The 144179-nt window shown below is 37.6% G+C and overlaps 1 non-coding gene across 1 annotated transcript; it reads left to right on the top strand.

Annotated features, from left to right (window-relative positions):
• The first annotated feature begins 82566 nt into the window (after positions 1-82566).
• On the top strand, positions 82567-82638 carry TRNAH-GUG (transfer RNA histidin (anticodon GUG)). The gene has a single exon. It is a non-coding gene; the product is annotated as a tRNA-His (tRNA).
• Positions 82639-144179: the final 61541 nt, after the last annotated feature.

Genomic DNA, 144179 nt, shown 5'->3' with positions numbered 1-144179 from the left:
GCTTGTGCTTCTTCCAGCCCAGAGTTTCTCATGATGTACTCTGCATAGAAGTTAAATAAGCAGGGTGACAATATACAGCCTTGACGTACTCCTTTTCCTATTTGGAACCAGTCTGTTGTTCCATGTCCAGTTCTAACTGTTGCTTCCTGACCTGCATATAGGTTTCTCAAGAGGCAGGTCAGGTGGTCTGGTATGCCCATCTCTTTCAAAATTTTCCACAGTTTATTGTGATCCACACAGTCAAAGGCTTTGGCATAGTCAATAAAGCAGAAATAGATGTTTTTCTGGAACTCTCTTGCTTTTTCCATGATCCAGCGGATGTTGGCAATTTGATCTCTGGTTCCTCTGCCTTTTCTAAAACCAGCTTGAACATCAGGAAGTTCACGGTTCACATATGGCTGAAGCCTGGCTTGGAGAATTTTGAGCATTACTTTATTAACGAGTGAGATGAGTGCAATTGTGTGGTAGTTTGAGCCTTCTTTGGCATTGCCTTTCTTTGAGATTGGAATGAAAACTGATCTTTTCCAGTCCTGTGGCCACTGCTGAGTTTTCCAAATTTGCTGGCATATTGAGTGCAGCACTTTCATAGCATCATCTTTCAGGGTTAGAAATAGCTCAACTGGAATTCCATCACCTCCACTAGCTTTGTTCATAGTGATGCTTTCTAAGGCCCACTTGACTTCACATTTCAGATATCTGGCTCTAGGTGAGTGATCACACCATCCTGATTATCTTGGTCATAACGATATTTTTTGTACAGTTCTTCTGTGTATTCTTGCCATCTCTTCTTAATATCTTCTGCTTCTGTCAGGTCCATACCATTTATGTCCTTTATCGAGCACATCTTTACATGAAATATTCCCTTGGTATCTCTAATTTTCTTGAAGAGATCTCTAGTCTTTCCCATTATATTTTTTCCCTCTATTTCTTTGCATTGATCACTGAGGAAAGCTTTCTTATCTCTCCTTGCTATTCTTTGGAACTCTGCATTCAGATGCTTATATCTTTCCTTTTCTCCTTTGCTTTTCACTTCTCTTCTTTTCACAGCTATTTGGAAGGCCCCCTCAGACAGCCATTTTTCTTTTTTGCAATTCATTCCATGGGGATGGTCTTGATCCCTGTCTCCTGTACAATATCATGAACCTCCGTCCATAGTTCATTAGGCACTCTATCAAATGGAGTCCCTTATAACTATTTCTAACTTCCACTCTATAATCATAAGGAATTTGATTTAGGTCATACCTGAATGGTCTAGTGGTTTTCCCTACTTTCCTCAACTTAAGTCTGAATTTGGCAATAAGGAGTTCATGATCTGAGCCACAGTCAGCTCTAGGTCTTGTTTTTGCTGACTGTATAGAGCTTCTCCATCTGTGGCTGCAAAGAATACAGTCAATCTGATTTTGGTGTTGACCATCTTGTGATGTCCATCTGTAGTCTTCTCTTGTGTTGTTGGAAAAGGGTGTTTGCTATGACCAGTGCATTCTCTTGGCAGAACTCTATTAGTATTTGCCCTGCTTCATTCCGTATTTCAAGGCTAAATTTGCCTGTTACCCTAGGTGTTTCTTGACTTCCTACTTTTGCATTCCAGTCCCCTGTAATGAAAAGGACTAACATGGGTGTTAGTTCTAAAAGGTCTTGTAGGTCTTCATAGAACCGTTCAAGTATAGCTTCTTCAGCATTACTGGTTGGGGCATAAACTTGGATTACTCTGATACTGAATGGTTTGCCTTGGAAATGAACAGAGATCATTCTGTCGTTTTTGAGATTGCATCCAAGTACTGCATTCCGGACTCTTTTGTTGACCATGATTGCTACTCCATTTCTTCTAAGGGATTCCTGCCCACAATAGTAGATATAATGGTCATCTGAGTTAAATTCACCCATTCCAGTCCATTTTAGTTCTCTGATTCCTAGAATGTCGATGTTCACTCTTGCCATCTCCTGTTTGACTATTTCCAATTTGCCTTGATTCCAGTTTCCTATGTAATATTGCTCTTTACAGCATCAGACCTTGCTTCTATCACCAGTCACATCCACAACTGGGTATTGTTTTTGCTTTGCCTCCATCCCTTCATTCTTTCAGAAGTTATTTCTCCACTGATACATGGTAGCATATTGTGCACCTACTGACTTGGGGAGTTCCTCTTTCAGCTTCCTATCATTTTGCCTTTTCATACTGTTCATGGGGTTCTCAAGGCAAGAATACTGAAGTGGTTTGCCATTCACTTCTCCAGTGGACCACATTCTGTCAGACCTCTCCACCATGACCCGCCTGTCTTGGGTGGCCCCACACAGCATGGCTTAGTTTCATTGAGTTAGACAAGGCTATGGTCCGTGTGATTAGATTGACTAGTTTTCTGTGGTTATGTTTTGTGTGTCTGCCCTCTGATGCCTCTCGCAACACCTACCGTCTTACTTGGGTTTCTCTTACCTTGGACGTGGGATATCTCTTCATGGCTGGTCAAGCAAAGCTCAGCTGCTGCTCCTTACCTTGGATGAGGGGTATCTCCCCACAGCCACCCCTTCTGACCTTGAACGTGGAGTAGCTCCTCTCGGCCATCCTGCGCCCGCGCAGCCACCACTCCTTGGACGTTGGGTTGCTTAAGTTGACTTAATGTGTCAAGATTAAACACATGACTTCAGTTTTCTATGTTTATCAACTCTGTTTATCTTGAGTGGATGTGAGCCTAAGAAGACGTTTCTATATTCTTCATGAAATGTGGTACATTCCCAAGTATAAGTTGGTACATAGATTGTCTGAATTATATGAATTAAGTAAGGAAAACAGAAAGCCTGCAGTCATACAGCTTCATTATAGAGACTAAGAATGGATATCAAACATCAACATGCTTCTAGTGTTTGTTCCAGGAGATTTTTACCCAAGAAGGAAAGGCTATAACCACTAAATACTTGCTTGCTGATCTCAGTACTACCCCCCAAATTCCATTAATCCAAACAATAGATCATTCAGGAAGTTTACTTCTAAGGAGATTAACTTTTACATCTGGGTGGAGTGCTTCTTGGGGCAATAGATGACTCTACTGACCTATCTTGGTTGCTTGTGAAACAATTGTTTACTCATAAAAACTTTGTCCTCACTCTGTGCATCAGTCATAAACATTGTAAAAGAATGTTTGGCCAGTGCCAATAAAATCCAACATGGAAAGGCCCAACTTAAACTTTTCCAACTAAAACATTTAAACGTAATGATTATCCATTCTTAATTTCCCCTTGGTAAGGAATATTAACCCTGATAAAGTTAAGTACTTTCTTGCTCCAGTAACAAACAGGACTTGCTTTGGTCAACAATTATTCTGGTTGTTTGGAAAAAGGAAATAGGTGCATTTATCTTCTGAATCTTTTCATTTGTTAGCTGCTGTTGTTTAATCACTCAATCATGTCCAATTCTTTTGCAACCCCATGGACTGTAGCCCACCAGGGTCTTCTGTGAGATTTCCCAGGCAAGAATACTGGAGTGAGTGGCCATTTCCTTCTTCAGTGAATCTTCTCAACTCAGAGATTGAATCTGCATTTCTGGTATTGACAGGTAGATTCTTTACCACTGTTCCACCAGGGAAGCCCCATTTGGTAGTTTAAGCAAAAATTTTTATTAAAAACAACTATTCTTAAACTGATCATAAATAATGACACTCAGCTGATTTTTGACATTCTAAATGAATCTAGATCTTCAAGAATAGACAAAAAAACAATGATAACCCTATACAGAAGCTCCTACTCTAGGCCACAGCTCTTAGATGGTGTTCTGTGATTGTAGTTGTACCTTGTTTTTCAAAGCAGATAAATAAAAATTATTGTAATTTAGATATGACTTTATACAAAGTGTTTTCCAACTATTAATGTCTACTCATCCTAGCCAAATAGACTAAATTTAGGCAGAATATAAAAACAAAGCTCTTAAGACATTAATGGAAATCTTACCAGAAGAAGGAAAATGACCCCTGGGACTCCTTTCCTGACCTAAGATTTTCTTTTTCATGCACAGCTTGTGAACACTGGCCATTCATTGTATTAGCATCTCTGACCAATATGCTAAGCTTTATCTCTATTGGATTTTGAAGATAACTTGACAATCTGATAGTTTATTATTTATTTATAGCAGCCTGAGGTTGCTGATATTATAAACTCAGATATTATAAAGCAAATGCCATAGTGATATCAATTTCTCCCTTAATATCTCAGTTCTTAGGGTATTTTATTTCCTGCACTATCCTGGGGGCTTATTGTTTATTGTTTCCCTGGATAGTAATGATGCATCTTACTCTGTGTTTATGTGTGTGTGTGTGCACTAATAGGCTGAAATCCTATGCTTTCCAAATCTAAAATATCTATATCAAGGTACCAATCTGAAAGGTAAGAAGACACTTACTTGTTTGATTTATTTTGTTTTTAAAATTGTCCTCATCTTAGGTAAGCTGTAGTACCATGCTCTGTTCTCTGTTTCGGAAAAAGAAGGAAGCTATTTCCTTTTTGTCTTTTTTGAGTTATTTTCCTTGACAAAGAAAATTAAATTATATTTATCTCTCTTTGTCTTCTCTGGAAAACTAAAATGATCTGAGGGTGGAAACTTGAGCAAAATAGATTATTAATTTGTCTAGATCAACACTGATTTAATTCTTTATAAATTGCTAGAAATATTTGGACTTCTTAATGAATTGTATATTGATCAGTTTACATGAACAGTATGTTTTGTTGTTTTGCTAGAATAATATTGTGGTCTCAAAGTCTGTTGCTAGGAATTCACAGTTTCTACCATCTGCTTCTGTCTTCTGCATATAAAAACATAATCAAGTCTGGTTGTTTGGGGGTGTGTGTGTATGTGCACACATGCATGCCTGTTCTCTGTGTTTGTGTGACTGCATGCATTTAATTCTAGAGGAGGAGGAAAAGATAAAGTTAAAAGAATCTATTCTATATTACTATAACTCAATATCAAAAATATGGAATGAAAAATCTATTTTTCATGTATTCACTATCATATACTGAATATATTTTGAAATGGTATTCCAAAAGTAAGCATTTGACATCGGTTCTTTTTCCACTTGTTAACTCTATCTTAAAACTTTATTCCCTAAATACAGTAGTATGTTTCTTCTAGGATCATCCCTTTAAAAAGTCCAATACTTCTAGGGATGCTTAAAGAGTTTTATTATGTTGTGCCTCTAATTTTCTCCCATCTTATGCTCCAGCCTTCTTCTTAGTTCGATTGTAGACCACATCCCAATATCTTTGTCACTACTCCAACAGATTACCTTTAAATAACTTAATTATTCTCCATCTATGCTCTCTTCTGTATCTCAGGGCTAGAAGCCTAGTAACTCTGTATCCCAGAATTCCTGAGAACAAGGCTTCTAGATTCAGTTTTACCAGTGAAAGATACTCATGAGAATTCTAGCAAGTAGAAGACAAGAAGAAGCCTCTGTTGCAAGAAGCAGCAGCAGGCATAAGGGCTTTGCAGACCAAAGACAAGGGTTTCCCCAGCACATTCTGATTACCTGAGTCAGCTTTCTCTGGCCTTCACTCTGCAGCCCTTCCTATTCTCCCATATTTAATGATTTTCTACATGAACTACTTGGAACTATTAACAGTTTTTGTTTCTCTGATGGATACTGAATTCTACAAATGTCCCAGAAGAAGCAGACTTTGAAATCTATAATGATTTTATCATATGAATAATTGATAAATCTTCACCTTGTTTCTGATGAGTACTCAAAGGCAAAAGATCAAAGTTGTGATATCACAAAAGGTGCTGAATTAGGCAATTTTTATTTATTTTTTACCTAATAGGAGTCTAAGGAAAATTCTAATCCTGTATATATCTTTTTCATGTAGAACTTCATCAATATGTTTAAGTATTAATTCTTGTTATGATTTACTGAAACAAGATATGAAGAAAAACTGAAAACAATATGGATATCGGGAATATATAATTCAGTCCTATTTATAATTGATGATGCACTAATGAACAGTGCTAATCCTTTCGTGTTGCTTTTATATAAGAAATGAATCACCAGTCCAGGTTCAATGCAGGATAAAGGAGGCTTGGAGCTGGTGCACTGGGATGACCTGGAGGGATGGTATGGGGAGGGGGGAGGGAGGAGGGAGGGGGATTCAGGATGGGAACACGTGTATATCCGTGGCAGATGCATGTTGATGTATGGCAAAACCAATACAATATTGTAAAGTAAAAAAAAATTAAATTAAATTAAATAAATACAGCAGTGAGTATTAATAGCATATTTGTGCCTAAGCTTGCTTAGTGCTCATACTAAACATTTTGTTCAAATATGTTTCCATTTGTAAATTAGAAATTGGAAATAGAAGGACTACTTAATGTTTATTACTGCATACCTCCATATGTCACAGGTACCATGCTTCATATATCTTAAATTGTTATTAATCTAGGCAAAGAACTTACATAACAGTTGCTATCATTCTGATTTTACAAATGGATACAGATTAAAAGAAATAACTGATTTCCCCCGTGTCAATAAGCTAATTAAAATTAGAACCAGAATTTGAGACAAGATCTGTCTCCTCTGTGACTCACCTTACTTTCACTATAGCCACATGCTCCCTTCCATGGTTTTCTGTGGTATTTTGCCATAGACTTTAGCAAGAATGAATAGCAAATTATTATGTTATTTTTTATATCTAAATGAAAAATAACATTCAAGCCTCAAACAGAAAGGATTTGATTAATTTTAATTATTTGTATTTTAAATTCAGACAAGAAAGTTACAAGATCCAGTCTTTAGTTCCTAAATCTAACTTGCTCCAAAATAGGATATTTAGTCATGCAGTTCTATAATTAAGAATATAAGTAAAGATGCATGTATACTGTGAACCCTGAGATTTCATGGTTGTTAACGAACATGTAGCTGATACCCTAAGGACTGAGTAGGCATGGATCATTGTACCAGAAAGAATGCAGTAGATGAGGTACTTCTGCTGGGAATTTCACAGCTTTCTTTGTCCTTCATTTGGGATTCATTGTACATTAGAAAATGTTCTATACAAGACTGAGGAAGTAATATTAAAGAATAATAGGTTTTAGAGCCACAACCTTTAACCAGGAAGGAGTTCTGGAGAAATCTGTGGGATTGGGGTGAATTAGTGCTCCTGGACAACAAGAATGCTTTTGATATTATACCTGTTTCAATGCCATTCTCCCAAATCACATTCCTTTGATAAGGGGAAGATTTCTAAATTGAGCTGAATGAGGAAATAACTAAGCAAAAGTTTTGGGGTTTGGGAGCAAATTGTAATATAAACTTCTATAGTGAAAATTATGTGTCCGGACCTTAGTTATTTTAATGAGCCAATTTGTCTGAAATATCACAGGTCCACTTTGGGTTACCTCCTAACATTTTAAGGTAGATTATGAAAAGCTATTCCAAAGATCATTTGTAACAGGCAGCTGGTACCTAACAATTGCTATGGAGAACGTGGCCCTTATCTGACTACAACAAGTGTGTAAAGTTCATCAGGGACTACTAAGGACTTCTAATTGGTCTTGATTATGACCTAATTCTTTAGCATCTGCCAGTTGGCTAACCATGCAGCATCCACTCTGAAGATAACTTTGAAAATTATACTGATTGGCTGACTTCTCATTTGCTTTCACAATAAATTAGGCAAATTAGGGAAATCCTAAGAAGGAAGAGAAGCCTGATAAAACCTCATCTTGATAAAAGATGGATCAATTGTCTTCACTTCTGTCTCAGAGACCAGCTACAGTAAAAGAGATTCTGCAGCAGGTTACATATACAATTAAACTGGTTATTCACAGACAATGTGCAACAATAGCAAATTATAGTATGTTCCTGGCCTGCCTTTTCACTCAATTTTCATCAAGGTTATATGATAAGTCTATTTGGGGTAGGCAGATAATATCAGAAAGATTTCTCTGGGATTCTTGGCAAATCACCTTACATTTTTTGGACTCAGTTCCTTTTTCTGTGGGCTGAGAAATTTAAAGTCATTAATGTATAAGTTTCTCTCAGTTACAAAAGTTCTGTGGCTTTATGATTATATACATGAAAATGTATATGCCAGTATATGTCTTCCTATTGGAGCTAACTATAAAGACATGGAAAAAATTAGGACTGCCTGTTTTCTTGAGTTGTCATAATGCTTTACACGTTAGGCGCACAATGGCTTTTTTTATTTTTAATTGAATTGAGTTTCATTTACTTGGAAAGTAGCTTTAATTTGAAATCTACTGAAGATTGGGCTGAGAACCAGAGAACCAGCAAACATCTTCCTATTATCCTTTCTCTCTCCTTCTCTCTCTCTCTCTCTCTCTCTTTCTCTCTCTCTCTCTCACACACACACCCAGGAGTCTTATATGGTTTCCTCATCTTCACATATTTTTCAAAGACCATATCTATGCTGCGCTAGTCAGATGCACCAATCTCTCAAAATATTCTTCATTCCAAAATTCCTTGCTCCATTCTCTGCTATCAGTCAAAATTCACAAATTTACTCAAAAACCAAAGAGAAATAGTCCCATTCAATTAATCAATTACATGAAATGAGTAATAATACTTTAATCTTCTGTACATATTTAATTTTAGAAAGTGTGTTAACCTCAGTGAACATGAAGGAGAGATTGGTGATCATCCTCCTATATAACAAGATACAAATGACAAATACATTGAAATATAATAAAAACTAGAGGGCAAATCTGGGTATCTAGGTTAAGATCTGGCTTCACCAATATGATTCTACCTCCACCTCGCCTTCAGCTCCTTTTCTTTTTCAGTTGTGAATCACGGAATTTTATTTTATTTATTTTTTAATTTTTAAAAATGTATTTATTTGAACTGGAGGCTAATTACTTTACAATATTGTAGTGGTTTTTGCCAAACATCTACATGAATCAGCCACAGATGCAAATGTGTTCCCTATCCAGAATCCCTCTCCCACCTCCCTTCCCATCCCATCCCCCAGGGTCATCCCAGTGCACAAGCCCTGGGCACCCTGTCTTATCCATCAAACTGGCCTGGCGATCTGCTTCACATATGATAATATACACGTTTCAATGCTACCTTCTCAAACCATCCCACCCTTGCCTTCTCTCACAGAGTCCAAAAGACTGTTCTATATATCTGTGTCTTTTTTGCTGTCTTGCATATAGGGTTATTGTTACCATCTTTCAAATCCCATATATATGTGTTAGTATACCATATTAGAGGAGAGTGAAAAGATTGGCTTAAAGCTCAACATTCAGAAAACTAAGATCATGGCATCTGGTCCGATCATTTCATGGGAAATAGATGGGGAAACAGTGGAAACAGTATCAGACTTTATTTTGGGGGGCTCCAAAATCAATGCAGATGGTGATTGCAGCCATGAAATTAAACGACACTTACTCCTTAGAAGGAAAGTTATGACCAACCTAGATAGCATATTGAAAAGCAGAGACATTACTTTGCCAAAAGAGGTTCATCTAGTCATGGCTATGGTTTTTCCAGTGGTCATGTATGGATGTGAAAGTTGGACTGTGAAGAAAGCTGAGCACTGAAGAATTGATGCTTTCGAACTGTGGTGTTGGAGAAGACTGTTGAGAGTCCCTTGGACTGCAAGGACATCCAACCAATCCATCCTAAAGGAGATCAGTCCTGGGTGTTCATTGGAAGAACTGATGCTGAAGCTGAAACTCCAATACTTTGGCCACCTCATGTGAAGAGCTGACTCATTGGAAAAGACCCTGATGCTGGGAGGGATTGAGGGCAAGAGGAGAAGGGGACAACAGAGGATGAGATGGCTGGATGGCATCACCAACTCGATGGACACGAGTTTGAGTGAACTCTGGGAGTTGGTGATGGACAGGGGGCCTGGCATGCTATGATTCATGGGGTCACAAAGAGTCGGACATGACTGAGTGACTGAACTGAACTGAACTGAACTGATACTGTATTGGTGTTTTTCTTTCTGACTTACTTCACTCTGTATAATAGGCTCCAGTTTCATCCACCTCATTAGAACTGATTCAAATGCATTCTTTTTAATGGCTGAGTAATATTCCATTGTGTATATGTACCACAGCTTTCTTATCCATTTGTCTGCTGATGGACATGTAGGTTGCTTCCATGTTCTGGCTATTGTAAACAGTGCTGCAATGAACATTGGGGTACATGCGTCTCTTTCAATTCTGGTTTCCTCAGTGTGTATGCCCAGCAGTAGGATTGCTGGGTCATATGGCAGTTCTATTTCCAGTTTTTTAGGAATCTCCACACTGTTCTCCATAGTGGCTGTACTAATTTGCATTCCCACCAACAGTGTAAGAGGGTTCCCTTTTCTCCACACCCTTTCCAGCATTTATTGCTTGTAGACTTTTGGATAGCAGCCATTCTGACTGGTGTGAAATGGTACCTCATTGTGGTTTTTGATTTGTATTTCTCTGATCATGAGTGATCTTTTCATGGTCACTTTGAGCATCTTTTCATGTGTTTGTTAGCCATCTATATGTCTTCTTTGGAGAAATGTCTATTTAGTTCTTTGGCCCATGTTTTGATTGGGTCACTTATTTTTCTGTAATTGAGCTGCCGGAGCTGCTTGTAGTTTTTGAGATTATTCTTTGTCAGTTGCTTCATTTGCTATTATTTTCCCCCATTGTGAAGGCTGTCTTTTCACCTTGCTCATAGTTTCCTTAAAAGCTTGTGCAGAAGCTTTTAAGTTTGATTAGGTCCCATTTGCTTATATTTGCTTTTATTTCCATTACTCTGGGAGGTGGGTCATAGAGGATCCTGCTGTGATTTATGTCAGAGAGTGTTTTTCCTATGTTCTCCTCTAGGAGTTTTATAGTTTCTGATCTTACATTTAGATCTTTAATCCATTTTGAGTTTATTTTTGTGTATGGTGTTAGAAAGTGTTCTAGTTTCATTCTTTTACAAGTGGTTGACCAGGTTTCCCCATACCACTTGTTAAAGAGATTGTCTTTAATCCATTGTATATTCTTGCCTCCTTTGTCAAAGATAAGGTGTCCATAGGTGCATGTATTTATCTCTGGGCTTTCTATTTTGTTCCATTGATTGATCTATATTTCTGTCTTTGTGCCAGTACCATACTGTCTTGATGACTGTGGCTTTGTAGTAGAGCCTGAAGTCAGGCAGGTTGATTCCTCCAGTTCCATTCTTCTTTCTCAAGATTGCTTTGGCTATTCGAGGTTTTTTGTATTTCCATACAAATTGTGAAATTATTTGTTCTAGCTCTGTGAAAAATACCATTGGTAGCTTGACAGGGATTGCACTGAATCTATAGATTGCTTTGGGTAGTATACTCATTTTCACTATATTGATTCTTCTGATCCATGAACATGTATATTTCTCCATCTACTAGTGTCCTCTTTGATTTCTTTCACCAGTGTTTTATAGTTTTTGATATATAGGTCTTTTGTGTCTTTAGGTAGATATATTCCTAAGTATTTCATTCTTTCATTGCAATGGTGAATGGAATTGTTTTCTTATTTTTTCTTTCTGTTTCTCTTTATTAGTGTATAGGAATGCAAGGGATTTCTGTGTGCTGATTTTATATCCTGCAACTTTACTCTATTCATTGATTAGCTCTAGAAATTTTCTGGTGGAGTGTTTAGGGTTTTCTATGTAGAGGATCATGTCATCTGCAAACACTGAGAGTTTTACTTCTTCTTTTCCAATCTGGATTCCTTTATTTCTTTTTCTGCTCTGATTGCTGTGGCCAAAACTTCCAAAACTATGTTGAATAGTAGTTGTGTGAGTGGGCTCTCTTGTCTTGTTCCTGATTTAGGGGAAATGCTTTCAATTTTTCACCATTGAGGATAATGTTTGCTGTGGGTTTGTCATATATATAGCTTTTTTATGTTGAGGTATATTCCTTCTATTCCAGTTTTCTGGAGGGTTTTTATCATAAATGGATGTTGAATTTTGTCAAAGGCTTTCTCTGCATCTATTGAGGTAATCATATGTTTGTTTGTTTGTTTTTTTCTTTCAATTTGTTAATATGGTGTATTACATTGATTGATTTGAGGATATTGAAGAATCCTTGCATCTCTGGGATAAAGCCCATTTGGTCATGGTGTATGATCTTTTTAATGTGCTGTTGGATTCTGTTTGCTGGAATTTTGTTAAGGATTTTTGCATCTATGTTCATCAGTGATATTGGCCTGTAGTTTTCTTTTTTTGTGGGATCTTTGTCAGGTTTTGGTATTAGGGTGATGGTGGCCTCATAGAATGAGTTTGGCAGTTTACCTTCCTCTGCAATTTTCTGGAAGAGTTTGAGTAGGATAGGTGTTAGCTCTTCTCTAAATTTTTGGTAGAATTCAGCTGTGAAGTCGTCTGGTCCTGGGGTTTTTTTGGCTGAGAGATTTCTGATTACAGTTTCTATTTCCGTGCTTGTGATGGATCTGTTAGGATTTTCTGTTTCTTCCTGGTTGAGTTTTGGAAACTTGTACTTTTCTAAGAATTTGTCTATTTCTTACAAGTTGTCCATTTTATTGGCATATAATTGCTGATAGTAGTCTCTTATGATCCTTTGTATTTCTGTGTTGTCTTTTGTGATCTCTTCATTTTCATTTCTAATTTTTTTGATTTGATTTTTCTCCCTTTGTTTCTTAATGAGTCTGGTTAATGGTTTGTCAATTTTATTTATCTTCTCAGGGAACAAGATTTTGGCTTTGTTGATTTTTGCTATGTTTCTTTTTCATTTATTCTGCCTTAATTTTTAAGATTTCTTTCCTTCTACTAACCCTGGGGTTCTTCATTTCTTCCTTTTCTAGTTGCTTTAGGTATAGAGTTAGGTTATTTATTTGACTTTTTTCTTGTTTCTTGAGGTATACCTGTATTGCTATGAACCTTCCCCTTAGCACTGCTTTTACAGTGTCCCACAGGTTTGGGGTTATTGTGTTTTCATTTTCATTCATTTCTATACATATTTTGATTTCTTTTTTGATTTCTTCTGTGATTTGTTGGTTATTCAGCAGTGTGTTGTTCAGCCTCTATATGTTGGAATTTTTAATGGTTTTTCTCCTGTAACTGAGATCTAATTTTACTGCACTGTGGTCAGAAAAGATGCTTGGAATGATTTCAATTTTTTTGAATTTACCAATGCTAGATTTATGGCCCAGGATGTGATCTGTCCTGGAGAAGGTTCCATGTGTGCTTGAGAAAAAGGTGAAATTCATTGTTTTGGCGTGAAATGTCCTATAGATATCAATTAGGTCCAACTGGTCTATTGTATCGTTTACAGTTTGTGTTTCCTTGTTAATTTTCTGTTTAGTTGATCTATCCATAGGTGTGAGTGGGGTATTAAAGTTTCCCACTATTATTGTGTTATTATTAATTTCCCCTTTCATACTTGTTACCATTTGCCTTACATATTGTGGTGCTCCTATGTTGAGTGCATATATATTTATAATTGCTATATCTTCTTCTTGGAGTGATCCTTTGATCATTATGTAGTATCTTTCTTTGTCTCTTTTCACAGCCTTTGTTTTAAAGTCTATTTTATCTGATATGAGTATTGCTACTCCTGCTTTCTTTTGGTCTCTATTTGCGTGGAATATCTTTTTCCAGCGCTTCACTTTCAGTCTGTGTGTGTCCCTTGTTTTGAGGTGGGTCTCTTGTAGACAACATATATAGGGGTCTTGTTTTTGTATCCATTCAGCCAGTCTTTGTCTTTTGGTTGGGGCAATCAACCCATTTACATTTAAGGTAATTATTGATGAGTATGATCCCATTGCCATTTCCTTTATTGTTTTCAGTTCAAGTTTATACACCCTTTCTGTGTTTCCTGTCTAGAGAAGATCCTTTAGCATTTGTTGGAAAGCTGGTTTGGTGGTACTGAATTCTCTCAGCTTTTGCTTGTCTGTAAAGCTTTTGATTTCTCCTTCATATTTGAATGAGATCCTTGCTGGGTACAGTAATCTGGGCTGTAGGTTATTTTCTTTCATCACTTTAAGTATGTCCTGCCATTCCCTCCTGGCCTGAAAAGTTTCTATTGAAAGATCAGCTGTTATCCTTATGGGAATCCCCTTGTGTGTTATTTGTTGTTTTCCCCTTGCTGCTTTTAATATTTGTTCTTTGTGTTTGATCTTTGTTAATTTGATTAATTTGTGTCTTGGGCTGTTTCACCTTGGGTTTATCCTGTTTGGGATTCTCTGGGTTTCTTGGACTTGGGTGATTATTTCCTTCCTCATTTTAGGGAAGTTTTCAATGATTATCTCCTCAAGTATTTTTTCATGGTCTTTCTTTTTGTCTTCTTCTTCTGGGACTCCTATGATTCGAATGCTGGGGCTTTTAACATTGTCCCAGAGGTCTCTGAGATTGTCCTCATTTCTTTTAATTTGTTTTTCTTTTTTTCTCCCTGTTTCATTTATTTCTACCATTCTATCTTCTACCTCACTTATCCTATCTTCGGCCTCCATTATTGTACTGTTGATTCCCTCCAGAGTGATTTTGATCTCATTTATTGCATTATTCATTATATATTGATTCTTTATTATTTCTTCTAGGTCCTTTCTTGCATCTTCTCAATCCTTGTCTCCAGGCTATTTATCTGTAACTCCATTTTGTTTTCAAGATTTTGGATCATTTTCATTATCATTATTTGGAATTCTTTATCAGGTAGATTCCCTATCTCTTCCTCTTCTGTTTGGTTTGGTGGGCATTTATCTTGGTCCTTTACTTGCTGGATATTTCTCTGCCTCTTCATCTTGTTTATATTGCTGTGTTGGGGTGGCCTTTCTGTATTCTGGCAGTTTGTGGATTTCTGTTTATTGTGGAGTTTCCTCGCTGTGGGTGGGGTTGGATAGGTGGCTTGTTAAGGTTTCCTGGTTAGGGAAGCTTGTGTCTGTGTTCTGGTGGGTGGAGCTGGATTTCTTCTCTCTGGAGTGCAATGAAGTGTCCAGTAATGAGTTATGAGATGTCAATGGGTTTGGTGTGACTTTGGGCAACCTGTATATTGAAGGTCAGGGCTATGTTCCTGTGTTGCTGGAGAAATAGTGTGGTATGTCTTACTCTGGAACTTGTTGGCCCTTGGGTGGTGCTTGGTTTTAGTGTAGGTATGGAGGTGTTTGATGAACTCCTATCAATTAATATTCCTTGGAGTCAGGAGTTCTCTGTTCTCAGGATTTGAACTTAAGCCTCCTGCCTCTGGTTTTCAGTCTTATTCTTACAGTAGCCTCAAGACTTCTTCATCTATACAGCACCATTGAGAAAACATCTAGGTTAAAGATGAAAAGTTTCTCCACAGTGAGGGACACCCAGAGAGGTTCACAGAGTTACATGGAGAAGAGAAGAGGAGGGAGATAGAGGTGACCAGGAGGAGAAGAGGGGGAATCAAAAGGGGAGAGAGCAAGCTAGCCAGTAATCACTTCCCTATGTGCTCTCCACAGTCTGGATCCCTCTGAGATGTTCATGGAGTTACACAGAGAAGAGGAGAGGGAGGAAGGAGACAGAGGTGGCCAGGAGTATAAAGGGGGGAATCAAAAGAAGAGACAGATCCAGCCAGTAATCAGTTCCCTAAGTGTTCTCCACAGTCCGGAACACACAGAGATTCACAGAGTTGGGTAGAGAAGAGAAGGGGGAGGGAGGAGATAGAGAACATGTGGTGGAGAAAAAGGAGAGTCCAAAGTGGGAGAGAGCAGTCAAGCCAGTAATCTTGCTCCCAAGTAAAAACGGGTTCTGAAGATTGGGTTCTTAAATATAGAAAATTGATAACAAATACCAAAAAGCAAAGATTAAAAATCTAGAGTAGAGGTTGGAGTCTCAAAAGTACAATATTAAAGAAAAAAAAAGTCACAAAAATTATAAAATATATATAATATATGAAGTTTGCTTTAAAGAGTAGGGGGTTTTTTTGGGCAAAGTAATATAGTAAGTTATAAAAATGAAAATTAAAGGAGTAATAGAGGACTTAAAATATATATATTTTTTAATTTAAAGAATGATAATTGTAAAAATATATCTAGGACTTTCTCTGGTGTTGCTGTGGACAGTGTGGGGACAGTTCATTTTCAGATAGTTCCTTGATCTTATGGCTTATACTTCTCAAGATCTATAGGCCCCTTCCTATGCAGTCAGTACTAACTACAGGGTTTTAATCTATTGCACCTGTCACTTCCATGGCGGTTTCCTCTTTATTTTAGCTTCAGTTTGCTGGTCTCTTCAGTGTCTAATTTCCACCCTGACACAAGGGGGCGGTGGTGGACACTTTTTTAGGCTCACTTGTTCAGTCGTGCTGTGGGGAGGGAGGAACACTGCAAACAAATAACACTGGTGTGTGCTCACAGTATCTCAGCCACACTGGGATTGCCCCCACTCACAGCATGTGTGCTTTCCCTGTGTACACTGCTTAGGCTCTAGTTTGCTCTGCCAGGAACTGTCTGAGGCTGGCCCTGGCTTGTATGCACTTCCCAGGTCTAAGCTGCTCAGGTTCAGGTACTCCACAAAGGCACAGACTCGATTGGGCCTGTGTTCTGTGCCCTTCCCAGGTCCGAGCAGCTCAGGTGACCAGCTGCTTGGCAAGCGGGCGCACTCACTGAGACCTAACGCCTCCCCCATCCCTGCCGCTTGGTTTTCTGGGTGTACAACTGGCACACCTTCTCAGGTGTGCCATTTGTCTCTTCTGGGGAGCTGATCTCTGGCTGCAACCCTCCTAGCAGATGTTGACCATCCAGAATCCCAAGAAGTCTTGGTTAGCAACGAAGCTTGCTTGCAATTTGGTAGATGATGCCTCTCTGGGGCTGCGATTGCCCTCTTCCGGCTCTGGCTGCCCTTGCCTGCCTGTCTCTGGCAGGGGATGAGCTTGTCTGCAATTGGCTAGCTCTGCTCAGTCCTTTGTTCTGTGAGTGGGCCTGGCAGTGTCTTAGGTTACGCCTTTTCAAGGGATAGCTATCCCACAGTCTGGTTTGCTATCTCAAGTTAGTTCCCTCAGATTGCCCTCGGGGTATTCAGGCCTGGTCCTTGTTCTAAGCAATGCAGCCCGCGCCTCCCTGCCCAGCCCCCGCTTGATAGTGGTGGATGTGGGCATCTGCACTGCTTCTCCACTGGGAGTCACCGTTGGGCACGTAATCTGTGGGTTTTAATTATTTATTAATTTTTCCTCCCGGTTATGTTGCCCTCTGAGGTTCCAAGGCTCACCACAGACTCACCAGTGAGAGTGTTTCCTGGTGTTTGGAAACTTCTCTCTTTTTTAAGACTTCCTTCCCGGGACAGATCTCCATCCCTACCTCTTTTGTCTCTCTTTTTATCTTTTATAGTTTTTCCTACCTCCTTTCAAAGACAATGGGCTGCTTTTCTGGGTGCCTGATGTTCTCTGCCAGCATTCAGACGTTGTTTTGTGGTATTTACTTAGCGTTCAAATGTTCTTTTGATAAATTCGTTGAGGAGAAAGTGGTCTCCCCATCCTATTCCTCTGCCATCTTAGGACAGCCTCCTACAGGGTTTTAATCTGTTGCACCTGTCACTTCCAAAGCAGTTCCCTCTGTCTATTTTGGCTTCTTCTGTTTGCAAGTTTGTTCAGTGTCTAATTTCCACCCTGACACAAGGGGAAGGAGGTGGTCACTTATTTAGGCTCACTTGTTCAGTTGTGCTGTGGGGAGGGACGAACACTGCAAACAAATATCACTGGTGTGTGTGGGGAGTGCTTGCAGTGTCTGGGCCACACAGGGTTTTCCCCCACTCACGGCATGTGTGCTTTCCTGGTCTACACTGCTCAGGCTCCATGTTGCTCTGCAGGGGAACTGTCTAAAGTGGGCCTGGGTTGCATGCACATCCCAGGTCTAAGCCACTCAAGGTTCAGATTCTCAGGTACTCCACAAAGGTGTATACTCGGGTGGGCCTGCGTTTTGTGCCCTTTCCAGTTCCAAGCAGCTCAGGCAACCAGGTACTTGGTGAGCACACTCTCCCCAGATGGAGCAGTGTGTCTTATCACTTCCCCCATCCCAGCTGCTTGGTTTCCTGGGTTTTTAGTGAAAGCTCTGTCTCAGGTGTGCTGTGTGTCTCCTCTGGGGAGCTGATCTCTGGCTCCAACACTCTTGGTGGATGTCAACTGTCCAGGGTCCCAGGAAGACTTGGTTAGCAACTGGGAGCCTGCTCAGAGTTTGGTGGAGGATGCCAATTCTAGGGCCGAGATTGACCCTCTCCCTCTGGCTTTGGCTGTTGCCCACCTGTCTCTCTGCCTCTGGTGGGGAATGGGCCAGTCTGCAGCAGGCTAGCTCTCCTCTGGTATTCGCTTAGTCCTTTGTTCTGTGAGTGGGCCTGGCAGTACCTTAGGTTAGAGCTTTTTGTGGGAAAATTCTCTTTCTCTCTCTTTTTTTTTTTTTTTCTCTCTCTCTCTGGCTATCCCACAGTTTGGGTTGCTATCTGACCTTAGCTCCCTCAGATTGTCCTCAGGGCATTCAGGCCCAGTCCTTACCCTAAGCAATGCAGCCTGCACCTCCCTGTTCAGCTCCCATTTGCTGGTGGCAAACGTGAGCATCTGGGCTACTTCTCCACTGGGATTTGTGATTAGGCACTGTAATCTGTGGGTTTTATTTATTTATTTTTTCCTCCCAGTTATGTTGCCCTCTGAGATCCCAAAACTCCCCACACACCCACGGGTGAGAGGGTTTCCTGGTGTTTGGAAGCTTTTCCTCTTTCACAACTCCCTCCCCAGGACAGGTCTCCATCCGTAACTCTTTTGTCTCTATTTTTATCTTTTATATTTTGTCCTACCTTCTTTTGAAGACAATGGGCTGGCTTTCTGGGTGCCCGGTGTCCTCCTCTAACGTTCAGAAGTTGTTTTGTGGAATTTGCTCAGTATTCAAATGACCTTTAGATGAATTTTGGGGGGAGAAAGCGGTCTCTCTGTCCTATTCCTCTGCCATCTTTAAACTGCACCAATCCACTGAATTTCAAGTCACAATGCTCTTCAAACTCAATATAAGAACTATTTTCTTAGGATGTCATCACCTGGGTGGAAAGATGTTTTCAAGTTATTATTTTTATCAGTCATTTATTTATAAATATGCAAATTCTCTATTTTTAGGAGATTCTTTATAAAGCACAATTGTTATCACAAAATAGAGAGTTTGTTGAATGCTTGACCATACTTCAAAGTAGTATATTTCTGAATTATTGCATGTTTTCCTACAGTAGAGCTATATAAAATCAGGATAAAAATTAACAATGTGAAAATAGAAGCATTGTGAAATAAAACCAAATAATTTTGAAGTCAAAAATTATTTAAACTGTGAACAAAATCTACTTAGAAATATGGCAGTACAAATAAAACTAAAACATTAGACATCTGCAACCTAAATTATTAAAAGTTGCATATAAAATAAAATGAGATATAAATATACTCAGGATGGCATATGGAACATTTCAAGTGCTAAATAAAAATTATACACTTCATATTGATTTTATTTTACTGGGTACAAACTAAACTGCAGTATTATCAACTAATCTGTTTTGAAAGTCCATGGATTCCTGATGGTATCCAGGAATGAGTCAAAGTTTTGAGATATCATCTGCCTTCAAGATGAAACCATAATTATAAGTGATTGTCCTAAATTTTCATGACTTTTTACAGAGGATATTTCACTATTGGCTAGATTCACATAAAATATGTAGGGAGTATGATGCATTGAAAAGATCACTGGAGTTCTGATCTTGAAAACTGTTTGCAAGTCTTCATCTCCCCACTAAAGATCAGAATGACTTTGTCACTTAAATATTCTAGGCCTCAATTTTCTTAAGTGTAAAACAAGAAAATTGGTCTAATTGTTTTATAAAATCTTTGCTGGAACAAAAATGTTATTAACAATAACATCACTTTAAGGTGAATCAAAAGGAGAGACTATTAACTAGTCTAGTAACACCTTCCAAGCTAGAAAGGATAATTCACAGTCAAACCCTGAGGTTAGATCCACTTTTCTAACTCTCTATGTAGGACTTTAAGTAGTCAAAATTTATGATAAATAATTTTAAATGAATTAAAAATAGTTTCAATAATACAAATTCTTTTTTAAAAAAGTGGAGATTAGAATTAATTAGGAAAGTTGTTTAAAATGCAGATTGATTCTTGAAGCCCATTCATAGATCATCCCATTGGATAAATCTTTGAAGAATCCAAACTATTTGCATTTTAAGAATTATTTTTGGATATTCTGATCCAGATAGTATAACAGACACCAATTTTACAAGCATTCTCCTAAACCATTGCTAGAGTGGCATCTATGTGAATTTGTCATGGGAAGACAGTGAATGATCACAAATATTAAATCTTGTTTTAATGTCTAGCTGACTGACAGTCTTTTTTTTTTTCCCCCTACCTAAATCTAAACACTCTTATTGCCTCACAGTAAATCCAAAAGGAAAAATGGTAGCCATCATTTCTGAACTTGAGTCTCTGTTCTGCCCTTATGTAATATCTGGATTCTAAGAAAAATTAGTCTGATTTACAAGCCCTTGATATTATTTCACTGGGTTTCTGATTCCATCTGTGTAATAGAGAAAACCCTGACTTTTTTTAATGCTATATGAGAAAAACACTCAAGATTTTGGGAAAACGTGTCAGTTCTAGGCTAAGGAGTACAAAAATATGTCTTGAAAATATATTTTGGGGCTTTTGTGTGAGCCCAAGATCGTCATATTGTTTTGGATTGGGATATGGTACTCAGGTGGCAACAGCAGTAAAAAATCCACCTGCAAGCAGGAGATGCAATAGGCTCAGGCTTGATCCCTGGGCCAGGATGCTCCCCTGGAAAAGAAAACGGCACCCCACTCCAGCATTCTTGCCTGGAAAATTCCATGGACAGAGGAGCCTGGCAGGCTATAGTCAATGGAGCTGCAAAGAGGCAGAAGAGTTGAACGCGACTGAGCAGACACACTCTACACACACTCATCAAAGACAGTGGCAGGATAGTGCAAGGGCATTTTCTTACAGAAAAGTGCTAAAAATGGTGAACAGCTTAAGTGACTGTATCAAGCAAAACTTTCTAAACACTACTTTCTTTAGTATTCGAGCAGACTAGGAAACATAATAACCTATGGAACACAGAATTCTAAATTGGGTCCTTAAATTTCCTTCCTCTTGATGCACATAAGTCTTTACCTAGTTGTTCAACAAAATACTTATCTATGTGCTACTATGAAGAGATTATGAACATGTTGTAAATCCCCAAATCAACTGACTTTAGAATTAAGAGATTATCCCAGATAAATCTGAGCTACATGGACGAACCCTTAAAAGAGAAGCATGAGAGAGATTCAACACTGAAGATGGAGATAGCCTCATGGAAAGAAACACAGGTGTGCTCCAGAAGCTAAGGAATATCCCCAGACTGATAGTCCACAAGGAAATGCAGACTTCAATTCTATAACTATAAGGAATTGAAAACCCTCAACAACGTAACTGAGCTTTAAAACAGACTCTTAGTCAAGTCTTCACATGAGAAGCCAGTCACATCAAACACAAACTTCTGACATATAAAACTTTGAACCAATGAATTTGCTTTATTTTAAGCTGCTAAATTTGTGGCATTTTGTTACAGAAGCAATAACAAATTAATACAACTTTTTATTCAGTGTTCAATTCACATTATCTCTCAAGAATGGAAAATTCACTAAAAACTCCCCAGTTTGATTTCATTATCATTTTAGTGATTATTTTCTTTCCTCACCTTATAACTTTTTAAAGACATGTAACATTTGTTGTTATTCAGTCACTCAGTCATGTCTGACTCTTGGCGAACCCATGGACTGCAGCGTGCCAAGCTTCCCTGTCCTTCACCATCTCTCAGAGCTTGCTCAAACTCATGTCCATTGAGTCGGTGATGCCACCCAACCATCTCATTCTCTGTCATCTCCTTCTCCTCCTAATTCAATATTTCCCAGCATCAGGATCTTTTCTAATGATTTAGGTCTTTGCATCAGACGGACAAAGTATTGGAGCTTCATCTTTGTGATCAGTATTTCCAATGAATATTCAGGATAGCTTCTCTGTAAAATTGACTTGTTTGATCTTGCAGTCAAGGGACTTTCAAGAGTATTCTCCAGCATGACAGCTCAAAAGCATTAGTTCTTTGGCTCTCAGCTTTCTTTACAGTTCAATTCTCACATCCATACATGACTACTGGAAAAACCATAGCTTTGACTGTTTGGACCTTTGTTGGCAAAGTAATATCTCTGCTTTTTAATAAGCTGTCTAGATTTGTCATAGCTTTTCTTCCAAGGAGCAAGCGTCTTTTAATTTCATGGCTGCAGTCACCATCTACAGTGATTTTGGAACCCAAGAAAATAAAGTCTCTCACTGTTTCCATTGTTTTCCCATCTATTTGCCAGGAAGTGATGGTACTGGATGCCATGATCTGTTTTCTGAACGTTGAGTGTTAAGGCAACTTTTTCACTCTCCTTTTTCACCTTCATTAAGAGGCTCTTTAGTTCCTCTTCACTTTCTGCTGTTCGGGTGGTGACATCTGCATATATGAGGTTGTTGATATTTGTCCTGGGAATCTTGACTCCAGCTTGTGATTCATCCAGCCCAGCCTTTTCCATGATGTACTCTGCATATATGCTAAATAGCAGGGTGACAATATACAGCCTTGATGTACTTCTTTCACAATTTTGAACCAATCTGTTGTTCCATGTTCCAGGTCACTGCTTTTTTACCTGCATACAGGTTTTTTGGGAGGAAAGTAAGGTGGTCTGGTATTCCCATCTCTTTCAGAATTTTCCAGTTTGTCCTGATCCACACAGAAAAGTGACATACATTTTTCTTCATTCATTTTTTCTTACATAAGTCAATAAAAGATCTTGCTTCTCCAGGTCTGAACAGGAAAGCTGTGCCATAGCTGTATAAAAGTACAGAGAATCTTGAAATCAGAATCAAAAGACATATTTTGAAACTACATTCTTTCAAACTTGTGAGATTGTGAAACTTACTTCTCTTATCCTTGCTGAATTTCATTTTTTCCCACATGTGTAACTGAAATAATATTTTTACAGTGTTATTATAAATGTTAAATAGTATCTTACATATTATATAAACGACAGTGACTAATAGCAGCAAATAGTCTTATGATAGGCCATTTTAGTTAACTAATAATTGTAAAGAGATTTGACACAGCTATAATTTATATGCTTTCTTCCTAGCCAAGTGGGCCTTAGGAAGCATCACTGCAAACAAAGCATAAAAAGTAAAATCAGCAAGGGTAAGAGAAGTAAGTTTCACAATCTCACAAGTTTGAAAGAATTTGGTTTCAAAATATTTTTTTTGATTCTGATATCAAGATTCTCTGTACTTTACCACAGCTATGTCACAGGCCCTCTTTTCAGACCTGGAATAGCAAAGATCTTTTATGGACTTGTGTAAGAAAAAATGAAGGAAGAAAAATGTGTAAGTCTCTTTTCTGTGTACTTTATAAATTTATGCAAAGAAGAAACTCTGAACTTAGTTTCATGCATAATAATCTTGAGGTTAGAGCAGAAGCTTGCTAGTAAAGGAGCTTGAGATTATTCTTCTGTATCTTCTCACCTCATTCTGATCTCCTTATTTGCTAGACCCACCCCTAACTCTCAGAAACATGTGCACATGCACAAACATGGTAGAGCATCTGATTTTCTTGGCATTTATTGCCTAAAAATTTACCCTCATTTCTTTTTCCCACCAGTGGATGAAAATGTCATTTTCTCAGCGCATTTTGACTGGTTCCAGCAGAAACTCAGAACGGTTCGAAACAGTAAATACAAATAACCAAGGTTTGAATTTGAGCTGTGATGTTTACTAGCTATGGAAATTTTGGCAAATTACTTCAAATTCTGTCTCCTTGATTTTCCTTCTCCATACAATGGAATGATAATATATCTACTGGATACAATTATTATGAGTATAAATCATTTAAATACATGTAATATATTCAGAAAACTGACTGTACACAGAAAATACTGTATGTATCTTAACTATTAATGCCATTATTAACTATTACCTGAATTACTATCTAGCACTTAGGAGAAATCTTAATTATTTAAATATTTAATGTGTTAGTCTTCATAATGCACTTTGGAATTTGAAATATTAGATTGGCCATAAAGTTCATCTGGGATGATCTTATGGAAAAAAAAAAAAACCTGAACAAATATTTTGGCCAACCCAGTAAAAATCTACTAAGACAAAAATAATGATTCTCTCATCTATACAATGGACATGAGTTTGAGCAAACTTTGGGAGATAGTAAAGGACATGGAAGTTGGTGTGCTGTAGTTCATGGGGTTGCAAAGAGTCAGATACAATTTAGCAACTAAACAACAACAATCATTCTCTGATACTGGAATTTAAAAAAAAAAAAATGAGAATTACCCATAAAGTAAAAATCATTTCATTTCAACCTCATATCACCATATTAGGTAAACAGTACATTTGTAAAGTTATATTTAAATTGCAAAGCTTTCCTTAAATGATAATATTAATTATTATTCATATTGTGGTTCTTGATATTAAGGAGCAGAACTTACTGATGTCTTGTCATTCATGCACAGTTACCTGTTTCATTCAGGCCAAGAGGCAACTATTTATGTCTGTAATATTTACTGAACTAGGCACATCAGATGCAAAATAATGAATTCCCAGCTTCCAATAATCTCAGTGTGTGTTATGGGAGTATGTATAGTATGTATGGCATTGGCCAAAAACTATGCTCTCTGATCTGCTTAGGTTGTCCTTTTGGTGTGAGTGTACCATGTCAGGTGGTATACTTCCCTTTGGAATAGTGAGTAAGGGATATGAAAATTCTTACCTAACTAAATCAGACAAGTGAAACATGATGAACAATTGGTCAAAATCTCTTGTAGCCCCATTACAATGATGAACACAGAGCTTCAAAGGTATAAATCAGCCCAAAAAATATAATATTCACATGAGTGACCAAAGGAAAGGCATATACAGTGACTTAATCATAAAGACATAATTTTACAGATAATTATAAAGACTAAATTAGAAGCAAGCTAATACTACAGGAGTTTCCCTGGTGGCTCAGATAGTAAAGAGTCTGCCTGCAGTGCAGGAGACCCAGGCTCAATCCCTGGGTTGGGAAGATCCCCTGGAAAAGGGCATGTCAACCCACTCCAGTGTTCTTGCCTAGAGAATTCCTGGACAGAGGACCCTGGTAGACTATATATAGTCCATGGGATCACAAAGAGTCAGACATGACTGAGCCACTTTCACAATACTACAGTTATTTTTAAATATTAGCTTAATGATATATTAATAGAATGATTTCCTTTTACTTTTCTGTTGGAGACTGAAAGATCATTGCTTTGAAACAATGTCACTGGAGGCATTGAGAAGCAGATTCATATGCAGTTCAGTCACTCAGTCGTGTCCGACTCTTTGCGACCCCATGAATCGCAGCACTCCTGGCCTCCATGTCCATCACCAACTCCGGGAGTTTACCCAAACTCATGTCCATCGAGTCGGTGATGCCATCCAGCCCGCTCATCCTCTGTCATCCTCTTCTCTTCCTGCCCCCAATCCTTCCCAGCATCAGGGTCTTTTCCAATGAGTCAACTCTTTACATGAGGTGGCCAAAGTACTGGAGTTTCAGTTTTAGCATCAGTCCTTCCAATGAACACCCAGGACTGATCTCCTTTAGGATGGACTGGTTGGGTCTCCTTGCAGTCCAAGGGACTTCTCAAGAGTCTTCTCCAACACCACAGTTCAAAAGCATGAATTATTCGGTGCTCAGCTTTCTTCACAGTCCAACTCTCACATCCATACATGACCACTGGAAAAACCAAAGCCTTGACTAGAAGGACCTTTGTTGGCAAAGTAATGTCTCTGCTTTTTAATATTAATGCTTAATTATAAATTAAAAATCACTTTAAGTGATTTTGGTATGTTTTCTCTCTGGGTAAGCCTCATGGAATTGGAGAGACCATTGCTGCTTTACATGATTAAAAAAAAAAAATTGTTAAAAAATTTTAAAACCAGATGAAGAAGTGTCATTTTTCATCCCAGCTTCCTTCCTGCCTTTTCCTTCAAACCTTTCCCCAAATTTTTCTTTTTGTTAATATTTACCTGGAATATAATTTTAATCTCTTTCTTTTTAACTTCCCCTCTGCTCTAGTTTGACTTTTATATACTTGATTTATTTTCAATATGTCTTACTCTTCATCTGAAAATTAAGCTTAAAAGTATAAAATCATACAATACCAAAGGCAAGACACATGAAAAAAAGTGATAAACTAGATTTCAGTAAAATTATAAACTTCCCTATGAAAGAAAATGTTCAGCATATGAGAACACAAGCCAAAGATTGGGATAAAATATTGCAAAAGTTACATCTGATATAATACAGTTATCCAGAAAATTCAAAGTGCTCTTAAACAGACACATCCCCAAGGAAGAGATATAGCTGGCAAATAAGAATACAAAAAGATGTTTGACGTTATAGATCATCAGGTAAATGCAAATTAAAATAACAATGAGATTCTATTATATGCCTATTAGAATGGACAAAATCTGGAATACTAAGAACAATTCTAGTCCTGCTAATAGTATAGAGCAATAGGAATTCTCACACATTGCTAATGGGAAGGCAAAATGGTACAATCACTCTGGAAGACCATTGGGCAGGTTCTTAGAAAAAGTAAAAATATTTACCATGCAATCCAGCAGTCATGCTTCTTCATATTTTAACAGAGGAGTTCAAAGTATATTTTCATGCAAAAACCTGCCAATGGATGCTTATAGCAGTTTTATTCATAATTTCCAGAACTTGGAAACAATCAAGATGGCCTCAGTAGGTGAATGAATAAAGTGGGACCTCCAGACAGTGGACTATTAGTCAACACTAAAAAAAAAAAAATGGCTATTAAGCCATAAAATGACATGAAGAAACTTTCAATGCATATTACTAAGTGAAAGAAGTCAATCTGAAAAGGCTAAACACTGTAATTCTGACTATATGTCATTCTGAAAAAGGCAAAACTGGAGACAGTAAAAAAAAAAAATTAGTGGTAGCCAGCAGTTGGCAGTTGGAAGAGGCCATGTGATAGTCAGGGCATACAAGACTTGGGGGGGGGTCATCTGTGTAATACAATAATGTTGGATATATATCATTATATATTTGTTCAAACTCCTAGAACAGACAACATAAAGAATGAACTCTAATTTAGACTGTGGACTTTGGTTGACTGTGATGAGTCAGTGCAGATTCATCAGTGATAATAAATATACTAGGATCATGAAGGATGTGAAAGACAAGCCTAAAATTGATCAGATATTAAGGCCAGTCATGTCTCTTACTTATCAACTAGGTTTTTATGAGTTAGTAATTTCATTCCATTTGGGTTTTTCAGGACTTTTTAATGATAATGGGTGGGGATGGGATCATTTTATCTCACTCCATCATGGAAAAGATCAGTTTTCATTCCAATCCCAAAGAAAGGCAATGCCAAAGAATGCTCAAACTACCACACCATTGCACTCATCTCACACCCTAGCGAAGTAATGCTCAAAATTCTCCAAGTCAGACTTCAACAGTAAATGAACCATGAACTTCTAGATGTTCATGCTGGATTTAGAGGAACCAGAGATCAAATTGCCGACATCCATTGGATCATTGGAAAAGCAAGAAAGTTCCAGAAAAACATCTACTTCTGCTTTATTGGCTACGCCAAAGCCTTTGACTGTGTAGATCACAACAAACTGGAAAATTCTGAAAGAGATGGGAATAGCAAGCCACCTGACCTGCCTCCTGAGAAATCTGTATGCAGGGCAAGAAGCAACAGTTAGAACTGGATATGGAACAACAGATGGTTCCAAATAGGAAAAGGAGTACATCAAGGCTGTATATTGTCACCCTGCTTATTTAACTTCTATGCAGAGTACATCATGAGAAACGCTGGACTGGAAGAAACACAAGCTGGAATCAAGATTGCCGGGAGAAATATCAATAACCTCAGATATGCAAATGACACCACCCCTAAGGCAGAAAGCGAAGAAGGGCTAAAGAGCCTCTTGATGAAAATGAAAGAAGACAGTGAAAAAGTTGGCTTAAAACTCAACCTTCAGAAAACTAAGATTATGGCATTCAGTCCAATCTGTTCATGGCAAATAGATGGGGAAACAATGGAAACAGTGAGAAACTTTATATTTTTAGGCAGCAAAATCGCTGCAGATGGTGATTTTAGCCATGAAATTAAAAGATGCTTACTCCTTGGAAGAAAAGCTATGACAAACGTAGATAGCATATTAAAAAGCAGAGATATTATTTTGTCAACAAAGGTCCATCTAGTCAAAGCTATGGTTTTTCCAGTAGTCATGTATGGATTTGAGAATTGGACTATAAAGAAAGCTGAGCACCGAAGAATTGATGCTTTTGAACTGTGGTGGTGGAGAAGACTCTTGAGAGTCCCTTGGACTGCAAGGACATCCAACCAGTCAATCCTAAAGGAAATCAGTCCTGAATATTCATTGGAAGGACTGATGCTGAAGCTGAAACTCCAACCCTTTGGCCACTTGATGTGAAGAACTGACTCACTGAAAAAGACCTGATGCTGGGAAAGATTGAAAGCAGGAGGAGAAAGGGATGACAGAGGATGAGATGCTTGGATGATATCACCAACTGGATGGACATGAGTTTGAGTAGGCTCCGGAAGTTGTTGATGGACAGGGAAGCCTGGGTTGCTGCAGTCCGTGGGGTTGCAAAGAGTCAGACACAACAGAGTGACTGAACTGAACTGATCATGGTATCATAATTAGAAAACTTTTGAAATAGCACATATTGGAATAACAATTTGCCTGTAATGCAGGAGACCCAGGTTTGATCCCTGGGTCAGGAATATCCCATGGAGAAGGGTATGGCTACCCATTCCAGTCTCTTTCCCAGAGAATTTCATGGACAGAAGAGCCTAGTAGGCTATAGCTCTTGAGGCTGCAAAGAGTAAGACATGACTGAGAAACTAAAACTTTTTTTTTTCAAGGTGCTCAACCCAGACCTGTAAACAAGTTATTCCAGACATTCTCTTCTCCTTGTTCTCTTTTATTCCATACACACTAATTTTACAATTTAAATTAACCTTACTTGTATTTGTATCCTCTTTTCTAATTGCTGCTGTCTTAATAAAGTATCAGTGATTTTCAAACTTTGGCCTGCTTTAGAATTACTGGGAGGACTTTTTGAAACATAGATTTGTGGACCCTATCTCCATGTTTTCTAATTTAGTATGTCTGGAGTGAGGCCTGAGAAATTCATTTCTAACAAGTTTCTGCTGCTGCTGCTGCTGCTGCTAAGTCGCTTCAGTCATGTCCAACTCTGTGCGACCCCATAGACAGCAGCCCACCAGGCTCCTCTGTCCCTGGGATTCTCCAGGCAAGACAAGAATACTGGAGTGGGTTGCCATTTCCTTCTCCAATGCATGAAAGTGAAAAGTGAAAGTGAAAGTGAAGTCGCTCAGTCGTGCCCAACTCTTAGTGACCCCATGGACTGGAGCCTACCAGGCTCCTCTGTCCATGGGATTTTCCAGGCAAGAGTACTGGAGTGAGGTGCCATCATGATGTTAATGCTGCTAGTCTGGGAACCACCCTTTGAGAAATATCAATTTAGACCCCCAGCTCTCCTTTCTCTGATGCCTGCACTGGTCTCTGAAATACCACATTACCCTAACTATTTCTTCTCTTATCCATTCTCTCCTTTTCCTTTAGACAGTATTTTCTAAATGGCAAATCTCACAAAGTTATGTCCATATTAAAACTTTGATAACTCCTTCCATTTCCTAAAGAATGAATTTTAAACTTCTTAACAAAATTCCTGCTTAACAATAACCTTATTACAACTTTTTTCTTCCTCTATCGTGTTCCAACTAGAGTGAAGTACCTTTAGTTCCCTAGCTTCAGACAGTCTCTTTTTAGGGTTTTCAAGTATAACATTCCATCTCTTAACTTCACCCTACTCTCCATCTCCAGCCTCCTGGATTGACCAGCATCTATTTAGTATTCATGGCTCAGCTTAGGTAAAACCTCTGGAAAGCCTTTGTTGATTATTTCTCTTATGTATCATGTTGTCTCCAGGGTCGTATACCAACATGAATTTATCTCCATCACAGCATAAATTGCATATTGTAGTTGTTAGTCCATTTCAGGCTTCCCTGGTAGCTCAGCTGGAAAAGAATCCTCTTGCAATGCAGGAGACCCTGGTTTGATTCCTGGTTTGGGAAGACCCACTGGATAAAGGATAGGCTACCTTATCGCTAGTCCATTTCAACAAGTAGAAAGATCCTTCAGCCAATCAGGCTACATTCATTTTTCTTGCTGATGCTCAGTGATGGTCAGGTATATAGTAGATGTTCAATAAATCTTTCTGTGATGAATGACTCATTGAATAACAGAATAAACAAAGGAGTATATTTTAAATGATCTGTCTACTTACTCCATATTTTTCTGAAATTCTAGAGATCAACATCTCATAATTCCTTTTTTATCAGAGTAAATCTTTTATACTCTTGCTTTCTTAAATGTGGCTAGAATACTATGTTTAGCTCTCTTAGTTCTTTCAAGACTTCACAAATGCTGAAGAAACCAGGAGTAGAGGACATTTTTAAAAGGATTCATTTTGATATTTGGCAAAACTAATACAATTATGTAAAGTTTAAAAATAAAATTAAAAGCTTTGCAAAAAAAAAGAATAAAAAAAAAGAGGATTAGGTGGGCAATTCAGTTTTTTATTTATTTTTTTTATTTTTATTTATTTGTTTATTTTTACTTTACAATATTGTATTGGTTTTGTCATACATCAACACGGAGCAATTCAGTTTTATGGTGTCAGTGAAATGAGGGCTGTCCCTAATGTGAAAAAATTGGAACTGAAGAAGAACATACATGGACATAAGTTTAGCTAGTCTTTGGAACCACTTTCCAATTCTCTTTCAAATCTTAGGTCAGGTAGCTTCATTGCTTTTGCTGTAACAACCTGAGCTCCATGATAGAAAGTTGCCCACATATTATTTTTGTTTGTTTGTTTGTTTAAACTAGTACATCTGGTTTTCTAACATTTGACTAAAACAAAGGAGATTTAATTTTAGAACTAGAAACATAGATTAACTGCACAAAGTAAATATAAACTACAAGTACTGAAATTACAAAATGGTGAACCATGGCAGTCAGGTGTGAATTCACATTTAGAAAACGACAATGTTTTTTAGTCTAGACATAAAGTAATCATGTAAATTATTAATGTAAAACAGATACTTGCTTTCATTGCATTTAACTCTGTCTTTAAAAGACTAATAATTCTCATAAATGGTGTGGAATTAAGCCCATTGTTTATTAAGAAAACTTCATATGATTCTACCTGCATGCTATAGCTATTACCAATAATTTACATAATTATCATTATAAACATAATTCACTGGAAAAAATGGGATTATCTTACATATAAGAAATATGAGTCTGTGTAACTCATGTGAAGATAAGATGTTTTTCTATTTCTAGTGGAGAATTAGAGAGTTAGGATTGGTATGGTCTGAAGTTTGTTCAAAGGGACTTGCTAGCTCCCTTCTCCACACAAACTATCTGTGAAATATGAACCTATGATATTCAGCTATTTATTTCCTTGTATGAGATGTCAGATCCCTGCTTACCAAACATCACAGCCTCTTTGTGCACAGGTGTTTTCTATTATGCTTCCTAATATTAATCCTTCTAATTTTTATAAAGTATATCAAATATTAAGTATAAAAAATGATTATCATCTATATTATACCTTGTAGGTAAAATAAATTAGATCTAGGCATCTGTTCAGTGAAATTTATCAGCATCCAACCTAATATGTCCTGAATTCCAGAATTACAGTCTCCTGATTTCTAAAAGGTGTATGCATACATGTGACTCAATTAAATTATATTGTAAAATACATCATTTTTAGGATTTTCTGGATATTAATTTCCTAAGTTACCTTGACTCAGTATTTCTTTCCTGAATCTTAGGGGAAAAGAAGTTTGGTAACAAAATGAAATAAAATAAAAGAAGTCTTTTGATAGTGGAAGGTTTAAAATGGATTAAAAGGTTTTTTATTGGAATCTCTATTCATTAGGTGCATTAGGGGAAGACACTAAAAAAAATCAATGTTTGACTTTTACTTTAACCTTAAAATGTCATTAAATTCCACACATGAAAAGGTTGATGCAAACACCCTTTTTACTTAATTGACAACACTTCCATTCTCTGTAGCATTTTGTAAAAGAAAGGGAGGGTGTATGAAAGGTGTAGTAAAGGTCAAAGCACAACGTGAAATATTTAGTGTTTAGATGGAAGGTCGTTATGAGTGCAGACAGATTTAATAATTAATTTTTCCACTTTTTCCATGTAACTCATCATTGTTTTTTTAGGCCATTCAGATGAATACTTTTATAGACTGCATAATTCATATTTGGGCATTAAGACACTATTGATGGTTACCTGGTTACCTTTCACCTGTTTTCACCATGATGCCAAACAGGAAAGACTGATTTTTATTGCCTTTTGTTTGGTTATTCATATGCTTTCTTATCCTATTGTTAAATGTAGAAGAAAAAGGTAACTTGTGAACAGAATTTTGACTACATTAGACACATTTCCATACTTAGCAAAGGATACAGCTTAATCTTTATAGCTGTGAAAATATAAATCCTAATTTTAGAGATATCTACTAAATAAAATAACACTCTATTTCCCATTGATGATATGTGACTGCTGCTAAGCAAACTTAAGTTCAAGTTTTGTCTTCAAAGCACTAGTTCCTAAGGCAAGCTTTACATTTCAATGGGGCATTTAAAAAATCTAAACTCAAATAGATTGTGTTGGCAACATATTGCAAGGACACATTTATATTCTAAAAATACACTTCTCTATTTTTGTTCGAATGTCAAAGATAGACCATGATACTGAGTTCCCTTTTAGACATGCTAAAAAACTAAATTTTGCCATTTACAAAATCTACAAATATCCTGTGAAATTGCGGTTGGCATTTGTAACAATTTCTGTGCTTGCCAAATTCATGCACATATAAGACATTTTATACCATATAAGAATACACGGATAAAATCAGACAGATTTATCTGAAGTCTATGATATTTTCTGGGAATACGGAAGATGAGATGAAAAGTGGGAAAATATCTTGAACTTTGCAATCAAGCATTTCTGGTTTCAGAACCCCGCTCTACTATTTCTTATTTTTGTAAACTTTGCCAAGTTATCTAGATTCTATGAACCTTCATTTTCCTGTTAAAGAGAATGAATGTCCTCCTCAGAGATAATGAGGATTATAGGAGTTGATTTTGCAAATGTTACAGAATGTAATGTACACAACAAAACCTCAACTGGTAAACAGCAGATGTTCAAAATGGTGGATTTTTATATATCCACTAATCACATTTAACATGGAAGTTTATTATATTAACAAGATACTCTGTTAGATACAAAACAGAAATGTTTTTCAATTTGAATTGTGTATGTGTGTGTGTGTGTAATATCACTGAGGTATAACTGACATATAATATAATGTTATATAATATATATATTAATATTATTATGTAGCAAATATGCATATATTAATATACATTATATATAATGTTATATAACAAACACCCTCTTCCAACAACACAAGAGAAGACTCTATACATGGACATCACCAGATGGTCAACACCAAAATCAGATTGACTGTATTCTTTGCAGCCAAAGTTGGAGAAGCTCTATACAGCCAGCAAAAATAAGACCAGAAGCTGACTGTGGCTCAGATCATGAACTCCTTATTGCCAAATTTAGACTGAAATTGAAGAAAGTAGGGAAAACCACTAGACCATTCAGGTATGACCTAAATCAAATCCCTTATGATTATACAGTGGAAGTGAGAAATAGATTTAAGGGCCTAGATCTGATAGAGTGCCTGATGAACTACGGAATGAGGTTCGTGACATTGTACAGGAGACAGGAATCAAGACCATCCCCATGGAAAAGAAATGCAAAGAAGCAAAATGGCTGTCTGGGGAGACCTTACAAATAGCTGTGAAAAGAAAAGAAGCGAAAGGCAAAGGAGAAAAGGAAAGATATAAACATCTGAATGCAGAGTTCCAAAGAATAGCAAGAAGAGATAAGAAAGCCTTCTTCAGTGATCAATGCAAAGAAATAGAGGAAAACAACAGAATGGGAAAGACTAGGGATCTCTTCAAGAAAATCAGAGATACCAAAGGAACATTTCATGCAAAGATGAGCTCGATAAAGGAGAGAAATGGTATGGACCTAACAGAAGCAGAAGATATTAAGAAGAGATGGCAAGAATACACAGAAGAACTGTACAAAAAAGATCTTCATGACCCAGATAATCACAATGGTGTGATCACTGGCCTAGAGCCAGACATCCTGAATGTGAAGTCAAGTGGGCCTTAGAAAGCATCACTATGAACAAAGCTAGTGGAGGTGATGGAATTCCCATTGAGCTATTCCAAATCTTTAAAGATGATGCTGTGAAAGTGCTGCACTCAATAGCCAGCAAATTTGGAAAACTCAGCAGTGGCCACAGGACTGGAAAAGGTCAGTTTTCATTCCAATCCCAAAGAAAGGCAATGCCAAAGAATGCTCAAACTACCACACAATTGCACTCATCTCACATGCTAGTAAAGTAATGCTCAAAATTCTCCAAGCCAGGCTTCAGCAATATGTGAACCGTGAACTTCCTGATGTTCGAGCTGGTTTTAGAAAAGGCAGAGGAACCAGAGATCAAATTGCCAACATCTTCTGGATCATGGAAAAAGCAAGAGAGTTCCAGAAAAACATCTATTTCTGCTTTACTGACTATGCCAAAGCCTTTGACTGTGTGGATCACAGTAAACTGTGGAGAATTCTGAAAGAGATGGGAATACCAGACCACTTGACCTGCCTCTTGAGAAACCTATATGCAGGTCAGGAAACAACAGTTAGAACTGGACATGGAACAACAGACTGGTTCCAAAAAGGAAAAGGAGTTCGTCAAGGCTGTATATTGTCACCCTGTTTATTTAACTTATATGCAGAGTACATCATGAGAAACGCTGGGCTGGAAGAAACACAAGCTGGAATCAAGATTGCCGGGAGAAATATCAATAACCTCAGATATGCAGATGACACCACCCTTATGGCAGAAAGTGAAGAGGAACTGAAAAGCCTCTTGATGAAAGTGAAAGTGGAGAGTGAAAAAGTTGGCTTAAAGCTCAACATTCAGAAATGAAGATCATGGCATCCGGTCCCATCACTTCATGGGAAATAGATGGGGAAACAGTAGAAACAGTATCAGACATTATTTTTCTGGGCTCCAAAATCACTACAGATGGTGACTGCAGCCACGAAATTAAAAGACGCTTACTCCATGGAAGGAAAGTTATGACCAACCTAGATAGCATATTCAAAAGCAGATACTTTACTTTGCCAACAAAGGTCCATCTAGTCAAGGCTATGGTTTTTCCAGTGGTTATGTATGGATGTGAGAGTTGGACTGTGAAGAAGGCTGAGCACCAAAGAATTGATGCTTTTGAACTGTGGTGTTGGAGAAGACTCTTGAGAGTCCCTTGGACTGCAAGGAGATCCAACCAGTCCATTCTGAAGGAGATCAGCCCTGGGATTTCTTTGGAAGGAATGATGCTAAAGCTGAAACTCCAGTACTTTGGCCACCTCATGCGAAGACTTGACTCATTAGAGAATACTCTGATGCTGGAAGAGATTGGGGGCAGAGGAGAAGGGGGCGACAGAGGATGAGATGGCTGGATGGCATCACTGACTCGATGGATGTGAGTCTCAGTGAACTCCAGGAATTGGTGATGGACAGGTAGGCCTGGCGTGCTGCAACTGATGGGGTCGCAAAGAGTCAGACAGGACTAAGCGACTGATCTGATCTGATCTGATCTGAAAATCACTGCAGAAGGTGACTGCAGCCATGAAATCAAAAGACACTTGATCCTTGGAAGAAAACCTACAAAAAACCTAGACAGCATATTTAAAAGCAGAGACATTACTTTAACAACAAAGGTCCTTCTAGTCAAAGCTATGGTTTTTCCAGAAGTCATGTATGGATTTGAGAGTTGGACTATAAAGAAAGCTGAGCACTGAAGAATTGATGCTTTTGAACTGTGGTGTTAGAGAAGACTCTTGAGAGTCCCTTGGTCTGCAAGGAGATCCAACCAGTCAATCTAAAGGAAATCAGTCCTGAATGTTCATTGAAAAGACTGATGTTGAAGCTGAAACTCCAATCCTCTGGCCACCTGATGCAAAGAACTGACTCATTGGAAAAGACCCTGACGCTGGGAAAGATTATAGGTGGGAGGAGTAGGGGATGACAGAGGATGAGATGGTTGGATGGTATCACCAACTCAATGGACATGAGTTTGAGTAAGCTCTGGGTATTGATGATAGACAGGGAAGCCTGGCATGCTGCTGTCTATGGGGTCACAAAGAGTCAGACATGACTATGTGACTGAACTGAACTGAACTGAACATTATATTAGTTTCAGGTATGCAAACAATGATTCCACAGTTTTTGTATTGCAAAATCATCAGCATATAAATTTAATTCATGTCCATCACCATACATAATTGCAACATATTTTTTTCTTTTGATGAGAACATTTAACATTTAGTTTTTTAGCAACTTGAAAATATACAATAACTTATTAGTAACTATAGTCACCATGCTGTACATTACATCCTTGTGACTTTATTTCATAACTGATATTTTGTAACTTTTGAAGGATGGAAAGTGTTTGACAGTAGAGGAGAAACAAGATTATCAGCGCCCTTGACAGCTCTGGACTGGATGGTTTGGAGACGTAGATATCTACAGAATTTCTGAGAAAAGTGAGTGAAAGGAACAAGCAGAAAACACTTATTGTTTCGTCACTCAGTTATGTATAACTCTTTTACAACTCCATGAACTATAGCTTGCCAGGTTCCTCTGTCAATGGGATTTTCCAGGCAAGAATACCGAAGTAGGTTGTCATTTCCTTGTCCAGGAGATCTTCCCAACCCAATGATCAAACCTGAGTCTCCTGCATTGCAGGTGGATTCTTTACCACTGAGCCTCCAGGGAAGCTGGGGAGACTCTGACCGTATTTAATTTTGCCTATTGTGGAAGCAACAATATATATAAGCAAAAAGTATAAAAAAGGAACTTATTTTTTTTCGTTAGTTCATAGCAAAATAATCTCTTTTTGGAGTGTTTTCATGGAAGGATGTGTATTGAAGAGGAGTGTTAAGTTATGGAAGGTTGGAGATAAAGATAGCCATGGTATCTAGAGCAGAGAATTTTCTAGGGCTCAGAATCTACCCACTCACCAAGGTAGGGAATGGTAATATGGAAGCTCTGCAGCAATGGAAAACCGTTGGCAGAGATTGAGTGTTTCTTTTTTTGTTGTTGTTTCTTATGCTGTTGGATATAATGTAAAACTGTCCATTCACTTCATAAACCAGTTTGAACCTCTCTTTTCCAATGACAATGCACACTGGGAAAGTACACTGGAAATGAGTTACTAGTCAGCATGTTCTACTCTTTCAGTTCCTTCTCTAACCCAGCTTGCTTATTAGAAAATGGAGTTACTGTGGGCAATTCAATATCTGGCTATGTCAGAGAAATATGTAGCATCACTCCCTGACTCAAATTAATTACAGTAAATTTCTTAAATACACTAGTAGAGACTTACAAAGCTAATTATAGTAGGGAAACAGAAAATGAGAGAAAAAAAAAAAACTTACTGGAATTTGAGGTTGCTTATGTGTACCATGGGAGATTAAGAAAAAAGTGGGTACCATGGGAGATGAAGAAAAGAGAGGGTAAAAAATGTAGCCTAACTATATATTACTTAGAACAAATAAATAAATTAAATACTAAAAATCAGTACTTGCCATATTTCTTTAATTAAAAAATGCCAAAATTTTTGCTTTTGAACTTGGAATGTTCCATTTTTAGTTAAACTACAAGTTTTAGTCAAACTACAATTTGTTTTTATTTATATTTGTTTTTATTTAATATATTGAATTTATTTTAAAAGATAAAATAAATTCACATAGTTTGCTGCTGCTGCTAAGTCACTTCAGTCGTGTCTGACTCTGTGTGACCCCATAGACGTCAGCCCACGAGGTTCCCCCGTCCCTGGGATTCTCCAGGCAAGAACACTGGAGTGGGTTGCCATTTCCTTCTCCAATGCAGGAAAGTGAAAAGTGAGAGTGAAGTCGCTCAGTCATGTCCGACTCTTAGCGACACCATGGACTGCAGCCCACCAGGTTCCTTCATCCATGGGATTTTCCAGAGAAGAGTACTGGAGTGGGTTGCCATTGCCTTCTCCATATTTAAGTAAATGCAAGAACAAGCATGCAAGCACAGAAGCAATTATCTATATCCCACTTCCAAGAGATTGACAACAAAATCATAAAATAAAAGAGATTTATGTATTAATTTACTTCACTTAGCATAAAGTAATGGAGAAGGAAATGGCAACCCACTCCAGTATTCTTGCCTAGAGAATCCTGTAGACGGAGGAGCCCGGTGGGCTGCTGTCCAAAGGGTTGCACAGAGTCGGACACGACTGAAGTGACTTAGCATGTATGCATGCATTGGAGAAGGAAATGGTGGCCCACTCCAGTATTCTTGACTGGAGAATCCCAGGGACAGAGGAGCCTGGTGGGCTGCCATCTATGGGGTCGCACAGAGTCGGACATGACTGAAGCAACTTAGCAGTAGCAGCAGCAGCACAAAGTAAAAGAGATTTAAGAGCCACAGCAACCAATTTCAATAAATATTTTTTATAAAAATAAGAAACGGTGTGTAGAGGAGGTTTTTAAGCCAATCAGGAAAATGTAGACAGTTACTGTTTGTACAAGCTATTAAAGAATTTAATTTTATTTCAGAGTGGTATTATGATTGTTGTAGTTGGTTTTTTAACCTCAATGCATGTCTTAGAATGTATTGAATTTTAGAGATGAAGTGATATGTTGTTTGGAACTTGCTTAAAAATAATACAGTGGCAGAAAACAAAAAGGATAGATTTAGAAAAAACAAAACCAGTAATGAATTAGTGATTGTGTGATATGGGTAATATTCCTGAATAACAGATTGCTTTCTAACATAATTCTACTAGTTTATACTATCATCAGTTCTGTTTATTTCAGAGTACACTTTTATCAGAATAATTTTTATTTATCTTCTTGAAATTAACTCATTCATCATAACAACTATTCACACAAGTGCCAGATTTGAAATTTTAAACATAGGGTAGGGATTTAAAAGGGGGGATGACAAAGGGAATAAATTTACTAAATCTGTATAGTTGTAAAAAACAGTCTGAGATGAAGTAGGAAGCTGGTATATCTCCATGAGATTTGGGTCTGAGATTGAAAACTGTTACGTGCGTGGCCTTCAAAGTGTATTCATAAAAATTGACGATTGCCTGATCCCATTATATTTTGATCTTGAAGTGAACTTAAGTGAAAGTCACTCAGTCATGTCTGACTCTTTGCGACCCCATGTACCATATAGATAATGGAATTCTCCAGGCCAGAATACTGGAGTGGGTAGCTTTTCCCTTTTCCAAGGGATCTTCCCAACCCAGAGATCGAATCCACGGATTGAACCCAGGTCTCCCGCACTGCAGGCAGATTCTTTCTTTACCAGCTGAGCCACCAGGGAAGCCCATATGTCAGTCTTGTACTTGGCAACTTGTGATTTATGAAGTAGGAAAGGGCAAGCTGATAATTGCATCTTTTATTTTCCCGGACATTCTCTCTCTACATTCAACAACTTGTAATCAGATTACTCAGCACTTTCATATACTATTTGGCCCTGTCTGACGTTGGAAATCACTGCAGATGGTGACTGCAGCCATGAAATTAAAAGATGCTTATTCTTTGGAAGGAAAGTTATGACCAACCTAGACAGCATATTAAAAAGCAGAGAGATTACTTTGTCAACAAAGGTCCATCTAGTCGAGGCTATGGTTTTTCCAGTAGTCATGTGTGGGTGTGAGAGTTGGACTATAAAGAAAGCTGAGCACCAAAGAATGGATGCTTTTGAACTGTGGTGTTGGAGAAGACTCTTGAGAGTCCCTTGGACTGCAAGGAGATCCAACCAGTCCATTCTAAAGGAAATCAGTCCTGGTGTTCATTGGAAGGCATCATATTGAAGCTAAAATTCCAATAGTTTGTCCACCTGATGCGAAGAGCCAACTCATTTGAAAATACCTTGATACTGGGAAAGACTGAGGGCAGAGGATGAGATGGTTGGATGGCATCACTGACTCAATGGACATGAGTTTGGGTGAACTCTGGGAGTTGGTGATGAACAGAGAGGCCTGGTGTGCTGCAGTTCATGGGGTCACAAAGAGTCAGACACGACTGAGCAACTGAACTGAACTGATGTTGGAAAGCTAGTAAATTGCATGATATGCTAAAAATAATTAAATTTCCTTGACAATAAGCACTCCCATTTTATTAAATATCTTGTGATAGAAAAGGTATTGAGGAGAGAAACGTCTATTCATAGATATGATGCATTTTATCAACATCTATAGAAGTATCACTGAGTTTAAAAAGCAATTTAGATTTCATTGTGTGTTAGGGAATCTTTGTGTGAGAATGTGTGATGTCTCATGAATATTTGTTATATTTTAAAGAAACTAATTAACATATAGGTAAAGCAACTTGAAAAATGAAATATTTTATCTTATGGCAAGAAAATACTTTCTAAAGTGATGTTGTATCTTCTTTTGTGGCCCATACCACTCTGGTCATGGTTACAAATTCATGAGTATTCTCTATTCAGAATCACTTCATCCATCCAAAGTAATTATAATGAAAATATGTTCAAGGATAATACATAGGTTTAATTTTTATAAGAAATATGATTGTTTTCATTAAAGATAGAATCCTAGGGAATAATTTTAAACATTAAAGCCACATAATATTATAGGAAAAACATTCCTATAAGACTAACATTTATTTTCTCTAGATAGTAAAGAGACTGGGTAATACAGCCACCTATCTTTATTGATTTAGCTGTAATCTTTGTAAAATACAGACAGTGGTTGCTATCAGAGAGAAAAATGAAGGCGAATTCTGTATCAAGATAATATTCCTTCACCAGCATCATCATTTATTAGTTGCAGTGCATTGAATTATCATATTCACCCTATCATTTTCTAGATTAGTAAAAAGATTCAGGGAGATGAAGTTCTAATATGAGATAAGGGTAGAACAAAGCCTAGGATTCAGATGTCAAGATATTCCATCTGATATTCTTTCTAAAACATCTGACTGAAATAAATTGATACTCCCTTTATGTTAGCAATAATGATTTTCAGTCAGATTATGAATGCATTCATGTAGATATTAACAAAATACTACTCATATCTGAGCAGTCTTTTAGTTCATAATCTTACATATGCATAGAATTTAGACTTTTGAAATTGGAAGGAATCTAATTCTCTCATGCAACACCATTTGAGAGTACAATATATGAAAAGCATTATTCTAAGATCTGGGGATCTTAGTGAACAATGAACAGATGAGATCTCTGTCATCATGTAACTCGCATTCTAGTGGACAGTAGATAAAACATCAATGTATATGTAAAGAAAAAAATATTGATAAATACTATGTCAAGAATTCAAAGGGACTATGATACTGATCAGAGAAGGCAATGGCACCCCACTCCAGTACTCTTGCCTGGAAAATCCCATGGATGGACGAGCCTGGTGGGCTGCAGTCCTTGGGGTCACTGAGAGTCTGACACGACTGAGCAACTTTGCTTTCACTTCTCACTTTCATGCATTGGAGAAGGAAATGGCAACCTACTCCAGTGTTCTTGCCTGGAGAATCCCAAGGATGGGGGAGCCTGGTGGGCTACCGTCTATGGGGTCACACAGAGTCGGACACGACTGAAGCTACTTAGCAGCAGCAGCAGCATGACACTGATAAGATGACTACTTTTTGTTTTATGACCAGAGAAGGACTGTCTTTGTAAGATCTCATCTTTAAACTGATATCAGTGTGATAAAAATATGTCAACCGGGTGAATATCTTGTGGAAAGACAATTATATGCAGAAGAAATAATAATTTCAAAAGACACTATAGTTGAAGATTAGAGCATTAGGGGAAGAATCTGACTTGAAGCCAGAAAGGTAAAAAGTTATATAATACACAGTTGATAAATCAGCTTAAAGTTTGAATTTCATTGTCAATAAAATGTGATTCCATTTGAGTGTTCTAAGTAGGAAAATGAAGTTATATGCTTACATTTAAAACATTACTATGTGATGAATGGACTCTTCATGTGGGGAAGGAGGTAGAAAGAGCAGAAGCAAGTAGACCTATCAGAAGAATATGTGATGTCCAAGCATGGGATGGTAATGATTTGAATTAAAGCAGTGACAAACGTAACAGAGAGAAATGGACAGATTAGAAGTAGTGTATACAGTATTTTCCATGAGAGTGAATGTGAGGGGTTAGTGAAATATAAATCGAGGATGATTCCTAGGGATTTGCTTGAGCAACCAAATGAGTGAGGAAAGAAGGTTTGGCACAAATTAAGAATTCCATTTTGACCATTTATTTGAAATACTAGATATCCACATGAGAAGGATAAATAAACAGTTATTAAAGTTTGACAGGGTAAATACTAAATGTTGTATTTATAGACATGGAAAGAATTCACAAAACCATGAAAGGAAAGTAAGAAGAAGAAAACTGTGCATGTGATTTTTCTGCTAAATTCAAAATAGCACTGTTTCAATAAGGGAAAAATGATAAACTGTATCCAGTAACACTAAGGGGGCAGTTAAAATAAGAATAGAGAAATGATACTTAAATTTAGGAGACCTAAGTTAAAGATGTCTTTGATAACAAATTAATAGAGTGATGAGGAAATAAGCCTAATAAAAGTAGGGTAAAAAGAAAAGTCAATGTAAATTAATGTTGATGGCAGCAAGAGATGTCTTTTTCAAGAAAGTTAGCTGTGAAAGTATACTAGTTTTTTATATTACAATAGCAAATTGATCGGAGAAGGCAATGGCACCCCACTCCAGTACTCTTGCCTGGAAAATCCCATGGATGGACGAGCCTGATAGGCTGTAGTCCATGGGGTCGCTAAGAGTCGGACACGACTGAGCGACTTCACTTTCACCTTTCACTTGCATGCATTAGAGAAGGAAATGGCAACCCATGCATTAGAGAAGGAAATGGCAACCCACTCCAGTGTTCTTGCCTGGAGAATCCCAGGGACGGGGGAGCCTGGTGGTCTTCCGTCTATGGGGTCACACAGAGTTGGACACGACTGAAGCGACTTAGCAGCAGCAGCAAATTGATCAGCATAAATAATGCAAATTTATTACTTCACAGTTGTGTAAGTCAGAAAGCCAACACAGATCTCACTGGGCTAATATCAAGGTATAGCCAGCACTATGTTCCTTTCTGGAGACTCTGGAGAAGAATTGGTTTTCTTTTTCAGTTCTAAATATACCACATTTTTGGTTCAGAGCCCCATGACCAAGTGACATTGAGGCTGTTCAATACTAGCAGCATTGAATCTCTCTCTCTTTATCATAATCATATCTCCCTCTCTTTCTGTAACCCAGGCAGAAAAGATTGTTGAATTTTAAGGACTCAAATCCCCTGGAGAAGGGAATGGCTACCCACTCCAGTATTCTTGCCTGGAGAATTCCATGGCCAGAGGGGCCTGGCGGGCTACAGTCCATGGGGTCGCAGAGTCAGACATGACTGAGTGACTTTCATTCACTCAGAATGGATCCACCTGAATAATCCAAGACAATCTCCCTATGTCAAGTTGCATACCATTAATCACATTTGTAAAGTGTGTTTTTTGTTTGTTTGTTTGTTTAATTGTCTTTGCACTGTAGGATAACATATTTACAGGTTCTAAGGATTAGGAGCTGTACATATTTGGAGGCCATTGTTCTCCATACTAAAGAAGGGAAACAAAGAAAGTGGGTAGGAAGTTGTGTATTAGTCCCTCAGTTTAGTCCAACTCTTTGCAACACCATGGACTGTAGCTTGCCAGGCTCCTCTGTCCATGGAATTCTCCAGGCAACACTACTGGAGTAGGTTGCTATTTCCTACTCCAGGGGATCTTCTTGACCTAGGGATCAAACCCAAGTCTCCTTCATTGCAGGTATTCTTTGCCATCTGAGCCACCAGGGAAGATATAGGGGCAAAGGAGTTTATTTTGTACTGGAAATACTAAAGTAGAGGGTATCTAGTATCTAGAAAAATGTAAACATAAATGAATACTGTAGTGTGTAGTATTCAAGATATGTTACTCATCTCTCATTTTTTGCTTTTCTTTCTCTTTGACACATTTTTTCATTAATAAGTCAATCTTTATCAATGTACTATTCATATTTTTCTAAAATACATCCTTTTAAATTTAATAAAACAATTAAAAGATTCATAAACAGACTTGCCCTGCCTCACACCTCTTCATCCAACAATAACATGAGGGAAGAAAAGTAGTAAAAAAAAGAAGAAGAAAGCTAATCACAGAATACTATGTGGTTTAGTAATAAATAGTATTTTTAATATTCATTATAATGTGTAGAGTAAATGTTGATTTAACCAAAACAAAATTCATTTATATTTTGAAAGAATAGCAGAAGCTAATAAACGATGGCAACAAGATTTGTACTGATGAAAAAAGTTTAATGGTATAAATATCTATCAAAATAAAAGAGCAGATAAATAATAGTAACATTATAAGTTTTCACAGCAGTAAAATAAAAACAAATAAACATCTCTTGCATGAACATGGTTAAAAGTTAAAACATAATTTTAGGAAAAAAATGCTGCAGAAAGCATGATAACATCTTTTACATTTGAAAATATTCAGAAGCATATAAAATAGTTTATGTATAGGAGTGGTAAATTCTTAGTAATTACTTTTTAGATGAGAATGAGAGAAATGGAATCATGAAAAGCTACACAGCAGATTTCAATTTAATTTGAAATATTTCATTTAAGCTAGGTGATACATATGCAGGTGTTCATTATATGCTTTTCTATGCCTTTACATGCCTGTAGCAATTCATAAAAATAATTTTCAAATAAAATCAAACAGCAATCAAAGAAGCAAACAAAATACTACGACAAAGTGGTGATAAGAACACTTATACCAGAGAGGCCATGAGAAAAAAATAATAATAATAAGACACCATGTTAAAATGACCTGCACAGAGCCTCACACATACTAGACATGCAATATATATTTTCCTTTTATGAAATTCTTTAAAGGGCTAAGCTCAAGGGAACAGGAAGGAAAAAGTGTACAAGTAGAGCTACGGTAATAGGTATGTTTGACTTCATAAAAGAAAGGGGCTATTAAAAGGTACTCTCTAAGATGGTCATCTACTCATACCTCATGCAATTATGACTTAAGTAAAACCTGACTTCTGATGCCAAAGTCTTAAAGTTCTAATAGTTTGAAACTCATTAATCTACTCCCATTAGCCTCTCCCACAAGAAAGGGTAAGAGGATTTTTCCAGTCTGTACTTGAAAGCAGATTGAGTTGCTGCCCAAAAGCAGCTGCAACATTTAAAGTAATTAGGTTTTACTTTATTTTAATATTCTTTGTCATATGATAAAATATCTGGAAGAAAAGAGAAAGACCTTTTAACAGAGAGTTTTAAAAGTCAGAAAATTTAGTTTTTCAGAAATTGTCTTATCACATTACTATATCTTGGAATTTAGTATGGAAGTTATTCTTTTCATATTCAGACTGTTTTATCTCTCAAAGACTGTCTGAGATATTTATTTGTCCCACTGAATATGACTCATCTCATTTATTGTGAAATATTTACTTTCTCCCAGCAGGGACTATCATACATTTTGTAAGATCTGTCTATTTTCAAACATCAAAACATTGAGATAGTCAAGTTTTTCAAGTATTCCTATTGTGGCAAATATTTGCTTTTTATTTTTAATAAATACATTAAGCTATTTATGCATCTAATATGAAATAATTTAATGCTTGATTTAAAGCATTATTAATTTAAAACATGATTCTAATGCTTATTGCTCTGTGGTACATTATAGCTAACATTTTGTCCTATGCTTGTAACTGATTGTATTTTTCCAAAGACCTGTGTAACACCATCCTGTTATTGATGGGCTCCTTTTTGTGACCTTTCTACCTCTCCATCTAGAAGAGGAGCTGTTATCCTTTTTCCTTGAATTTTGATGAAATGTTGTTATAGCCTTGACTTATACAGTGGAAGTGATGCTATGTGATTTCTGAGGCTAGGTCACAAAATCTATCTATTTTCAAACACCAAAACATTGAGATAGTCAATTTTTTTCAAGTATTCCTATTGTGGCATAAGACTTCTGTCTGTTTCCTTCCTGTGGAACTTGCTTTTGAAATCCAGTCACTATATTGAAAGAAAGACTAGGCCACATGGAAGAATGAGGTTGAGATTCCAAACAACAGCCATCAATTGTCATCATCATCAGCTGCATGATATGTAAAAAGCCTTAGAGATGACTCCAGATCCAGCCATTGTCTGGCTACAACCTGATGAAAGACCCCTAAGTAGAACTACCTAGCCTAAGCAGAGTTGGTTCCCAAAGCCATAAGTAATATTAATAAATGATTGTTGTTGTGATATGTCACTAACTTTAGGATGGATTGATATGCATCAGTTGTATGCTTTTGAACTGTGGTGCTGGAGAAGACTCTTGAGAGCCCCTTAAAAAGGAGAACAAACCAGTCAATCCTAAGGAACATCAACCCTGAATATTTATTGGAGGGACTAATGATGCAGCTCCAATACTTTGGTCACCTGCTGTGAAGAACTGACTCATTGGAAGAGACTCTGATGTTGGGAAATATTGAGGGCAAGAGGACAAGCAGGGGACAGAGGATGAGATGATCAGATGGCATGAATCTGAGCAAACTCAGGGAGATTGTGAAGAACAGGGAAGTTCGGCAAGCTGCAGTTCATGGGGTTGCAGAGTCAGACATGACATAGCGGCTGAACAACAACTTCGAGAGAGCTTGATATGCATCAGTTGTGTCCAGAGCAGGGGAATGCTGGTATAATTAAACCTAAAACAAACTTTAGGAAAGAATGATGAGCAGACTCTGAAAGTCCTTGAGACCATTAGCAGAAGTCTAAAGAACACTAAGAAGAATGTCTGTGAAGCCTCATAGGAAAGTGACCAAAATACAGATGAATGATGGAGAATTGTTGGGAATATAAACTGGTACTGTCACTGTTAAAAGCAGTATACAGATTCCTCAAGATGATGAAATGAACTACTATATGATCCACTTCATATGCATCCAAAGGGAACAGAATAATTATGTTGAAGAGATATCTGCTCTGCCATGATCATTGCAGTATTATTTATAATATCCAAGATAAGACAACAACTTTATCCATCAACAGATGCACTAATAAAGATATCAAATACACACACACATATACACACAGAGATATACATTTATAGGCTTTCCAAGTGGTGCTAGTGGTAAAGAACCCACCTGTCAATGCAGGAGACATGAGACCTGGGTTCCTCCTTCCCTGGAAGAGGAAATGGCAACCTACTCCAGTATTCTTGCCTGGGGAATCCCTATGGACAGAAGAGCCTGGTAGACTATAGTCCATAGGGTTGCAAAGAGTTGGACATGACTGAAGCAACTGAGCATGTGTGTATACACACATACACACACACATTGGTACACAACTACACACACACACACATAGATACACAACTGAATAAATATTCAGCCTCAAAAAAAAGCGAATATTCCCATTTGCAATGACATGAATGGACCCGTAAGGGCCTAATGTTAGTGAAATAAGCCAGACCAAGACAGAAAAATACTGCATGCTATTGTTTATATGTGGACTGTAAAACGAAAAAAGAGGAACTTATGGGAACAGAATAGAATTATGGTTGCTCAGGGCTGGGAGATGAAAATGGGAGAGGTTAGTAAAAGGAAGTAAAATTTCAGTTATAGAATGAATAAGGTCTAAGGATCTACTGCATAACATGGGGATCTTAGTGGATAATGCATGAGTACATGCTATGTCTCTTCAGTCATGTCTGAGTCTTGGCAGTCCTATGGACAGCAGCACACCAGCTCCCTTCTCCATGGAATTCTCCAGGCAAGAATACTGGAGTGAGTTGCCACGCCCTTCTTCAAGGGGATCTTCCTGACCCAGGAATCAAATCTGCATCTTTTACATCTTCTACATTGGCACGTGGATTCCTTACCACTAGTGCCACCTGGGAAGCCCTTGGCAGATAATACTATATTATATAATTGAAATGTGCTAAGAGAGTAAAACTTGTGTTTTCATGCACACCAAAAAAAGTAAATAGGTGAAGTGATGGTTGTATAGTAGCTCAATTTTAGGAATCCATTAACAATGTTATGTACATCAAATCACTCTGTTGTATACTTGAAATATATTACAATTGTATTTGTCAACTATACTACAGTAAAACTGAAAAAAAAAACAGGTGAAATAAAAAGCTGTTATATATAAAGGAATAAAGACTTCACAGTTTTGAATATAAAACTTTTCCTTATTTTTAATCTCTTTAGATGCCAAAATATGCTTATTTAATAAACAAACTTCTGAGGAGATATCAAACCCAGGATGCTCTCAGGGGAAAAAAAAATTCATTCAAAAATGAAGTCAAGGTAAGACTGCAGAAAATATCATTAAGACCTCAGAAAACTATAAGGCAGAGCACTCTTTCAAGTAAATAAAAATTTTTTTTAGAATCTCAAAGACATGCATCTTAAATTGGGCTTCAAAGATTCCTGGGTCATGACCCACATCAATTTCACAAGATAGAGAGGGGCTTGTATCAAGGAAAGAGGGTTGTAGCTTTTATGTAATGGACCAAACTCCAATGAGACTCATAGATATCCAAAAGATTTTGAAGAGAATGAGAAAACAGTGTCACTGTGGAGTAAAAATACAAGCAACACAAAAATTTAAAAATTATCGTCTGAGCTACCAAGAACCTCCTGGTAGCTCAGATGGTAAAGAATCTGTAAAGAATCAATTGGGAAGATTTGGGAGAATGGCATTGAAACATGTAAAATATCATGTATGAAACGAGATGCCAGTCCAGGTTCAATGCACGATACTGGATGCTTGGGGCTAGTGCACTGGGACGACCCAGAGGGATGGTATGGGGAGGGAGGAGGGAGGAGGGTTCAGGATGGGGAGCACATGTATACCTGTGATGGATTCATTTTGATATTTGGCAAAACTAATACAATTATGTAAAGTTTAAAAATAAAATAAAATTTAAAAAAAGAATCAATTTAATTACAGTGCATAGTATTTTGAAGGCTTAACCTTCAATTTAATTACAATGCAAAATACTATGTCCTAATATGGTGGCTCAGTGGTAAAGAATCTGTCTGCTAATACAGAAAACTTGGCTTTGATCCCTGGATCAGGAAGATCCTGTGGGGAAGGAAATGGTAAACCACTCCAGCTTTCTTGCCTGGAAAATCCCATAAACAGAAGAGCCTGGCAGACCACAGTCCATGAGGTTGCAGAGTCAGATAACGTAGCAATTAAACAGCAACAATATAAAGAAAAAATAAAACTTGGGTAGCCGTCTGAAGACTTTGGTTTTACTCTGGGCACTGTTTGTACTTGCTCTCTGATTTTAAACAAATATATTTTTCCCTTCAGACCAAAATTTAAGCGTGAAATCCAGGACCTGAAATTTGGTCAGGGATGTTTAAATCTGAGTTTCTTGGCAAGGAGTGAATTCTGTGGTAATTGCCATTACCACAGAAGTTGAGCTCCAGGGCTTGCACCTCATTTCAATCGGAGAACCTCACCTCACTTCTTATCTCTTTTACATTTTGGACTCTTACATATTGTTTTTATTTGAAGAAAAAGTATTTAGCTTAGAAACAAAGCCTGGGAGTTTCCCTGAAAGTCCAGGGGTTGAGACTTCACCTTCCAATTCAGGAGGCGCAGGTTTGATTCCTGGTTGGGGAGCTAAGATTAAGATTTGTTTGGGGCCAAAAAATTATAACAGAAGTAATATTGTAACAAATTCAATAAAGACTTTAAAAACAGTCCACACCCAAAGAAAAATCTTAAAAATAAAGCCTGAGGGCTGCTGTTTTTGATAATCCATATTGTCTCTTTCTACTTTAAAATTCTGTAATTGTTTCATTTTGCCAAATAAATCATCTAATCCAAAAATTTTTCAAAAGTATGCTTTCTCCTCCTGACCTATTAAAGAAGGTTAAAGGAATCAATTAGTCTGTTGCCTGAAGAAGAGTTGTTGAAAGAATAGATGAGTTAGCCAAAGTTAATCTGATTTTACTAAATAAAGATGTGAGTAAAGCCATGAAAAATAGTTGAAATAATTTCCAAGAAATGAGAAGTATATTGTAATATTTTAAAAGGTGTTATTTATGTCTATAAAATATTAGTAAAATTTTACAGGGTTTATTTTACTTTAGTTGTTCTTTTGATTGTATAATTATTAAAGACCTCTTCCTGTTTCAGCAGAATGGATAAACTCCCATTAGATTAACTACTGAAAGCAATGCCAAATGATGAAATGTGTTCTTTCAGGTTTTAAGGAGATTTGTGTTCATGATGAAAAAGTAAAATATGTCAATGACACAGTGGGAACTACTGACAAATGATCTGAAATGCAGTAGGCAACAAGGCATACTATTTTGACCCAGTCTTTGGCAAACTCTTATTCTTAATTATTTTAGGTATTTTATCTTAGCTATTGTGCTATGCTTAGTCACTCAGTGTCTAAGTGTCTGACTCTGCAACCCCATGGACTGTAGCCCACCAGGCTCCTTTGTCCATGCGGATTGTCCAGGCAAAAACACTGGAGTGGGTTACCATGCCCTTCTCCAGGGAATCTTCCCAATCCAGGGGTCGAACCCAGGTCTCCCACATTGCAGGCAGATTCTTTTCTCCCTGAGCCACGAATGAAGTCCAGCTATTGGTTACACATATATTAAAATGAATAAAATAAATCTCCCATAGCAAAATGCAGTTTTATGACTTCCTCTACCATTTGTATTTTTTAGTCAGTTTGACAACGAAGAGCCTTCTTTGCTTGCTTTAAGGAACGATAGCCAGTAATAATACCTAAATCTTATAATTCAAGGTGTAAGTTTTATTTAGATATGTTGTTTATTTGTTTTGCTGTTGTTCCTTTAGTGCCAAGGACACTACATGACATATACTAGATGCCTAATGAATATTTAATTGAATATTAATTTTAAAAATGATACTTATTTAGCCCTGTGTGCCAGATTATAGCCTAATTGATACACACACAATCTAATCTTACCAGTAACCATTTAGATAGTATCATCTTCGTTATATTTCATTTTTGAATAAAAAAATATTAACATCAATTTTACACAGAAACAAAAGAGCCTTTTACTTAATCAATGCAGACTGTTCTGAAGTCATGTAACATTGTACTCTCTTGTTTCTATGAGTAGAACGAATCTTTAAACATATCCTGTTTAAAAATTGATTGTAATTTGGTTCATAGAGAAGGATACTAAAAATAAAATAAATAAGCTTTAGGCTACAAATTGAGGGACATATTGGCCATCAGACTACCAGGATTTCAATATATATAGAGTTCAATTTCATCAAAGTATTTGCCAAAGAAACACCTTGAAGAAACTTAATGGTGTTAACAGGAACATACAATCCTATGAACAGAAGAGCTCCTAAGAACTGCGGGGAAGGAGGCACTTGCATTTTTCCCCCCACTCACCCACAAGTCCTCAGTTACCTTTCAAATGGTTTTCATGTTAAAGCAGACACTTTTTATTCCTATCTATTCAGCTCCCAACACAACTAAAAAATCCACCTTGAAGATTTGATCAGTTAAAATAAATAATATTTCACCATTTAGGATAATGTTTGCTGTAGGTTTGTCTTATATAGCTTTTATTATGTTGAGGTATGTTCCTTCTATTCCTGCTTTCTGGAGAGCTTTTATCATAAATGGATGTTGAATTTTGTCAAAGGCTTTCTCTGCAACTATTGAGATAATCATATGGCTTTTATTTTTCAATTTGTTAATGTGGTGTATTACATTGATTGATTTGTGGATATTGAAGAAATCTTGCATCCTTGGGATAAAGCCCACTTGGTCATGGTGTATGATCTTTTTAATGTGTTATTGGATTCTGATTGCTAGAATTTTGTTAAGGATTTTTGCATCTATGTTCATCAGTGATATTGGCCTGTAGTTTTCTTTTTTGTGGCATCTTTGTCAGGTTTTGGTATTAGGGTGATGGTGGCCTCAGAGAATGAGTTTAGAAGTTTACCCTCCTCTGCTATTTTCTGGAAGAGCTTGGTAGGATAGGTGTTAGCTCTCAGAAACAAGACAAGGGTGCCCACTTTCACCACTACTATTCAACATAGTTTAGGAAGTTTTGGCCACAGCAATCTGAGCAGAAAAGGAAATAAAAGGAATCCAAATTGGAAAAGAAGAAGTAAAACTCTCACTGTTTGCAGATGACATGATCCTCTACATAGAAAACCCTAAAGACTCCGCCAGAAAATTACTAGAACTAATCAATTAATATAGTAAAGTTTCAGGATATAAAATCAACACACAGAATTCCTTGCATTCCTATACACTAATAATGAGAAAACAGAGAAATTAAGGAAACAATTCCACTCACCATTGCAACTAAAAGAATAAAATACTTAAGAATATATCTACCTAAAGAAACTAAAGTTTTCTATATATAGAAAACTATAAAACACTGGGGTGAAAGAAATCAAAGAGCACAATAATAGATGGCGAAATATACCATGTTCATGGATCGGAAGAATCAATTTAGTGAAAATGAGTATACTACCCAAAGCAATCTATAGATTCAATGTAATCCCTATCAAGCTACCAATGGTATTCTTCACAGAGCTAGAACAAATAATTTCACAGTTTGTATGGAAATACAAAAAAACCCTAATAGCCAAAGCAATCTTGAGAAAGAAGAATGGAACTGGAGGAATCAACTTGCCTGACTTCAGGCTCTACTACAAAGCCATAGTCATCAAGACAGTATGGTACTGGCACAAAGACAGAAATATTAATCAATGGAACAAAATAGAAAGCCCAGAGATAAATTCACGCACCTATGGACACCTTGTCTTTGACAAAGGAGGCAAGAATATACAATGGATTAAAGACAATCTCTTTAACAAGTGGTGCTGGGAAAACTGGTCAACCACTTGTAAAAGAATGAAACTAGAACACTTTCTAACACCATACACAAAAATAAACTCAAAATGGATTAAAGATCTAAACATAAGACCAGAAACTATAAAACTCCTAGAGGAGAACATAGGCAAAACACTCTCCGACATACATCACAGCAGGACCCTCTATGACCCACCTCCCAGAATATTGGAAATAAAAGCAAAAATAAACAAATGGAACCTAATTAAACTTAAAAGCTTCTGCACAACAAAGGAAACTATAAGCAAGGTGAAAAGGCAGCCTTCAGAATGGGAGAAAATAATAGCAAATGAAGCAACTGACAAACAACTAATCTCAAAAATATACAAGCAACTCCTATAGCTCAATTCCAGAAAAATAAATGACCCAATCAAAAAATAGGCCAAAGAACTAAACAGACATTTCTCCAAAGAAGATATACAAATGGCTAACAAACACATGAAAAGATGCTCAACATCACTCATTATCAGAGAAATGCAAATCTAAACCACAATGAGGTACCATTTCACACCAGTCAGAATGGCTGCTATCCAAAAGTCTACAAGCAATAAATGCTGGAGAGGGTGTGGAGAAAAGGGAACCCTCTTACACTCTTGGTGGGACTGAAAACTAGTACAGCCACTATGGAGAACAGTGTGGAGATGCCTTAAAAAACTGGAAATAGAACTGCCTTATGACCCAGCAATCCCACTACTGGGCATACACACTGAGGAAACCAGAATTGAAAGAGACACATGTACCCCAATGTTCATCGCAGCACTGTTTATAATAGCCAGGACATGGAAGCAACCTAGTTATCCATCAGCAGAAGAATGGATAATAAAGCTGAGGTACATATACACAATGGAGTATTACTCAGCCATTAAAAAGAATACATTTGAATCAGTTCTAATGAGGTGGATGAAACTGGAGCCTATTATACAGAGTGAAGTAAGCCAGAAAGAAAAACACGAATACAGTATACTAATGCATATATATGGAATTTAGAAAGATGGTAATGATAACCCTGTAAGCGAGACAACAAAAGAGACACAGATGTATAGGGCAGTCTTTTGGACTCTGTAGGAGAGGGAGAGAGTGGGATGATTTGGGAGAATGGTATTGAAACATGTATAATATCATATATGAAGCAAGTTGCCAGTCCAGGTTCAATGCATGATACTGGATGCTTGGGGCTGGTGCACTGGGATGACCCAGAGGGATGGTATGGGGAGGGAGGAGGGAGGGGGGTTCAGGATGGGGAACACGTGTACACCTGTGGTGTATTCATGTTGATGTTTGGCAAAACCAATACAATATTGTAAAGTAATTAACTTCCAATTAAAATAAATAAATTTATATTTAAAAAATTCATATTCCCAAGAATATTTTAGTTTAAAAAATAAGTAAAGACAAATAAGGTAAAGAAAGGGACCTAAGAAAGCTGTTACTTGTGGAAATATTTCTGACAGTATACACTATTATTGGGGCATAGTTTTAGAAATTAGGGCTTTTCATCAGCCATGAAAAACAAAATTTTGCATTTGTGTGTGTGGATTTGGAGGGCATTAGGCTACTAGAAATAAGTCAGACAGAGAAAGTTGAATACTGCATGGAATCTAAAAAAAAAAAAAAAATACAACAAACTAGTGGATAAAAAGCGGCAGACACATATACAAAGACCAAACTAGTGGTTACTAGGGATTATAGAGAAGGGAATTAAAAAAGAGGGGTTATTATGCAACTGTATGAAATCATATTTATGAAACTTTTGAAACTTGTAAAGGTACTACAGAATTTAAAGAATATTTCATTCAACAAAATTTAAAGAATTTTTTAAACCCTGAAAAATGAGAAATTAGAAATAGCTCTCATATCACATCTTGCTTTCCTTTATTGATTCCCCCTATTTTCAGAGAAGTGCTTCTCTATGGTTCACAAGAAATCAATGATCAGCCACATTGAATTTTGGGAGGCAGGTGGTTGTTAAGAACAGTATGTTGTATATAGCTCAACCTGCTTTATTCTGTTTACAGACAGAACCTGGGATTTATTAATGGTTTTCAAATATCCAAATCACGTCTAAAATATAACTTCTCTAAAATGAGATCAGGCCACACAGTAGCCTTTCCAAACGCTGCCATGGATAGTGACTATTTATGTAAAAATTGAAATTCTATATTGTATTGTTATTGGATCTCTAGAAGGAAAAAAAAAAAAAACAGAATTTTCTAATCTCTGCATATCTATTGTTGCACAGCATTCAAAAGCACCAAGTCAAATCATTTAGACTATACAAAACTTCAGTAAGTTGAGGTAAGAAAAGTCCAGTCTAAAATGTAGCATATTATTAAAGAAATGCCTAAATAGTTGCTAGAAGGTAACACTTTCTCTCTTTGTAGTTCAGCTTATACTGAATTAAATTTCTTTACTTTTTGTAGAATGGGTCATTTTGCCTGGTCTGAATGGAATCTGTAATGTTCCACTTTTATTCATAGTTCTTTGCTATTTACCTCACAAAGTGTGTTACCTAACACAAGGTTTGATTCCTACATGTCCTTCTGAAAGGAGAATAAAGTAGGATAATAGTTTCAAATTAAATTACAATACACTGCCTGTGATCAAAGTTTTCATTAGAAAGTCTCAAAACCTTCACCAATAATGATTAAGTAGGAATATCATATGTATTCTCAGGTCTCGGTGGGTATTTCTGACTGCTGCGTTCCAGAGGGAAGAAAGTAAATGGCTGCTAGAGGCTGTACTATGACTCAGTTGGAAAGATAGATTAAGAACGCAAATATCCTAGATCTTCATCCATATTAAGGAGAAAAAACAACTGAAACAATGGGTAAAAGAAAAGCCTCAGGTAAACCATCTAAAACTAATGGAAATACATACGAAAAACATATTGAGGCACATGCTGTTCCTCTTTACAGATGGAGCCAAGTTGTCATTTTTCTTGCAGCATTGCTGTGAAATTAGAGTTTACATGTTTGTCAATTGGATAATCCTTTTCATTCTCACTTAGGCATAGTTTTATGTGAATCAGAGGGAGTATGACCTGAAGGCAAGTGGCTAGGAATATTCCAAAGAAGGATTTATTTTGCACATACATATGTATGTAGTAACTACATAGACTGCTAAATCTAGTGCCTACTAGATTTTAGTCCACAATCTCAAGTGTGAGAGAAATGTCACATTAGTTTGCTTTAAATCTAATTAAATACAAATATAGGCCTCTTTTCTGCTAGAATAGAGTAAAATTCATTCTTAGAAATTAAGTTTAGGACTAGTTCTTTCCTTATCATCCTCCTACAAAGAGGCCTGTCTTGTCAGGTGGGACTAGTGATAAAGAACTCATTTGTCAATGCAGGAGACATAAGAGATGCAGGTTTGATCCCTGGGTCAGAAAGATCCCCTGGAAGAGGATCCCTGGGCATGGCAACCCACTCTAGAATCCTTGCCTGGAGAATCCCAGGGACAGAGGAGGCTGGCAGGCTACAGTCCATAGTGTTGCAGAGTTGGACATGGACAGGTCCGAAGCAACTTAGTGAACACACATACATACAAGGAGGCCTATGTAGTACTTAGGAAAAGGAAGGAGTTTTTATCACAGTTACTTCTAGTCACCTCAGTGTCTGACCCAGGATGGGTTCTAGATATCCAAAAGCTGGGCTGTACTCATTCTATGCTGGATGAAAGACATCTTTCCTGAGATCGAGAAACTCCCTCTGCCTAGAGTTCAGCCATTTCCCTCTGAACTCTTCCAACATCCCTGGGGATTTTACAGGAAAATGGGAAACCCTCAGTAGGGCAGTTCCTGGTGCCTTGTGGTCTTTTCAGGATCAGAGAGTTTCCAGTTTCAGTTCAATTCATTTCAGTTCAGTCACTCAGTCGTGTCCCACTCTTTGCGACCCCATGAATCGCAGCACGCCAGGCATCCCTGTCCATCACCAACTCCCGGAGTTCACTCAGACTCACGTCCATCGACTCAGTGATGCCATCCAGCCATCTCATCCTCTGTCGTCCCCTTTTCTTCCTGCCCCCAATCCCTCCCAGCATCAGAGTCTTTTCCAATGAGTCAACTCTTCGCATGAGGTGGCCAAAGTACTGGAGTTTCAGCTTTAGCATCATTCCTTCCAAAGGACACCTAGGGCTGATCTCCTTTAGAGTGGACTGGTTGGATCTCCTTGCAGTCCAAGGGACCCGCAAGAGTCTTCTCCAACATCACAGTTCAAAAGCATCAATTCTTTGGCACTCAGCTTTCTTCACAGTCCAACTCTCACATCCATACATGACCACTGGAAAAACCATAGCCTTGACTAGACGGACCTTTGTTGGCAAAGTAATGTCTCTGCTTTTCAATATGCTATCTAGTTTCCAGTTTACTCTATCTAAAATCAAAAGACTCACTTCTCTCCCATCACTTACAAGAAAATACTGTCTCTGAGTATCTTCTAATTTTGACCTCTGCATTACAGTTTTCGCTGAGGCATGAAAATACAAATGTCTGGCCCCTGTATTGAGTTGAAGATAAGGAAGAAGGCTGGGAGAAATACTATAAGCAAGAAAAAAATTAAAAAGACAAATTAATATTCCAACAGTTGAACCTCTTAAATAGGCATGCATAATGCATCTAAGTTCTAAACATATGTAGTGTTTGCATAACCATGTAGATTTTATCTTGGGAGGAACATTATGCAAATGAACTGTATTTCACAAGACAGTCCCATTTTGCTCAGATATAGGGAGAGTGTCAAATTATTCACATCAGCAATATGATACTATTGAATCACTAACAAAGCCTCTTTACAAAGTCATTCAAAACTCTGTGGAAAGGCCTGCATCTGATACCTTCTCCCTTTTCAATGTCCTAAGAACTAAAGCATTTAGTCTTTATGATATTTGGATAGTTTTATCTATAGAGCAATAATATAATATCTTATCAACAGATGCACCCAAAGACATCGTCATTTAATCACAGCATCCCAATGCAACATTAAAGGGATAAAAGGAAGTTCACCAGCCCCAGACAGCAGCACTGTGATCTTGACACTCCTCCAAAATTATTTCAAGTTTGGCTTCAGAGGTCTTGAATTTCATAGAGTTTGGAAATAGAGGGGTTTAAAGAAAGTTACAACCACTTATGAAATCTTTTTTGCATCTGTTTCCTTTTTTGCAGAATGGAGATAAAAGAATATATAGACTACAGGATTATTATGAGGATTGAGTGTGTTAATAAAGTATTTGCACAGGGACAAAGGGTATTCAATAAGTCTGTTGTATATTAATATGATCATTATATTAATAGTTATTGTTATAATAGCATGTTGAGTATAATGAGATTATATATTGGGCATGCTAGGTGAGAATGCATGCAGTATCTCAATTTTGCACTCAACATGAAAGACCTAAGGAAGCATGTCCCACCAATGAGGACAGCAAAGTAGCGCAAGATAAAGGGTCACAAAGCCTTAATTAATTCACAAGTATCCAAACACAATACCCAGATAAAATTCAGCATAATTCTTCCATTTGAACTGAGAATTCTGGGTACAAGATGAATAAATATTGAACATTAATCAATAAAAGTGAGCCTATTCATTTTAAAGCAGAATCAGATTAAGCATAAAATATGAAACTGAATATTATTTCAGAGTTTTAAGATGGCTAAGCAGAGATGGAGAGTTAGTTTGCACCATTTCATCTACTAGCAGAATAAGGATAGAATTTGATTTCCATGCTACATGTCATCCTTGTCCCCATGGTACTTACATTCTACACTATAATTTCCAGACTGGAGTTGAAGAATTATTCAACAAAGTGAAAAATAGTGAAAGTGGTAGTCACGCAGTCGTGTCTGACTCTGTGTGACCCCATGGACTGTAGCCCACCTATTCTGTCCATGGAATACTCTGGGCAAGAATATTGGAGTGGTAGCCATTCCCTTCTCTAGTAGATCTTCCTGACCCAGGGATCAAACATGGGTCACCTGAAGAGCCGTCAGATTCTTTACCCTCTAAGCCACCAGGGAACCCCCATTCAACAAAGTATCACATAATAAATATTTTTTATTTTGCCAGCCAAATTGTCTCTATACTCAGCTCTGCCAATGTAGAGGGAAAAAAAAAAAAAAGAACACAGCTGCAGATTATACGTAAATTAATACAGGTAGCTGTGGTATATTAAAATTTCATTTATGAGGGAGGAGGGTTCAGGATGGGGAACACATGTATACCTGTGGTGGATTCATTTTGATATTTGTCAAAACTAATACAATTATGTAAAGTTTAAAAATAAAATAAAATTTAAAAAAAAAAAATAAAATTTCATTTATGGACACTGAAATTTCAATTTATTATAATTGTCATGTGCCAGAAAGTTATTATTCTTTTGAATTATTTCAACTATTCTCAACTATTCTAAATGGTTTATAAACCATCCTTAATTCACAGACTGTGCAAAATCAGATGGCAGACTGGACTTTGCAGGCTGTATTTATCAAACTCTGCTCTAGACCGTGGATTGTTTATATCACAAGAAACATGGTTACAATTTGTAAGCAAGCAAAGTCTATTATTGTGGGACAATCTATGAAAGTAAAGACTTCTCATCCATAAGACGTTGCCAAATTACTCCCAAAGAAAACAGAAATTTTTGTTTCAGATACAAGAATATATATATATATATATATTTATATGTGTGTGTGTGTGTATATATATATATATATATAGAGAGAGAGAGAGAGAGAGAGAGACTATCAGTTCTATCTATATATAGATTTTATATATTTTTATAAATACATTCTATTGAAGTGAAAGTGAGTCACTCAGTCATGTCTGAGTCTTTGAGACCCCATGGACTATAGCCTGCCAGGCTCCTCTATCCATGGAATTCTCCAGACAAGAATACTGGAGTGGGTTTTCATTCCCTTCTCGAGGGACTCTTCCTGACTCAGGGATCGAACCTGGGTCATTGTAGGCAGATTCTTTACCATCTGAGCCACCAGGGATAACCTATTCTATTATGTTGGTACAAAGTAACTGCAAATCTGGACCCTGAATTTTAAATCATTATAACTAGGCTCAAATATATCTTTATTAATCAAAATAGGAACTATTATAATCAACACGTTTCTGCAAAAGGAAAATAAGTTTTTTATTCTGGTAGCATAAAAATCATGCTTCAGGATTCAATGAACTCTTGGGAAATATTTTCTGCCTCCTCCTGGTTGTGGAAGTGTTTTCCCTGCAAATGGTTGTTAAGATATTTGAAGAAGTGGTATGTGGTTGGTGAAAGGTCAGGTGATTATGACAGATGAGGCAAAACTTCGTTGTCCAGTCCATTCAACTTTTGAAGCATTGGTTGTATGACACTCAATCAGGCATTGTAATGGGGAAGAACTGGACCCTTTCTGTTGACCGATGCTGACTGCAGACATTGAAGTGTTTTCAGTGCATCTCATCAATTTGGTAAGCACTCTTCTCAGATGTAATGGTTTTGCCGGAATTCAGAAAGCTCAGACTAGCAACAGACCACCAAACAGTGCATGTTACCTTTTTTTGGTGCAAGCTTGGCTTTAGGAAGTGCTTTGGAGTGTCTTCTCAGTCCAGCCACTAAGCTGGTCATTGCCAGTTGTCCTATAAAATCCACTTTTCAACTCAAATCACAATCCAATTGAGAAATGATTCATTGTTGTTGCATAGAATAAGAGAAAACGACACTTTGAAACAATGAATTTTTTTTTTATATTCACTTAGCTTATGAGGCACTCATTTATCAAGCTTTTTCACCTTTTCAATTTGTTTCAAATTCCAAGTGACCATATAATGGTCAACATTGAGTTCTTTGGCAACTTCTCATTTAGTTGTAAGAAGATCAGCTTCGATGATCCTCTCAACTGGTTGTTATCAATTGCCAATGGCCAGCCACTTCACTCCTCGTCTTCAAGGCTCTAGTCACCCTTGCAAAATTTCTTGAGTCACCACTGCACTGTATGTTCATTAGCAGTCCCTGGGCCAAATGCATTGTTGATGTCATAAGTTGTCTCCACTGATTTATGGCCCATTTTGAACTCGAATAAAAAAATGACTAGAATTTGCTTCTTGTCTAGAATAATTTCTATAGTCTAAAATAAATATAAAATAAACAGCAAGAAATAAATCATTAGCAAAAAAACATGAAGCGAGAAATGCACATGAAATTGATGTATAACATAACCATATTTATTTAAGAATGTATTCCAATATCAAACAGCAGTTAAACAGTGTAAAATCACAATTACTTTGCACCAACCTAATAAATATATGCTTTATTGACTATGCCAAAGCCTTTGTGTGGATCACAAAAAACTGTGGAAAATTTTGAGAGATGGGCATATCAGACCACCTGACCTGCCTCTTGAGAAACCTATATGCAGGTCAGGAAGCAACAGTTAGAACTGGACATGGAACAACAGACTGGTTCCAAATAGGAAAAGGAGTATATCAAGGCTGTATATTGTCACCCTATTTATTTAATTTATATGCAGAGTACATCATGAGAAACGCTGGGCTGGAAGAAACACAAGCTGGAATCAAGATTGCCGGGAGAAATATCAATAACCTCAGATATGCAGATGACACCACCCTTATGGCAGAAAGTGAAGAGGAACTAAAAAGCCTCTTGATGAAAGTGAAAGAGGAGAGTGAAAAGGTTGGCTTAAAACTCAACATTCAGAAAACTAAGTTCATGGCATCTGGTCCCATCACTTCATGGGAAATAGATGGGGAAACAGTGGAAACAGTGTCAGACTTTATATTTTAGGGCTCCAAAATCACTGCAGATGGTGAGCAGCCATGAAATTAAAAGACGCTTACTCCTTGGAAGGAAAGTTATGACCAACCTAGATAGCATATTCAAAAGCAGAGACATTACTTTGCCAACAAAGATCCGTCTAGTCAAGGCTATGGTTTTTCCAGTGGTCATGTATGGATGTGAGAGTAGGACTGTGAAGAAGGCTGAGCACCGAAGAATTGATACTTTTGAACTGTGGTGTTGGAGAAGACTCTTGAGAGTCCCTTGGACTGCAAGGAGATCCAACCAGTCCATTCTAAAGGAGATCAGTCCTGGGTGTTCTTTGTAAGGAATGATGCTAAAGCTTAAACTCCAATACTTTGGCCACCTCATGGGAAGAGTTGACTCATTGGAAAAGACTGATGCTGGGAGGGATTGGGGGCAAGAGGAGAAGGGGACAACAGAGGATGAGACGGCTGGATGGCATCACCGACTTGATGGACGTGAGTCTGAGTGAACTCCGGGAGTTGGTGATGGACAGGGAGGCCTGGCGTGCTGCAATTCATGGGGTCACAAAGAGTCAGATATGACTGAGAGATTGAACTGAACTGAATAAATATCTTTAAACAGATTCTTATAAGATGTGAATATTTCCAACAAAATCAACCTGCTGAATTTTGTGCTGCCGTTTTTCAGTTTCACTCAGATGAGGTTATCAGTTTCCTATTCTCCATGTCCCTCTAATTATACCAGTTTATTTCTGTCCAGTGCTTACTGCAGTCCATGGGGTTGCAAAGAGTTGGACATGACTGAGCGACTGAACTGACTGAGTGCTTACTGAGCATCAACTATGCACAAAGCAAGTTCTCAATGAAGCAGTTGCCCTTGAAGCTCCCTGTTAAAAAACTGTCCTCTTTAATTTGCTGAAAATTAGCATAAAGAAGCTAAGTTGTTTAGCAGACTCAAAATTCATAGTGACACAAACATTTGTATTAAAAAAGTCAACTGCCTAATCAGGCAATTTTTCTACCTTGCTCTCATTAGCTGGCCTTCTAAATGACAGGGTTTCCTATTCTGAGTGTTCATTTAACATCTGAAATTGATTGCTCATTATTGTGATTAACACATTATTATAAGTAAATGATGCATCAGTATGTTGGCAATCTGAATAGTTTCTGAGCAGATGGAAGATAAATATAGGTAATGTATCTTCTTTTATTTTTCTCACTTTAAGCTTCTGACCTTACCTTCTGCAATCTAAAATGACTGGCTTCCACACTGCAGTTTGTAATTTCACCTTGAGTATAGCCAATTTAAAATATGAATAATATCATGTGTGTGCTCAGCCACTTCCGTCATGTCCAACTCTTTGCAACCCTAAGGACTGTAGCCTGCCAAGCTTTTCTGTCCATGGGGTTCTACAAATAAGAATATTGGAATTGGTTGCCATACCCTCCTCCAGGGGATCTTCCTGACCCGAAGATCAAACCTGCATCTCCTGAATCACAGGTGGATTCTTTACCCATCCCACTGAGCCACCTAGGAAGCCCTAAAATATTAACATTATAATACTTTAAATAGAATTGAAAAGGATTTTAAAAAAATAATAAGGAATATATACATTCAGATCAAGGAAATTTTCTATATCTCTATCTTTAGGAAAGCTTAACTCACTGGAAAAAACCCGAATGCTGGGAAAGAATAAAGGTAAAAGAAGAAGAAGAGGATGACAAGATAAGATGGTTAGATAGCATCACCAATGCAATGGACATAAATTTGAGCAAACTCTGGGAGATAGTGAAGGATGAGGAAGCTTTGAGTGCTGCAGTCTATGGGGTTGCAAAGAGTCAGACATGACTCAGCAACAGACACCCTAACAACAAGGCTGAGATCCATCAAGGGGAGTCTGAGCATTAACATGATGCAGTTAAATGAAAGATCAAGAACAGACTTTAATCCCATGTGAAATGCTTAATGTCTCATAGTTCCTGTGAACATAGCCTACACCTGATCATAGTCCTATACTATTCCGAATGAGGTTCTTTGAAAATACCCAAGAACAAAGGAAGTAGTACACAGGACTTACTATAGCTAAAGTTCAAGATTTAATGAAAAATTTGAAGTTCACAGTACAGTATAGTGGATAGACAACTTTCATACACAAACATGGTGATTTCAGTAGTTGAACTCAAATCTACCTATGAACAATAACATTCTTAATCTTAAATTTTACTTTTCAAAAATTTAATAAACTCTTGCCAAAATATCAATCCTTGATAAAAAATAAAATTGTCAACAACATGCCTTGTCACCTCAGCTGTTATTAAGATCAATCAAGATTTTATTTGTGCTTCTGTCATTCTGTGCCTGTCACATTATTTACTGGCTCTGTATCTGGAAAGGAACGTGAAAGAAATGTCTACTATATGACAGATATAGAGCCAAGCATTGTGGACCTTATTTCATTAAATTCCCACAACAACCAAATAGGATAAGTACTCATATAATTCATCTACCAAAAACAAAAAGAAAAGAAAAAAATAACCACATAATCCATATCCCCTGAAGTTTCAGCATCTGTTCAAAATCTATCTAATACAGTGGTAGGGCTAGAATTCAGTCAGGGCTCTATGTTCTCTGAGATTTAAAGCTTTTTGAGGACAGGGACCATGTCTGTCTATATCTTGCTCTGTGGCCAAAGTAAAATATTTGTTAAATGAAGGAAAAACAAACAAACATACATATATCTCTTTCTACATACCACAGTGTTTCCCCAAAGCATTACTGAGTCTAAGCTTGTATTGCTTGTCACACCTCAGGCCAAAATATCAAGAGACAAGATGTTGGGGCAAGGAATAACAACTTTAATCAGAAAGCCAACAAACAGAGAAGGCAGTGGCCCAATGAATCATTTTGCCAGGTTTGGATTCTAGTTACTTATATAATACAAAGATGGGGCAGTGAAGAGGTAAAATAAAAAAGACTAAGATGTCGCAAATATTTTGTGGTTCCAAACAGACTCCAGAGAGGATGTGTTAATTTCTTCTTTCCTAAAGTGATTCACAGATGGGCCTGGTCAGGATGGTTCCTGTGAGCTTAAACAAAGGTATTTTAGCTTAACTTTCAGACATGGAAAGCGAGATTCCAGGAAATTGGCCATTATGTATACCTTAAGCTATGGACATCATCCTTTTAGGGACTGTTGTTGTTCAGTCACTAAGTCATATGCTACTCTTTGTGACCCCATGGACTGCAGCATGCAAGGCTTCCTTGTCCTTTACTACCTCCTGGAGTTTGTGCAAACACATGTCCATTGAGTTGGTAATGCCATCTAACAATCTCATTCTCTATGGCCCCTTTCTCTTCTTGCCTTGTCTTTCCCAGCACCAGGGTCTTTACCAATGAGTCAGCTCTTCGTGTCAGGTGGACAAATTATTGGAACTTCAGCTTTAGCATCAGTCCTTCCAATGAATATTCAGGGTTGATTTCCTTTAAGATTGACTGGTGTGATCTCCTTGCTGTTCAAGAATCTTTTCCACCACAATTTGACAGCATTAGTTATTCTGCACTCAGCCTTCTTCATGGTCCAACTCTCACATCCATACATGACTACTGGAAAAACCATAGCTTTTATTATAGGGACCTTTGTCAGCAGTGATGTCTCTGGTTTTGAGTATGCTGTCTAGGTCTGTCATTTTCTTCCAAGGAGAAGCATTTTTTAAATTTCATGGCTGCAGTAACAGTCCACAGTGATTTTGGAGCCCAATAAAATAAAGTTTCTCAGTTTCCACTTTTTCCCTTCTATTTACAATGAAGTGATGGAACTGGATGCCATGATCTTAGTTTTTTGAATGTTGAGTTTTAAGCCAATTTTTTTTTCACTCTCCTCTTTCACCTTCATCAAGAGGCTCTCTTGTTCCTCTTCACTTTCTGCCAATAAAGTGGTACCATCTGCATAGTTGATAACTGTTGACATTTCTCCAAACAATCTTGCTTCTAGCTTCTGATTCATCCAGCCTGGCATTTCGCATGGTGTACTCTGCATAAGCTAAATAAGCAGGTGACAATATACAGTCTTGTCATCCTCCCTTCCCAATTTTGAACCAGTCAATTGTTTCATGTCCAGTTCTAACTGGACTTGTTTCTTGACCTGCATACATGTTTTTCAGGAGACAGTTAAGTTGGCCTGGTATTCCCATCTCTTTAAGAATTTTCCACAGCTAGTTGTGATCCACACAAAGGTTAAGCATAGTCAATGAAGGAGAAATAGATGCTTTTTCTGGAATCCTCTTGCTTTCTCCATGATCCAATGGATGTTACCAATTTGATCTCTGGTTACTCTGCCTTCTCTAAATCTAGCTTGTACATCTGGATGTCCTCAATTCACATACTGTTGAATCCTAGCTTAAAAGATTTTGAGCAGTACCTTACTAGCATGTGAAATGAGTACAGTTTTATGGTAGTTTGAATCTTCTTTGGCATTTCCTTTCTTTTGGATTGGAATGAAACCTGACATTTTCCAGTCCTGTGGCCACTGCTGAGCTTTACAAATTTGTTAGTATATTGAGTGCAACCCTTTAACAGCACCATCTTTAAGATTTGAAATAGCTCAGTTGGAATTTTGTCACCCCCACCACCTTTGCTCATAGTAATGCTTCCAAAGGCCCATTTGCCTATATACTCCAAGATGTCTGGCTCTAGGTGAGTTACTTCTCCATCATGGTTTTCCAGGTTATTAACATCATTTTTTTTATAGTTCTGCATTTTCTTGCCGCTTCTTGTTAATCTGTTTTGTTTCTGCTAGTTCTTTACTGTGTCTGGCCTTTCTTGTAACAATCTTTGCATGAAATGTTCCCCTGTTATCTCCAATTTTCTTGAAGAGATCTCTAGTCTTTCCCATTCTATTATTTTTATCTATTTCTTTGCATTGTTCACTTAAGAAGGCTTCTTATCTCTCCTTGCTATTCTCTAGAACTCGGTATTCAGTTTGGTATATCTTTCCATTTCTCTGTTGCCTTTCACTTCTCTTCTTTTCTCAACTATTTGTAAGGCCTCCTCAGACAATCATTTTGTCTTCTTGCATTTCTTTTTCTTGTGGATGGTTTTGGTCACTGCCTCCTCTACAGTGTTACAAACCTCCATCCACAGTTCTTCAGAGACTTTGTCTACCAGATCTAATCCCTTGAAACTATTCATCACCTCCACTGTATAATCATAAGGAATTTGATTTAGGTCATACCTGAACGGTCCATACTTTCAATTTAAGTCTGAATTTTACAGTAAGGAGAAGTAAAAGGAGCCAAAGTCAGCTCCAGGTCTTGTTTTTGCTGATTGTGTTGAGCTTTCCATCTTTGGCTACAAAGAATATAATCAGTCTGATTTCTGTATTGACTGTCTGGTGATGTGCATGTGTACAAATGTCTCTTGTGTTGTTGGACGAGGGTGTTTGCTATGATCAGTGTGTTCTCTTGGCAGAAATCTGTTAGCCTTTGCCCAGCTTCATTTTGTACTCCAAGTCAAACTTTCCCGTCACTCCAGGCAGTGGTAGTGACTACTTCTGCATTCCAATCCCCTATGAATAGAAGGACATCTATTTTTTTTGGTGTTAGTCCTAGAAAGTCTTGTAGATCTTCATAGAACCATTCGATTTCTGCTTCTTCAGCATCAGAGGTTAGGACATAGACTTGGACTACTGTCATGTTGAATGATTTGCCTTGGAAACGAACTGAGAACATTCTGTTGTTTTTGAAATTGCACTCAAATACTGCATTTCCAACTTCTGTAGACCATGAGAGCTACTCCATTTCTTCTAAGGGATTCTTGCCCACGGTAGTAGATATATTGGTCACCTGAATTAAATTACCCATTCCTGTCTATTTGACTGATTCCTAAAATGCCGATGTTCATTCTTGCCATCTCCTGTGTTTGACCACATCCAATTTACCTTGATTCATGGTAACATTTCAGTTTCCTATTGATATTCTTTTCTATAGCATCAACTTTATTTTCACTGCCAGACACATCCACAATGGAATGGTTATTGTAAGAGTTCTGACAAAATGTGGTCCACTGGGAAGAAAATGGCAAACCTCTTCAGTACTCTTGCCTCGACAACCCCATGAACAATATGAAAAGGCAAAAAGATATGACACCAGAATATGAATCTCCAGGTCAGTAGGTGCCCAATATTCTACTAGGAGAAGAGCATAGAAATTGTTCCTTTAGTGATTGCATGCTATGCTATGCATGCTAAGTCGTTTCAGTCATGTCCTGACTCTGTGCAACCCCATAGACGGCAGCCCACCAGGCTCTGCCATCCCTGGGATTCTCCAGGCAAGAATACTGGAGTGGGTTGCCATTTCCTTCTCCAATGCATGCATGCTAAGTTGCTTCAAATCGTGTCCGACTCCATGCAACCCCATGGACAGCAGCCCAACAGGCTTCTCTGTCCACAGGATTCTCCAGGCAAGAATACTGGAGTGAGTTGCCATAGCAAAAACAATAAAATGCAATGTGAACATGAATGTGAAAGTTGCTTAATCATGTCTGTCTCTTTGTGACCCCATGGACTATACAATCCATGGAATTCTCCAGGCCAGAATACTGGAGTGCGTAGCTGTTCCCTTCCCCGGGGGATCTTCCCAACCCAGGGATCAAGCCCAGGTCTCCTGCATTGCAGGTGGATTCTTTACCAGCTGAGCCACGAGGAAAATGTAAAAGAAATAGATCTAGTATGGAGTCAGGTTTATTCTTCCCTGCTTCAAAAGAATAACTAATAATGTATCCCTCTTCATAAAGTATAGTTTCAAAATAGGTCATCTGTTACCTTGAACCTCTTAATCAAGCCTTCATGGCTTGTGTGACTTGAGGAAATGCCACCACCCATAGAGAAAAAATAAATAAAGCTCATTTTCCTTCACTTAGGAAATCGTATATAATTTCAATTTCCAGAATAACAGTGACATTTTTACTATAACAATATCAAAAGTGTAATGTGTTTTAAGTGTTTCAGTTCAGTTCAGTTCAGTCGCTCAGTCATGTCCGACTCTTTGCAACCCATGAACCACAACACGCCAGGCCTCCCTGTCCATTGCAAACTGCCAGAGTCTACCCAAACCAATGTCCATTGAGTCGGTGATGCCATCCAACCATATCATATTCTGTCATCCCCTTCTCCCCCTGCCCTCAATCTTTCCCAGCATCAGGGTTCAGGGTCTTTTCAAATGAGTCAGCTCTTAGTATCAGGTGGCCAAAGTATTGGAGTTTCAGCTTCAACATCAGTCCTTCCAATGAACACCCAGGACTGATCTTTAGGATGGACTGGTTGGATCTCTTTGCAGCCCAAGGGACTCTCAAGAGTCTTCTCCAACACCACAGTTCAAAATTTGCATTTCTAATATTTAGGGATTTTTTGGATTCTACATTTTGATTTAGAGCTATTTTCATAATTATACTAGAATTATTACTCATGATAAACCTTTTCTCAGTATAAAATGGTTATCTTATGTTAAAAATAAAAGTGTTATTAACTTCTCAAAAAAAAAAAAGCATCAATTCTTCAGCACTCAGCTTCCTCTATAGTCTCACATCCATACATGACCACTGGAAAAACCATAGCCTTGACTAGATGGACCTTTGTTGACAAAGTAATGTCTGTGCTTTGTGATATGCTGTCTAGGTTGGTCATAACTTTTCTCCCAAGGAGTAAGCATCTTTTTATTTCATGGCTGAAGTCACCATCTGCAGTAATTTTGGAGCCCAGAAAATTAAAATCTGCCACTGTTTCCACTATTTCCCAATCTATTTGCCATGAAGTGATGGGACCAGATGCCATGATCTTAGTTTTCTGAATGTTGAGTTTTAAGCCAACTTTTTCACTCTTCTCTTTCACATTCATCAAGAGGTTCTTTAGTTATTCTTCACTTTCTGCCATAAGGGTGGTGTCATTTGCATATCTGAGGTTATTGGTATTTCTCCCAGCAATCTTGATTCCAGCTTGTGCTTCCTCCAGCCCAGCGTTTCTCATGATGTACTCTGCATATAAATTAAATAAACAGGGTGACAGTATACAGCCTTGATGTACTCCTTTTCCTATTTGGAACCAGTCATTGTTCCATGTCCAGTTCTAACTGTTGCTTCCTGACCTGCATATAGTTTCTCAAGAGGCAGGTCAGGTGGTCTGATATTCCCATCTCTTTCAGAATTTTCCACAGTTTTTTGTGATTCACACAGTCAAAGGCTTTGGCATCGTCAATAAAGCAGAAATAGATTTAAGTGTTTACTATATGCTAAAATTCTGTAAAATATTTTATATTCATTATATAAATTCAATCTGTATTAATTCTTTTGTTGTGGTATAATTTCTTATTATATTTTGGAATTATTTCATTTTCGCTTTTTTGAGGCAGAGTATAGAAACTGAGTCCTTTTTAGGTTATGAATCCCTGCTGCTCTTTTCATTGTTTCTTAGCCAGTGTGGTGTCCCAGGAAAGGACTCTTGCATGTTCGTTAATTCCATTCTTTCTATTGTTCTCTTTGTGTACTAGACGGTGAAGTTGTTAAGTCAGTCGTGTTAGCACTGACTTCAGGGACATTTCATTTGACATCTCTACACATACTACTTGATACACTGCCATTTATCATTATCTTTTGTTTATAGCACTTCCACCTGTTTATCATCCATGTGGTAGGACTCATAACAGGGCCAGCTAAATTAATTTGGCAAGTAAAATTATTTATGAAATTGCATGAAATATGGTGTTAACATTTCAACATATCAGCTTATTTCTGCTTTTCATAATTCAATTATTGTAGCAGAAAGGTAGGAAATCTGATTTGTTTGTTTAATGATTGCAAGAAAAAAAAATGCCTCAGTGTTAGTAGGTAATGTGCTTTCTGGATAAATGTACAGCTTCTTAATTGCCTTTCAAAAGAAATGTTTTGATAACATGCTAAATAATGACCTTGCAAAGAAATTAGAGTTATCTATGAAAATGAAAGTGTTAGTGGCTCAGTCTTGTCTGATTGTTGCGATACCATGGGCTGTAGTCCATTAGACTCCTCTCTCAGTGGAATTCTCCAGGCAAGATTACTGGAGTGGGTAGTCATTCCCTTTTCCAGAGGAATTTCTCAACCCAGGGATTGAACCCAAGTCTCCCATATTGCAGGCAGATTCTTTGCCATCTGAGCCACCAGGGAAGCCCCAGAGTTAACTGTAGTATAGGTTTAAAGATTCTTTGTAAAAATCACCAAGAACACTAAAACAGAACAGGGGGAGGGTAATACATGAAACCATAAGAAAGAGTAGAATAGTAACATTTTTCAGTCTTCTTTCTTCTTGCTGGTGTTTTACAATCTTCATTTAGCAGCCACTCTTCTTTTGAATTTTCCTTCCTCGTTGAAATAGCTGTACATAGCCTCCAACTCTTTGTTCTGAAGCTAGCTCCTTTCCTGTATCCTGTCTTTTCCTTGGTTAGGGTCCTTACTAACTAGACTTAAATAAATAAATTAATTAACCTTATAACTATCTTACTTGTTTTTTACCCTACTGTTGCTACTAAGTCACTTCAGTCGTGTCCAACTCTGTGTGACCCCATAGATGGCAGCCCACCAGGCTCCCCCGTCCCTGGGATTCTCCAGGTATGTACACTGGAGTGGGTTGCCATTTCCTTCTCCAATGCATGAAAGTGAAAAGTGAAAGGGAAGTCGCTCAGTCATGTCCGACTCTTCACGACCCCATGGACTGCAGCCTACCAGGCTTCTCCATCCATGGGATTTTCCAGGCAAGAGTACTGGAGTGGGGTGCCATCACCTTCTCCGGTTTTTCACCCTACCTAGAAATAAAATTTTATGATGAGCAGACTGAAGAGTTCCATAGTTTCAATATTTCTAACTTCTACACCCAAGACAAAGTAATACACTGCAATGATGAAGTTAAAGAATTTAAAGTTTATTACTTAACAGTAGAAGACTACCATGCAGAAGATTTCCAGTCATAACTTTCTCATTTTCCATACATTCCTTAACCTTTAGCAAGGATGTGAGCACTAAATAAGCAACACTATAGAAGAGTGGTACTCTAGTAGATTATCTGGATTTGTGATTGACCAAAGCAAAAGTTTCTGAATTCTTCTCTGTCTTGCTCCTCTTCTTTCATCTTACTGTCCATTCTCCCTTTCTCAAAGGCTTTCTTGACAGATTTATTTTTGTCTATTTTTCTAGCTGTTGTTTAACCTCTTGAACACTGATTTTTACATTCTTTTTCTATTCCATTTCCTTTTTATACTCCAGAAAAAAAAAATAGATTCTGGTCTAAGTTTTTATATTTTTAATTTATTTTTTATTTTTTATATACAACATTGTACTTACTCATATGCTATAGTAGTCTATCTCATTTATGCACAGGCCTCCACAATTTTATGAAATCCTTAAGGCAAATTAGAAATAAAGCATCATGTGTGTGCTTATTGATCAAAGGGAATCTGAAAGCACCACAGTGAAGAGAAATATCAGGATTCCTCATATAAGAGAGTTTTACATCCTGCTTCTCCGTTCAGGGTAGAAACACTCAAAATATTAATAAATTAATTTATAGCTTAAAATTATTTGGACATATCTAGAAAACTAGAGGAAACTTTTTTAAAAATTGCCTACATATGGACTTTTTAATGCTGGCCATTCTGGCCAATGTAAGGTGATACCTCATTGTAATCTTTATTTGTATTTCTCTGATAATTGTAAATATTGAGCAGTTTTTCATATGCCTGCTGACCATCTGTATGTCATTTTTGGAGAACTATCTATTTCCATCTTCTGCCCATTTTAAAATTTTTTTTGTATTTATGATATTGAGCTGCATATTTTAGAGAATATTTTGTATATTATTTATTGTCAGTTTCATTGTTTGCAAATATTTTCTGCCAATTTTTTTTTGTTGTTTTGCTTACAATTTCCTTTTCTATGCAAAAGTTTTTAAGTTTAGTTAAGTCCCATTTGCTTATTTTTGTTTTTATTTCCATTACTTTAGGAGATAGCTCCCAAAAGATATTGCTGCAGTATGTCAACAAGTGTTTTGCCCAGATTTTCCTCTAGGAGTTTTCTGATATTCAGTCTTACATGCAGGGCTTTAATCCACTTTGAATTTATTTTTATGTATGGTGTTAGAGAATGTTCTAATTTTGTTATTTTACATTTCTCTGTTAAGTTTCCCCAGCATCATTTATTGAAGAGGCTTTCTTTTCTCTTTTGTATATTCTTATCTCCTTTGTTACAGATTGATTGAGTATACATGTATGAGTTTATTTATTGGCTTTCTATCCTTCAATTAAGCTTTATTTCTATTTTGGTGCCAGTACCATACTGTTTGGATTACTGTATCTTGGTTGTACAGTCTGAAATCAGGGAACCTGATTCCTCAAGCTGTTTTTCTTTTCCAACATTGCTTTGTCTATTCAGAGTCTTTTGTATTTCTGCACAAATTTTTCTTTTTTTTTCTTTTTTTTCTAGTTCTGTGAATAATAACACTGACAATTTGATAGGGATTGCAGTGGAATGTGTAGATTGCTTTATGTAGCATAGCCATTTTAACAGTATGAATTCTTCCAATCCAAGAACATAGTTTATCTTTCTATTTGCCAGTGCCATCTTTGATTTTTTTTCATCAGTGTCCCCTAATGAAAAGTACATCAGGGGATGTACATTTTAAAGTACAGGTTTTTCCCTCCTTAGGTAGGTTTATTCTGAGGTATTTTATTCTTTTTCATGCTCTGATAAATGGAATTGTATATAACCAGCAAGGACCTACTCTGTAGCACAGGGAACTATACTCGTTACTTTGTAAACATCAGTATTTTCTTACTTATACATAGATACAAATATGTATAGCTGAATCACTGTGCTAATGGGTTAAATAACACAGAATTTTGAGTTAACTATACTTCAATTTAAAAAAAAAAAAGAGCAAAATGTTTGCTATAATCTGACAAGTGCAATGAAAGCTCCACCAAAAAAAAAAAATAATAATTCTACATATAAACCCCAAGTGTAGTTTCCATGGTTAATAAAATTACTGACAACGTTCCCTGGTTCAGATATGGCTAGACCATAGACCAGAACTAAATAAAAACCCTTTCTGCAATTCATGTCAGACCAAATTGATCAAAGTATGATAATGCTTCAATCAAAATTAAAAAAAAAAAATTACTCTTGAAGTCAGTTGATTGTAACATAATAAATATGATAAATAAATTATGATTGTATCATAATAAATAGTATTGATGTTATAGCCAAAAATAATATAATCTTCTCAAAAATCTAAAATATTAGAAAGTCAATAATATAATGTGCACAGAACTCTAAAAATTAGTATATAAATTGGCACTTAAATTATTATTGTAATTTAAACAGAGAGCACTATGATCCTTTGTAAGTTACTCTATAGGGTTCTGAATCCTATCCTTGGTCAGTTTTTCAACTCAGTTGCTCAAGCTTATTCATTATTTTCTGGTAAATCTTTCTGTATATCTTTTGAAAAGTACCAAATATTTGAAGAACTTAACAAAAATAAGGATGTTCAACAAGTTTATGTTGAATGCCTTACTTTCAGGGAGAAAATAACAAAAGAATGGAGACAGATATTGGAACACCAAGGATTGCCAACAACACCAAAAGCTAAGAGAAACATGAAATGGACTTTGAGTATTCAAGAGAACATCACCCTACTGACACCTTGATTTAAGATGGGGAGGGAGGTGGGAGTGGGGTTCAGGATGGGGAACACGTGTACGCCCATGGTGGATTCATGTCGATGTGTGGCAGAACCAATACAATATCATAAAGTAATTAACCTCCAATTCAAATAAATAAATTTAAATTATAAAAAAAGGATTTCTATACTCCAGAACTGTGAGGAAAGAAAAGTTTTTAAAGTAATTTTGTTACTACAATTCTAGGAACCTAATACAATATAGAATAGAACTGAAAGAACTACAAAAGGGAGTTAAGTTAAAATGCTGCTGTGTCTGAAGCTATCCTAATTTTATCCACCAAAAAAATTTAAACATTATTTTACTTTCCTATAATGAGTAAGTATAAGACTTTGTAGTTCTTATTGTTTTATTTGTTAGTTTTTGTTTGTTTTTACTTTCAATCAAATGTATCCAAATAACTAATTGCTTTTCTTGACACTACTTACGTTCTCGTAAAGCAAGAGGTTCAACCTCTTTAGGGAGTAGACCTATCTGGTTGACCTGCAAAATGCTTTCAAAATTGAAGATGTATCCCAAATCCCTTGGTGTCACACCTCCATTGTATTGGTCATGAGTCTCCAGGAGACATAACCAGTAATATATATATATATATATATATATATGAAGAGAGTTATTATAGCAATTGTACTATATATTTATGAAGGCTGAGAAGACCATGGTCTTCATACTGTAAGCTGGAGAATAAGGAAAGTTGGTTGGTCTCAGTTTGAAGGACTGAGAATTAGAGGAACCAGTGTGGTAAGTCCTAGTCAAAGTCCTAAAACTTGAGAACCAGGAGAGCCTAATGTCTCAGAGCAAGAAAACAGGATGTCTCAATTCAAGCAAAGAGAGGAAATTTGCCCTTTTTCCACTTTTCTGTTCGAATCAAGTCATCAACAGATTAGATGAGAAGTGTTCTTACCAGTTAGGGTGATCTTTCCTTGGTTGCTGTTGTTGTTCAGTCACTAAGTCCTGTCTGACTCTTTGTGACCCCATGGACTGCAGCATGCCAGGTTTACCTGTCCTTCACCACCTCCCTGAGCATGCTCAAACTCATGTTCATTAAGTCAGCAATGGCATCCAACCATCTCATCCTCTCTCTCACCCTTCTCTTGCCTTCAATATTCCCAGCACCAGGGTATTTTCCAATGAGTCAACTCTTCACATCTGGTGGGCAAAAATTGGAACTTCAGCTTCAGCATCAGTCCTTCTAATGAATATTTAACATTGATTTTCTTTAGAATTGATTGATTTGATGCCCTTGCTGTCCAAGAGACTCTCAAGAGTCTTCTCCAGCACCACAGTTCAGAAGTATCAATTCTTCACTGCTCAGCCTTCTTTATGGTCCAACTCTCACATCAATGCATGACTACTGGAAAAAACAAACAAACAAACATAGCTTTGACTATAAAGACCTCCAAAGTTTGGAGCTTCAGCTTCAGTATCAGTCCTTCCAATGAATATTTAGGGTTGATTTCCTTTAGGATTGACTGGTTTGATCTCGATGTCCAAAGGACTCTCCAAAGTCCTTTCCAGGAATTCTTGGGTGTTCAGTCTTCATTGTGGCACAACTCTCACATCTGAACATGACTACTGGAAAAACTATAGCTTTGACTACATGGATCTTTGTCAGCAAAGTGAGGTCTCTGCTTTTTAAAACACTGTCTAGGTTTGTCATAGCTTTTCTTTCAAGTAGCAAGTGTCTTTTAATTCCAAGGCTGCAGTCACTATCCACAGTGATTTTGGAGCCCAAGAAAATAAAATCTGTCACTGTTTCCATTTTTTCCCTATCTATTTGCCATGAAGTGATAGGATTGGATGCCATGATCTTAGGTTTTTTGAATATTGAGTTTTAAGCCAGGTCTTTCAATCCCCCCTTTCACTTTCATCAAGAGGTTCTTTAGTTTCTTTTCACTTTCTGCCATTAGAGTGGTTATCATCTGCATATCTGAGGCTGTTGGTGTTTCTCTTGGCAGTCTTGATTCCAGCTTGTGCTTCATCCAGCCTGGCATTTCACATGATGTACTCTGCATATAAGTTAAGTAAGCAGCATGACAATATACAGCCTTGATGTACTCCTTTCCCAATTTTGAACCAGTCAGTTGTTACATGTCTGATTCTAACTGTTGCTTCCTGACCTGCATACAGGTGTCTCAGGAGGCAGGTAAGGTGGTCTGGTATTCCTGTCTGTTTAAGAATTTTCCACAGTTATTTGTGATCCACACAGTCAAAGGTTTTAGTGTAGTTGATGAAGCAGAAGTAGATATTTTTTTCTGGAATTATTTTGATTTTTCTATGATCCATCATATTGTTCTACCAATTAAATGCTAATCTATTCCATAGATAGCATCACAGACATATCCAGAAATAATGTTTTATCAAGCTATATGGGCATCCAATAGGCCAGTCAAGTTGACACAAAAAAACTAAACATCCCATCCACTGTTGTGTATGTTGTTTGGTAGCAAAATAATAGAGGAAGACTACATAAAGCCAACTTGGAGAATAAAAGATTATACAAAGCCTTCTCCCCAATATTTACATTAACATATAGTACAAAAGTGAGCTACAATGAAATTTTTATGGATTATTTAGTAGTGAAGAAAAGAGTGTGTGCTTGAGTTTCCTTTAGATGTATATTTTGTAATGTATTCATAAAGTCAATTTTGCTTTAAATGGTAGTTAATACCATTGTACCAGCGTGAAATTTCTTTGCTTTAAAATTTTATAGCTCATATGAATGAAATTCACAAAGTATTTACACCAGATGATAGCCTATTTTCTTATTCTTCTTTCTTCCATAAAATGCATTCCAAAATTACATAGAAAGAATGTTTTTTCTTGTAAGAAATTATGGTTTATATAAAAGATTGTTACAATTCTTTTGCTATCTGAAGCAGAATTTTGAAATTCCTATTTTCATTCATTCATTAAAGTAACGTTGAGCTAAATGAAACAAATTTACAAGTAAATAAATGATAATTCTTCAAGGTTAATTGGTATTTCCACAAATCATTGATAAGATAATGTAAAAGCCCCTCACCCAACCACCCTATCTCCAATTTCTCAAATCCAATATTTTATAATGGGATTTACCTTAGCAGTCATTGTGGCCAATTATGATTAATTTACATAGTACATGGCCTTATTAATCATTATAATCACACTCAACTTAGATCCATAAGAATGTAATTTAATATAAAAATGCAATTTGGTCAAGAAATTGAATTGAAAATTAATCCCAAATGAATGGTGAATTAATTTTAGTTGCAAAGTGTACTGAACAAACTGATTATAACAACAACAAAAGACCCACAATTTTAATACTGAATTGATTTAACTGATTAAACATGGAGCATAGCATTTCAAGGACTGAGAAGCTATCACTGTAAAAGTCAAGAATGTAGAATACTGTATATCTTTCTGTTCAGGGCGGCATTTTAAAAACTCCCAGTTCAGTTCAGTTCAGTCACTCAGTCATGTCCGACTCAGCAATCTAACAGACTGCAGCAAGCCAGGCTGCCTTTTCATCACCAATGCCCAGAGCTTGCTCAAACTCATGTCCATTGAGTTGGTGATGCCAATCAACCATCTCATCTTCTGTCATCCCCTTCTCTTAACGCCTTCAATATTCCCAGCATAAGGGTCTTGTCTAAGTAGTCACTTCTCCTCATCAGGTGGCAAAAGTATTGGAGTTTCAGTTTCAGCATCAGTCCTTCCAATGAATAGTCTGGACTGCTTTCCTTTAGGATTGGCTGGTTGGATCTCCAGGCAGTCTAAGGGACTTTCAAGAGTCTTCTCCAACACCACAGTTCAAAAGCATCAATTCTTCAGTGCTCTGCTTTCTTTATAGTCCAACTCTCACATCCACATGTGACTACTGTAAAAACCATAGCTTTGACTAGACAGAACTTGTCGGCAAAGTAACGTCTCTACTTTTTAATATGCTGTCTAGGTAGGTTATAGCTTTTCTTCCAAGGAGCAAGCGTCTTTTAATTTCATGGCTGCAGTCACCATCTGCAGTGATTTTGGAGCTCAAGAAAATAAAGTCTGTTGCTGTTTGCATTGCTACCCCTTTTTTTTGCTATGAAATGATGGGACCAGATGCCATGATCTTTGTTTTTTGAATGTTCAGTTTTAAGACAACATTTTCACTCTTCTCTTTCACTTTCACTTTCATCAAGAGGCTCTTTAGTTCTTTGCTTTCTGCAAAGAAACATCCAGTGGATGTTGACAATTTGATCTGTTGTTCTTCTGCCTTTTCTAAATCCAACTTGAACATCTGATGTTCTTGATTGATATACTGTTGAAGCCTGGCTTGGGGAATTTTGAGCATTATTTTGCTAGTGTGTGAAATGAGTGCAATTGTTCAGTAATTTGAACATTCTTTGGCATTGCCTTTCTTTGGGATTGGAATGAAAACTGACCTCTCCGGTCTGAAGCCACTGCAGAGTTTTCCAAATCTGCTGGCATATTGAGTGAAGCATTTTAACAGCATCATCTTTTAGGATTTGAAATAGCTCAGTTGGAATTCCATCACCTCCATTAACTTTGTTCACATGAGTCTTATGGCCCACTTGACTTCTCATTCTAGGATGTCTGGCTTTAGGTGCGTACTCACACCATAGTGGTTATCTGGGTCACTAGATCTTTTTTGTATATTTCTTCTGTACTCTTGCCACATCTTTTTGCTATCATCTGCTTCTGTTAGGTCCATACCATTTCTGTCCTTTATTGTACCCATATTTGCATGAAATGTTCCCTTGGTATCTCTAATTTTCTTGAAGATATCTCGAGTCTTCCCCATTCTGTTGTTTTCTTCTATTTCTTTGCATTGATCACTGAGGAAGACTTTCTTATCTCTCCTTGCTATTCTTTGGAACTCTGCATTCAGATAGGTGTAGCTTTCCTTTTTTCCTTTATCTTTAGCTTCTCTTCTTTCCTCAGCTATTTGTAAGGCCTCCTCAGACAACCATTTAGCTTTTTTGCATTTTTCTTTCTTTTTCTTGGAGATGGTCTTGATCACTGCCTCCTGTACAACGTTATGAACCTGTCTGTAGTTCTTCAGGCACTCTGTCTATCAGATCTAATCCCTTGAATTTATTTGTCACTTTCACTGTTTAATTGTAAGGAATTTGATTTAGGTCATACCTTAATGTCTAGTGGTTTTCCCTACTTTTTCCCATTTAAGTCCTAATTTTGCAATAAGGAGGGCATGATCTGAGCCACAGTCAGCTCCTGGTCTTGTTTTTGCTGACCCTATAGAGCTTCTGCATCTTCAGCTGCAAATAATATAATCAGTCTGATGTCAGTATTGACCATCTATAGCTGTTAATTTTCTGTTGGGGGTACACAGCCACACCATCAACAGAAAACTGAAAATTCGAGTGCGTTATTTTTAAAGAAGCAAATAAGCATTAAATGCCCTTAGCTTCCAATGGTGTAAAGAATTTGACCAGACTCAGAGACCAGTAGAAAGATACATGCTTTTCCCTTCAATAATATTTCGTGCTGCATTGTGCTTAGTCAGCACAACTCAGTTGTTTCTGACTCTTTGTGACCCCATGAACTGTAGCCCACTAGGCTCCTCCGTCCATGGGGATTTTCCAGGCAAGTATACTGGAGTGGATTTCCAGGCCCTCCTCCATGGGATCTTCCCAACCTAGGGATCAAACCCAGGTCTTCCACATTGCAGGCAGACTCTTTACAGTCTAAGCCACCAGGGAAGCCTTAAATATATGCAAATTTTAAAAATTAGGAAGTTAGTTTTTGCTTGTTTTCAAAGTGAGTGAGAAAGAAATGTACTTTCATATATGTGTCTTAAAGTAAAACTTCTAATAAGAATTAGATTGATGAAATCAAGATGATATTCTTCATAAAATAGTCAAAGAGAAACATTTTGTATCTCCTATATTGTTGGCCCTATGCCATAAGAAAGAATATATGTAAAAATTAATGGATTCTATGAAAGAGGAAAGAAGAGTGACGCTTATCTGGAAGTAAAATGCTTGTTCGATGTATAGAAAAATCTCACAATGCTAACATCATAACTGTAGGTCTCTTAACTTACATATGAAAAAGAATGTTGATCTGCATGTAGTCAAGCAACAATTGCCAGCGACCATCAGTAAAATTTCTGCATTGCTCTCATATTTATAATTTCTGCTAATGATTAATATTGTACTTCTGTGAAACAACCAATTATGTGATTTTTGGCAAAATTTTAAAATAATTTTATTTATACTTTAGATATTTCTTGCATTTGTACTTTTTACGTGTTTGAACTTTTTTGTATCCACTCAATTCAATGTCCAACTGTACATGTTTCCTTAATAATTAGCTAAAGGTATAGGTACTTTTTGAGGTGTTGAAATGAGATGAATGATCCATTCAAAGACTTGTCATTGAGTTGTTACAAGCTAACAGACAAACTCTTACAAGCTAACAGACAAACTCTGATAATAAATTCTACGGAGTAAATTCTAACCAAAGTTTGAAAGTTATTCCTGGATCAGTGATTTAGATTAGTATATATTCAATTTATAGAGAGAAGTGAAGCAAGAAAACTAAAATAGAGAGAATTTTTATTAATCTTCCCATTCTTCTCCCTCTATCTTATCTTAAAGAGACACTAAACAAATCATTGTATGGTGCTATTGACTTTGTCTTTTTAAAATTTAAAGATTATGATGGATTCACCTTACAGAATGCCATTATTTTGATGAAGGTATCTTTATCAAATGTATAGCTCCCTCATATCCCCAAAATTTATTAAATAGTTTTCAAGAAAAGACAAAGCACCTTACCATGCCCAAGTTGAATATAAAACCGAGAAATGAAAAAAATAGCGATAATATATAAATGGTACATCAATGTATGAGTGATTGAATATTAATTTAAACTCATGCTTTCTAAAAGCGAAGACATATGCAAAACTTGGTTAGTTATAGAATTCTAATTAATTCTATCTCATCAGAAGATAATCTTGACAATTTTTTCTATGCTAAAGTGAGTGAAGGCACTCAGTCGTGTCCGACTCCTTGCAACCCTGGGGACTGTAGCCCACCAGGCTCCTCAGTCCATGGGATTCTCCAGGCAAGAATACTGGAGTGGGTTGCCATTTCCTTCTCCAGAGGATTTTCCAGACCCAGGGATCGAATCCAGGTCTCCCGCATTGCAGGCAGATGCTTTAACCTCTGAGCCACGAGGGAAGCCCTTTCTGTATTAAATACAATGCAAATTTGTTCTGAATGTCTTTATCAATGACAGTTGTAAAAATGGATGGTATTTTTAGTAAGATTTAGTAAGATGGTAATAGTAAGATTATAGAACAAATATTTATGATAAAAATGTTTCTTACATTATCCGTTTAAAAGACTGATACCATAACATTGATATTATATTATAGGCTAACAAATACATTTCAGAAGAATTCAAAGCTAACAAGGTTCATGTCTGTAATACTCTGATAGCACAATTTGTAAAGAAAGACATCCAGAAGATGAAATCAGATCATTACTCTATTTTAATTAGTCTCAGATCTTTGATGGAGTTAGAAAATACTGGTTGAATTCTCATATAAGATCCAGATGTATAGCTAATGTAATTGCTGATAGTAGGAAACATTAAATACCATTTATGGTAATAGAATCATTGTTGTTAAGATTGAGAAAAGATCATGAGTTTCATCCTCAATTGAGTGAAGGATCAACTCACAAGTCTAAACGGATACAGGCTTCAAAAGAATTCTTCCAGAACCAATATCTCCCCTATCTGGGGTCTGCTCCACTTCCCTGGTGGCTCAGAGGGTAAAGCATCTGCCTGTGATGCAGAAGACCCAGGTTCAATCCCTGGGTTGGGAAGATCCCCTGGAGAAGGAAATGGCAACCCACTCCAGTATTCTTGCCTGGAGAATCCCATGGACAGAGGAGCCTGGCGGACTACAGTCAAAGAGTCAGACACGACTGAGTGACTACACTCAAGTAAATTTATCTGATCCTAAGGTGCTCCCCATGAATTAGGTAGAACTGAACCCTATTGAAGGAAAATGGAAAGGTGAAGCTGAAGTACTGTTGGACAGGTGGGAGTTATTCTTTTTCTGTGAGAGTATCTTTTCTCTGACATTCCAGTCACAGAGGCACTTGTTTTCCTGTTATCAAGTCTAAGGGCTTATATAAAGTAAATCAACTCACAAGACATTTTGCAACCCATTATTTCAGAAGAATTAAAACACTCTTTCTTAAGAATCTAGAGAACACACATGTTCTACCCTGCCTCCCTAAATTAGACTCAGTCCTAGATCTCTAGTCCCACAAAAATAATAAAATTAATTTCCTTATCCATTGTATCCCAGGTGACTAATAGGGTCTGATAAAACAATTTGACAGCAAATTGCTTCATTACTCAATAAATGAAAGGTGTACTCAGTGAAGGTCAGTGTTCACTTCTTGATGCATATTAAGTGGGGAAATGTAGAAATTGTCATCCTTAGCTTTTCCTGAGACAGTTACCTTTCCTGCTGATAATTTAACCTACTTCATCCCTAAAGAAATTAATAAATGAACATTAACTCCCAGATCTTTTTCTGCATGAACTGAAGGAGTTTCATGCTTTGCCAAGATTCTACATTCTAAATCCCTAGGGCAAAGGGGAAGACTCATTTTGCCACCTGCAAGCAAAAATTGCCCAAATGAGAATCTGTATTACTTATTCAGCAATGGTTATGGGAATACACTCCAGATGGGTTGAATCCATATCCATAAACCTCTACCTTCTGTTCTTATGGCTCAGCAATGCATTTTCACCTCTCCTAAATTTCCTGAATTAAACAATTCCCATTATAAAAATGTAACATAGTCCCTGATACTTAGATTTGCTTAATACAAATAGGTCTATATGTTGAGATTAGTGATCTTTAAAAAAAAAAAAAAAGATTATGTTCCACCTTTTAATGGTCCTGACCCTCTCTCCAAACAATATCTTTCTAACCATTTACAGAGTTCTACTCCTTAGAGTTGAGTTCCTTTCTTTTACTGTGTGAGCCTGTGTCCTGCAAAGGGTGAACACTTTAAATTCATAGATCCTTAGAATGAATTGATTTAGTCACTGGCTTTCTTTCACAAGAACCCAGAGCAGCAGGAAAGCCATTTTACATAGAGTAAACCCCTGCTGAATCTGATGTTTCTAATCACATACAAATAAGCAGCAATGTGTTGGATATTTAGTTATCAAGATAGCAAGAAAAAATTTTTTAAAAAATGATCTGATATGGCAGAAACAGCTGGGACACAATAATTTATTGGTTCATTAATTAATGTGTCATTTTTCTCTTCCCTCACATCTAAAATACATACAAATTCCAAACAGGTACCTAGATATTTAGAGATTTCTTTCCTTGGAGACTTATACAAGGAAGAAAACAGAAGCATTATTTATTTTTGGTAAGGGCTTAATCTTATTATTCCCATGATCCAGGAGTAGGAATGGGGCTTCAGAGAGGAAAGAAAGATGTATAAAATAAGTTATTTTTTCTCTCTTAGACTATGAAGATAATAGAGATGTGAGGGCCAAAAGTAATGATTAAACTATTTTCTTGAGATTGTCTTTCTGTGCATTGAATACCAGGTAATAGTGACCTATAACTGGCATAAAACTATGAATTTACTCACTGTCCATATAGTCAAAGCTATGATTTTTCCAATAGCCATGTAGGGATGTGAGAGTTGGATCATAAAAAAGGCTAAGCACTGAAGAATTGATGCTTTCAAACTGTGGTGTTAATGACTCTTAAGAGTCCCTTGGACTGCAAGGAGATCAAACTAGTCAATCCTAAGGGAAATCAATCCTGAATATTCCTTGGAAGGACTGATGCTGAGGCTGAAGCTCCAATACTTTTGGCCACCTGATGCGAAGAGCCAACTCACTGGGAAAGATCCCAATCCTGGGAAAGATTGAAGGCAGGAGGAAAAGGGGACAGCAGAGGGTGAGATGATTGATGTTACCACTGACTCGATGGACATGAGTTTGAGCAAGCTCCTTTCCTCGCTGAATGTGTGTGAGTCTTTCTTTATAGTCTTCAACATAGAAGAGCTGTTCTGCTAGTCCCCAATTCAATTTCAGCAAGAGTCATTCTGTATTTAGTTGTAGTTTTGATGTGCTCATGGTGAAGAGGCTAGCCAAGTGTCCTATGCTGCCATCTTGATAGCTTCCTCTAAAGTAGATATTATTAAATCTTTTTTACAGATAACTGAGATTCAGTACATTAAGATGGCTTGTTTTACATTTCTACACATTTGTATGGAGATGTGTTTTGAATCCAGGGCTCTTCAACTGTAGGTCATGCCACTATTACCAATTTGATGATTTTTTTTTTAAACCAGTCATTAGATTTTTCCTTTGAAGTTTAAGGAAAAATGATGACACATGGAAGGAGTGGTCAAGGAAAGACTATGTGTTCTATTGGTCTGATAGATTTTTACAATGTTGTTTTCTATTGCTTTTAATCCATTTACCTTTTGTGTTTATTTCTTGTGTTAATAATAATTGCTGCATGGATGTATATTTGTGAAACTATACTCAATGACTGATTTTCATAATCAAAATAAATTATATAATATCCTTACAAGCATACCTTAGAGATATTATGAGATTAGTTTCAGACCACCACAATAAGACAATGTTGTTGTTGAAATATATATATGTTTAGATGAGTAAATTTTCAGTGTTACTCATAACTTCTGAGAGAGTATTTTGAAGCAGTTTGTTTCTTGACTCCTTGACATATGCAGAATTGGGTGTTTAAACTTCAAACCAGATCGTGAGTGAAAACTAAGGATAGCTAAAACTAAAGGAAAGAAAAAAGAAAGGATTCTACCTTTTCTTGCGGGGTGGGGGAGGGTGCGGTGTGGAACTGAGTAGATGGCAAATTTCTTAATTCCCCATGATCAGATCAACTTTCCATCACTATTGAGAGTGGAAAGGCAGTAGATAAGTAATGATGGAAGAGATTCGTCTTACTTGTGTAACTACCTGGTTCCCCTGTCCTGGATACAATCAGAAAAGGTCTAAATGTGAGGTAGACAGACAGTCTTGCATTCCTAGAATAAATAGAAAATATATTTAAGATATGCTTTAATTTTTTTGAGGCAGATATATTTGTAGAGAAAATATTTTGCAACTTAAATTATAACCATAAAAATATAGAGATATATATTATTATCCATCTTTGCATCTGTTTATATGTGTTATAAAGTGATATATGTATAATAGTGGAAATAATAATGGTCAAAGGACAGATAACCTAGAATCTGATTTCTGGTCTATCAGAAATAAATTGGTAATATTTACCAAGTCATCTGACTCTAACTCATCCACACCATCTAAAAATGAGAAAAACAGAATAAATAATTTCTGTGATCATTTTAGTCTTCAAAGTTATTTGACTTTACTTACCCAAACTGAGCTCTCTGTGCCTATTAATCTGTTTATCCTTAGGAATAATGAAAAGATGTATAAAAAGTTACAAATCAAAAGAGAAAAAAAAATCAGCAAACATAAAAGCTGAGAATAGTTTGGCTCTGAAATGATCTTTTCAAGGCTACTGTCAACAATGCAAACTGCCACTTATCTAATTCCTTGTGTGTTTCAGACATTGATCCACAGACTTTCTATACATTTCCCTGCAATTATCATAAAAATCATATAAGCATGTACTTTATTGATAAAGCAACTGAAGCTTGTAGAGCTTAAGTAATTATTTTGATGTCACCCAGATAAGTGATCAGAGCCATGATTCAAATATTATTTTTAACAATAAATTTAAGATTATTTTTATCTTAGGATTACTGCACTTTAAATGGACTCTAGTGCTCAAAGAAGCTTTTTCAAAAGTATTTATTTATTTGGTTGCACTGTGTCTTAGATGCAGCACACAGGGTCTTTAATTTTGGCATGTGAACTCTTAGTTGCAACATGTGGGATCTAGGAGAGTGGGGGCGACTCTCTAGTTGTGATACACAGGCTTCTCATTGTGGTGGCTTCTCTGGTTGCAGAGCATGGGCTCTAGGCACATGAGCTTCAGTAGTTGCAGCATGCAGTCTCAGTAGTCGCGGCTCACAGGCTCTGAAGTGCCAGCTTAGTAGTTATGATGCACGAACTTAGTTCCCCCAAGGTGTGTGGAATCTTCCCGGCCCAGTGATGGAACCTGTGTCCCCTGCATTGGCAGGGGATTTCTGTCCACTGTACCATCAGGGAAGTTCGCAAAGAAGGTTGTTTAAAGAGTGAGTAAATTTGGTAAGACTTTAAAGGACTAAATGTAAAATGCAGGGAAAACAGAAGGGAGAGAGGGATTAGGGTAGTTTTATACATTTACGTGTACTAAAGTCCAAGCTATCATTAGAGCCTACATAAACACACAGACACGGAACCATACAAACATATATATTGAAAGATAAAGTGCATACTATATACAATGTCTGAACCTTCCAGTAAGCACTCATTCTTTATAGCTGTTAGATAAAATATTAGTTGCATGAATATCAGCGTTTACCTTTTTATACATTTTATTCCTTTATAATGTTTTACAACAGTTATTTGTACATATGAAGGGAGTAAAATTTATTAATTAATAACCTCCCTTCCCAGACATGGTATATTTACTAGCAAAAACCATACTGAGTTTGTTTCATTTCCCACAAAAGTATGTCTATTAACTTTCCTTCATCTCCCACATATCTGTTCACTTGGCAGTTTGATTTTACTTTGGACTATTCACTGCCAATTACTTGCCCAAGTATGTTTAGAGCTTTCCTTCTATAGCTTCATTAATATAATGGAGATATAATGACATAAGTAAATATATTATCATGATCATTGCATTAAGTGATAAATGAGATAGAGCTATTTACCAACTATATGGAAAACTGAAAGATTTCTGATAAAAATCTAAAAACTGAAATTATTCCTTTTACTTTCTGGAAAACAGAATAAACGGAATGTTTTTACCATTTTCATATAGGCCTGTAGGTAAGTATTCATAGAAATAAGAATTTCACTTGGAAATGTCCAGTTGTATATTCTACAGCAGCTATTGTCAGTATTAGATTACTGTCAACTACTAATTTGTGCACTCATCTCACATGCTAGTAAAATATTGCTCAAAATTCTCCAAGCCAGGCTTCAGCAATACGTGAACCGTGAACTTCCTGATGTTCAAGCTGGTTTTAGAAAAGGCAGAGGAACCAGAGATCAAATTGCCAACATCCGCTGGATCATGAAGAAAGCAAGAGAGTTCCAGAAAAACAGCTATTTCTGTTTTATTGACTATGCCAAAGCCTTTGACTGTGTGGATCACAATAAACTGTGGAAAATTCTGAAAGAGATGGGAATACCAGACCACCTGACCTGACTCTTGAGAAATCTGTATGCAGGTCAGGAAGCAACAGTTGAAACTGGACATGGAACAATAGACTGGTTCCAAATAGGAAAAGGAGTACGTCAAGGCTGTATAATGTCACCCTGCTTATTTAACTTCTATTTAGAGTACATCATGAGAAACGCTGGGCTGGAAGAAGCACAAGCTAGAATCAAAATTGCTGGGAGAAATATCAGTAACCTTAGATATGCAGATGACACCACCCTTATGGCAGAAAGTGAAGAGGAACTAAAGAGCCTCTTGATGAAAGTGAAAGTGGAGAGTGAAAAAGTTGGCTTAAAGCTCAACATTCAGAAAACGAAGATCATGGCATCCAGTCCCATCACTTCATGGGAAGTAGATAGAGAAACAATGGAAACAGCGTCAGACTTTATTTTTCTGTGCTCCAAAATCACTGCATATGGTGGCTGCAGCCATGAAATTAAAAGACGCTTACTCCTTGGAAGGAAAGTTATGACCAACCTACATAGCATATTCAAAAGCACAGACATTACTTTGCCAACAAAGATCCATCTAGTCAAGGCTATGGTTTTTCCTGTGGTCATGTATGGATGTCAGAGTAGGACTGTGAAGAAGGCTGAGCACCCAAGAATTGATGCTTTTGAACTGTGGTGTTGGAGAAGACTCTTGAGAGTCCCTTGGACTGCAAGGAGATCCAACCAGTCCATTCTGAAGGAGATTAGCCCTGCGATTTCTTTGGAAGGAAGGATGCGAAGGCTGAAACTCCAGTACTTTGGCCACCTCATGCAAAGAGTTGACTCACTGGAAAAGACTCTCATGCTGGGAGGGATTGGGGGCAGGAGGAGAAGGGGACGACAGAGGATGAGATGGCTGGATGGCATCACTGACTCGATGGATGTGAGTCTGAATGAACTCTGGGAGTTGGTGATGGACAGGGAGGCCTGGCGTGCTGCAGTTCATGGGGTCGCAAAGACTCGGACATGACTGAGCGACTGAACTGAACTGACTAAGTTGTGAGTACAGCAGGGTCATGTATTTTAATGACATAAATTAAATCACTAGCTAGCAAACTGTGTACATTATTTCATATGGATTATGTATTATCAAGAAGAGACCACACATACGTGCATGCCTGTGCACATTCACATACACAAATACACAAAGTAAGATTAGCTCAAGTTCTAAATATAATTACTTAAAGATACAAAATCTTATGAAATTAAAAGAGCTTGCAAAGCTACACATCTTGGAACATCACTGTTTAATCCCCAGAGTCCTTAATGAGTGTAAAATGGCTTCCAGTTTCACTGTTGGAGCAAGTTATAATCTTGTCAGAACTAAGAAGTGAAATTGTTTTGCAACCCAGAGCCTACATAATATTAAAGAAGAATTATAAATATTAATTCATCTGAGGCTTGCCTGTTCTTGAACCAAAGTATCAGTAGAGTCATGATATCACTTCTGAGAGAAATCAGTGTCCATGCTTAGAAGTCTCTAGAAAAAGTCTCTATCTAGAGCTTTCCAGCAATCCAGAAACTCTGAAGTTTATGACTTGACTTTAATAATGTTTGATGTAGGTAATTGTGATATTGAATTGGTCCCAGAACCATGATTATATATCTATTTTACAAAAAAAAAAAAAAAAACACTACTTTGTTAATTGTTTGTTAGTATTTCTTTGTTTAACTAGAAATTTCTAAGTATTATAATAATGGTAGTAAAAGTTAAAATTTATTGAGACTGCAAATGTACTTAGAAGTGTTATATGGTTTCAATTGTTATACCCAAGGGTCCACAACCTACAGGATCTAATGCATGATTATCTGAGGTGGAGTTGATTTAATAATAGAAATAAAGTACACAATAAATGTAGTTCTCTTGAATTATCCTGAAACTATCCTCCATCTCTGGATGATGGAAAAAATTGTCTTCCACAACACTGGTCCCTGGTGCCAAAAAGGTTGGGGACCACTGAGTATAACCACTCTGTGTTGTTTATGAAGTAGGTTCTATTATTACTTATTTTTTATTGATGAAAAAAATGAGACTTAGATGTTAAGATGACAACACTAGTAATCATTACAGCAGGAAATGGAGATTTATAATACTACAGTTTCCACTCTTAAACATTGCACTATGCTTTTTCTCAGAAGCATCGTGAAAGTCCAATTTCATCCAATCCTCTGGATTTTAATTTCTTGGCTCCTTAATTTTAAGCTTGTTACTTTGCTGTATGCCTCAATTCAGTGTCCTTTTCATAGTCTACATAGTACATATTCATTCAAAATAACTAAATGTTAGCAGTAAGAATTTTACCATCCCTAAAATAGAATGTTCAAATGTTCTAAGTAATCTGATATTATGAAAAATCACTATCTTGAATTATGTAAAATAAGATATTAAAATGGACATTTTGACCAAAACACCAAGATAGGGCTATGTGAATTTGAAAGCAAGACCTTCATATACATACCTTACAAAGAAGAAAATTGCAGCCAGTTTCTCAACTCTTCAGCTTCTCAGTTGGACATGAAAAAGAATAGGAAACTAGGTGTGAGTTGTTGCCTTAAGTTTCTATCCCTTTCCTGGTAAGAATGTGGTAAAGTGAACTTCAAATGGACCATTTAAAAAAGCATCCTAAGTGATTCTTCGATATAGGAAAACCATACACTGTTCCCTGACTCATACCTGATAAACTAAAGCTGCTTATGGCAGCAGAGTCAATTCAGTTCAGCTGCTCAGTCATGCCCGACTCTTTGCAACCCCCTGGACTACAGCATGCCATGCCTCCCTGTTCATCACCAACTCCTGGAGTTTACTCACTCATGTCCATTGAGTCGGTGATGCCATGCAAACATTTCATCCTGTGTCATCCCTTCTCCTCCTTCCTTCAATATATCCAAACATCAGGGTCTTTTCAAATGAATCAGTTCTTCACATAAGGTGGCCATATATTAGAGTTTCAGCTTCAGTATCAGTCCTTCCAATGAATATTCAGGACTGATTTCCTTTAAGATGGACTGGTTGGATCTCCTGGCTGTCCAAGTGAGTCTAAGAGTCTTCTCCAACACCACTGTTCAAAAGCATCAATTCTTCTGCACTCACCTTTATTTAGAGTCCAACTCTCAGATCCATACATGACTACTGGAAAAACCATGCTCTGACTAGATGGACCTTTGTTGGCAAAGTAATGTCTCTGCTTTTTAGCATGCTGTCTAGGTTGGTCATAGTTTTTCTTCCAAGGAGCAAGAGTCTTTTAATTTCAAGGCTGCAGTCACCACCTGCAGTGATTTTGGAGACAAAAAAAAAAATTCAGTCTGTCACTGTTTCAACTGTTTCCCCATCTATTTGTCATGAAGTGATGGGACCAGATGCCATGATCTTAGTTTTCTGAATGTTGAGCTTTAAGCCAGCTTTTTCACTCTCCTCTTTCACTTTCATCAAGAGGCACTTTAGTTATTCTTTGCTTTCTGACATAAGATGTGATGTCATCTGCATATCTGAAGTCATTGATATTTCTCCAGGCAATCTTGATTCCATACTGTGCTTCATCTAGTCCAGCATTTCTCATGAAAGAACTCTGCATATAAGTTAAATAAACAGGGTGACAATATACAGCCTTGATATACTCCATTCCAGATACGGAATCAGTCTGCTATTTCACGTCCAGTTCTAACTGTTGCTTCTTGACATGCATACAGATTTCTCAGGAGTCAGGTCAGGTGGCTTAGTATTCCAATTTCCTTAAGAAATATCCACCATTTGTTGTAATCCACAGAGTCATAGTCTGTAAAAATGAAGTAGATGTTTCTGTGGAACTCTCTTGCTTTTTGATGATCCAATGGATGTTGGCAATTTGATCTGCGGTTCTTCTGCCTTTTCTAAATCCAGCTTGAACATCTGGAAGTTCATGGTTCAGGTACTGTTGTAGCCTGACTTGGAGAATTTTGAGCATTACTTTGCTAGCATGTGAGATGAGTGCAATTGTGCAGTAGTTTGGACATTCTTTGGCATTGCCTTTCTTTGGGATTGGAATGAAAACTGATCTTTCCTAGTCCTGTGGCCACTGCAGATTTTTCCAAATTTGCTGGCATATTGAGTGCAGCATCTTAGCAGCAGCATCTTCCAGGATTTGAAATAGCTCAACTGGAATTCCATCACCTCCACTAGCTTTGTTTGTAGTGATGCTTCCTAAGGCCCACTTGACTTTGCATTCCAGGATGTCTGGTTCTAGGTGAGTGATCACACCATCGTGATTATCTGGGTCATGAAGATCTTTATTGTAGACTTATTCTGTGTATTCTTGCCACCTCTTCTTAATATCTTCTGCTTCTGTTAGGTCCATATCATTTCTGTGCTTTATTGAGCCCATCTTTGCATGGAAATTTCCCTTGGTATCACTTCTTTTCTTGAAGAGATCTCTAGTCTTTCCCATTCTATTGTTTTCCTCTATTTCTTTGCATTGGTCACTGAGGAAGCCTTTCTTATCTCTCTTTAGTGTGCTTTTGAACTCTGCATTCAAATGCTTATAGCTTTCCTTTTCTCCTTTGCCTTTCACTTCTTTTCTTTTCATAGCTATTTGTAAGGCCTCCTCAAATGACCATTTTGCCTTCTTGCATTTCTTTTTCTTGTGGATGATTTTGATAACTGCCTTCTGCACAATGTTCTGAACCTCTGTCCGTAGCTCATCAGGCACTCTGTCTATCAGATTTAATCCCTTGAATTTCTTTGTCACTTACACTGTAGAATCATAAGGATTTTTATTTAGGTCATACCTGAATGATCTACTGGTTTTCCCTACTTTCTTCAATATAACTCTAAATTTGGCAATAAGGAGTTCATGATCTGAGCCACAGTTCACCTCCCAGTCTTGTTTCTGCTGACTGTACAGAGCTTCTTCATCTTTGGCTGCAAAGAATATAATCAACCTGATTTTGGTGTCGACCATCTAGTGATGTCCATATGTAGAGTCTTCTCTGTGTTTTTGGAAGAGGGTGTTTGCTATGACCAGTGTGTTCTCTTGGCAGAACTTTATTAGCCTTTGCCCTGCTTCATTCTGTACTCCAAGGCCAATTTTGCCTGTTACTCCAGGTGTTTCTTGACTTCCTACTTATGCATTTCGGTCCCCTATAATGGAAAGGTCATCTTTTGGGGGTGTTAGTTCTAGAAGGTCTTGTAGATCTTTATAGAACCATTCAACATCAGCTTCTTCAGCATTATTGGTTGGGGCATAGACTTGGATTACTGTGAAATTGAATGGTTTGCCTTAGAAATAAACAGAGTTCATTCTTCTGTTTTTGAGGTTGCATGCAAGTACTGAATTTCGGACTCTTTTGTTGACTTTGATGGCTACACCATTTCTTCTAAGGTATTCTTGCCCACAGTAGTAGATATAATGGTCATCTGAGTTATATTCACCCATTCCTGTCCACTTTAGTTCGCTGATTCCTAAAATGTTGATATTTACTCTTGCCATCTCCTAATTGACCACTTCCAATATGCCATGACTCAGGGACCTAACATTCCAGGTTCCTATGCAATATTGCTCTTTACAGCATCGGACATTACTTCCATCACCAGTCACATCCACAACTGGGTGTTGTTTTTGCTTTAGCTCCATCTCTTCATTCTTTCTGGAGTTATTTCTCCACTGATCTCCAGTAGCCTATTGGGTTCCTACTGACCTGGGGAGTTCATCTTTCAGTGCCCTATCTTTTTGCCTTTTTACAGTGTTCATAGGTTTATCAAGGCAAGAATACTGAAGTGGTTTGCTATGCCCTTCTCCAGTGGACCACGTATTGTCAGAACTCTCCACCATAACCCATCCATCTTGGGTGGTCCTACACAGCATGGCTCATAGTTCCATTGAGTTAGTCAAGGCTGTGCTCCATGTGATCAGATTGGTTAGTTTTCTATGATTATGGTTTTCAGTCTGTCTGCCCTCTGATGGAGAAGGATAAGAGGCTTGTGGAAGCTTCCTGATGGGGGTGACTGACTGAGGGGCAAATTGGTTCTTGTTCTCTGACTCATACCTGATAAATAAAGCTTTTTATGGCAGCAGAGTAAAGTGTCTATACTGGGATAGAATGCACCTCCCTAATGGATTCAATTAAGTTCAGTCGCTCACTCATGTCTGACTCTTTGCGACCCCGTGGACTATGGCATGCCAAGCTTCCCTGTCAATCACAAACTCATGGCGTTTACTCAAACTCATGTTCATTGAGTCGGTGATGCCATGTTACAATCTCATCCTCTGTTAACCCCTTCTCCTCCTGCCTTCAATCTTTCCCAGCATCAAGGTCTTTTCAAATGAGTCAGTTTTCCCATCAGGTGGCCGAAGTACTGGAGTGTCAGCTTCTGCATCAGTCCTTCCAATGAATATTCAGGACTGATTTCCTTTAGTATGGACTGGTTTGATCTCCTTGCTGTCCAAGCAACTCTCAAGAGTCTTCTCCAACACCACTGTTCAAAAGCATCAATTCTTCTGCACTCACCTTTATTTAGAATCCAACTCTCACATCCATATATGACTACTGGAAAAAACGAAGCTTTGACTAGATAGACCTTTGTCCGCAAAGTAATATCTCTATTTTTTAATATGCTGTCTAGATTGGTCATAACTTTTCTTCCAGGAGTGATCATCTCTTAATTTCATGGCTGCAGTCACCATCTGCAGTGATTTTCGAGCCCCAAAAAGCAAAGTCTCTCACTCTTTACATTGTTTTCCCATCTATTTGTCTTGAAGTGATAGGACTGGATGTCATGATCCTAGTTTTCTGAATGTTGAGTTTTAAGCCAGATTTTTCACTCTCCTCTTTCACTTTCATCAAGAGGCTTTTTAGTTCCTCTTCTCCTCTGCTATCAGGGTGGTGTCATCTGCATATCTGAGGTTATTGATATTTCCCCCATCAATCTTAATTCCAGCTTGTGCTTCATCCAGCCTGGCATTTCTCATGATATACTCTGCATATAAATTAAATAAGCATGGTGACGATATACAGCTTTGATGTACTCCTTTCCTGATTTGGAACCAATCTGCTGTTCCATGTCCAATTCTAACTGTTGCTTCTTGACCTGCATACAGATTTCTCAGTAGACAGGTAATCTTGAATGGAATAGAACAGGCAATATGCAAGTATTTCCTTGGAATATGTGTGAGTCATGAGAAAAGTTGAGGTAGCCTGGAACTGACTAAAGTCTATTCAAAAGACTCCTGCCAGAAAGTAGGAACCTCAAAAGTATTCAGGTAGGACAGATTGTCAGAGAAACAAAACTAAAGGAGAGCAATAATAGCCTGCTAGAGAATATTATATAATTTTAAAAAATAATACAAGGAGATTCAGAGATTGTTTATTGGTAATAGGAACTTAAGAATCTTTGAACTTTTGCCAGCTCCACAAAGCACAGAACCAACTTACAATTGCACTAATTCAAGAAAGATGTTTATTTTTCTTTCCCAAGTCCACTCTCTCCCTGATCTCACCCTGTAAAGATTTAAAACTGACTCTGTTGCTAGAGAAACAACAAAATTTCTTCTAATAACAGGAAAAACAACAAAGCAAACCTTTATGCAACCTATAGCACAACTGAGCTGGGATTGGAATGGGTGTACCAAGTCGCTCAGTCGTGTTCAACTCTTTGCGACCTCCTGGACTATAGCCCACCAGGCTCCTCTGTCCATGAGATTCTCCAAGCAAGAATACTGGAGTGGGTTGCCATTTCCTTCTCCTTGGATTGGGAAGAATAGGAAGTACACTAAATCCAGTGCGATATTTTTATTACTATCTTGGATAGAACATTCAAATTTCTTAATTGAGTGTGTGTTTTAAAATCTTGCAGCAATGATAGAACTGTCAGTTACATAATAATGAGCATAGAAGTATGGGCCTTAAGGAATATTTCACCTGGGTATAGGGGAAAAGATCCCAAACATAAGTATTTCAATAAACCACTTGATTGCATTTTAAAATATCCATCTAGGACTCTGTTTATGTTCATGGTAGTGTGAGGTGATTGGGTAATTTTCCTTTGAAGAAAATAAGTGTGAAATTAGCTAAAATAACTATAAATAACTATTTCAAGACACTGGAAGATGACCAAAGACAGGTTAAAAAATTGAGAAGTGATTATTTATGAACAACTGTTACTGAGTCATAGAAGAATGGATCATTTGTTGCTTAGGGATATTCCCATTCCTGTCAGCTTAGGTTCAGGAATGAAATCTCTAACTTTACTTGCCAGAGCAGGTGGATTCAGCTGACACATTATTGACCAGAGATGTATTAATATGTACTTTGTTACCCAAACATTATTGACCAGAAACATTTAAATGTTCAGTTACATAACAAATCACTGGACACAGGCATTCAGTTCAGTCACTCTGTCATATCCTACTCTTTGTGACGGCATGAATAGCAGCACGCCAGGCCCCCCTGTCCATCATCAATTCCGAGTTCACCGAAACCCATTTCCATTGAGTCGGTGATGCCAACCAATCATCTTATCCTCTGTCTTCCCTTTCTCCTGCCCTCAATCTTTCCCAGCAACAGGGTCTTTCCAAATGAGTCAGCTCTTCACATCAGGTGGCCAAAGTATTGGAGTTTCAGCTTCAACATCAGTCTTTCAAATGAACACCAAGGACTGATCTCCTTTAGGTGCACTGATTGGATCACCTTGCAGTCCAAGGGACTCTCAAGGGTCTTCTCCAACACCACAGTTCAAAAGCATCAATTCTTCAGCACTCAGGTTTTTTTTTTAGTAGTCCAATTCTCACATCCATACATAATGACAGGCAAAACCATAGTCTTGACTAGATGGACCTTTGATGAAATAGTAATGTCTCTGCTTTTTAATATGCTGTCTAGAATGATCTCTGTTCGTTTACAAGGCAAACCATTCAATATCATGGTAATTCAAATCTATGCCCCAACCAGCAATGCTGAAGAAGCTGATGTTGAATGGTTCTATAAAGATCTACAAGACCTTCTAGAACTAACACCCCCAAAAGATGACCTTTTCATTATAGGGGACCAAAATGCAAAAGTAGGAAGTCAAGAAACACCTGGAGTAATAGGCAAAATTGGCCTTGGAGTACAGAATGAAGCAGGGCAAAGGCTAATAAAGTTCTGCCAAGAGAACACACTGGTCATAGCAAACACCCTCTTCCAAAAACACAGAGAAGACTCTACACATGGACATCACTAGATGGTCGACACCAAAATCAGGTTGATTATATTCTTTGCAGCCAAAGATGAAGAAGCTCTGTACAGTCAGCAGAAACAAGACTGGGAGGTGAACTGTGGCTCAGATCATGAACTCCTTATTGCCAAATTCAGACTGAAATTGAAGAAAGTGGAGGAAACCACTAGACCATTCAGGTATGACCTAAATCAAATCCCTTATGACTATACAGTGGAAGTGAGAAATGGATTTAAGGGACTAGATCTGATAGACCGAGTGCCTGATGAACTATGGATGGAGGTTCATGACACTGTACAGGAGACAGGGATCAAGACCATCCCCAAGAAAAAGAAATGCAAAAAAAACAAAATGGCTGTCTGAGGAGGCTTAGCTGTGAAAAAACAGGAAGTGAAAAGCAAAGGCAATAAGGAGACATGTACCCATTTGAATGCAGAGTTCCAAAGAATAGCAAGGAGAGATAAGAAAGCCTTCCTCAGCAACCAATGTAAAGAAATAGAGGAAAACAATAGAATGGGAAAGACTAGAGATCTCTTCAGGAAAATTAGAGATACCAAGGGAACATTTCATGCAAAGATGGGCTTGATAAAGGACAGAAATGGTAGGGACTAACAGAAGCAGAAGATATTAAGAAGAGGTGGCAAGAATACACAGAAGAACTGTACAATAAAATCTTCACGACCCAGATAATCACAATGGTGCAATCACTCACCTAGAGTCAGACATTCTGAAATGTGAAGGCAAGTGGGCCTTAAAAAGCATCATTATGAACAAAGCTAGTGGAGGTGATGGAATTCCAGTTGAACTATTTCAAATCCTGAGAGATGATGCTGTGAAAGTGCTACACTCAATATGCCAGAAAATTTGGAAAACTCAGCAGTGGCCACAGGACTGGAAAAGGTCAGTTTTTTTTCCCAATCCCAAAGAAGGGCAATGACAAAGAATGTTCAAACTACCGCACAATTTAATTCATCTCACATGCTAGTAAAGTAATGCTCAAAATTCTCCAAGCCAGGTTTCAGCAATACATGAACCATGAACTTCCAGATGTTCAAGCTGGATTTAGAAAAGGCAGAGGAACCAAAGATCAAATTGCCAATATCTGATGGATCATCGAAAAAGCTAGAGAGTTCCAGAAAAGCATCTATTTCTGCTTTATTGACTATGCCAAAGCCTTTGACTGTGTGGATCACAATAAACTGTGGAAAATTCTGAAAGAGATGGGGATACCAGACAACCTGACCTGCCTCTTGAGAAACCTGAATGTAGATCAGGAAACAACAGTTAGAATTGGACATGGAACAACAGAGTGGTTCCAAATAGGAAAAGGAGTACGTCAAGGCTGTATATTGTCACCCTGCTTATTTAACTTATATGCAGAGTACATCATGAGAAACGGTGGGCTAGGGGAAGCACAAGCTGGAATCAAGATTTCCAGGAGAAATATCAATAACCTCAGATATGCAGATGACACCACCCTTATGGCAAAAAGTGAAGAGGAACTAAAAAGCCTCTTGATGAAAGTGAAAGAGGAGAGTGAAATGTTAGCTTAAAACTCAACATTCAGAAAACTACAATCATAGCATTCAGTCCCATCAATTCATGGCAGATAGAATGGGGAAACAGTGGAAACAGTGGCTGACTTAATTTTTCTGGTCTCCAAGAGCATTGCAGATGGTGATTGCAGCCATGAAATTAAAAGACACTTACTCCTTGGAAGAAAAGTTATGACCAACCTAGAAAGTATATTAAAAAGCAGAGACATTACTTTGCCAACAAAGGTCCGTTTAGTCAAGGCTAAGGTTTTTCCAGTGGTCATGTATGGATGTGAGATTTGGACTGTAAAGAAGGCTGAGCACCAAAGAACTGATGCTTTTGAACTGTGGTGTTGGATAAGACTCTTGAGAGCCCCTTGGACTGCAAGGAGATCCAACCAGTCCATCCTAAAGGAGATCAGTCCTGATTTTTCATTAGAAGGACTTATGTTGAAGCTGAAACTCCAATACTTTGACCACCTGATCTAAAGAGCTAACTCATTGGAAAAGACCCTGATGCTGGCAAAGATTGAGGGCAGGAGGAGAAGGGGACGATAGAGGATGAGATGGTTGGATGGCATCCTCGACTCAATGAACATGGGTTTGGGTGGACTCCAGGAGTTGGAGATGGACAGGACGGCCTGGGGTGCTGCAGTTCATGGGGTTGCATAGAGTTGGACACTACTTAGCAACTGAACTGAACTGAAATAGGTTGGTCATAACTTTCCTTCCAAGGAGTAAGCGTCTTTTAACTTCATGGCTGCAGTCACCATCTGCAGTGATTTTGGAGCCCAGAAAAATAAAGTCTGACACTGTTTCCACTGTTTCCCCATCTATTTGCCCTGAAGTGATGGGACCAGATGCCATGAATGTTGAGCTTTAAGCCAACTTTTCACTCTTTTCTTTCATTTCTGCAAAAATCCCTCCATTCAAAAATATTATAAATCCCGCTCTTGGGCATACATCCAGAGAAAAACATGGCCCAAAAGTTACATGCACCGCAGTGTTCATCACGGCACTGTTTACAATAGATAAGACATGTAAGCAACCTAAATGCCCATCATCAAAGGAATGGATAAAGAAGATGTGACATATATACACTATTGAATATTACTGAGTCAGAAAAATAATTAAATAATGTTATTTGCAAAAACATGGATAGACCTAGAGGTTGTCATGCTGAATGAAGTTATACAGTGAAAAAAGAATATTATATAATATCATTTATATGCAGAACCTTTAAAAAATGCTACAAATGAACTTATTTACAAAACAGAAACAGACTCACAGACTTAGAGAACAAACTTATGATTACCACCAGGGAGGGCAGAGTGGGGGTAGGGAAAGTTAGAGTGTTTAGGATTGACATGTACACACTGCTATGTTTAAATTTGAAAACCAACTCTGTGTTCTGTATAGCACAGAAAACTCTGCTCATTATTTTAAACAACTTAAATGGGAAAATAATTTGAAATTCTTTTCAAATTCAGTATATAAACAGTGAAATTGGGCTCTGTCTCTGATGAATTGATAGTATCTATTGATCTGTATTCAAGTTTACTGACCCTATCTTTTATCTATAAATAACTATTTCAAGACACAGGAAGATGACCAAAGACAGCTTAAAATATTGAAAAGTGATTATTTATGAACAACTGTTTCTGAATCATAGAAGAATGGAGCATTTGTAGATTAAGGATATTCCCATTCCTATAAGCTTAGGTTTCAGGAATGAAACCTCTAGCTTTCCTTGTCAGAGGACAAGTAAAGCACAATCATTTTGCTGTATACCTGAAATTAACACAACATTTTTAGTCAACTGTACTCCAATAAAAAATAAAAAGTTTAAAAAGAAAAAGAGCAGGTGCCAAACAAGCTAAAAATGCAAAGAGAAGATTTAGCAAGCAAAAGAAACAGAAATTTTTGAATAATAAACACTCTTTTTCATTGCTAACTTTTAAATTTTGTGCAAATGTAGGAGACCCTAGACAGTTTCCAGGGAAAAATGAAAGCTTGGGAGAGTTCACAATTTATTGTGCTTTTTAATTAATTTCTTAAGTGAAACATAGCCTAATCAGGAGATAATGGAAGTCTTACCCATTTGAGGTATCTGAGGATAACTTCTTTCTAATTATTGGCTTATTGTGAAATTATACAGGCTTCAAGGAGCTGCCTAAAGAGACAGACACACATACACAAATTTGACCAGAGACATCAGTGTCTTCACATTATGGGAAGGAGAAATGGTAAAGAATCTGCCTGCAGTGTGGGAGACCTGAGTTTGATCCCTGGGTTGGGAAGATCCCCTGGAGGAGGGCATGGCAACCCACACCAGTATTCTTGCCTAGAGAATCCCATGTACAGAGGAGCATGGCAGTCTACAGTACATGGGGTCACAAAGAGTCAGATATGACTGAGCAACTTAGCACAGGACAGCACAAATTTAATTACTTACTATAAAAATAAAGCCAATAACCCTCAGAAGAACAAAGGACAATACAGAGGTGCTTCAATATAATGTCCACAATGTCTTGATTTAACCAAAATTACCTGACAAGCAAAGAAATATAGAACTCTGATGCAAATTCAGGAAGAAAAAAATGTAGTCAATAGAAACAGATTTTGAGTAGGCACAGTGTTGAGTAAAGGAGCCAAAGCTTCCAAATAGATGTTATAAATATGTTCAGACAATTAAAGAAAAATATTCAGATAATAAGTAAACAGACATGCAGAAAGGAAAACTTAAAAAAAAAAAACTAAAATAACTGAAATGAATATTTCATTGCTGGACTTACCAACTGATTTAAGATAACAGAAGATAGTCAGTAAACTTGAATACAATCAAGAGATACTATCAAATCATCAGAGACAGAGCCCAATTTCATTGTTTATGTACTGAAAGTCCTTTATATATCTAACCAATCATTCATCAACTATCATAAATTTCAAAATTATCAGATCTTGCCACAATTCAGCATTTTGTTTCATTTCCTATTTCACACAAACATTAAAAAGACAATAGGAAGGTGAATGCATCTTATCTTAAAACCTAAAAAATATTTTTTAGTCATTGTTGATATTTCACAAATCATAATTCCTTTTGTTGTTCTATTAATATTGACTATTTTGTATAACTTGTATTGAAATTAAATCTGATGTCAAAAAAAAATGAGTACAAACTTCTAAACAATAAATTTGTCTGTCATTTTTCCTAATTTGCATAAGAGTTCATGGAAGGCAACTCATCATTGTAAAATAACTCAGAACTAAATTTTCAGAGTAATAAAGAACTATAATTTAGAAAATAATGTCATATATGTAATTGTCATGAAGAGAAAATAAGAAAAGATATCCATTAATTTTATTTTTATAATTTGTTGAGTTTGTAAAGCTTAAGAAATAAAGCCATGGGTTGTTTGAAGGTTTCTAACCATTTGTAGCTTCAGGATCACATTTTTTTTTCTTTCTTTCTTTCTTTTTTTTTTTGTTGGTGGGTTTTACTTGTTTCTTAATTTATTTATTTTAATTGGAGGCTAATTACTTTACAATATTGTAGTGGGTTTTGTCATACTTTGACATGAATCAGCCACGGATGTACATGTGTTCCCCATCCTGAAACCCCCTCCCACCTCCCTCCCCATTCCATCCCTCAGGGTCATCCCAGTGTACCAGCACTGAGCACCTTGTCTCATGCATCAAACCTGGAGTGGCGATCTGTTTCACATAAGATAATATACATATTTCGATGCTATTCTCTCAAATCATCTCACCCTCGATTCTCCCACAGAGTCCAAAAGACTGTTCTATACTTCTGTGTCTCTTTTGCTGTCTCGCATATAGGGTCATTGTTACCATCTTTCTAAATTCCATATATATGTGTTAATATACTGTATTGGTGTTTTTCGTTCTGACTTACTTCACTCTGTATACTAGGCTCCAGTTTCATCCACCTCATTAGAACTGATTCAAATGTATTCTTTTTAATGGCTGAGTAATACTCCATTGTGTATATGTACCACAGCTTTCTTATCCATTCTTCTGCTGATGCACATCTAGGTTGCTTCCATGTCCTGGCTGTTATAAAGAGTGCTGTGATGAACATTGGGGTACACGTCTCCTTCAATTCTGGTTTCCTCGGTGTGTATGCCCAGCAGTGGGATTGCTGGGTCATAAGGCAGTTCTATTTCCAGTTTTTTAAGGAATCTCCACACTGTTCTCCATAGTGGCTGTACTAGTTTTCATTCCCACCTACAGTGTAGGCGGGTTCCCTTTCCTCCACACCCTCTCCAGCAATTATTGTTTGTAGGCTCTTGGATAGCAGCCATTCTGACCGGTGTGAAATGGTACCTCATAGTGGTTTTGATTTGCATTTCTCTGATAATGAGTGATGTTGAGCATCTTTTCATGTGTGGCCCATTTTTTGATTGGGCATTTTTTTTCTGGAATTGAGCTGCAGGAGTTGCTTGTATATTTTTGAGATTAATTCTTTGTCAGTTGCTTCGTTTGCTATTATTTTCTCCCATTCTGACGGGTGTCTTTTCACCTTGCTTATAGTTTCCTTCTTTGTGCAAAAGCTTTTAAGTTTAATTAGGTCCCACTTATTTATTTTTGCTTTTACTTCCATTACTCTGGGAGGTGGGTCATAGAGGATCCTGCTGTGATTTATGTCAGAGAGTGTTTTGCCTATGTTTTCCTTTAGGATTTTTATGGTTTCTGTTCTTACATTTAGATTTTTAATCCATTTTGAGTTTATTTTTATGTATAGTGTTAGAAAGTGTTCTAGTTTCATTATTTTACAAGTGGTTGAGGATGTCATCATTGAAATACTTCATGGATGGTCTAAGTATACTCATTCAATGTGCTTTCAGTATGTGCTGTGCTGTGCTTAATTGCTCAGTCATGTCCAACTCTTTGTGACCCCATGAACTGTAGCCCACCAGGCTCCTCTATCCATAGGTATTCTCCAGGCAAGAATGCTGGAGTGGGTTGCCACGCCCTCCTCCAGGGGATCTTCCCAACCCAGGGATCAAACCCAGGTCTCCTGCATTGCAGGTGGATTCATTACCAGCTGAGCTACCAGGAAGGTCCCATACTTTCAGTATAATAAATATGAATGAATTAGAATAACTGCTTGAGAACTAGCCTATCACATTAATTCAGCACCCAAAACTCTGATCTTTGATCATTATTTTCTTTTTCATATAATATTTTAATCTCTTTCTAAAATTTCGCTAGGTTATAAAGCAACTCTAATTAGCAATATCTTGTCAATAAGACATGTAATTCATGTAAATTCAAGTGTCACTATGCTAATAAATGCATCTCTAATTTTGACTCATTTATGATATATAATTGTGCTTGGAATTCAGCCCATCACATCATATTTTGCTTGGTTGACTTAATCAGGTAATCAACATACTTTTTTTATTAAGAGCTTACTATTTGAAATGATAAGTAACTTTTTCATTAAAATGGATAATTTGCATGATAATATCAACAAAGACTACCTGTTTTCTATTTCACAAGAGAAAAGCAAAATCCCATTCAAAAATAGCCAATATTAATGCAGATTGCTTATTATTGTTGCTCTTTGTTGTTTAGGGATAGTGGTTAGGGAAAGAAAGATTTTAAAATCTAGGACAATGATGATTACAGTTTACCTTCAATTTTAATAAAATATTTGAACCACTGAAATATTTAGTTTTCCTGTTAAAATGCATGTGGAAATTACAGAAGCATATTAAGTACACTCTGCTTTTGGTAAGTACTTTCCTTATGCTGTTTGATTCTTGACAACTCTTCGAGATTGGTGTTACTATCTTTAATTTACTGGTAATGTGACTAAAATTGAGTGGTTAAGACTTAAAGTTTTAAGAACTTAAATACTTTATTCACAGTCAAGCAGCTTAATATATAGTATATGCAAGAATGGAACTAAAAGTGAATATCGAAACTGGTAGTGACTCAGTCATGTGAAACTCTTTGTGACCCCCATGGATTGTAACCTGCCAGGCTCTTACGTCCATAGAATTCTCCAGGCAATACCGGAGTGGGTTACAGTTCCCTTCTCCAGGGGATTTTCCTGACCCAGGGATCAAATCTGGGTCTTCTGCTTTGCAGACAGATTGTTTACTATCTGAGCCACCAGGGAAGCCCAAGAATAGAACTAACATCTGTCCAAAGGCCCTGCAAGTAAAGAAGTTACGGTTTCTATAGCTTAACACTGTCTACTAAAATATATAGGTTGCTAACATGCTTAAATTAATTACACCTTAGAACCATTTTGCTGTAAAATTTCACTTTTAAGAACTATGTTGTTAAAGAGAGATTTAGAAATTCTGTAAATGAAATATTTTATTTTTTAATATTGGACTACAAATATTTCTAACTATGACAAAAAGGGTTATCTTTTCTCTGTCACCAGCATGATAGCATATTATACTCTATTTTAAATGGGAAAACTAAAATATATTGCAATATCATAAACCTTGCCCAAGGTGGCAAAGCAAGTGTTCCGTTTTCCAAAAGATATGATTGTGTCCTATTTCTCTGAACACCCAAGCTTTATTCTGACATGTCTTTACATTTGCCTATTTATTGATACATATTTTTAAAGTCCTCGTCTTTAATGTGTTTACTTTTCCCTTCATGTCTTGGAAGACAGCAACTTTAATAGCTTAATAAGTCATTCAAATAAATGCTTATTTATTTGAATTTGTGATGTTTTATTCAAACAAATTAGCTGTTTTATTTACCTCTGTGTGGTATTGTTAAAATACACAGCTGCCTTCGCTTCAGTGTGGGATGCTTTAGACACACTGCCTGTCCAAGTACATCGATATTCTTGTATATTTGAAGCCTTACACCTCAGTACACACTTAACAGCTTCCGAAAACAACATTCTATTCATGTGGGATGAGTAGGGATATTAGCTCTTCACAGCAATTCAGTCTATGACTACTTATTTAATACAATTTACTTGTGATCTGTGTAGCTCTGCCTTGTTAAAGAGGTCTCAGTCCTCTTAGAAGCCAGGTTGCCATTTTAAAATACAGCATCTTTGTGTTTTCAGAATCTCTCAGATTACATGGATATGGCTTGATTGCTTGCTCCTTAAGGAAAGAAGTTATTTTCTGTTCTGACTAAGTGACTTTTTAAAGTAAAATCTCACTTTCAAAGGGACATATCATTAAATTATTGCTCACTTCCACTCTCAAGGGGGTGGGAAGAAGGATAGGAAGGGTTTAGGGTGAAAGCAGAATTATCAGTGCCTACAAATTGAGCCTGTAAATGGAGAAGACTTCTCATCCATAGCTACAGTCCCAGTAGCATAACAATATAATTAGCTTTGGAGTTTTAGTAATTACCAACCGAATTCCCAAGTAAAAAAAAAGTCTTGAAATTACTGATGTGCAATCACAAAGAAAATTGTGAAGTTTCCTGTTTAAATTTACTTCAGCTCATAAAAAGAAATGTTGGCCAAAAATTTTGTGATGAAAGACTAAGCTTAAAAAAAAAATCTAATTTCAGAAATCTTTCAGCAGTATTTTTCCATATCCCAATAGCCTTTCACTATTTGCAGCCACATTTGGAACACTGGGGCCATTAAATTAAACTAAATCTGCCCAACTCTGTCCATTCCCATGACTCATTTTGACATGTGCGTCTGGACTGAGATTCTACCTCCTGTCTCCTTTATCCTTGTTTCTCACATTTACCAACTTAGGCCCAAACTTCAAAATATTCCATCCTGTACTAAGGAGTGTGGTACCAGTATACATATTTGCACATTTATACACACACTCCATCAGAATGAAATTACTAATCCTCATATTAGTCCTTAACTTGTTAGGTGACCATGATTAAATAACACAACATGTATTGACCTCAATTTTATTTTCCAAACTCCAAGGATATACTCCCTGTTTTATAAAATGTATTTGATAAATTATATTGTATTATTCATAATATTGATCGACTCTGTCAGTAAATTCACCCATGCTAGTTTCTCTCATGAAACAGATCTCTGACAACCTTACCCTTGTTCTATCTAGAAGAGTTCAGTTCAGTTCATTTGCTCATTCGTGTCCGACATTTTGCGACCCCATTTACTGCAGCATGGCAGTCATCCCCGTCCATCACCAACTCAGAGAGCTTACTCAAACTCCTGTCCATAGAGTTGGTGATGCCATCCACACATCTCATCCTCTGTCATCCCCTTCTCCTCCTGCCTTCAATCTTTCCCAGCATCAGGGTATTTTCCAATAAGTCAGTTCTTCGCAAAAGGTGGTGAAAGTATTGGAGTTGCAAATTCAGCATCAGTCCTTCAAATGAATATTCAGGACTGCTTTCCTTTAGGATTGACTTGTTGGATCTCTTTGCAGTCTGAGGAACTCTCAAGAGTCTACTCCAACACCACAGTTCAAAAGCATCAATTCTTTGGTGCTCAGCTTTTTTATAGTCCAACTCTCACATCCATACATGACTACCAGAAAAACAATAACTTTGACTAGATGAAACTTTGTTGGCAAAGAAATGTCTCTGCTTTTTAATATACTGTCTAGGTTGGTCATAGCTTTTCTTCCAAGTAGCAAGCGTCTTGTAATTTCATGGCTTCAGTTATCAACTGCAGTGATTTTTGGAGCCCAAACAAATAAAGTCTGTCACTGTTTCCATTGTTTCTCCATCTATTTGCCATGATGTGATGAGACTGGATGCCATGATATTAGTTTTCTGAATGTTGAGTTTTAAGCCAATTTTTTCACTCTCCTCTCTCATTTTAATCAAGAGGCTCTTTAGTTCTTCTCTTTATGCCATAAGGGTGGTGTCATCTGCATATTTGAGCTTATTGATATTTCTTCCTGCTATCTTGATTCCAGCTTGTGCTTTATCCAACCTGGCATTTCACATGATGTACACTGCATATAAGTTAAATAAGCAGGGGGACAATATACAGCCTTGACGTACTCCTTTTGGAGTACTACTTGGAACCAGTCTGTTTTTCCATGTCCAGTTCTAACTGTTGCTTCTTGACCTGCATACAGATTTCTCAAGAGCCAGGTCCCATGGTCTGGTATTCCTATCTCTTGAAGAATTTTCCAGTTTGTGGTGATCCAAAGGCTTTGGCATAATCAATAAAGCAGAAATAGATGTTTTTCTGGAACTATCTTGCTTTTTCAATGATCCAGCAGATGTTGGCAACTTGATCTCTTCTTTCTCTGCCTTTTCTAAATCCAGCTTGAACATCTGGAAGTCATGGTTCATGTACTATTGAAGCCTGGCTTGGAGAATTTTGGGTATTACTTTACTAGCTTTACTAAAGTTAGTATTTACTATTTATCCTTATGGCAGAAATTGAAGAGGAACTCAAAAGCCTCTTGATGAAAGTGAAAGAGGAGAGTGAAAAAGTTGGCTTAAAGCTCAACATTCAGAAAACAAAGATCATGGCATCTGGTCCCATCACTTCATGGGAAATAGATGGGGAAACAGTGGAAACAGTGTCAGACTTTATTTTTCTGGGCTCCCAAATCACTGCAGATGGTTACTGCAGCCATGAAATTAAAAGACGCTTACTCCTTGGAAGGAAAGTTATGACCAACCTAGATAGCATATTCAAAAGCTATTACTTTGCCAACAAATGTCCATCTAACCAAGGCTATGGTTTTTCCAGTGGTCATGTATGGATGTGAGAGTTGGACTGTGAAGAAAGTTGAGTGCCGAAGAATTGATGCTTTTGAACTGTGGTGTTGGAGAAGACTCTTGAGAGTCCCTTGGATGGCAAGGAGATCCAACCAGTCCATTCTAAAGGAGATCAGCCCTGTGTGTTCTTTGGAAGCAATGATGCTAAAGCTGAAACTCCAATACATTGGCCACCTCATGTAAAGAGTTGACTCATTGGAAAAGACCCTGATGCTGGGAGGGATTGGGGGCAGGAGGAAAAGGGGACGACAGAGGATGAGATGGCTGGATGGCATCACTGACTCGATGGCCGGGAGTCTGAGTGAACTCCAGGGGTTGGTGATGGACAGGAAGGCCTGACGTGCTGTGATTCTTGGGGTCGCAAAGAGTTGGACATGACTGAGCGACTGAACTGAACTGAACTGAATATTATTTATTAGTACTTACTATTTACTATTTACAGTTATTCTTGTCTGGAAAACCCCATGGATGGAGAAGCCTGGTGGGCTACAGTCCAGGGGGTCCCAAAGAGTCAGACACAACTGAGCGAGTTCACTTTGTCACTTTCAATTAAGGCAAGTATTTATTAGTATTTACTATTACTAAAGCTGGCTTTACTTTACTACTTTACTAGCTTTACTAGTGTGAGATGAGTGCAATTGTGTGGTAGTTTGAGCATTCTTTGGCATTGCCTTTCTTTGGGATTAGAATGAAAACTGACCTTCTCCAGTCCTGTGGCCACTGCTGAGTTTTCCAAATTTGCTGGCATATTGAGTGTGGCATTTTCACAGCATTATCTTTTAGGATTTGAAATAGCTCAACTGGAATCCCATCACCTCCACGACCTTTGTTCATAGTGATGCTTCCTAAGGCCCACTTGACTTCACAGTCCGGGATGTCCGACTCTAGGTGAGTGATCACACCATCACGGTTATCTGGGTCATGAAGATATTTTTTGTATAGTTCTGTGTATTCATGCCACCTCTTCTTAATATCTTCTGCTTCTGTTAGGTCCATACCATTTCTATCCTTTATTGTGCCCATCTTTGCATGAAATGTCCCCTTAGTATCTCTAATTATCTTGAAGAGATATCTAGTCTTCCCCATTCTATTGTTTTCTTCTATTTCTTTGTACTGATCACTGATGAAGGCTCTCCTTGCTAGTCTTTGGAACTCTGCATTCAGATGGATATATCTTTCCTTTTCTCCTTTGCCTTTCCCTTCTCCTCTTTTCTCAGCTATTGTAAGGCTTACGCAGACAGCCATTTAGACTTTTTGCATTTCTTTTTCTTGGGGATGGTCTTGATCACTGCCTCCTGTACAATGTCATGAACCTCCATCCTTAGTTTTTCAGGCACTCTGTCTATCATATCTAATCCCTTGAATCTGTTTGAATCCCTGAATTGAGAAGAAACTCCACCGTTTAGTCAGTTAGTTTTCTTTTGCCCTTTTTCTTGAGCTGAAGCCTAGAATGTCTTGGTAACAGCTTACCTCAAACTATTGCCTAAGATCTCACTTTCCTCTATGCCACAGTCACATTTTGTATTGTGCATGCAATTAACAGAATGAGAAGGAAAGGTTAGCCTGCTCTTGTTCCTTTCTGAAAGAACTAACAATTCTTAAATGTCTTTACTCAGAAATCAGTGAAATTTCTCCTCATCACTCCCTTTATTTTCTTGCTACTATTTTTAAATAATGTTATTGATTCTTTTGTAAGACAACTGCATTAATATTTCGGGCCAATGAACTAATTTCTCCAACTTGCCCTGAATGCTAGCTGCTAGTGGCTCATGGCCGAGTCCCTTTCCAGGAATAGCCCACATTGAAAACAAACTACCTCTCAGAAGTTCTGTATGGAATAACTGGCTGAAAGACAGGTACTGTGGCCTGGTCCCTTGACTTTATTCAGAAAGATTCTCAAGGGCCTTCCCAACGCCAGTGTTCTCTAAGGGATCAGTTGAGGTCACTTCTACATCTACATCTTGGTCCAGCTACTCCTACTCAGTTATGCAGTTTGCATCTCTGCCAAATGTTACTACTGAAATCATACCCCAGTAAGTGTTCTGCACATAAATAGCAAAATCTGTTTTCTGAAAAACCAGATTCATGATATTTGATACCAGAAGTGGTCTTAGGAAGCAGCCTCTAAAAGAGGATATACTCTATATCACTAACTGGCTTGTGGCAGTGAGGATGCCATCACTGATTAGATGGAGCGCTGACTCCACTTAGCATACATCTGTGATGCAGTGTTAGCAAGTTCACTAACAGTAGACTAATATGAGACACTAGAGAGTCAAAATGCACTGATAAGAACTTTGAGGAAATTAGTAGGTAGGTGTACTGTGGAATCCTTTTTTTTTTTTTTTTTTAAGGGTATTAAATCCGATATACTGAAATTTATTTAATTAAGCAAGACATTTTGACTGTTAGTTACAGTCATTTTTTGTCACTATTTGATCATTTTCTTTTGGTTTGGTTTTAATTTTTCATTGGAGTACAGTTGCTTTACAACATTTTATTATGGAATCCTTAATGCATTACACACACACACATAGACACACACACACACACACACACACACACACAACACTGAAAGTTTTCAGGTAATCAATCACCAATACAAGGAGGTGAAAGCCAGAAGAGTTCCTTGCAGCTTTTAAAAATATTCTCTCTTGTATAGCCATGGGGCCAGAGAAAAAAAAGATTGAGAATTAGTTCCAGAACTTAATTATAAGTGTAGCAGAGCTCCAGAAAATATTGAATTCTCAACCCTGACATGTCTGTTGTGCTAAGGTTTGGTCCTGGATTGCAAAAGATCTAAGGCTTTGCATGGAAATATCTGAGATCATGAACCTGAAAATCATAAATCCTTATATTCTTCTGAACCTCTGGGGCTGTGGAAGTAGTTCATCCTTTTTGTAGAAGACTGGGGTTTCCTCCACTTGCTTAAAAATAATACAGAGACCTCTGTCTAACAAGAACACAAGTAACTTCTCCCCACTTAGAGCAACTGCCACCTCTCTTTCTGGCCACCAGACTAATAACTAAGGTCAGGTCACAGTCATCAACCAGGTAAATATTGAGCCTTTGAAAGGAGAGCCTGTTACGTGCTGAAGGATTTCAGGAGCTGGCTATCATGTACTATCTAGCAGGAAACAGTCAAGTACATATGGGACTGTCATCAGTATGCTGAATAAAGGTGAAGGAACAGAAATTTAAATATGGCAGACTATATCAATACAGGAGGAGTCTCCTGAGATATAACATTTAACGTGCTAGAAAGAAACCTGAGATGTAATACTAATAAATACACTGCTTCTTTGCTTCTTCCACATTCAGAAAAGTGGGTGACTCACATTAAATGAAACAGAAATGCTGGAAAAGCTGTTGCAAACAACAGAGAAGGAATTAAAATTCTCAAAGGATTGGGCATGATACTATGAATATACTATGCAATGGCCTAAAATCTCATTAGCAATTGTTTTGTGATAGGATCATGATACACATTTACCAAAACAATAAGGAATGCTCTGATCAAAAGAAGCCTCGGCATTCTTGAAAAGCTCGCTGGTGACTGTCTCTGCAAGCAAGCATTAAAACAGGCATTAGGCTATAGGCCTAGCTTCCCCAAAACAGGAATGTTAGGATTTCAAAATAATAGAAGACACTTGGTGGTGCTTAATAACTGGAAGGAAGATATGTGCAAATATTGTTTTGAGCAGTAGGTCAGAGTAGAAGTCAGAAGGGCCTTACTTGTGGGAATATTTAGTAGAATTTTGTACTACTGAGTAGTGCAAATAAAATAAACAGTCAAAAATGTTATTGATCCTTTAATACACACCAAATAAATTAATGACTGATAATCAGGAAGTTGAAGGCAGCTGCTCCAATGAAGTTATGATCTTCTGCCTAGTTCCAGACATGGGACAGCTCTCAGAATCCATTGACCAACTGGGAAGAGGGACCTGCATGAGCATGGTGAGTGAATATATAACAACTAGGCTGGAATGTCATACAGACATTTATGTCAGATGTGCATGCACTGGAGAATGGGGGTGCTCAGGCTGTTGAGGATCACTGGACCTGGAAAGATACTATATCATCAAGAAATCTTGTTAGAATGGAAGTACAATGGAGATCAAGTAATAAATGGAGTCTAGGCTGAGGTCCAGCTCAGACTGTGTTTACTAGACCTAGTGATCATTTTCAAGATGCCTGAGTGTATATCGGAATGGACATCTTTGGTAGTTACCTGAACATTGGTTCCTTGGTCTGAAGGACAACAAAGATAAAAACCAAGTGAAGACCCTTAAAATTGCCTTCCACTCCTGAACAAGATTTTAGGTGGAAAACAATGTATCATGCCAGGAGAAAGATACAAAAGTAGTATTTATCATTATATTGTTGTTGTTGTTATTGTTCATTCACTAAGTCGTGTCCAACTCTTTGCAACCCCATGGATTATAAAATGCCAGGCCCCTCTGTCCTCCATAATAATCTCATGGAGTATGCTCAAATTTAGAGCCATTGAATCGGTGATGCTGTCTAACAACTTCATCCTCTTCTGCCTTCTTCTTTGCTTGCCTTCAATCTTTCCCAGCATCAGGGTCATTTCCAACAAGTTGACTCATAGCAACAAGTGGCCAGAGTATTGGAGCTTCAATTTCAGCAACAATCCTTCCAATGAATATTCAGGGTTGATTTCCTTTAAGATCGAATGGTTTGATCTCCTTACAGTCCAAGAAACTCTCCAGCACCACAATTCAAAAGCAATAATTCTTCAGAGCTCAGCCTTCTTTATGGTCAAGATCTCACATCCATACACGACTACTGGAAAAACCAAAACTTTGACTAGACTTATCTTTGTTGTCACAGTTATGTCTCTGCTTTTTTCATTTGCTGTCTAGGTTGGCCATAGCTCTTCTTCCAGGGAGCAAGCATCTTTTAATTTCATGGCTGCAGTCACTCTCCGCAGTGATTTTGGAGCCCAAGAAAATAAAATCTGTCATTTCTTCCTCTCTTTCCCCTTAAATTTCCCATAAAGTAATGGGACTGGATACCATGATCTTAGTTTTTTGAACATTGACTTTCAAGTCAGCTTTTTTCACACTCCTATTTCATCCTCATCCAGAGGCTCTTTAGTTCCTCCTCCCTTTCTGGCTTTTGAATGGTATCAACTGCATACCTGAGGTTGTTGATATTCTTCCCAGCAATCTTAATTCCAGCTTGTGATTCACTGGGCCCAGTATTTTGCAAGATGTACTCTGCATATAAGTTTAAAAAGCAGTGTGACAGTAGACAGGAGTTCATACTCCCTTCCCGATTTCAAACCAGTCAGTTATTCCATGTGCAGTTCTAACTCTTGCTTCTTGACTCCCATACAAGTTTCTCAGGAGATAGGTAAGGTGGTCTGCTACTCCCATCTCTAAGAATTTCCCACAGTTTATTGTGATCTACACAGTCAAATTCTTCCATGTAGTCAATGAAAGAGAAGTAGATGTTTTTGTGGAACTCCATTGCTTTCTCCATGATCCACGAATGTTGGCAGTTTGATCTTTGATTTCTCTGCCTTTTCGAAACCCAGCATGTATATCAAGCAGTCCTTAGTTCCAATGCTTCTGAAGCCTAGCTTGAAGGATGTTTAGCACAACCTTGCTAATATATGAAGTTAGTGCAATTGTATCATAGTTTGAACACATATTGGCATTGTCTTTCTTTGGGATTGGAATGAAAACTGAACTTTTCCAGTCCTGAGGCCACTGCTGAGTTTTTCAAATTTGCTGACATATTGAATGCAACACTTTAACAGCATCATCTTTTAGGATTTTAAATAGCTGAGGAAAGAGAAGTGAAAAGAAAGGGAGAAAGGAAAATAAATACCCAAGTGAGTGTAGAGTTCCAGAGAATAACAAGGAGAGACAAGAAGGTCTTATTTGTCACCTCCACTAGCTTTTTTCATAGTAATGCTTCCTAAGGACTACTTGACCTCACAATCCAGGATGTCTTGCTCTAGGTGAGTGATCACACCATTGTGGTTATCTGGGTTATTAAGTCCTTTTTTGTACAGTTCTTCTGTGTTTTCTTACCACCTCATCTTAATTTCTTTTGCTTCTCATGTGGTTAGTCTCTCAGTCATGTCTGACTCTTTGTAACCCCATGGACTGTAGCCCTCCAGGCTCCTCTATCCATGGGGATTCTCCAGGCAAGAGTACTAGGGTGGGTTGCCATACCCTCCTCCAGGGGATTTTCCCAACCCAGACATTGAACCCCAGTCTCCCACATTGCAGATGTATTCTTTACCATGTGTGCCACCAGGGAAACCCTTGCTTCTCTCAGGTCTTTACTTTTTCTGTCCTTGATCTTGCCCATCCTTGTATGAAATGCTTCCTTGATATCTCCAATTTTCTTGAAGAGATTTCTGCTGCTGCTGCTGCTGCTGCTGCTGTGAAGTCACTTCGGTCATGTCCGACTCTTTGCAACCCCATAGACGGCAGCCCACCAAGGTTCCCCCGTCCCTGGGATTCTCCAGGCAAGAACACTGGAGTGGGTTGCCATTTCCTTCTCCAATGCATGAAAGTGAAAGTGAAGTTGCTCAGTCGTGTCCAACTCTTAGTGACCCCATGGACTGCAGCCTACCAGGCTCCTCTGTCCATGGGATTTTCCAGACAAGAGTACTGGAGTGGGGTGCCATTGCCTTCTCTAGTCTCACCCATCTTATGTGTTCCTCTATTCTTTGCATCATTCATTTAAGAAGACCTTCTTATCGCTCCTTGCTATTCTCTGGAACTCTGCATGCAGTTGGGTGTATCTTTTCCTTTGTCCTTTACTTTTCACTTCTCTTTCTTCCATGCATGCTCAGTTGTGTTTGAGTCTTTGTGACTCCATAAACTGTAGCCCGGCAGGCTCCTCTGTCCATGGGATTTTTCAGGCAGGAATACTGGGGTGGGTTGCCATTTCCTCCTCCAGGGGATCTTCCCTACTAGGGGATAGAAAGCACATATCCTGAATTGCAGGCAGATTATTCAACACTAGCACCACCACTAGCCCTTCTTTCCTCAGCTATTTGTAAAACCCTTTCAGACCACCACTTTGCCTTCTTGCATTTTTTTTTTCTTCAGGATGGTTTTGGTTACTCACTCCTGTACAGTGTTACAAACCTCCATCTAGAGTTCTTTAGACATGCTATCTACCAGGTATAATCCCTTGAATCTATTCATCACCTCCACTGTATAATCATAAGGGATTTGATTAAAGTCATACCTGAATGGCATAGTGGTTTTCCCTACTTGCTTCAATGTAAGCTTGAGTTTTGTGTTGTTTTTTTTTTATTCTTTTTGTTTTAATTCTGTGTTTTATTTTTTTAAATTTTATTTTATTTTTAAACTTTACAATACTGTATTAGTTTTGCCAAATATCAAAATGAATCCACCACAGGTATACATGTGTTCCCCATCCTGAACCCTCCTCATGCCTCCCTCCCCATACCATCCCTCTGGGTCATCCCAGTGCACTAGCCCCAAGCATCCAGTATCGTGCATCGAACCTGGACTGGCAACTCGTTTCATATATGATATTATACATGTTTCAATGCCATTCTCCCAAATCTTCCCACCCTCTCCCTCTCCAACAGAGTCCATAAGACTGTTCTATACATCAGTGTCTCTTTTGCTGTCTCATACACAGGGTTATTGTTACCATCTTTCTAAATTCCATATATATGCGTTAGTATACTGTATTTATGTTTTTCCTTCTGGCTTACTTCACTCTGTATAATAGGCTCCAGTTTCATCCACCTCATTAGAACTGATTCAAATGTATTCTTTTTAATGGCTGAGTAATACTCCATTGTGTATACGTACCACAGCTTTCTTATCCATTCATCTGCTGATGGGCATCTAGGTTGCTTCCATGTCCTGGCTATTATAAACAGTGCTGTGATGAACATTGGGGTACACGTGTCTCTTTCCCTTCTAGTTTCCCCAGCAGTGGGATTGCTGGATCATAAGGCAGTTCTATTTCCAGTTTTTTAAGGAATCTCCACACTGTTCTCCATAGTGGCTGCACTAGTTTGCATTCCCACCAACAGTGGAAGAGGGTTCCCTTTTCTCCACACCCTCTCCAGCATTTATTGCTTGTGGACTTTTGGATCGCAGCCATTCTGACTGGCGTGAAATGGTACCTCATAGTGGTTTTGATTTGCATTTCTCTGATAATGAGTGATGTTGAGCATCTTTTCACGTGTTTGTTAGCCATCTGTATGTCTTCTTTGGAGAAATGTCTATTTAGTTCTTTGGCCCATTTTTTGATTGGGTCATTTATTTTTCTGGAGTTGAGCTGTAGGAGTTGCTTGTATATTTTTGAGATTAGTTGTTTGTCAGTTGCTTCATTTGCTATTATTTTCTTCCATTCTGAAGGCTGCTTTTTCACCTTGCTAATAGTTTCCTTTGATGTGCAGAAGCTTTTAAGTTTAATTAGGTCCCATTTGTTTATTTTTGCCTTTATTTCCAATATTCTGGGAGGTGGGTCATAGAGGATCCTGCTGTGATGTATGTCAGAGAGTGTTTTGCCTATGTTCTCCTCTAGGAGTTTTATAGTTTCTGGTCTTACGTTTAGATCTTTAATCCATTTTGAGTTTATTTTTGTGTATGGTGTTAGAAAGTGTTTTAGTTTCATTCTTTTACAAGTGGTTGACCAGATTTCCCAGCACCACTTGTTAAAGAGATTGTCTTTATTTTTTTTTTAAGAGATTGTCTTTAATCCATTGTATATTCTTGCCTCCTTTGTCAAAGATAAGGTGTCCATATGTGCGTGGATTTATCTCTGGGCTTTCTATTTTGTTCCATTGATCTATATTTCTGTCTTTGTGCCAGTACCATATTGTCTTGATAACTGTGGCTTTGTAGTAGATCCTGAAGTCAGGTAGGTTGATTCCTCCAGTTCCATTCTTCTTACTCAAGATAGCTTTGGATTATCCCAATAGATGCAGAGAAAGCCTTTGAGAAAATTCAACATCCATTTATGATAAAAACTCTCCAGAAAGCAGGAATAGAAGGAACATACCTCAACATAATAAAAGCTATATATGACAAACTCTCAGCAAACATTATCCTCAATGGTGAAAAATTGAAAGCATTTCCTCTAAAGTCAGGAACAAGACAAGGGTGTCCACTTTCACCATTACTATTCAACATAGTTTTGGAAGTTTTGGCCACAGCAATCAGAGCAGAAAAAGGAATAAAAGGAATCCAAATTGGAAAAGAAGAAGTAAAACTCTCACTATTTGCAGATGACATGATCCTCTACATAGAAAACCCTAAAGACTCCACCAGAAAATTACTAGAACTAATCAATGATTATAGTAAAGTTGCAGGATATAAAATCAACACACAGAAATCCCTTGCATTCCTGTACACTAATAATGAGAAAACAGAAAGAGAAATTAAGGAAACAATTCCATTCACCATTGCAACAGAAAGAATAAAATACTTAGGAATATATCTACCTAAAGAAACTAAAGACCTAAATATAAAAAACTATAAAACACTGGTGAAAGAAATCAAAGAAGACACTAATAGATGGAGAAATATACCATGTTCATGGATTAGAAGAATCAATATAGTGAAAATGAGTATACTACCCAAAGCAATTTATAGATTCAATGCAATCCCTATCAAGCTACCAACGGTATTCTTCACAGAGCTAGAACAAATAATTTCACAATTTGTAAGCTTGAGTTTTGTAATAAGAAGCTTGTGATCAGAGCCACAGTCAACTCCAGGTCTAATCTTTACTGACTGTATTGAACTTCCCCATATTTGGCTGAGAGATCATAAACAAACTGATTTCAGTATTGACCACATGGTAATGTCCATGTATAGAGTCGTCTCTTGGGTTGTTGAAAGGATGTTTGTTCGAACCAATGTGTTCTTTTGAAAAAAATTCTTTTAGTCTTTGTGCTGCTTCATTTTGTACTCCAAGGCCAAACTTTCCTGTTATTCCAGGTATCTCTTGATTTTCTACTATTGCAGTCCAATCCCCTGTGATAAAAAAGACATCTTTTGGGGGTGTTAGTTCTAGGAGGTGTTTTAGTTCCTCATAGAACCCATCATCTTCTGCTTCCTAGGTATCGGTACTCGGGGCATAGATTTGGGTTTCTGTGATTTTGAACAGTTTGCTTTGGAAACCAGTAGACATCATTCTTTTGTTTTGAGGCTACACCCAATATGGCATTTTGGACTCTTGTTGACTCTGAGGGCTATTCTATTTCTACTAAGGAATTCTTGCCCACAGTAGTAAATATAATGATCATCTGAATTAAATTTGCCTATTCCTGTCCATTTTAATTCACTGATACCTAAGATGTCAGTGAAACTAGATGGAATTTTGTTGCCAAAGTAATATCTCTGCTTTTTAATAGCACTTTCACTTTTCACCTTTATGCATTGGAGAAGGAAATGGCAACCGACTCCAGTGTTCTTGTCTGGAGAACCCCAGGGACAGGGGAGCTTGGTGGGCTGCTGTCTATGGGGTCACACAGAGTCGGACACGACTGAAGCAACTTAGCAGCAGCAGCAGCAGGTTGGTCATAGCTTTTCTTTCAAGGAGCAAGCGTCTTTTAATTTCATGACTGCACTCACCATTTGCAGTGATTTTGGAGCACAAAAAAAAAAAATAATAAACTCTCACTGCTTGCACTGTTTCCCCATCTATTTGCCATGAAGAGATGGGACCAGATGCCATGATCTTAGTTTTCTGAATGTTGGGTTTTAAGCCAGCTTTTTCACTGTCCTCTTTCGCTTTCATCAAGAGGTTCTTTAGCTCTTCACGTTCTGCCATAATGTGGTGTCATCTGCATATCTGAGGTTATTGGTATTTCTCCCAGCAATCTAGATTCCAGCTTGTGCTTCCTCCAGCCCAGTGTTTCTCATGATGTACTCTGCATATAAATTAAATAAGCAGGGTGACAATATACAGCCTTGGCGTACTCCTTTTCTTATTTGTAACCAGTCTATTGTTCCATGTCCAGTTCTAACTGTTGCTTCTTGACCTGCATACAGATTTCTGAAGGGCCAGGTGCCATGGTCTGGTACTCCCACCTCTTGAAGAATTTTCCAGTTTGTCATGATCCACACAATCAAAGGCTTTGGCATAATCAATAAACCAGAAGTAGATGTTTTTCTGGAACTCTCTTGCTTTTCCAATGATCCAGCAGATGTTGGCAATTCAATCTCTGCTTCCTCTGCCTTTTTAAAATTCAACTTGAACATCTGGAAGTTCATGGTTCACGTACTATTAAAGCCTGGCTTGGAGAACTTTGAGTATTACTTTGCTAGTGTGTGAGGTGAGTGCAATTGTTCAGTAATTTGAGCATTCTTTGGCATTGCCTTTCTTTGAGATTGGAATAAAAACTGACCTTTTCCAGTCCTGTGGCCACTGCTGAGTTTTCCAAATTTTCTGGCATGTTGAGTGTAGCACTTTCACAGCATTAACTTTTAAGATTTGAAATAGCTCAATGGGAATCCCATCACCTCCACAAGTTTTGTTTCTAGTGATGCTTCTAAGGCCCACTTCACTTCTCATTCCAGAATGTCTGGCTCTAGATGAGTAATCACACCATTGTGGTTATCTGGGTCATGAAAACCTTTTTGCATAGTTCTTCTGTGTATTCTTGTCACCCTTTCTTAATAACTTTTGCTTCTATTAGGTCCATACCATTTCTGTCCTTTATTGTGCCCATCTTTGCATGAAATGTTCCCTTAGTATCTCTAATATTCCTGAAAAGATCTCTAGTCATTCCCATTCTGTTGTTTTCCTGTTTCTTTGCATTTCTTTCTTTTCCAACTTTTCACTCTTTTCTTTCTTTAATTCACTCTACATATCTCACATGACTTCCTTTTGTCTCACTGTATCTAACTAGCTATCCATCTTTGTCTTTGTTGGTAAATGAATATACAAAAGGAGTTCTCTTCTTGTATTGGACTAGTAGTGCCTGAATGTGATCATCAGCATGGCTTAAAGAAATGTGGCAAATGAAAGAAGTGAGTTATGGCAGAATGTTACAGTGGAAGAAAATTGATGTATTAATAATTCCAATTATGGGATGATAAATCCATCTACTGTGTACCCTAGATGAGTTAAATTTTTCTGTTTCTTGCAACTAAATCATCTTAACTGTTATGCCTAATATACCATTTAATCGATTATTCTTTTCCTTTAAAATCTGACTAATTTGTAATTACACCATTTTCTAGATGAACCATCTACTTTGCAATTGCTTCTTTTTGACACATTAATCCCAATAATAAAAATTTATTTGTATGAAACAGCTGAATATGTAGAGACAAGTGTTATTTTCAGAATTATTTGTAATAGTTTATAATTATAATAAACTTAAATATCTATCAATACAGAAGACATTAAATAATCCATGGTACATGCATACATTAGACACTAAAAAGTCATTTAAAAGATAGTTGTGAATACCCAGTGTTGCAGAAAAATATCTAATGTGTATTACTGAGTGGAAAAAAAATCAGCAAATTCCTGAACCTGAGGAAAAATATGTTTACAATCATAAAATTGTCCTGAATATATTTATTTAACATATATGCAAGTGATACATGTGAGTAATAAGTATACAAGTAATAACAATAAAAAATACTTATTAAGTGTCTGCTCAGATATTGTACTAAGGGCTTTATATACTATAGTGATTAAGTCAAACCTCAAATAATGTATTATTATTTTTATTTATAGATGAGTAAATAGAAATTTGGGGAGTAAATCATTTTGCTGCCTAGCTATTAAAGGATAAGATCAAAGTCCAAATGCAGGTCTATGTAATAGCATATTATATTATAATGCACTATTTATATTATATGGTATTAATATAAAACTAAGCTTTATTATATTTTAAACTTTATATCAAACATAACTTTTATACTTATTATACCATTTACAAGAAATTGGCCTAAAACTCAATGTTCAGAAAACTAAATCATGGCATCCGATCCTATCACTTCATGGCCAACAGATGGGGAAACAATGGAAACAGTGACAGACTTTATTTTGGGGGCTCCCAAATCACTGCAGATGGTAACTAAAGCCATGAAATTAAAAGACGCTTACTTCTTGGAAGAGAAGCTATGACAAACTTAGACAGCTTATTAAAAAGCAGAGGCATTACTTTACCAACAAAGGTCCATCCAGTCAAAGCTATGGTTTTTCCAGTAGTCATTTATGGATGTGAGAGTTGGACTATAAAAAAACTGAGCACCAAAGAATTGATGCTTTTGAACTGTGATGTTGGAGAAGACTCTTGAGAGTCCCTTGGACTGCAAGGAGATCCAACCAGTCCATCCTAAAGGAAATCAGTCCTGAATATTCACTGGAAGGACTGACACTGAAGCTGAAACTCCAAACGTTTGGCCACCTGATGGGAAAAACTGACTCATTGGAAAAGACCCTGATGCTTGGAAAGATTGAAGGTGGGAGGAGAAGGGGATGACAGAGGATGAGATGATTGGATGGCATCACTGACTCGATGGACATGAGTTTGAATAGGCTCTGGGAATTGGTGATGCTGGTGTGAGAAGCCTGACATGCTGCAGTCCATGGAGTTGCAAAGAGTTGGACATGACTGAGTGACTTAACTGAACATTGCATTACATGTTATATAATTTATACATTATATATATTATATTATAGACATCTGAAATAGTTATCTCCATAAGGGTAATAATGATTGCCTTTGGGTAGTAAAATATTTTTATTACATTCTTCTGTATCATATTTTCCACACCAAACTTGTATTATCATAAGCAAAACAAAACAGGAAAACAATGTAGATATATACACGCATAAGTTGTAGTAACTAGATACTATAAAGTGACCTTCCTGTATCTTTTTGTTACAAGCTGTCAGGAGTGTTTCTAGTTCTAGATCGCCCACCTGATTATATAACCATAGTAACTTGTTGAACTTCTTAATTTGCTCATATGTAAAGTAGATATAATGTTACTCAGATTTCCTCCTTCAAACGCTGTCATAAAGGTTTAATGCAGTTCAGTTCAGTCACTCAGTCGTGTCAGACTCTCTGCGACCCTATGAATTGCAGCACGCCAGGCCTTCCTGTCCATCACCAAGAGCTGGAGTCTACCCAAACCCATGTCCATTGAGTCGGTGATGCCATCCTGCACTCAATCTTTCCTAGCATCAGGGTCTTTCCAAATGAGTCAGCTCTTCGCATCAGGTGGCAAAAGTACTGGAGGTTCAGCTTCAAGATCAGTTCTTCCAATGAACACCCAGGACTGATCTCCTTTAGGATGGACTTGTTGGATCTCCTTGCAGTCCAAGGGACTCTCAAGAGTCTCCTCCAACACCACAGTTCAAAAGCATCAATTCTTTGGTGCTCAGCTTTCTTTATAGTCCAACTCTCACATCCATACATGACCACTGGAAAAACCATTGCCTTGACTAGATGGACCTTTGTTGACAAAGTAATGTCTCTGCTTTTTAATATGGTGTCTAGGTTGGTCATAACTTTCCTTCCAAGGAGTTACCGTCTTTTAATTTCATGGCTGCAATCACCATCTGTAGTGATTTTGGAGCCCCAAAAATAAAGTCAGCCACCGTTTCCACTGTTTCCCCATCTGTTTGCCATGAAGTGATGGGACCAGATGCCATGATCTTAGTTTTCTGAATGTTGAGCTTTAAGCCAACTTTTTCAATCTGTTCTTTCACTTTCATCAAGAGGCTCTTTAGCTCTTCTTCACTTTCTGCCATAAGAGTGGTGTCATCTGCATATCTGAGGTTATTGATATTACTCCCAGCAACCTTGATTTGATTCGAGCTTGTGCTTCCTCCAGCCCAACGTTTCTCATGATGTACTCTGCGTATATGTTAAATAAGCAGGGTGACAATGTACAGCCTTGATGTACTGCTTTTCCTATTTAATGAGGTAGTGGACATCAAAGAGCTTGGGAAATTTTAAAGCAAGTTAAAACTGCAGAAATGCTATTATTCTCTATTTTCCTCAAATTGCAACATATTTTAAATGTGTTCTGTGGTTGTAAAATGTTATGTGTCTTGAACATCAGAATATAGCTTATGCCTGTGTTTCCTAATCTAGAGAATAGGGTAATATTGTTGACCTTACAAGTTATTGTGGGAATATGTTAATATGCCTTACATAAATTATCTTGTACCGTAAATTCTGACACAAAGTAGAGCCCCTATAGGGGTGTGTGTGTGTGTGTTTTCAATTATAAAGTTTCAGTGGAAAATAAGCCTTCGTTTGTAATTCTCTTCTAATATAAACTCACATTTTTGCTCAAAGGAACAACAGAAACAATAAATGTGCAATCTGGTTCCCTGAGGAAACAGAAATCCACATTTAAGAGCTTTCAAAACAGGCTAATACACTATCTAGTTTGTCAGAGGGGATATATTTTATTAGCATAATAAAAGAGTACCAGGAAATTGCATAATAGTAACTAATTGTCTGCCCTTCCTTCCTTCTTGGAAATAGAAGTCTCACTAAAGTTCATGAACACACATGAGACCTTTCATCCTGTTGTTTTTAAGTTTGCTTTTTTTCACTACTCTTCTAGTATGGATCTTTAAGGAAATTGTCTTTTGAGGAGGAGAAAGCTCAAAGTGCTTAGAAGGATTAATTTTCTAATGTTCGCTTGATCCTGGAGTGACCATTTAATCTGATGAATATTTTCTTCTCACTATTGTTTATAGCTTTAGTTTTTGAATCAAAGGTCTTTGGAACTGGGAAAACAGATTATGGAATTCTATGGAAAAAATCTAATATTAATAGTTATTTATTAGAGAAGCGATAAGTGATATTCGTCATTACAGTCATCCTCATTAGAGAGCATTTATTATGCATTTATAGGTTCAATTTGCCTGATAGAAAATACTTCATTTTTTTTTCTTTTTCCAGTTCTTTCTGTCCATTAACTGATAACTGAGTTGCTGAGTAAGCATAGCACTGTAGAACACTATGAATTAGAGTTCTCAAATACCATCTAATTCTTTGAACATTTCTGACGTTCTTTCATGTCATTCAAATCTCCTTTTCATGGATCAGCTCTCTGTGACCTGACAACCCAATAATCTGATAAACTAAACTCTAATAGTGAACTAATGGCTATTAATGGGTAATTTACTCTTTACAGAGAATTTAGGTTCAATTTAATTAGGTCGTTTGAAAACAGAATTTTAGTCTATAAGAGTCATTATAATGGTAATTTCAAGTGCCCTTAAAAGAACTGTAATGGATTGTGATTGGGGTATTGATGAATAAAATACTTAAAAGTAGTCAGGCTTTTTATCTCCATTTTTTTACATATAACTTCCCTGGTGGCTCAGATGGTAAATAGTTTGCCTACAATGTGGGAGACCTGGGTTCAATCTCTGGGTCAGGAAGATCTCCTGTAGAAGGAAATGGCAACCCACTCCAGTATTCTTGCCTGGAAAACCCCATCGATGGAGGAGCCTGGTAGGCTACAGTCCATGGGGTCACAAGGAGTCAGACACAACTGAGCAACATCACTTTCACTTTCTATGACATTCCAATGGGTATGAACTAAACTTATCTCTCTAGAAGTCTGTGATCTAAGGCAGTTACCAACTAAAGGCAGTCTGGAGAACTGGAGAAAGTAACAACTGCATAGGCAACAGATCAAACAGATAAAAAGTCACTGGTTATCAAAATGGTTCATGTCCTGATTGGAAAATATTGGGTCATGCATGATATCCACAAGGTATGGATATAAGTGACATTCCCAGATCTTCCCCAAATCTCTAGAAAAAGAGAAAATCCAGATGTATAAATGAGAAAGAAGCATGTAAACTGGAATGATGTGAACATTTCCAGATACATGGGGTAACTTGGAAAGAGGCCCAGGGAAGATGGAGCAGAGACAGTTTAAAGAACTAACCTGACCGGAAGGAGAGTAACAGGAAATAAGAGAGAGCTGAAAAAGAGCATTTGGAATAACTACCTTAATGTAAACACTGAATAAGAGATTTGCATGAATTGAAATTGGGGACTTGGCTTGATATTCAGTGACTTGAGTAACAGCTGTTCTTACTACCCACGAACTTTTAAAGAGGACAAAGTTAATTTTGGTGGCCTAGTCTTCTCTTTCTTCTTGTTGCCTCAATTTCCTGATTCTTTTCTTCTTTCATCAAGTGGTATATGGAAAGTTATTACTCAAAGTATTCCCCATAAAGTAAAAATTTCCATCAAGAAAAAGTGAGAACTCTTCCAAAGCAAATCTGCATGTTAGCAGGAAAGGAGGCCTTAATCTCTCGTTTGTTTGTTTTTTTTTTTTTTAAATTAGATTCCAAGCACATGAGAACATGCCCACATTGAGATTGTTCTGCATACTCTGTGGGCTTCTCAGGTGGCACAGTGGTAAAGAATTCTCCTACCAAGGAGGAGGCACAAGAGATGTGATTTTGATCCCTGGGTCAGAAAGATGCCCTGGAGTAAGAACAGACAACTCACTCTAGTATTCTTGCCTGAAAAATCCCATAGATAGAGGAGCCTGTTGAGCTACTCCATGGGAATCACAAAGAGTTGAAGAAGGCAGCACAGAACAGCAGCACTCTGCTGTGTATCTACCTGCCTTTGAGGGTAAAGTTTTAGCTCCTCTAAAGCAGGATAATTATCATGATGGTAAGAAACTTAGTTAGTACTCAACTAGTACTCAAGCATGAAGCCTGGTTGGAATTTCCATGCTGTGCAGTAAAAAAGGACTTGTCCAAGACATCCACTAAAAAATCAAATAAAAAACAGTGATGTGCTCTGGAATGTTTTTCCTTCCTGGCTGTGAATATATTGTGCTAAAAGGGCTGAGGGGGCTATGTACATAGATTGACACACTATCATCCACCTAGTCAAGAGATTGAAGGGCATGTCCTCAGAACTATTCTGAGGTTTAGATACCTATGCAGATTTTTCGGAATTTGTATATTTAGGTTCTAATTTCTATCCCACATTTTACCCACTAGGAAGAATTTTAAATCTTCTTTTTTGTGTCCCTAATTGGCACCTTTGCAAGTTTATATCTATCTACACCTCCTGAGAGTTGTAGAATTTATTTGATTTGATTTTTTAAAAGCACCCAGAAGCCTCATCATAGCACAGATCCCCTTTTCAGCACACAGCTTTGAAGCCCATACTGCTTTCTTTAAATCTCTCAACTATGGATTAAAAAATAAAAATAAAATATAAGTTGCTTTCGTTTGACACCTTTCATAACACCTGGGTCTGATTTCTAAAATGTTAGTTCTAGCAAAAATAGGTTATCTCTGGGACCCACCTTTGAACAAAGACCGACTGTAGAAGAGAAACAACTGTGGGAGGAATGTGACATATTCCCCGAAGAAAAGGTTTATAGTTTATATATATATAAAACAGATCATTCCTTGTATTCTCGGGAAGCATGTCAAGTGGATGAGGAAATAGGAATCGATGGAAGAAACTACTGGGGGACAAATTGCAATTCAATATAAAGGTTGACTCTTGAAAATGATTGTCCCAGTTGTCAAAGATGGCATAAACTTTGTCGGAAAGTAGACAGCTCCCTGCCACTGGAACATTTGAATTATCACAAGCAGACTTTAAGCACCAGATTAGGCTAGTAAAAGATTTTTTAAGGTCCCTTTCAACTCTCAAATTTTGTCTTTAGTGTTTTGGGATTTTTTCCCCCCAATTGTTCTTCTCCATTTAAGGTTTTAATAAACATTAACAAACAACAAAAACTGCATTTCTTTTTCTTCTCTATTTAACGTTTCTTCTTCCCAAACCTTTTATTCTCCATGTCCTTATAACGTAATCTGGGAAATTTCATTCAAACTAAAGAACTGGTAATTTAATATATTACCTTTCTCAGAAATATTTGCAACTCAGAAGCATATAAGGGGAAGAGGATAATGCTTGACTAAATGAAATAAGTTGCTAACAGTGAAAACTAGATAGCAAAAACATGCCAAGAAAATCTTTCAATGTCCCTCAACAGAAAACATAATCATGATTGCTCACTTTTTATAAATATGAGACAAAACCTTACAAAATAGGTTATGTTTTTAATAGTCCAAAAAAAATTTACCCTTTGCATAACATTTTAAAGTATTAATTAAAATCAAAGTCATTTCTATTTAGCAATATTTAAAAATAAGTAAAATTTGATTGTCAGAACAGTGGTCAGCAAATTTGGGTACACCAGTTTAGGTTAGAAAACAATATGATCAAGAAACTGACACAATCTAGGTTCTAATTTTGGCTTTCACATTAATATTCTGTATCATGCTAAGCACATCACTTAAGTCCTGTGGGATACCACTGTCCCACCTTTACAATGAGAAGGTTGAATTAAATAATCACTAAGTTCTTTTCCAGTCCCAAATCACATGTGCTAGGAATACCCCAAGTCAGCAGTTAAGAATGCTCCTCTTGCTCTGAACTCCCCTGAAGCCAGTGTGGCCACTAACAAAACTATCCTGTACTGTGAAATATGCTCATTCAGAACCAGGTCAAATACTCTGATTCATGTAAGTAAACCTGTTTGTAAGGCATTCTAGGGTTTATAAGAAATCTGTTTCTGTGAGGTAGATAGAATTGATTTCCACTTGAATACTCACAAATAAAGGTCATAGTCCCTACATTTTTGTCTGTTCCTTGAAACTACCCTGAAGCTTATTGGCCCAGCAACAGTGCTGAAGCTAAAAGTATTGCATCTGCTCGCATGGACACATGCCATTAAATTTTTGATCTCTGCTTTCACAGGCTATCTTTTATTTTCCTTCATTTAAATTCTTTAAAACAAGACTGGCAACCCACTGACTGTGCTAACATGTCCTACCCATTTTTGTAGGTTTTAATCCCAAACTCATTAGTGAGTCATGTGCTCTAAAATAAAAAATACATATAAGCAACAACTAAAAAAAAAAAAAGAATATTACAGATCCAGTATGCTAGTTGAAATGATTATATGTTACTTCTCTTTCTCAAGGATTCATTGAGTGTGTGCTAAGTTGCTCCAGTCATGTCCAACTCTTTGTGAACCTGAGGACTGTAGCTCACCAGGCTCCTCTGTCCATGGATTCTGCAGGCAAGAATACTGGAGTGGGTTGCCATGCCCTCCTCTAGGGGATCTTCCCAACCCAGAGGTTGAACCCGTGCCACATGTCTCCTGCATTGACAGGCACGTTCTTTATCAGTGAGTCACCTGGGAAGCCTGCAAGGGTTCACTACAAAATGGCAAATAAAAAGTTTAAATGTTACCATGATGCACCACTCTGTATTTGTGTCAAATATAATATCCATAGGCAATACATGACTAAAACTTTATTTACAAAAACAGGAAGTGAGCTATATTTGGTATTTGAGTTATAGGTTGTTCACCTTTCTATTAGAGTGTACTTCATGAAATGTACATTATATTTGAGTATAGTTGGAGTAGGTGTATATTTTGAGATTAATTCTTTGTCAGTTGTTTCATTTGCTATTATTTTCTCCCATTCTGAAGGCTGTCTTTTCACCTTGCTCATAGTTTCCTTTGTTGTGCAAAAGCTTTTAAATTTAATTAGGTCCCATTTGTATATTTTTGCTTTTATTTCCATTACTCTAGGAGGTGGGTATTAGAGGATCCTGCTGTGATTTATGTCAGAGAGTGTTTTGCCTATGTTTTCCTCTAGGAGTTTTATAGTTTCTTGTCTTACATTTAGATCTTTAATCCATTTTGAGTTTATTTTTGTGTATAGGGTTAGAAAGTGTTCTAGTTTCATTCTTTTACAGGTGATTGACTAGTTTTCCAAGCACCACTTAAAGACATTGTCTTTTCTCCATTGTGTTTTCTTTCTTCCTTTGTCAAAGATAAGGTATCCATAGGTGAGTGGATTTATCTCTGGGGTTTCTGTTTTGTTCCATTGATCTATATTTCTGTCTTTGTGCCAGTACCATACTGTTTTGATGACTGTAGCTTTGTAGTAATGTCTGAAGTCAGGCAGGTTGATTCCTCCAGTTGTATTCTCAAGATTGCTTTGGCTATTTGAGGTTTTTTGTATTTCCATACAAATTGTGAAAGTATTTGATCTAGTTCTCTGAGAAATACCATTGGTAGCTTGATAGGGATTGCATTGAATCTATAGATTGCTTTGGTAGTATGCTCATTTTCACTATATTGATTCTTCTGATCCATGAACATATTTCTCCATCTATATGTATTATCTTTGATTCCTCTCATCAGTGTTTTATAGTTTTTTATATATAGGTCTTTTGTTTCTTTAGGTAGATTTATTCCTAAGTATTTCATTCTTTTCATTGCAATGGTGAATGGAATTGTTTCCTTAATTTCTCTTTCTGTTTTCTCATTGTTAGTTTATAGGAATGCAAGGGATTTCTGTGTGTTAATTTATGTCCTGCAACTTTACTATATTCATTGATTAGCTCTAGAAATTTTCTGGTGGAGTGTTTAAGGTTTTCTATGTAGAGGATCAGTCATCTGCAAACAGTGAGAGTTTTAATTCTTCATTTCCAATCTGGATTCCTTTTATTTATTTATTTATTTTCTTCTCTGATTGCTGTGGCTAAACTTCCAAAACTATGTTGAATACTAGTGGTGAGAGTGGGCACCCTTGTCTTTTTCCTGACTTTAAGAGGAAATATTTTCAATTTTTTACCATTGAGGATAATGTTTGCTGTGGGTTTATCATATATGGCTTTTATTATGTTGAGGTATGTTCTGTCTATGCATGCTTTCTGGAGGGTTTTTTTTTTGTGTGTGTGTGTGTCATAAATAGATGTTGAATTTTGTCAAAGGCTTTCTCAGCATCTATTAAGATAATCATATTTTTTTTTCTTTCAATTTGTTAATGCAGTGTATCACATTGATTGATTTGTGGATATTAAAGAATCCTTTCATCCCTGGGGTAAAGGCCACTTAGTTATGATTTATGATCTTTTTGATATTTGTTGGATTCTGTTTGCTAGAATTGTGTTAAGGATTTTTGCATCTATGTTCATCAGTGATATTGGCCTGTAGTTTTCTTTTTTTGTGGCATCTTTGTCTGGTTTTGGTATTAGGGTGACAATGGCCTCATAGAATGAGTTTGGAAGTTTACCTTCCTCTGCAATTTTCTGGCAGATTTTGAGTAGGGTAGTTGTTAGCTCTTCTCTAAATTTTTGGTAGAATTCAACTGTGAAGCCATCTGGTCCTGGACTTTTGTTTGCTGGAAGATTTCTGATTACAGTTTTGATTTCCAGGCTTGTGGTGTGTCTGTTAAGATTTTGTATTTCCTCCTGGTTCAGTTTTGGAAAGTTATAAATTTCTAAGAATTTGTCCCTTTCTTTCAAGTTGTCCAGTTTATTGGCATATAGTTGCTGATAGTAGTCTCTTATGATCCTTTGTATTTTTGTGTTGTCTGTTGTGATTTCTTCATTTTCATTTCTAATTTTGTTGATTTGATCCTTCTCCCTTTTTTTCTTGATGAGTCTGGCTAATGGTTTGTCTATTTTATTTGTCTTCTCAAAGAACCAGCTTTTATCTTTGTTGATTTATGCTATGGTCTCCTTTGTTTCCTTCTCATTTATTTCTGCCCAAGTTTCTATGATTTCTTCCTCCTAATAACCCTGGTGTTCTTCATGTCTTCCTTTGCTAGTAGCTTAGGTTATTTATTTGATTTTTCTCTTCTTTCTTAAGGTAAGCTTGTATTGCTATGAACCTTCCCCTTAGCACTGCTTTACTGAGTCCCATAGGATTTGGGTTGTTGTGTGTCTTTTTTTTTTTTTTTTTCATTTGTTTCTATGCATGTTTTTATTTCCTTTTTTTATTTCTTCTGTGATTTGTTGGTTATTCAGAAGCATGTTGTTTAGGCTCCATATGTTTGTATTTTTAATAGTTTTTTCTTGTAGTTGACATCTAATCTTACCGCATTGTGATCAGAAAAGATGCTTGGAATGATTTTAATTTTTTTGAATTTATGAAGGCTAGATATATGGCCCAGGATGTGATCTATCCTGGAGAAGGTTCCGTGTACACTTGAGAAAAAGGTGAAATTCATTGTTTTGGGGTGAAATGTCCTATAGATATCAACTATAGTACCTATAGATATCAACTATAGACCTATCAATAGGTCTAACTGGTCCATTATATCATTTAAAGTTTGTGTTTCCTTGCTAATTTTCTGTTTAGTTGATCTATCCATAGGTGTGAATGGGGTATTCAAGTCTCCCACCGTTATTGTGTTACTGTGAATTTCCCCTTTCATACTTGTTAGGATTTGCCTTACATATTGTGGTGCTCCTATGTTGGGTGCATATATATTTATAATTGTTATATCTTCTTCTTGGATTGATCCTTTGATCATTATGTAGTGTCTTTCTTTGTCTCTTTTCACAGCCTTTATTTCAAAGTCTATTTTATCTGATATGAGTATTGCTGCTCCTGCTTTCTTTTGGTTGCCATTTGTGTGAAATATCTTGTTCCAGCCCTTCATTTTCAGTCTGTATGTGTCCCTTATTTTGAGGTGGGTCTCTTGTAGACAGCATATATAGGGGTCTTGTTTTTGTATCTATTCAGCCAGTCTTTGTATTTTGGTTGGGGCATTCAACCCATTTACATTTAAGGTAATTATTGATAAGTATGATCCTGTTGCCATTTACTTTGTTATTTTGGGTTCGAGTTTATATACTTTGTCTGTGTTTCCTGTCTAGAGAAGATCCTTTAGAATTTGTTGAAGAGCTAGTTTGGTGGTGCTGCTTCTCTTAGCTTTTGCTTGTCTGTAAAAGCTTTTGATTTATCCTTCATATTTGAATAATATCTTTGCTGGGTACAATATCCTGGGTTGTAGGTTTTTCTCTTTCATCACTTTGAGTGTGCCCTGTCATTCCTTTCTGGCATGAAGGGTTTCTATTGAAAGATCAGCTGTTATCCTAATGGGGATCCCCTTGTGTGTTTGTTGTTTTTCCCTTGCTGTTTTTAATATTCGTTCTTTGTGTTTAACCTTTGTTAATTTGATTAATATGTGTCTTGGGGTGTTTCACCTTGGTTGTATCCTGTTTGGGACTCTCTGGATTTCTTGGACTTGGGTAGCTATTTCTTTCCCCATTTTAGGGAAGGTTTCATAAAGGAAAATACTCATCAAGTATTTTCTCATGGCCTTTCTTTTTGTCTTCTTCTTCTGGGACTCCTACGATTTGAATGTTGGGGCGTTTGACATTGTCCCAGAGGTTTTCCTCATTTCTTTTAATTTTTTTTTTCTTTTTCCCTCTCTGCTTCATTTATTTCCACCATTCTATCTTCTACCTCACCTATCCTATTTTCTGTCTCCGTTATTCTACTGTTGGTTCCCTCCAGAGTGTTTTTGATCTCAATTATTGCATTATTCATTATTGCTTGACTTTTTTTTTTTTTCTTCTAGGTCCTTGTTAAACATTCCTTTCATCTTCTCGATCCTTGTCTCTGGGATATTTATCTGGAATATCATTTTGTTTTCAAGATTTTGGATCAGGTAGACTCCCTATCTCCTCCTGTTTTGTTTGGTTTGGCGGGCATTTATCCTGTTCCTTTACCTGCTGAGTATTTCTTTGATTTTTCATCTTGTTTAGATTGCTGTGTTTGGGGTGGCATTTCTGTATGCTGGACATTTGTGATTCTTCTTTATTGTGAAGGTTCCTCCCTGTGGGTGGGGTAGGACGAGTGACTTGTCAGGGAATCCTGGTTAGGGAAGCTTGCATCAGTGTTCTGGTGGGTGGAGCTGGATCTCTTCACTCAGGAGTGCAATGAAGTGTCCAGTAGTGAGTTTTGAGGTATCTATGGGTTTGTGTGACTTTGGGCAGCCTGTATATTAATGCTCAGGACTATGTTCCTGCGTTGCTGGAGAATTAGAGTGATATGTCTTGCTCTGGAATTTGTTGGCTTTTGGGTGGAGCTTGGTTTCAGTGTAGGTATGGAGGCTTTTGGATCAGCGCTTTTAGATTAATGTTCCCTGGAGTCAGGAGGTTTCTGGTGTTCTCAAGTTTTGGATTTAAGCCTCCTGCCTCTGGTTTTCAGTCTTATTCTTACAGTAACCTCAAGACTTCTCCATCCACACTGCACCAAAAATAAACATCTAGGTTAATGGATAAAAGATTATCCACACTGAAGGGCACCCAGAGAGTTTTGCAGAGTTACATGGAGAGAGAAGAGGGAGAAGAGAGATAGAAGTGACAGGGATAGAAGAGGGGGAATCAAAGGGGAGAGACCAATCTAGCCAGTAGTCAATTCTGTATGTGCCCTCCACAGCCTGGAATACCCAAAGAGATTTATAGAGTTGGGTAGAGATGAGAAGGGGAGGGAGGAAATAGACATGACCTGGGGGAGAAAAAAGAAGAGTCAAAAGGGGTAGAGGGCAATCAAGCCAGTATTCACACTCCTAAGGAAAAATGTATACTGAATATTGGATTCTTGAAGGTACAAAATTGATAACAAATACAAAAAATCAAAGATTAAAAATCTAGAATAGAAGTTAGACTCTCAAAAATACAATATTTTTAAAAATCACAAAAATTATAAAAAATATATATGAAATAAATTTTCTTTAAAAATAGGGTCTTTTTTTGCAAGGTAATGCTACTGCTAAGTCACTTTAGTCATGTCCGACTCTGTGCAACCCCATAGATGGCAGCCCACCAGGCTCCCCCATCCCTGGGATTCTCCAGGCAAGAACACTGAAGTGGGTTGCCATTTCCTTCTCCAATGCATGAAAGTGAAAAGTGAAAGTGAAGTCATTCAGTCATATCCGACTCTTAGTGACCCCATGGACTGCAACCTACTAGGCTCCTCCATCCATGGGATTTTCCAGGCAAGAGTACTGGAGTGGGGTACCATTGTCTTCTCTGTGCAAGGTAATAGTAGGTTATAAAATTAAAATTAAAGGAGTAATAAAGGACTTAAAAAGAAAAAAAATTAAAAAATTTTAAAGTGATAATAGTAAAATATATCTAGGAATTTCTCTGGAGCTGTTTTGGGCAGTTTGGGGTCAGTTCAGTTTCAGATAGTTCCTTGTTCCAGCTTATACTTATTCTCAAGGTCTATAGGCCCTTTCCAATGTAGTTGGTGCTAACTACAGGGTTTTAATCTGTTACACCTGTCACTTCCAAAGTGGTTCCCTCTGTTTATTTTGGCTTCTTCTATTTGCAAGTCTCTTCAGTGTCTAATTTCCACCCTGACACAAGGGGACAGAGGTGGTCACTTATTTAGGCTCATTTGTTCAGTTGTGCTGTGGGGAGGGAGGAACACTGCAAACAAATATCACCGGCATGTGTGGGGAGTGTTTGCAGTGTCTGGGCCACACTGGATTTGCCCCTGCTCATGGCATGTGTGCTTTCCTGGTCTACACTGCTAGACTCCAGGTTGCTCTGCAGGAGAACTATCTAAAGTGGGCCCTGGGTTGCATGCACTTCCCAGGTCTAAACTGCTCAGGTTCAAGTTCTCGGGTACTCCACAAAGGCCCAGGCTCAGTTGGGCCTGCATTTTGTGCCCTCCCAGATCCGAGCAGCTCATGTGACCAGGTGTTTGGCGGGCGCACTCTCCCCAGGTGGGTGGTGCATCTTATCACCTCCCTGCTCCCAACCACTCGGTTTTCTGGGTGCCCAGTGGGATTGCCATCTCAGGTGTGCTGTGTGTCTCCTCTGGGGTGCTCATCTCTGGCTGCGACCCTCCTGGTGGATGTCAACCATCCAAGATCGCAGGAAGACTTGGTTAGCAACTGGGAGCCTGCTCACACTTTGGTAGACGATGCTGTCTCTGGGGCCGAGATTGCCCCTTGCCTTCCAGCTCTGGCTGTTTCCTACCTGCCTCTCTGCCTCCTGCAGGTGAGGGCCAGTCTGCAGCCGGCTAGCTCCTCTCTGGATTCACTCAGTCCTTTTTGTTCAGCGAGCGGCCCAGCAGCGTCTTAGGGTAGAGCTTTTCACAGGAAAGTTCTCTCTCTCTCCCGTTCCTTTTTTTTTTTTTTTCTCTCTCTCTGGCTATCCCATAGTTTAGGGTTGATGTCTGAAGTTAGCTCCCTCAGATTGTCCTCAGGGCATTCAGGCCCAGTCCTTACCCTAAACCATGCACCCCGCACCTCCCTGTTCAGCCCCCACTTGCTGGTGGTGGACGCGAGCATCTGGGCTACTTCTCTGCTGGGAGTTGTGGTTTGGCATGTAATCTGTGGGTTTTATTTATTATTTTTTTTCCTCCTGGTTATTTTGCCCTCTGAGATTCCAAAACTCCCCACAGACCCGCTAGTGAGAGGGTTTCCTGGTGTTTGGAAACTTCTCTTCTTTCATGTATCCTTTCCCAGGATGGCTCTCCACCAGTAACTCTTTTGTCTCTCATCTTTCGAATTTTGTCCTGCTGCTGCTGCTGCTGCTGCTAAGTCCCTTCAGTCCTGTCCAACTCTGTGCGACGCCATAGATGGCAGCCCACCAGGCTCCCCCATCCCTGGGATTCTCCAGGCAAGAATACTGGAATGGGTTACCATTTCCTTCTCCAATATTTTGTCCTACCTCCATTCAAAGACAATGGGCTGCCTTCCTGGGAGCCTGGTGTCCTCCGCCAGTGTTCAGAAGTTGTTTTGTGGAATTTTCTCAGTGTTCAAATGATCTTTAGATGAATTTGTGGGGTAGAAAGTGGTCTCCCCGTCCTATTCCACCTCCATCTTAGGACCCGACTTGTATCTGTGGATTTAATAGAAAGGAAACATATTATGAACATTGTCAAACGGTCTGTATATTTAACATTTCAATTTATATGTAGAAATGGAAACAATGTTCATATAAATATCCAAGATTGCATTCAAGAATTTCATCTACTGTAATGTAAATCACCTTAACTTCCACTTCTCCAGTGCACTGCCAGAGATGTTGAAGAGCACACATACATAGTTAGTGCCATGGAGAGCTATATTCAGTTCAGTTCATGTCAGTTGCTCAGTCGTGTCCCACTCTTTGTGACCCCATGGACTGCAGCAGCCCAGGCCTCCCTGTCTATCACCAAAAGCCAGAGCTTACTGAAACACATGTCCATTGAGTCAGTGATGCCATCCAACCATCCCACCCTCTGTCATTCCCTTCTCCTCTTGCTTTCAAGAGTCTCCTCAGCATCAGGGTCTTTTCAAATGAGTGAGTTCTTCATATCAGGTGGCCAAAGGACTGAGGTTTCAGCTTCAGCATTAGTCATTCCAATCAATATTCAGGACTAATTTCCTTTAAGACAGATTGGTTGCATCTCCTTGCAGTCCAAGTGACTATCAAGAGTCTTCTCCAACACCACAGTTCAAAATAATCAATATTCAGCACTCAGCTTTCTCTATAGCCCAACTCTCACATCTACACATGACTACCAGAAAAATCGTAGCTTTGACTACACAGACCTTGGCTGGCAAAGTAATGTCTCTGCTTTTTAATATGCTTTCTAGGTTGGTCATAACTTTCCTTCCAAGGAGCAAGGGTCTTTTAATTTCATGGATGCAGTCACCATCTGCAGTGATTTTGGAGAACAAAATAAATAAATAAATAAAGTCTGCCACTGTTTCCACTGTTTCCTCATCTATTTCCCATGAAGTGATGGGACCAGATGCCGTGATCTTAGTTTTCTGAATGTTGAGCTTTAAGCCAACATTTTCACTCTCCTCTTTCACTTTCATCAAGACGTTCTTTAGTTCTTCTTCCCCTTCTGCCATAAGTGTGGTGTCATCTGCATACCTGAGGTTATTGATATTCCTTCTGGCAATCTTGATTCCAGCTTCTGCTTCATCAAGTCCAGTATTTCTCATGATGTACTTGGATATAAGTTAAGTAAGCTGGGTGACAATATACAGCCTTGACATATTCCTTTCCCATTTGGAACCAGTCTTTTGGTCAATGTCCAATTCTAAATGTTGCTCCTTGACCTGCACACAGATTTCTCATAAGGCAGGTCAGGTGGTCTGGTATTCCCATCTCTTGAAAAATTCTCCACAGGCTTCTGTGATCCACACAGTCAAATACTTTGGCATAGTCAATAAAGCAGAAATAGATATATTTCTGAAACTCTTGCTTTTTCAGTGATCCAACGGATGTCGGCAATTTGATCTCTGATTCCCCTGCCTTTCCAAAATCCAGCTTGAACATCTGGAAGTTTACGGTTCATGAACTGTTGAAACCTGGCTAGGAGAATTTTGAGCATTATTTTACTAGCGTGTGAGATGAGTGCAATTGTTCAGTAGTTTGAACATTCTTTGGTATTTCCTTTATTTGGTATTGGAATGAAGACTGACCTATTCCAGTCCTGTGGCCACTACTGAGTTTTCCAAATTTGCTGGCATATTAAGTGCAGCACTTTCACAGCATCATCTTTTAGGATTTGAAATACTCAACTGGAATTCCATCACCTCCACTATTTTTTTTCCTAGTGATGCTTCCTAAGGCCCACTTCACTTTGAATTCCAGGATGTCTGGCTCTAAGAGAGTGATCACACCATCGTGATTATCTGGGTCATGAAGATCTTTTTTTGTATAGTTCTTCTGTGTATTATTGTGACCTCTTCTTAACATCTTGTGCTTCTGTTATGTCCATACCATTTCTGTCCTTTATTGTGCCAATCTTTGCATGGAAATTTCCCTTGATATCTGAGCTAGAGTCACCTTCCCATCTTGTTTTTGCTGACTGTGTAGAGCTTCTCCATCTTTGGCTGCAAAGAATATAATCAATATGATTTTGATATTGACCATCTTGTGCTGTCCATGTGTAGAGCCTTCTCTTGTGTTTTTGGAAGAGGGTGTTCTAGAAGGTCTTGTAGGTGTTCATAGAAGCCTTCAACTCCAGCTTCTTCAGCATTATTGGTCAGGGTACTGTGATTGGATACTGTGATATTGAATGGCTTGCCTTGGAAACGAACAGAGATCATTCTGTCATTTTTAATATTGCATCCAAGTACTGCATTTTGGACTCTTTTTTGACTATGCATGGCCCCACCCATCAGAACAAGACCCACTTTTCCCCTCAGTCAGTCTCTTCCATCAGGAAGCTTCCACTAGCCTCTTATCCTTCTCCATCAGAGGGCAGACAGACTGAAAACCATAATCACAGAAAACTAACCAATCTGGTTACATGGACTACAACCATGTATAACTCAATGAAACTATGAGCCATGCCATGTATGGCCACCCAAGACAGATGGGTCATGGTGGAGAGTTCGGACAAAATGTGGTCCACTGGAGAAGGGAATAGCAAACCACTTCAATATTCTTGCCTTGAGAACCCCATGAGCAGTATGATAAGGCAAAAAGATAGGACACTGAAAGATGAACTTCCCAGGTTGGTACGTGCCCAATATGCTACTGGAGATCAGTGGAGAAATAACTTCAGAAAGAATGAAGAGAAGTAGCCAAAGCAAAAACAACGCCCACTTGTGGATGTGACTGGTGATGGAAGTAATGTCCAATGCTGTAAAGAGCAATATTGTATGGGACCCTAGAATGTTAAGTACACGAATAAAGGCAAATTAGAAGTGGTCAAACAGGAGATGGCAATAGTGAACACTGACATTTTAAGAATCAGCAAACTAAAATGGACTGGAATGGGTGAATTTAACTCAGATAACCAATAAATCTACTACTGTGGAGAGCAATATTACTCTCTAGCAATTTATATTCTAAAGCATAGGGAATCCTTGTGAACTGGTTGTCTATGAGAATATAATAGTGTTGTACTAAGCAAAGTGAAGTGAAAGTGCTCAGTCGTGTCCAACTCTTTGTGACCCCATGGCCTATTCGGTCCATGGAATACTGGAGTGGGTAGCCTTTCCCTTCTCCAGGGAATGTTCCTAACCCAGGGATTGAACCCAGGTCTCCTGCATTGCAGGCAAATTCTTTTTCAGCTGAGCCACATAAGCTAATTCTGAGACAGAAGGAACAGACCAGTATGGTGAGAGGAGAGAAATGAGGCTCAGCTGAATAGAAAGGAATGGACAAGAGGAGCAGGCAGAGAATAGATTTCTCTTCCAGGAAAACTTATGTACTAAAATATCATGTTAAGTTACTTTTTTCAAAAAGCAGATTAACATTCTCCTGGTGACATATTTCTGATGGCAAAGAATCAAATATTTTTGGTTTTCTATTTGGCCATCTTCTCAGGATCTGAGTATTTCCCCTATTTCATATAAAAACAATACTTGCTTAAGGTCTGATTTACAGAGACCTTGATAGGAAACCCATTTTCTCAAATTACAGTGAAAATTTATACATAAATACTGCATATTGATAAGACTGAAATAACTGATGACCTTACCAGCAGTATTTCCAGATCAATATGATCTTGAAGGCCGTCTTTGTGATTGAAGTTTCTGCTATTAAGTGTCTTTTGCAACTCTTTTTTTCTTCTTATGACCTTTACTAATACGAGATTGGATCACTGATGATGGCTGTATACAAGGATAATTAGTGTGCTACTCCAGTTTCTCAAAAGGCCTTGGTTATTCTACTCCATCATTTAAAGCTGCACCTAGTAAAATGCCATCAGCATTAACTCAAGGCAAGAGATAGACATCTGATTGTTTGGATATAGCTTCCTAAAAACAAGTTCTCGATAAGCACATTAAAATTTTACTCCATTCTGTGGACTGGAATGGAGAAACATTAGAGCAATCAATTAAGCTGCTGCATATCAGTTTCTTTTCAAAGAAAATAAAGGAAATAGCAATTTCCGTGCCCCTATCATGGCTACAAAATAATAGATGAAGTTTTTAAGTCCTTTGAAAAGTACAAGATATATATATACATAAACATACATGTATATTCAATATAATGATATATTAAATACATTATTGTAATTGGAAGAAGCACAAGCTGGAATCAAGATTGCTGGGAGAAATATCAATAACCCCAGATATGCAGATGACACCACCCTTATGGCAGAAAGTGAAGAGGAACTCAAAAGCCTCTTGATGAAAGTGAAAGAGGAGAGTGGGAAAGTTGGCTTAAAGCTCAACATTCAGAAAACTAAGGTCATGCATCTAGTCCCATCACTTCATGGCAAATAGATGTCTGACACTGGAAACAGTGTCAGACTTTATTTTGGGGGTCTCCAAAATCACTGCAGATGTTGATTGCAGCCATGAAAGTAAAAGATGCTTATTCTTTGGAAGGAAAGTTATGGCCAACCTAGATAGCATATTCAAAAGCAGAGACATTACTTTTCCAGCAAAGGTCCATCTAGTCAAGGCAATGGTTTTTCCAGTAGTCATGTATGGATGTGAGAGTTGGACTGTGAAGAAAGCTGAGCACCAAAGAATTGATGCTTTTGAACTGTGGTGTTGGAGAAGACTCTTGAGAGTCCCTTGGATTGCAAGGAGATCTAACCAGTCCATTCTAAAGGAGATCAGTCCTGAGTGTTCTTGGAAGGAATGATGCTAAAGCTGAAACTCCAGTACTTTGGCCACCTCATGCGAAGAGTTGACTCATTGGAAAAGACTCTGATGCTGGGAGGGATTGGGGGCAGGAGGAGAAGGGGAAGACAGAGGATGAGATGGCTGGATGGCATCACCGACTCAATGAGTTTGAGTGAACTCCAGGAGTTGATGATGGACAGGGAGGCCTGGCGTGATGCAATTCATGGGGTCGCAAAGAGTAGGACATGACTGAGTGACTGAACTGAACTGAAATGTATCATATATAATATAATGTATATATATTATATGTATATAATATATATACACATATATATACAAATATATAATCTTTGGCAATCTTGTCAAGAAAAAATTATTAAAAAATATAAAATAAAAATACAATGCAGTAAAATATATGAAAAAATTTTAAAAATACATTATGTATTTTCCTCAGCTTATGTTCTCCATGGAAGTGAAGATCTAAACAAGGGCTTGAGTTTCTCTTCAGGACAGGAGGAGAAAACCAACACAAGAAAACATATTCTGATTGGTTACCATGAAGAGCAGTGTGTCCTGAGTCCTCTTGGAGCCTGTGAGAGCTGTGGAGAATGTGCCTTAGAAGGGTTTATCTGTGAACTAGGAGAAAATTACATTTATCTCTTGTCTATTTCCTCCCATCTGTCTAGGCTTACTCAGCAAGAGATTACCTTCCTAGCACATTTAGGTTGTTCATGCCATGAGGTAACAAGACTACTCAAGGTTCCCACATTAGAGCCTGCTGAAGTAAGGTGCTGCCCAGTTCTACCTCCATGAAGACGACTGCTGCAGAAAAGACTGTTAGGAAAAAATGGGCTGAGAAACATGAGTCAAGGCACAAGTGGAATTTCATACACTATTTGAAAGTCACATTAAATGTTATTACTGTACTTTGGAACTTATTGATTTCCAACATTAAATTATAAATTTAACCTCTATCAAAACTTTAACATACTTTGTTCTTCCAACACTTTCCATTCAGTTCAGTCACTCAGTCGTGTCCGACTCCTTGTGACCCCATGAATCGCAGCACGCCAGTCCTCCCTGTCCATTACCAACTCCCGAAATTTACCCAAACTCATGTCCATCGAATGGGTGATGCCATCCAGCCATCTCATCCTCTGTCATCCCCTTCTCCTCCTGCCCCCAATCCCTCCCAGCATCAGGGTCTTTTCCAATGAATCAACTATTCGCATGAGGTGGCCAAACTACTGGAGTTTCAGCTTCAACATCAGTCCTTCCAGTGAACACCCAGGACTGATCTCCAGTGATCTAACCTGGATTGGTTAGATCTTGCAGTCCAAGGGACTCTCAAGAGTCCTCTCCAACAAACCATTAAAATGCATCAATTCTTTGGTGCTCAGCTTTTTTCACAGTCCAACTCTCACATCCATACATGACCACTGGAAAAACCATAGCCTTGACTAGACGGACCTTTGTTGGCAAAGTAATGTCTCTGCTTTAAATAAGCTGTCTAGATTGGTCATAACTTTCCTTCAAACGTCTTTTAATTCCATGGCTGCAATCACCATCTGCAGTGATTTTGGAGCCAAAAAAAATAAAGTCTGACACTGTTTCTACTGTTCCCCCATCTATTTCCCATGAAGTGATGGGACCAGATGCCATGATCTTCATTTTCTGGATGTTGAGCTTTAAGCCAACTTTTTCACTCTCCTCTTTCACTTTCGTCAAGAGGCTTTTGAGTTCCTCTTCACTTTCTGCCATAAGGGTGGTGTCATCTGCATATCTGAGGTTATTGATATTTCTCCCGGCAATCTTGATTTCAGCTTGTGCTTCTTCCAGCCCAGTGTTTCTCATGATGTACTCTGCATATAAGTTAAATAAGCAGGGTGACAATATACAGCCTTGACGTACTCCTTTTTCTATTTAGAACCACTCTGTTGTTCCATGTCCAGTTCTAACTATTGCTTCCTGACCTGCATACAGGTTTCTCAAGAGGCAGATCAGGTGGTCTGGTATTCCCTTTCAGAATTTTCCACAGTTTATTGTGATCCACACAGTCAAAGGCTTTGGCATAGTCAATAAAGCAGAAATTGATGTTTTTCTGGAACTCTCTAGCTTTTTCAATGATCCTGTGGATGTTTCCAATTTGACCTCTGGTTCCTCTGCCTTTTCTAAAACCAGCTTGAACATCTGGAAGTTCATGGCTCACGTATTGCTGAGCCCTGGCTTGGAGAATTTTGAGCATTATTTTACTAGTGTGTGAGATGAGTGCAATTGTGCAGTAGTTTGAGCATTCTTTAGCATTGCCTTTCTTTGGGATTGGAATGAAACTGTCCTTTACCAGTCCTGTGGTCACTGCTGAGTTTTCTAAATTTGCTGGCATATTGAGTGCAGCACTTTCACGGCATCATCTTTCAGGATTTGAAATAGGTAAACTGGAATTCCATCACCTCCACTAGCTTCATTCATAGTGATACTTTCGAAGGCCCACTTGACTTCACATTCCAGGATGTCTGGCTCTAGGTGAGTGATGACACCATCGTGATTATCTGGGCAATGAAGATCTTTTTTGTACAGTTCTTCTGTGTATTCTTACCATCTCCTCTTAATATCTTTTTCTGTTTGGTTCATACCATTTCTGTCCTTTATCGAGACCATCTTTGTATGAAACGTTCTCTTGGTATCTCTAATTTTCTTAAAGAGATATCTAGTCTTTCCCATTCTCTTGTTCTCCTCTATTTCCTTGTATTGTTCACTGAGAAAGGCTTTCTTATCTCTTCTTGCTATTCTTTGGAACGCTACATTCAGATGTTTATATCTTTCCTTTTCTTCTTTGCTTTTCACTTCTTTTCTTTTCACAGGTGTTTATAAGGCCTCCTCAGACAGCCATTTTGCTTTATTGCATTTCTTTTCCATGGGGATGGTCTTGATCCCCGTCTCCTGTACAACGTCACGAACCTCATTCCATGGTTCATCAGGCACTCTGCCTATCAGATCTAGTGCCTTAAATTTACTTCCCACTTTCACTGTATAATCATAAGGGATTTGATTTAGGTCATACCTAAATTTTTTAGTGGTTTTCCCTGCTTTCTTCAATTTAGTTCTGAATTTGGCAATAAGGAGTTCATGATCTGAGCCAGAGTCAGCTCCTGGTCTTGTTTTTGCTGACTGTATAGAGCTTCTC

The sequence above is a fragment of the Bos taurus genome, chromosome 11 (assembly GCF_002263795.3).
Source record: "Bos taurus isolate L1 Dominette 01449 registration number 42190680 breed Hereford chromosome 11, ARS-UCD2.0, whole genome shotgun sequence".
NCBI lineage: Eukaryota > Metazoa > Chordata > Mammalia > Artiodactyla > Bovidae > Bos > Bos taurus.
Note: the sequence above shows the minus strand (reverse complement) of the source record. Positions and strands in the feature narration are given on the sequence as shown.